Here is a 144,179-nt window from a genome sequence, read left to right as displayed (position 1 = left end):
TATATCATCTTAACCATTGTTGATTCAGTTTAGATGAATATTTCCCCTTATTATGGATAGCATTTTCCTATTTCTTTGCATGCTTGGTAATATTTGTTTGACTGAACAACATTGTGAATGTTAGATATGAGAACTTTTTGTATTATTAAAAATATTGTTAAAATGTTCTAGGAAAAAGTTAAGTTACTTGAAGTTTGTCCCTTTCAGATTTTGCCTATAAGTTTTGTTATGTAGAATCAAAGAAATATTTAGTCCTTCGTTGATATACTAGAGCTGGACTGTGAAGAAAGCTGAGCGCCGAAGAATTGATGCTTTTGAACTGTGGAGTTGGAGAAGACTCTTGAGAGTCCCTTGGACTGCAAGGAGATCCAACCAGTCCATTCTGAAGGAGATCAGCCCTGGGATTTCTTTGGAAGGAATGATGCTAAAGCTGAAACTCTAGTACTTTGGCCACCTCATGCAAAGAGTTGACTCATCGGAAAAGACTCTGATGCTGGGAGGGATTGGGGGCAGGAGGAGAAGGGGACAACAGAGGATGAGATGGCTGGATGGCATCATTGACTCGATGGACATGAGTCTGAGTGAACTTCGGGAGTTGGTGATGGACAGGGAGGCCTGGCGTGCTGCGATTCATGGGGTTGCAAAGAGTCGGACACAACTGAGTGACTGAATTGAATTGAACTGAACTGAACTGATATACTAAATGATGGTTCATAAATGATCAAACTTTCTACTCTGTTTGGAACAGGCAATATCTCCTGTACTTTTGATGTCCCATAGCAGTGGCTCCCACTCCAGTAATCTTGCCTGGAAAATCCCAGGGACAGAGGAGCCTAGTAGGCTGCAGTCCATGGGGTCGCTTAGAGTCGGACACGACTGAAATGACTTAGCAGCAGTACTTTTCATTTAATTCTTTCTTTCTTTTCCTGAGTATTTTCCTTATATGTATGAGTTGGTCTATACTCAACTGAATACCTCAGGTGGATCCTCTGAAGATCCCTGGGTTTCTCTTCCTCTATTACAGTCCTCTCTTTGTAGTTACTCTCTGCTGCAAATTCTATTCACTTTGATTTCCTCTGAATCTTAACTCAGAAAGACATTGTCCTTTGATTGGGTATTCCAAGGACCACAGCCTGGAAAATTCCTCCGGTATAAGACGTAGGTCTCACCCCATTTGTTTTTCATATTTTAAAGATTACTCTCCTTTGTTGTATGATGTAAATATCCTGAGAGCCTTTTATATATAGAGAGAGAGGAAGAGAGAATTGCCTTGTTTTTTAGTTTCTTCATGCAAAGAAGTAAATGAGCCTTATTACTCCATGTTGTGTAGAAGTTGAATTCTTTGAGAGGCCAACTTTAAGTCTTCATATTAGAATAAATTGAGCAATTTATTTGAGAAGATGTAGCATTGTTGTGGGGCTTCCCAGATGGCACCAGTGGTAAAGAATCCACCTGCAATGCAGGAGACCAGGGTTCCATTCCTGGGTCCGTAAGATCTCCTGGAGAAGGGAAAGGTTACCCAGTCTAGCATTCTTGCCTGGAGAATCCCATGAAGAGAGGAACCTGGTGGGCTACAGTCTATAGTGTCCCAAAGAGTCAGACAAATCTGAAGTTACTTAGCATGCACAGCATTGTTGTGTGAAACGGAAACAATTTAAGTTAAAGCATATACTTATTGTGGGCATATGTTTGTGTTTTAATTTTAGTAAAATATCTTGTACTTCATTTTTATATTTAAGAGAGTTTTCTGGACTCTAACTTGTCTTCCTCAACAAAGAATAAATCGAGATAAATCTTTTCCTACGTTGACCCTGTATTTTATATTTATAGTGACTCTGTGCCATGGCAAATTATGACTTCCTTTATAATTTTCCAAATCTTTATCAGTGCTATAATAGCACAAATAGCACCTTAGTGAAAGGAAAATGTGTTCACCATGCTTATGAAAATAGTTTAGAACATGTAGTTTTATATTATTTTTATATTAGCTATTATAATTTATGACACACTTTGAGTCTGAGACTTCAGTTTCAACAGTAAGCAGATATTTAATAAGTGATTAATTATACTAAACTCTCCCGTGTCTTTTAAAGGTGAGAGGAAAAATTGAAATAATCATTTGCATAATTCAAGTTAAAAACAAATAAGCAAAGACAATAAAACTATTATTCGAAATCCTTTCAAATACAACAAGGGTGCAAATTGTTAATGCAATTCCCCACACAAATCGATTCAGAAATAAACTGTGGTTTCAAATATCTTGGATATTGTCCACATCTACTTTACTTGCATCTCCACACATTCAAAGGATTTAAGGGAATTAAGACAAGTATCTGGATAATTCAGAAAAGAATTATAAACCATGTTAACAATTCTTCATCAAGAGTTACACATGGAACTTATCAAGTAAAAAGCCCACTGCAGACTAAAGTGGGATTACAGAGTAATTACTGTAGTTTTCATAATTAGGAAAGTGATTTTTTTTTAATTACTTAAGCTTCCCTTTATAGGGAAACTAATGTACTTAAAACTTAACAGAGGGCAATTTCTTTATTGAGCTTAACTATAGTATATAATCAAAATATTGTTTTAGGTTATTTTGATTATGATATTTTCATGTGCTTTTTTTTTCTGAATAGTTGTTTTAATTAGCAATACCATGATTGTGATGGACACAGAGATACGCTGCCTAGAGCAGACCTCTGGGTCTAGTGGACTCACCTGCAAAGTGCATTCAACAAAGAGTCTACAGCTACCAGTCCTTGCAAGGGTTGCCTCCTCTGTAGAAAACTTTCTGCCACAAGGTCAAGAAAATCTCCATCAATAACTGATCACTGCACAGGTATTCAGGGTCTGATATGGGACAATTCTTGTGGGTGATTTCAACCCAAGAGGTCTCTATGCAATTAGCTGAGGTTGACCTCTGGCCTGCATTCTGGATTTACACACTCCTTCCCACACTATAGCTATTAGCTGTGTCGCTTCAGTTGTGTCTGACTCTGTGCAACCCCATAGACAGCAGCCCACCAGGCTCCCCCTTCCCTGGGATTCTCCAGGCAAGAATACTGGAGTGGGTTGCCATTTCCTTCTCTAATGCATGAAAGTGAAAAGTGAAAGTGAAGTTGCTCAGTCGTGTCCAACTCTTAGCAACCCCATGGACTGCAGCCTACCAGGCTCCTCCATCCATGGTATTTTCCAGGAGTACTGGAGTGGGGTGCCATTGCCTTCTCCATTAGCCTCAAAAGTACTCCTTAATTAGCACTTCTCACTCACTTCTGAATTGATGCTTTTGAACTGTGGTGTTGGAGAAGACTCTTGAGAGTCCCTTGGACTGCAAGGAGATCCAACCAGTCCATTCTGAAGGAGATCAGCCCTGGGTGTTCTTTGGAAGGAATGATGCTAAAGCTGAAACTCCAGTACTTTGGCCACCTCATGCGAAGAGTTGACTCATCGGAAAAGACTCGGATGCTGGGAGGGATTGGGGGCAGGAGGAGAAGGGGATGACAGAGGATGAGATGGCTGGATGGCATCACTGACTCGATGGACGTGAGTTTGAGCGAACTCCAGGAGTTGGTGATGGACAGGGAGGCCTGGCGTGCTGCAATTCATGGGGTCGCAAAGCAACTGACACGACTGAGCAACTGAACTGAACTGAACTGAACTCACTTCTGTGTTGACATATAGTTGCTAATGAAAGTATGTTTGGTTTGCAGTCCAAATGTGCATGTGCTAAGTCACTTCAGTTGTGTCTGCCTCTTTGTAGTGCACCAGGCTCTGGTTGCTAGGCCCTCCTCTGGGGGCTCTTCCCAACCCAGGGATCAAACCCAAGTCTCTTATGTATTCTGCTTTGGGAAGCGAGTTCAGTTGGCAAGCATTGGATTGCTAGGTAATCCAAACAGTAGGCCATAAAGATGGAGCCTTAGAACTAACTGAAGCATGCCCTACCCAGTTCTCAGTGAAAAAACCATCACTGGTAATTGTGAAATAATTTGATGGTAATTGTGAGATAATTTTTAAAACTTTTACTGATGGTGAATTGGCATCAAATCCTGATGGTTAATTACACTGTGAGTGTGATATATCTATTTTGAAAAGTATGAAGGAAATAGTAATTATAAAAATAATGGAATTGTATGGCTGGAGCTAAACTCTTTACATTGATATATGCTGGCTTAAGAAAAGTAAAACAAAGATAACAAAAAGCTAAGTGTTTAGCAGGCAGTGGAAGCCAGGTATGAAATCTCTAGGACCTTCTTGGTAGCATAACCTCCAGGGGAGGAGCAGAGTAAGCTACTACCAATGCCAGTCTGGATGTCTCAAGAATATATTACAGCTCAGAATATACCGTGACAGAGTTGGGAGAGAAAATGTTTAATATTGTCTGTTCTTTGTAAGCACAAATTTTCATATGTGTGCCACATCAGCAAAAATTTTATTGGTTAAGGTCTTGCCAGAATCCCATTTGGAGCAACATACAGTCGATTGAATCTTGTACCTCACACCATGATGAAAGAAGCGTATGCATCTTTGGGTTCCAGAGTTGATATATGCCACACCTGGAAATACTGCACTCATCAGTAAGACTACCAGCTTTGAATAGGCCTTAGAGAAGACACTGGTTAGAGAATGTGTTCAGCTGTTGCTTAGCAACCTCTTCAGGAACTCCTGGGTAAAATCTGATCAACTGAGACCTGGGCTGGAGGACTCCCCTTACTCTGGTTTATTGAACCCCCTCCTTTCCCTGCTTCCAAGATCTATAAATAATACACCTTGTGACTCTGCTTCCTTTGTGTGGATGTATTGAAACTGCACTTTCATTCAAAACAACCCCATGGGTTTATTTTCCTAAAGTGGGAACTTAGATGCTGAGGGAGCTACCTGTGGACTCTAAGCGAGTGCCTTCTGCCCCCTCATTCATTCTGCAGGTCATTATCTAAATATTCTTAATTCAATATAACAGCTCCAGCTTCTCAGAACAATTAGCTTACTATGTGGATTCAAGCAAAAAAGTGGGCACTAGCTGCCCTATAACACATGGGTGGCCTTAAAATTAAGTTGTGAAGAAAAATCCTCTCCAACAGTAGTAACTGATATCCATTTTGTGTGGCAAGAGATAGGCAGTGAGGAATGCCTGATCAGAAGCTGGGTAGGAAACATTGGAAAAATAGAGGCAAGAAGGTCTCGGGTAGAGAAACACAGAAGGACATGTGGAAATGGGAGAAGAGTGTGGAGATCTGTGTACCAGCCCACCAGAAGTTAATGCCAGCCTACCAGAAGTAATTTTTCATGGAAGGGTCGCTAAAACAGGCGAACAATTCAATCATTTGAAGTCACTCAGCCTCTGTCATTGGTCACCCTATTGTTGTGTAAATGGACATATGAACAGAGGGATCACAGTGCCAGAGATGGAGATTTTGCATGGAGCTGTAGCCATGGAGTCTTACTTACCAAGGCTGATGTAGCTACCATGGACAGCAAAGGTCCACCAGCAAAGACCAGTGAAGGTCCCTGTAAAGAAATGGAGCTGGGTAGCACAAGTCATGAATTACAGTGGATGCAGAAATACTTCATCTGGTTTATCTTTCAAGAAAGGATTTGTCACCCTGAATGCATGGGATCCTATCAATAACTTCAGGAATTACTTCATTTACAGGAAACAACTTTCTTCATTACCCCACAACTACAGACACCAAATCCTCTATCTCTTCACACTCTGAGGGACCAGATCTGATAGATGTAGTTATAAAGACTCAGCTATTTCTACCTAATATGGGGCAATTCTAGTAGTCCATTTTAGCTCCAGAGTTCCCAAAGATCATGGCCAAAGTTATTGTTGGGTTTGCATTATAGGTTCTCCATGTAGTCCTGCTTTCTTCCCACTCTTTCCACAAATGTTGACCCCAAAGGCACTCCTTAATAAACCTTGAAAACTAAACTCCATCTAAGAATCTGCTTTCAGGATACCAATATACTACAATGATACAATGGAAAGATCAAATAATCTGAAGACCTATAGAACTGCATTTGCAATTCACCAGCTCCATATGGTGAACAAGTTATTTAACCCTTGTAGACCCTGGTTTCCACATATAACCCTCTCTACCATACAGTTTCTCTTGAAACAAAACAGTACCTTTATTCTCTGCACTGTGGTCTTCCCTGGTGGCTCAGGCCTCCTGCAATATGGGACACCCAGGTTTGATCCCTGGATTGGGAGGATCCCCTGGAGAAGGGAATGGCAACACACTCCAGTATTCTTGCCTGGGAAATCCCATGAACAGAGGAGTCTAGCAGGGTATTGTAGTATAGCGGGAATTATCTGGGTTATATCAAATTTTGGATTAAATCTCAAGTATTGCACTTATGTTCAAATATATGTATGTATCAGATCAGATCTCAGATCAGTCGCTCAGTCGTGTCCGATTCTTTGAGACCCCATGAATCACAGCACGCCAGGCCTCCTTGTCCATCACCAACTCCCGGAGTTCACTCAGACTCACGTCCATCGAGTCAGTGATGCCATCCAGCCATCTCATCCTCTGTCGTCCCCTTCTCCTCCTGCCCCCAATCCCTCCCAGCATCAGAGTCTTTTCCGATGAGTCAACTCTTCGCATGAGGTGGCCAAAGTACTGGAGTTTCAGCTTCAGCATCATTCCTTCCAAAGAAATCCCAGGGCTGATCTCCTTCAGAATGGACTGGTTGGATCTCCTTGCAGTCCAAGGGACTCTCAAGAGTCTTCTCCAACACCACAGTTCAAAAGCATCAATTCTTCAGTGCTCAGCCTTCTTCACAGTCCAACTCTCACATCCATACATGACCACAGGAAAAAACATAGCCTTGACTAGACGGACCTTTGTTGGCAAAGTAATGTCTCTGCTTTTCAATATGCTATCTAGGTTGGTCATAACTTTCCTTCCAAGGAGTAAGCGTCTTTTAATTTCATGGCTGCAGTCACCATCTGTAGTGATTTTGGAGCCCAGAAAAATAAAGTCTGACACTGTTTCCCCATCGATTTCCCATGAAGTGGTGGGAGTGGATGCCATGATCTTCGTTTTCTGAATGTTGAGCTTTAAGCCAACTTTTTCACTCTCCACTCTCACTTTCATCAAGAGGCTTTTGAGTTCCTCTTCACTTTCTGCCATAAGGGTGGTGTCATCTGCACATCTGAGGTTATTGATATTTCTCCCGGCAGTCTTGATTTCAGCTTGTGTTTCTTCCAGTCCATCCAGAGTCATGATGTATTCTGCATATAAGTTAAATAAGCAGGGTGACAATATACAGCCTTGACGTACTCCTTTTCCTATTTGGAACCAGTCTGTTGTTCCATGTCCAGTTCTAACTGTTGCTTCCTGACCTGCATATAGGTTTCTCAAGAGGCAGGTCAGGTGGTCTGGTATTCCCATCTCTTGAAGAATTTTCCACAGTTTATTGTGATCCACGCAGTAAGGCTTTGGCATAGTCAATAAAGCAGAAATAGATGTTTTTCTGGAACTCTCTTGCTTTTTCTATGATCCAGCAGATGTTGGCAATTTGATCTCTGGTTCCTCTGCCTTTTCTAAATCCAGCTTGAACATCAGGAAGTTCATGGTTCACCTATTGCTGAAGCCTGGCTTGGAGAATTTTGAGCATTACTTTACTAGCGTGTGAGATGAGTGCAGTTGTGCGGTAGTTTGAGCATTCTTTGGCATTGCCTTTCTCTGGGATTGGAATGAAAACTGTGGCCACTGCTGAGTTTTCCAAATTTGCTGGCATATTGAGTGCAGCACTTTCACAGCATCATCTGTCAGGATTTGAAATAGCTCAACTGGAATTCCATCACTTCCACTAGCTTTGTTTGTAGTGATGCTTCCTAAGGCCCACTTGACTTCACATTCCAGGAGGTCTGGCTCTAGGTCAGTGATCACACCATCGTGATTATCTGGGCTGTGAAGATCTTTTTTGTACAGTTCTTCTGTGTATTCTTGCCATCTCTGCTTAATATCTTCTGCTTCTGTTAGGTCCATACCATTTCTGTTCTTTATCGAGCCCATCTTTGCATGAAATGTTCCCTTGGTATCTCTAATTTTCTTGAAGAGATCTCTAGTCTTTCCCATTCTGTTTTTTTCCTCTATTTCTTTGCATTGATCGCTGAAGAAGGCTTTCTTATCTCTTCTTGCTATTCTTTGGAACTCTGCATTCACATGTTTATATCTTTCTTTTTCTCCTTTGCTTTTTGCTTCTCTTCTTTTCACAGCTATTTGTAAGGCCTCCCCAGACAGCCATTTTGCTTTTTTACATTTCTTTTCTATGGGAATGGTCTTGATCCCTGTCTCCTGTACAATGTCACAAACCTCATTCCATAGCTCATCAGGCACTCTATCTATCATATCTAGGCCCTTAAATCTATTTCTCACTTCCACTGTGTAATCATAAGGGATTTGATTTAGGTCATACCTGAATGTCTAGTGGTTTTCCCCACTGTCTTCAATTAAGTCTGAGTTTGGCAATAAGGAGTTCATGGTCTGAGCCACAGTCAGCTCCCGGCTTGTTTTTGCTGACTGTATAGAGCTTCTCCATCTTTGGCTGCAAAGAATATAATCAATCTGATTTCAGTGTTGACCATCTGGTGATGTCCATGTATAGAGTCTTCTCTTGTGTTGTTGGAAGAGGGTGTTTGTTATGACCAGTGCATTTTCTTGGCAAAACTCTATTAGTCTTTGCCCTGCTTCATTCCGTATTCCAAGGCCAAATTTACCTGTTACTCCAGGTGTTTCACGACTTCCTACTTTCGCATTCCAGTCCCCTATAATGAAAAGGACATCTTTTTTGGGTGTTAGTTCTAAAAGGTCTTGTAGGTCTTCATAGCACCGTTCAACTTCAGCTTCTTCAGCGTTACTGGTTGGGGCGTAGACTTGGATTACTGTGATACTGAATGGTTTGCCTTGGAAACGAACAGAGATCATTCTGTCGTTTTTGAGATTGCATCCAAGTACTGCATTTCAGACTCTTTTGTTGACCATGATGGCCACTCCACTTCTTCTGAGGGATTCCTGCCCGCAGTAGTAGATATAATAGTCATCTGAGTTAAATTCACCTATTCCAGTCCATTTCAGTTCGCTGATTCCTAGAATGTCGACATTCACTCTTGCCATCTCTTGTTTGACCACTTCCAATTTGCCTTGATTCATGGACCTGACATCCAGCTTCCTATGCAATATTGCTCTTTACAGCATCGGACCTTGCTTCTATTACCAGTCACATCCACAGCTGGGTATTCTTTTTGCTTTGGCTCCATCCCTTCATTCTTTCTGGAGTTATTTCTCCACTGATCTCCAGTAGCAGATTGGGCACCTACTGACCTGGGGAGTTTCTCTTTCAGTATCCTATCATTTTGCCTTTTCATACTGTTCATGTATGTGTGTGTGTGTGTGTGTGTGTGTATATATATATATATGGATATATATAATATGCAAACATATTTAAACAGGATTGTATATATACTTACAATCTTGTTTAAATACACTTTAAATACATTTGCACATACACAATATGTGAGCATTTAACTGTTTATACTTCTCAGGAGATACACTGTTGTAATATTTTTAAAGCTTTCATCTAAACTGGCTATGCCTTGAGCCTTCTTTCTTCATGACAGTGTGGTAAAAATCCAGTGCAGAGGAAATTTTTCTCTATCGTGTCAGTAAATTGATTTACACATAAGCTAAAATAGAAAAGAAAAAAAAAATGACTAGACATATTTACAATTCAAATACTGTCATCCAAATGCATATTAAAATAAATGACTTTGGGCAGTGTTAATGAACCAAAAGTAATTCAGTTACACAAGTTGAAATATTCATGTCAGTTATTGATGAGTTCTACATTTTGCTAAGTTGTTTCATTACCAGTAACCAGACAAAGGCTAATATCATCTTTTAGCTAGACTGAATTGGCTTTCATTATCCTCAAAGTACCTAGACATGAAGATAACTTTCAGTTTCGTTTCAGTTCAGTTCAGTTCAATCGCTCAGCCATGTCCGATTCTTTGCGACCTTGTGGACTGCATCATGCCAGGCCTCCCTGTCCATCATCAACTCCCAGAGCTTACTCAAACTCATGTCCATTGAGTCGGTGATGCCATCCAACCATCTCATCCTCTGTAGTCCCCTTCTCCTCCCAACTTCAATCTTTCCCAGCATCAGTGTCTTTTCCAATGAGTCAGTTCTTTTCATCAGGTGGCCAAAGTATTGGAGTTTCAGCTTCAGCATCAGTCCTTCCAATGAATATTCAGGACTGATTTTCTTTAGGATGGACTAGTTGTATCTCCTTGCAGTCAAAGGGCCTCTCAAGAGTCTTCTCCAACAACACAGTTCAAAAGCATCAATTCTTCAGTGCTTAGCTTTCTTTATAGTTCAGCTCTCACATCCACACATGACTACTGGAAAAACCATAGCTTTGACTAGATGGACCTTTGTTGGCAAAGTAATGTCTCTGCTTTTTAATATGCTGTCTAAGTTGGTCATAACTTTCCTTCCAAGAAGTAAGCGTCTTTTGATTTCATGGCTGCAGTCACCATCTTCAATGACTTTGAAGCCCCCCAAAATAGAATCTTTTACTGTTTCCATTGTTTCCCCATCTATTTGCCATGAAATGATGGGACCAGATGCCATGATCTTAGTTTTCTGAATGTTGAGTTTTAAGCCAACTTAAAGGAGAGGAGAGAAAAAGTGAACTCTCAATTTACTTTCCAAATATTTAATTTCTACTTCCAGACAATGTTGCAAACTCATTGATGACAAAGGCAGGATTTTATATTTTGTTGATTATAATGCTGTACACTATAAAATTATATTTTCCAAAAATCTTTACTTGGATTTTACTTATAACTGGTCACAATTAGTTGAGCTGTAAGTCTTCAACTTGTAAAACATGCCCCAATGTGGTTAATCAGATTTTAGTTTATAGAAGCAGTAAATAAATTAAGTAAAAAATTCCTGGGGGCTTCCCAGGTGGAGCAGTTTGTAAAGAATCTGCCTGCCAATGCCAGTGCAGGAGACTCAAGAGACACGGTTTCGATCCCTGGGTCAGGAAGATCTACTGGAGAAGGAAATGGCAACCTACTCCAGTATTCTTGCCTGGGAAATCCCACCGACAGAGGAGCATGGCTGGCTAGAGTCCATAGGATCGCAGAGTTGGACATGACTGAAGTGACTTAGCACACACCAAGTTAAAAAATTCCCAGTTGAGAATAGTAAAATCAATTGACCCTCTCCTGAGTAAACCTGTAATTCAAAAATTCGGCTGGTGAGATTATTCAATAATAAAATTGAAATCCCAAATACACACTTAGAAACGAGTATGAAAATTAGATTCTCAGGCAGTATAATGAACAGAATGCAATGTGTCAACACCCTTCTGCAACAATGGAAGAGACATAAAATCTCCCAAATATTGAAAAAAAAAGTGAGAAATTCTGATTTAAAAACACCAGGTAGAGAGGATGTTTGCAAAATTTCAGGTTTATAGACCACTGAGCAAAACTAAGTAATCCTCAAGAGCAAAAATAAATAGAATGTGTCCCAAAATAAATTATAGTAATACTTGAATGCATTTGTTTAAAAAAAAAAAGAATAAGTTAAGCCTTTGAGTTACATTTTAGTTAAAAAGTTCAATTCTGATTTTTCTTAGAAAATGTGTTCAAGTGAAAATAGTAACCGTTTATTGAATGAAACACAACAGTGCAAAAGAAAATTCATCCTTTTAAGATAAAAATGATTCTGAGTGCATTACTGACAAATATGATTATTTTAAAAGTTCTAGTTTCAAAACTGAGATTTTAACCATCGCATTATAACTGTTAGCATTGTGTATTTTTTCATTGATTGGAATCTATCTTCAGATATAGTCCATTCACATTTTGATTATTAAAGCACAAGTTTCTGCCTATAGGTTCTCATTTTCGTTTTGTCCCCTAAATGGCCCATATTGAATACATTTGGCTGTTAAAACACTGCTGTAGTCCCATCACTGTATGTATCATAATTCAGTATGTTACAAGGAATAAACAAATCAATGAAATGAAGGCAATATGGCCACTGCCTAGAAGGTAATGTTAGCATCTTGGCATAAAGAGTTTATTTCCACATTTAAAAAAAATACATTTTCACCTATTATAGACAGCAATGTCTGAAAGTGGAAAAATTTGAAAAGAACAATTTGAAAAGAATTTCTATTGCACTGGAAGTTATATATCATCTCAGTAACTATAAGAGGGCTGATAGAGGAGAAAAGGAAGGTACATTCTTTTGTAAAATGAAGGCACAAGTGCAATGATATAAGACACACATGTCAAAGTATTCAGCAGGTAAAGACACAGTGACTTCAAAGGCTGGCTAAAGAACAAAGAGCAGTTAAGTTATTAATATGAGATTTCATCTCCACATCTAACACAAGAGTGATCTTATGAAATATTCACTGAAGATAAATGGGAATGGTGTTGGATCATACAACCACTGTGAAAAGAAGAGAAGCAAAAAGCAAAGGAGAAAAGGAAAGATGGACCCATTTGAATGCAGAGTTCCAAAGAATATCAAGGAGAAATAAGAAATCTTTCCTCAGTGATCAGTGCAAAGAAATAGAGGAAAACAACAAATGGGAAACCCAAGATGTCTTCAAGAAAATTAGAGATACCAAAGGAACATTTCACGCCAAGATGGGCTCATTAAAGGACAGAAATGGTATGGACCTAACAGAAGCAGAAGATAGTAAGAAGAGGTGGCAAAAATACACAGAAGAACTGTACAAAAAAGATCTTCATGACCCAGATAACCATGATGGTGTGATCACTCACCTAGAGCCAGACATCCTGGAATGTGAAGTCAAGTGGGGCTTACGAAGCATCACTACAAACAAAGCTAGTGGAGGTGATGGAATTCCAGTTGAGCTATTTCAAATCCTAAAAGATGATGCTGCAAAAGTGCTGCACTCAAATTGTCATCAAATTTGGAAAATTCAGCCATGGCCACAGGACAGGAAAAAGCAGTTTTCATTCCAATCCCAAAGAAAGGCAATGCTGAAGAATGCTCAAACTACCTCACAACTGCACTCATCTCACACATTAGCAAAGTAACGCTCAAAATTCTCCAAGCCAGGCTTCACCAATATGTGAACCATGAATTTCCAGATGTTCAAGCTGAATTTAGAAAAGTCAGAGGAACCAGAGATCAAATTGCCAACATCCGCTGTTTCATGGAAAAAGCAAGAGAGTTCCAGAAAAACATCTATTTCTGCTTTCTGGACTATGCCAAAGCCTTCGACTGTGTGGATCACAATAAACTGTGGAAAATTCTGAAAGAGATGGGAATACTAGACCACCTGACCAGCCTCTTGAGAAACCTGGATGCAGGTCAGGAAGCAACAGTTAGAACTGGACATGGAACAACAGACTGGTTACAAATAGGAAAAGGAGTACTTCAGGCTGTATATTGTCACCCTGCTTATTTAACTTACATGCAGAGAACATTATGAGAAATGCTGGGCTGGATGATGCACAAGCTGGAACTAGGAGAAATATCAATAACCTCAGATATGCTGATGACACCACCCTTATGGCAGAAAGTGAAGAGGAACTAAAGAGTCTCTTGATGAAAGTAAAAGAGGAGAGTGAAAAAGTTTTAGCGTAAAGCTCAACATTCAGAAAACTAAGACCATGCATCCAGTCCCATCATTTCATGGCAAATAGATGGGGAAACAGTGGAAACAGTGGCTGACTTTTTATTTTGGGGGGCTCCAAAATCACTGAAGATGGTGACTTCAGCCATGTAATTAAAAGACGCTTACTCCTTGGAAGGAAAGTTATGAACAACCTAGATAGCATATTAAAAAGCAGAGACATTACTTTACCAACAAAGGTCCATCTAGTCAAGGCTATGGTTTTTCCAGTGGTCATGTATGGACGTGAGAGTTGGACTATAAAGAAAGGTAAGGGCCAAAGAATTGATGCTTTTGAACTGTGGTGTTGGAGAAGACTCTTGAGAGTCCCTTGGACTGCAAGGAGATCCAACCAGTCCTTCCTAAAAGAGATCAGTCTTGAGTGTTCATTGGAAGGACTGATGCTGAAGCTGAAACTCCAATACTTTGACCACCTAATGTGAAGAACTGACTCACTGGAAAAGACCCTGATGCTGGGAAAGATTGTAGGCAGGAGGAGAAGGGGATGACAGAGGATAAGATGGTCGGATGATATCACCGACTCAATGGACATGAATTCAAGCAAACTCTGGGAGTTGGTGATGGACAAGGAGGCCTGGCGTGCTGTGGTCCATGGGGTGGCAAAGAGTCGGACATGACTGAGTGACTGAACTGACTGATACAACCACTAAGAGGAGAGATCCTTCCAGCTGAAGGCACATACTTCTCTTTGGGAAATAGCTCCCTAAGTCAGCTTTTAAAATGAGATGGGATGCTCAAACTTAAGTGGTCTGTGGAAGGTATATATTTTGACTTTTTAAAAAATTTACACTTAAGAAAACAGATGCAGTATGTTCATGTATATGTATGGAATCTAGACAAATGATATTGATGAACTATTTGCAGGGAAAGAATGGAGATGCAGAGTTAAAGAATGGATTTGTGGACACAGTGAGGGAGAGAATGATTGGGATGAATAGAGAAAGTAGCATCAACATACATACACTATCGAGTAAGATTGACAGCTGGTGTAGCACAGGGAGCCCAGACTGGTGCTCTCTGATGACTTGGAGGGATGGGATGGGAGAAGGGGAGGAAAACTAGGGAGAGAGAAGATGTATAATTATAATGTGTGTATAATTTGGCTAATTTGTGTTGTTGTAGGGCAAAAATCAATACAACATTATAAAATTTTTTTGATTTTAAATACAAAAAAAATTTTTTAAGTGAATAAGCACTAAAAGATAGCTTCCAAACAATAAAGGAAAAACATTTGCTAGTTAAAAGGGCTAGGATGAAAGAAAGTTAAAGGAAGCAGAGAAAAAAAAAACAGAATAAATAAAAAATAGAATATAAGATAGGGAAAGAATTCAAATAAATGTATAAAGTCACCTAAGTTACCAATTAAAAGACAGATATTCTAATATTGACTCTTAAATGGTATAGCTTATAATTTTACAAAATTAAAAAATGTAAAACCATAAAAATGTTGAAAATAAATGTTACTAATAGAATAAATACATTAGGAGAGAAATGATCTAAAGTTCGCTGATGGTGACATCGTATAAAATATACATTAGGGGGAAATGGTAATGGCATAGGAAAAGAATCCTTAAATTCACCAGGATTATATAAAACTCTATAACCTGCTTGACGATAATAACCTACTCTCAAATATATATGGTAAATAACTGACAGTGTTATATCTACAGATGGACAAATCAAGCATTCCTCTAACATTCTTCTTCCACTAATTGACAGTAAAGTGAACAAATAAGGACACAATAATAATTTTGAAAGATCTGATAAACTCGATTGACAGATTGGTTTAAAAGACTTATTTCTATATAATAGCTAATTCTAGAAATTATAGAGTTAATATCTTTCTCAAGCATACAAGGAACATTTATGATAAAGTAGAACAATTTCTAGTTCTTAAAGTGAGTCTAAAAATCGTTCCAAAAATCAGTCATATAGGCCAGGAGTTTTATTCCACTCAAGGAGACAGTGGAGGACAGAGAAGCCTGGCGTGCTACAGTCCATGAGATCCCAAAGACTTGGACATGACTTAGCAACTGAGCAACAAGTATTTTTAAATGAAATAAAAAAGAGATAACTGAAATCGCAAATCTGTATAAAGATAGGGCTAACTTGTGGTTTCTCTGATATGGAACTGTGTTATTCCTAGGAACTCCAGAAGTCTGCTACCAACTGTTGTCCAAAGCAGGGATAAAATGTACTAGCTCATGATTTTAAATGTGTTGTATAAAGTCAAAAACTCCCTTAAAGGCACTCTGTGCTAATCTGTCTATGTTATTTACTGAAAATATATAAACTGATCACTTGAACCTGGTTTAAACAGTTTCCTAGTTTGGTTTTATGACCAGTGGGGCACAAAAGACCTTCTATAATTTGAACCTTGACTTCCTTGAGAAAAAGGTATGTTTTCACGTATCTTGTTGGTTAACGATTTTAAGATAAAGCATCCCAGGCAACTGAGAAAGGACCCTGGGAGTTGTGTCTGGAATTTGTTGCACCTCTGTGTTTACCTGCCATACTGTTACATTCATTAAAAGCCTATGTGACTGTGCTCAGTGAAGTCTCATGGGCTCGTCAATGATCCATTCACTATTATTACAGCAGTCTGTACTATGAGCACAATGATTTAAAGCAGGCTTTGGGGACTCTACCAGCTCAAGTCCCACAGATGAGATTAAATAAAGGGGAAAAGATCAGGATTATTCAGAGGGAAAAAAAAAAAAAAAGGAAACAAAAATAAAAGGGAGAAAGAAAACCTTCAGGCAATTAAACTAGGTGGAAATGTTCAGATGATTCATTAAAGCTTGCCAGAAAAAGAAGGTGATAGATGGAGTATCTGTTAACATATTGTGTGCTTAGTCACTCTGTCATGTCTGACTCTTTGCGACCCTATGGACTGCAGCCTGCAGGGTACTCTGTCCATGGGAATTCTCCAGGCAAGAACACTGGAGTGGGTTGCCTTGCCTTCATCCAGGGTTCTTCCCAAGTTCAGTTCAGTTCAGTTCAGTTCAGTCGCTCAGTCGTGTCTGACTCTTTGCAACCCCATGAATTGCAGCATGCCAGGCTTCCCTGTCCATCACCTACTCCCGGAGTTCACTCAAACTCATGTCCATCCAGTCGGTGATGTCATCCAGCCATCTCATCCTCTGTCGTCCCCTTCTCCTCCTGCCCCTAATTCCTCCCAGCATCAGGGTCTTTTCCAATGAGTTAACTCTTCCATGAGATGGCCAAGGTACTGGAGTTTCAGCTTTAGCATCATTCCTTCAAAAGAACACCCAGGACCAATCTCCTTTAGAATGGACTGGTTGGATCTCCTTGCAGTCCAAGGGACTCTCAAGAGTCTTCTCCAACACCACTGTTCAAAAGCATCAATTCTTCGGCACTCTGCTTGCTTCACAGTCCAACTCTCACATCCATACATGACTACTGGAAAAACCATAGCCTTGACTAGATGGACCTTTGTTGGCAAAGTAATGTCTCTGCTTTTGAATATGCTATCTAGGTTGGTCACAATTTTCCTTCCAAGGAGTAAGCATCTTTTAATTGCATGGCTGCAATCACCAACTGCAGTGATTTTTGGAGCCCCAAAAAATTAAGTCTGACACTGTTTCCACTGTTTCTCCATCTATTTGTCATGAAGTGATGGGACCAGATGCCATGATCTTCATTTTCTGAATGTTGAGCTTTAAGCCAACTTTTTCACTCTCCTCTTTCACTTTCATCAAGAGGCTCTTTAGTTCCTCTTCACTTTCTGCCATAAGGGTGGTGTCATCAGCATATCTGAGGTTATTGATATTTCTCCCAGCAATCTTGATTCCAGCTTGTGCTCCTTCCAGCCCAGCGTTTCTCATGATGTACTCTGCAAGTAAGTTAAATAAGCAAGGTGACAATATACAGCCTTGACGAACTCCTTTTCCTATTTGGAGCCAGTCTGTTGTTCCATGTCCAGTTCTAACTGTTGCTTCCTGACATGCATATAGGTTTCTCAAGAGGCAGGTCAGGTGGTCTGGTATTCCCATCTCTTTCAGAATTTTCCACAGTTTCTTGTGATCCACATAGTCAAAGGCTTTGGCATAGTCAATAAAGCAGAAATAGATGTTTTTCTGGAGCTCTCTTGCTTTTTCCATGATCCAGCGGATGTTGGCAATTTGATCTCTGCTTCCTCTGCCTTTTCTAAAACCAGCTTGACCATCTGGAGGTTCACAGTTCACGTATTGCTGAAGCCTGGCTTGGAGAATTTTGAGCATTACTAGCCCAAACCAGGGATCAAACCCAGGTCTCCTGCATTGTGGGCAGATTCTTTACCATCTGAGCCACCAGGGAAAGCCAAGAATACTGGAGTGGATAGCCTATCCTTTCTCCAGGGGATCTTCCCAACCCAGGAATTGAATTGAGGTCTCCTGCGTTGCAGGCAGATTCTTTACCAGCTGCCAGGATGCTCTGCCTTCCACTAATAAAAACCAGTTGTAGGGCACCACATCATCTTTCTTAAAGTTGACACCATGGTGATTAAGAGAAGAAACTGGCTGCTGTGTTGCTGCAGAAGTGGCAGCTCCAGAACTGGAGTCCCCACAGAAAGGATGGCAGCAGGTCCGTGCCAATTGTCTGTGCTACCCACAGGCAAACACTGGGCCAGCAGGACTTCCTGGTGATACAGTGGATAAAACTCTGAGCTTCTACTACAGAGGGCCCAGGGTTTGATCCCTGGTAGGAGAACTAAGATCCCACATGCCACAAAGAGTGCATGTGTGCTCAGTCATGTAGGATTCTCCGTGACCCTATGGACTGTAGCCCACCAGGCTCCTCTGTCCATGGGATTCTTCAGGCAGGAATACTGGAGTGGGTTGCCATTTCATTTTTAAAGGGTCACTATAAGTCAATAGGGCCTTCCCAAGTCACCCTATTGTGGTAGAGAATCCACCTGCCAGTGCAGGAGACATTAAAAAGCAAAGGTCAACTAAAAATGTAATATATTTAGAAAAACAAATCAATAAAGCAGTATTGAAAATAAAAAGAAACTTGCACATTAGAGCAATTAAATCATTAATAAAATAATGTTACTAAAATATAGCTAGGATGCACAATTTGCAGATTTATTAAATTTTAAAGAACAAAGACTGCTCATCTTGTAAAAATGTTTTTTTTTTAGGTGTAAAAACATGAGGTAGGCCATGCAAATTATTTTTTATGGCTTTAATGGACTGCACAAAAAGGAGGCAAGAAGAAAAGAGACAAAGAGCAATGTTACATTTGAATGTATAGACTGAGATACTAAATAAAATTTTAAAACTGATTCATCTTCATCAAGTTAATATATTACTAAGTTTACTGAAGGAGAACAACAATATTCTAGCATTAGAAAATACTATCAATATAAGTTCTCTTTTGTCAGATTGTTGATGAAAAATATTATCTTGAGAAGTACATGACTTTTGATAGAATTAATAGTTAATTCATCTTTTAAATTCTCATCAAACTACACTTGCAAAGAAATTCCTTTAACCTGATGAATTTTATATACTAAAACTTCACTTTAAACATCCCAGAGATGAGTCACACTTTTACAACATTTCAATAAAAGACTGAACAGAAACAAAGATGACCTCTATATTCCAATTATTTCACAGTGAACTGAAAATTCTTGTGGCTAGCCAATTAAATAAGACAGAAAAACAGAAATAGAGGCAAAAATATTTTAAAGGAAAACAAACTCATACTTATTTGCTGACTCTGGTTGTCTATAGGATAACCTAAGACAATCTGTAAATCATTAGAAGCAATAAGAATGTGCAGCAAATTGTATTCAGATCACAATCTGCAATAACTGAAAATATATATCAATATTTGAAAATACCCCATTTACAATATCAGCATAAACTAATATATTAAGGCAGGAAATTGCTGCTATATATATACATATGTGTGTGTGTGTGTATATATATATATATATATATGTAAGTTCTTTATGAAATAAAAGATTATGAATTATTGAAAAGCATAAAAGAAGCTCTGAATAAATAAAAGTGCATAATAAGTTCATGAGTGAAAAACTTTATATCTTAAGTTAATTCTGTCCCAAATATATCAATCAGTGCAATACAAATAAAATGAAAATCTCAAAAAATTTTTTTCTTCTAGATCTTAAACAAACTGATCCTAACTTTAATGAGGATACAACAAAAATATGTAAAATATTTCTAGGGCAAAATTAAAAATAATAGCAGAAGCCTTCTTACCAATGTCACAACTTATGATAACTGTGATTCATCTTTGTGTCATATCCTTTTGCCTTTTCATACTGTTCATCGGATTCTCAAAGCAAGAATGCTGAAGTGGTTTGCCAGTCTCTTCTCCAGAGTTTTGTCAGAACTCTCTCCATCATAACCCGTCCATCTTGGGTGATCCTACACGGCATGATTCATAGTGATTCAAGATCAGAAATGGACAATACATAGAATGGAGAACTTAGACCCAGAAAAACATGTTCTCTTGGTAGAGGGACATTACAAATCATCAGGCTAAAGTAGAACTGTAAGTAAGTGATGTTACAATAATAGTCTTTGCATAAAGGAAAAAAAAATTGGTTCTTATCTTACAACCAGTTAATCCTAAAGGAGATCAACCCTGAAATTCATTGGAAGGATTGACGCTGAAGCTGAAGCTCCAGTACTTCGGCCACCTGATGCAAAAAGCAGACTCATTAGAAAAGACTCTGGTTCTGGGACAGACTGAAGGCAGGAGGAGAAGGGGTGACAGAGAATGAGATGGCTGGATGGCATCACTGACTCAGTGGACATGATTTTGAGCAAACTCTGGGAGATGGTGAAGGACAGGGAGGCCAAGCATGCTGCAGTCCTTGGGGTCGCAGAGTCGGACACGGCTGAGTGAATGAACAACATATCTTACATTATATAAAGTTTTTCCAGATGGAATAAACAACTCAATAGGAACACTGAAATTTTAAAATATTACAAGAAAGTTGTAGGAGAACATGTCTGATATAGAATAGTGAATTAATTTTTAAATCGAATACATAAGCACATCTTAGAAAATAAAGGTTGATGAATGTGACTCAATCAAAACTGTGAACTGCTACATGTCTAACGTTGCCAGAAACCAAGTTAAAAGATAAGCTAGGATTGACTAGAAAACAATATATGCTACTTTGTAACAGATAAATAATTATTATCCAATAGCATTTCTTAATTCACTAATAAAGAACACATACATCCTAGTAGGAAAAATTATAAGATGCAATAATGAGCAATTCACTGAAGAGTAACCTGAGTCCAATATGACAGAATTATCCAAAATATTTTCAACAATAGGAGAAGTACAAGCTTAAAAAGAAAATAAAATTTCTTAGTCATATGGGCAAAAAAATTTTAAAGTTTGATAACATCATATACTAAAAAGGGTCTTGGGGAAACTGTCATAGGTTACCTAAGGGAGTATGCGTGTGAGTATTCAGATGCCTCGGTCTGTGTACAACTCTTTGTGACCTCATGGACTGTAGCCTGCCAGATTTCTCTGTCCATGGGATTTTCCTGGCAAGAATACTGGAGTGGTTTGCCATGTCCTCCTCCAGGAGATCTTCCTGACTCAGGGATCGAATCTGCCTCTCCTGCAATTGCTGGTGGATTTCTCACCACTGAACCACCAGGGAAGCCTATGTGGGAGTATAAAATGTTACAATAACTTAAGAGAAAAATTGGCAAAAATTGATTAAGATTAATTCCTTTTAAACCAATCATTCTAGTCTACCTATTTTAAAAAATTGGTGCACAGGTACACAAAAATATACATATGATAATTTGCATTTTAACTCCTTTTGTAGCAAGAAATAATTGCAGATAACTTTGTATGTCCATCAACAGACTAACAGATAAATGAAAAGTGTTATTAAAAGTACAATGAGATACCATATATAGAAGAAAAGGAATTAACTACATTAGCATATACTGATATGTTGTTGTTGTTCAGTTGCTGAGTCATGTCTGACTCTTTGTGACTCCCTGGACTGCAGCACGCTGCACGCTAGGTCCCCCTGTCCTGAACTGTCTCCCAGAGTTTGCTCAAGTTCATGTCCATTGAGTTGGTGATGCTATCTAACCATCTCATTTTCATATTGATATAATAGAGAGAGAAAACAACTATGAAAAAAAGAAATTGCAGTAGTATGATCAACAATTAAATAAAACTCATATAAAATACTATTACATGTTGCTCTCTCACATACAATCAAAAGACTGGAAATGTAAGCAATGTGTATTAATCATTGCTTTAGTACAGGGAAGGCACAAAGAGGTAGAATTTGGATAAGGGACAAAAGTGGCTTTAGCTTAAGCTTTATTTATGATTTTATTTCATTAAAATAGACCTAGAACAAATATGATAAAGTGTGGCAAATAGAAGCACAAAGAAGAAATATAAATCATTCTACCACCGAGAGAGCATTAACCACCAATAGACCTGAAATTTAGTGATTATTTCAGAGTTTTATTATTGCTGTTGTTTCTGCTTTTTTAATGAGGAAAAATGGTAAAATCATCTTAAAACTCCTGAGATTATAGTTTGGATGAGGTTATAAGTAAAGTAAGGGTTGACACTGAAAAATATTTAAAGTATACTTTATTATTGTGGTTCTCAATTTCTTTTTCTATCAAAACCACCAGATCACTTACCTTTTCATATGCAACTTATTTCCATGGGCCAACAAGGTTTTATAGACTAGAGCATAGTGATGAATGGTTATCACCGAGTGATATCATTTTATTTTTTCTCTACCACTGATCCAAAATACTGGTGTTTTCACAACATAGCTGACACGAGCCTTTCATATTTTTAGAATTTTTTTTTTAATAATTGTAAAGCAAAATTGATTTTTTTTAACTTCTTTAAGGGTATTTGTTTAATTCAGTTTAAAGTCTCAGTGTTTTAATGATGAATTGGTATCTTTCACCTTGGTTGAAAACTCTAACACACCTAAGTATTGACTACTTCAACCATGTGGTAGTGAATGAGACCTAATTGCAACCTGCTGGCAGCAAGTAAATTGAATGATTGATTTTTTGATAAAGGAATACACCATTTTAAACATCTGAATCTACAAATCCACAGTTATGAAATAACAGCAGGCATTATCTGGCACCAAGCAGAGATTATGAAAGACAAGTGAAGAAAGTTTGTTCTGTTTTCACACTCAGAAATGTGCTTAGCTATTACCACTTATAAAAAGAAAGGGGAATCATTTGGCTTTGGTGGAACATAAAATTTTTAACCTACAGCATTTAAAAAAAAAGTTTCAAGGCTGAGGTCATGTGAGTGTACTATACCCTTTCCTTTGACTATTTTCTAGGTATAAGTTATAAATAATGAACCTATTGGTGAAGCAAATACTTTTATATATGATCCTAATGTTTCTTTGAAATGAGAGAATCATCTGAAAATGAAGGCACTTCTGCTTCCTGAGATCATTTTGACATATATTTTATTGTCTTGATTTTGGGGTTTTCTGAAACACACACCCTATTCTTGCTTCTTGGAAGTCAACCAGAATGATTTTTGCCTCTGCCCAGGCATTTTGATTTTCAAGGAGCTTTCACTGAGTAGCCCTAATTTCACAACTGGTAAAAGTTACTTCTTCAGTCATTTAAGGTTAGATACCATTTTACTGGGCTTCCCTGGTAGCTCAGATGGTAAAGAATCCCCAGTAATGCAGGAGACACCAGTTCGATTCCTGGGTTAGGAAGATCCCCTGGAAAAGGGATAGGTTACTCACTCCAGTGTTCTTGGGCTTCCCTGGTGGCTCAGATGGTAAAGAATCTGCCTGTAATGTGGGAGACCTAGGTTCAATCCCTGCATTAGGAAGATTCCCTGGAGAAGGGCATGACAACCCACTCGTTTTCTTTTTTAAATTAATTTATTTTAATTGGAGGCTAATTACTTTACAGTATTGTAGTAGTTTTGCCATACATTGACATGAATCAGCCATGGGTGTACATGTGTTCCCCATACTGAACCACCTTCCTCCCCATCCCATCCCTCAGGGTCACCCCAGTGAACCAGCCCTGAGTGCCCTGTCTCATGCGTCGAACATGGACTGGCAATCTATTTCACATATGATAATATACATGTTTCAGTGCTATTCTCTCAAATCATCCCACCCTTGCCTTCTCCCTCAAAGCCCAAAAGTCTGTTCTTTACATCTGTGTCTCTTTTGCTGTCTCGCATATAGGGTCATCATTACCACCTTTCTAAATTCCATATATATACATTAATATACTGTATTGGTGTTTTTCTTTCTGGCTTACTTCACTTGTATAATAGGCTCCAGTTTCATCCACCTCATTAGAACTGATTCAAATGCACTCTTTTTAATAGCTAAGTAATATTCCATTGTGTATATGTACCACAGCTTTCTTATCCATTCATCTGCTGATGGACATCTAGGTTGCTTCCATGTCCTGGCTATTGTAAACAGTGCTGCGATGAATATTGGGGTATACATGTCTCTTTCAATTCTGGTTTCCTTGGTGTGTATGTCCAGCAGTGGGATTGCTGGGTCATATGGCAGTTCTATTTCTTGCCTGGAGAATCCACATGGACATGGGAGCCTGGAGGGCTACAGTCCATGGAGTTTCAAAGAGTCAGACAAGACTGAGTGACTCAGCACACAGTACAGTGCCGTTTTATTGGATATCCCCATGTCTATGCAGCTGCAAGTAAAAATGTGAAGCAAAATATAAGTATGAACATAAATAGGTGATAATCAAGCACTTAACCATTTTACATCGCTGTATCTAGGGTCTATATTATAGACTTAGGAAATACAATCTGTAGAAAGTAATTGACAAAAATTGTTGCATTAGCATTTATCCAGGGAACTTAGTAGAAGTATATTTATTTTTGAAAAATGAAAAGTAATTATATGTAGAAACTGCATTCATTCATCATTTAGCAAATATTTAAGAAGCTATGATATCATTACATTTGTTGTACTTTGCCAAATCAAAAAGTATAAAGGAAGGCTTCCTGGTGGCTCAGTGGCAGAGAATCTGCCTGCCAATGCAGGGGACACAGGTTCAATCCCTGGTCTGGGATAATCCCACATGCCTCAGGGCAGCTAAGCCCGTGCCCCACAACTCCTAAGCCTGCATTCTAGAGCCCATGAGCTGCAACTACTTTAAGGCCGGGTGCCTAAAGTCCGTGCCCCACAACAAGAGAAACCACTGTAATGAGAAGCCCGTGCACTGCAACTAGAGTAGGCCCCACTCTCTGCAGCGAGAAGAGAAAGGCTACCGGCAGCAACAAAGACCCTGTGCAGCCATAAATAAATACATCTTTTTAAAAGTATAAAAGATGTGTTTCTTGACCTTGAAGCCTAAGAAAGTGAAAATGAAGTGGCTCAGTCATGTCTGACTCTTTGTGACCCCATGGACCTCTGCTCATGTGATTTTCCAGGCAAGAATACTGGAGTGGGTTGCCATTTCCTTCTCCAGAGGACCTTCCAGACCCAGGGATTGAACCTGGGTCTCCCGCATTGTGGGCAGACTCTTGCCTGTCTGAGCCACCAGGGAAGCCCTTTGAAGTCTAAAGGTTTTTTGTTTGTTTGTTTGTTTTTAAATACTACCTGCTACAGAGACAATGAGAAGGAATAAAGTATAATGAAAAAAAAAAAGTAAATGGCATGGCACAAGTAAGTACAATATAATTTAGCTAGGGACAAAATTATTGGCGAAGAATCATGGAGAATTGCATCTTAAATTTGATTTTGTAGTAAAAGTAAGATTTGTAGTAGCCAAGAGAAGGTGCTCATAAAGACCAATATGTGGAAGTGTGTGTGCGCGTGTGTGTGTGTGCGCGCGTGAACACACATGCGTATGTGCTAGGGATGTTTATGAAGAATCCTGAATGTTTGCTTTTGTGGTTTAAGTTAGACTATGTGTAGAGATGGAGGGGTGATTGGGACACAGGAGGGGGAGAAATGGAGGCAGTAATATTTAAGTACATAAAAAAGTGTTATTGTAAAGCAATAATATTTAAGTACATAAAAAAGTGTTATTGTGAGGCAATAAAGAGAAAGTTTTTTTAGCAACTGGCAAACTAAAGACTTTCAATTAAAGAAAAAAATTAATACTGACCAAGCTAAAAAAAAAAAATAGGTATAGAATTAGGAAGTCATCTGGTTGCAACCTCTAATCTTGGTTCTTTAAGGAAAGTTGAACAAATTTATTTCCCATTAATGGGGATGTATTCCTTGGCCAATTAGTATGGCAAAGTCTCAAAAGGTGTTTTCTAGGAAAAATAAATGTCTTTTAAGGAAAATATTATGCCATAATACAGATACAAGGAAACTTTATATATAACAGGACAACAGCCAAGTTCAAATAAACTCAGACATTCTAATTTTTTGTTTCATTCAGTTGAGCAGCCCGACCTTCCTGAAAATATTGAAGAATAATCTTTGAAAATAATCTGTCAGTGCTATAAACTAGTAACAGTTAAGAACATTAAACTCAGTGTTTCCCTATTTTGCTTAATTTCTTTTACCTTCTTCTTTTATGTGATTATTCAAAGTTTGTGTTATTTTTGGGTCATTCAGCCCTGCAGGCAACAATTCAGCTCAATTATTTTGCTTTCTGCTGTTGAAATTACCTCTTTTCAGCAATGATGCTTTTTTGAGATGTGAAACTCCCAGATGCTGCAATGATGAACGTCATTTAAATACCTGAATAAACAAATTTATCCGAGGGCTATCAATTTTTCTTTTTGAAGCTCTCTGAAACATTTCTTAACGTATCAACCTTTGTTAACAACTTCATCATGTTTCTAATTAACTGCTGTGTCTCCTTCTAGGGTAAAAACTATGCTAACTAAATATTTCCATGGTTAGGAAGGAAGTAGAGGGAATTCTTTTTCAACTTTCTTTTCTAAAGATTAAGAGAAAAAGTCTGAAATAAGTACACATGCTCCATTCTTCTCATGTTTGGCAGCGTACTCTTCATCAATTTGCAGAAGTTACTCCTTGGTACCCAGCTCAATGCCTAGCATATAGCAGACCTTCAGCAACTTTGTTTCTTTGCCCTGTGAATCTTCTTATATAGTCCTCTCTAGAAACTAGCCCCCCTCTCCTTCACGCCTTGGATCCTCGTCTTAAGCATGTTTCTCTTTTCTGTTACATTTCATACTGTAACATCCCGGCTGTATTCAAGCTCCTTGTTCCAGACAACATGATAATGTGCCTGAATCACCTTGCTGTCACCTCTGCTTCCTTCATTACCCTCCCTCTTTTTGAGGTGTCCTCCAACTGGGAGCACACCTTTCATATACAAACCAAACAATCCAGAGGCCACACCACCATGAATTAACCCTATCAGATTCTCTTCCACTCTCGATTATCATCTACCTTCCTCAATCACTCAGGGCCAAATTTCAGACAAGAGACAGCCCCTATGCCCCAGAGCCCACTGAAATTATTCAAACGTAGCCAGTCCTAAGCCTTCTTACCTGCCCTTGTCTATTCCTTCTCACAAAACCACATCAAGGCTCTTGTTGATGTTTCTCCCTCTCTCTATATCTTGTGATGGGTCCATTTGATCCTTCATCAAAGGAGTGTTCCCTCTCCTTAGGAACCATGAATAACAAACTGTCTTTTCAGTGATAACCATCCCCTGATCTGTTGGCCTTTCTGTACCTCAAAATTTCCATTAACACACTCTAGTTTAAAACAGGCCCAGCATTTACTTTTTATTTATTTATTTATCTACTTTTTGCTCAGTATCTGCTCAGTTTCATTGAAACCTTCCCATAGTAGAGTATGTTTCTATCTGTGCCTTGGATCTTCACCAAATCTCCAAACTTACCCTGAGTTCAGGGATTAGACAAAAGGGTGAGTTGGCCCACCCTATCCTGATCTTTTCACCATTAAATCTGGTGAAATCCTAGTGCCTTCTGAATTTGGATGGTCTAGAGGCAACTCAAGCTCAATATATATTTCAGTTCAGTTCAGTTCAGTTGCTCAGTCATGTCCGACTCTTTGCGACCCCATGAATCGCAACACGCCAGGCCTCCCTGTCCGTCACCAACTCCCGGAGTTCACTCAAACTCACGTTCATCGAGTCAGTGATGCCAACCAGCCATCTCATCCTCTGTCGTCCCCTTCTCCTCCTGTCCCCAATCCCTCAATATATACTTAGGGTTATTCAAAATCTCACTTGAACCTCTCCTCTATCAGTAATTTATATCTCAGCTCTTAGACTAGGGTAGCAAGAACTATCTGAATATGTTCATTCTGCCAATCTGCCATTATCCTAGTTCTAGTCCTATCATATTTTGTTTGGACTATGGCAATGAACCTCTCATTTGTTGTTTTGCCCTTATCATCACATTATTTTTCACATTGACTCCTATGTTTCTGATATATGAATGCAAACGCGACCTTCAAGATAAAGCCCACAGTCTGTCACTTGACCTTTAATGTCCTTGATGGTCTGATTATTGCCTAACTCTCAGCTTCACCTGCTGTATTTCCCTGTCTTCATTTTCTTCCACTAATAATGCTGAATTGCTTATAATTTCCTACCAAGGTGATGGAGTTTTATGCTTCATGCCTCTGTGATTGTCTTCCATCTGCCAACCACCTTCTCCAAAGTGTGGCCTTAGCTGAATCCAGCTCATTCTTTAAGACTTAATTCAAATATCATCTCTTCTAGAAAGACCTCCTCTGAACCTCCCTCACCTGGTGCCGTGCTTTTATAGTAACTACTGCCTTGAAATGCTGTGTGCAGTTTATACACACTCTTGAATATGTTTCTTAAAGATTCTCAGCTGTATTGTATGTTTCAAGTTAATAATAATCATCTAGCTGAATATGCCTGGTGGAGTACCAGTAGACTCTGTACCTCAATTCCCTGGTCTCTTGGTACAAAAATTAATCAACATGGAGAGATTTAGTAAAAATATCTCCAATAAAAGACTCATCCTGAATGGCCTATCAGATTCATATTAATAAAAGCAGAAGCTAGTTAAATGCACAATGAGAATTAGGGTTCAAACAATTGGGAAGGTAATATTGATAAAAAATACTTGCAATATAAAATAGTTTCCAGGTTCCCTTTTACATTTATGTTCATCATATAAGTTTTACTTACTTCTATGCCATTCTAAAAATAAGTCTTTGTTCTTGGATTCACCTTTTGCCTTTAGGGTAGCATTTGTTTGTCTTAATGACTGGCTTGTGGACCAATGAATGGTATCTGGCAGTTACTACATTTAGAATGAAACTTTAATCTCACATTTCTCTCTTCCAAGCTGGCTCTTGCTCACTGTTGAACCCTCATATTTTACTCTGTTCCTCCAGATTCACAGACATCAATATCAAAAAATTGTAGTTTATTTGTAAACTATCTTTTATCTATAAATTATCATTGATTATTTTAGTATATTAGATTAGATATAGTTGATGTTACTTTTATAAACTTATGTATAAATTTACATATATTTTTTATTATAACATTATATATACTCATAAATATTTAATGAGAAAATATATAAATTCTTTTTTCACTGCTTTTCTTTGTTCCATAAAATAAGAAGGAATTACATCAACTGAGATTAGGCAGAGTAAGAGGTTATGAAGATTTAGAAAGTGCACTAATAAGGAAAATATACAGAGTTGCCAAGCATAGCTGAGTATATATTTTTATATATATATATATATATGTATGTGTGTGTTGAGAGAAAGAAATGCATACACACACATGCACACGTACATATATTTAGTATTCTAAATCAATTTAAAAGCAAAGATAAATTTTATATAACAATATAAAATTCATGGAGAGCAATTTTAAAGATGAGTCACTTTTGGAACCTCTTATTTAAATAAAAAGAATAGACATTTTGAAAGTAGGTAATGACTGTTCTTTTTTAGATGCACTATTTTATCTCTTACTAAAATAAATTCACAGACTATAGTTCCTGAAACACCCTCTAAAAAAGTTAAATTTACAAATAGTTTTCTGGCACAGTGTTTCTTAGTAATGATTGGTTGCACATGGCCAATTGTTTCTCCATTGCATCCTAGAGTTCCTTAAAACCCTCAAGTGGATACCATCTGGTCCTGGTGATTAATTTACATTTGCTTTATGAACTTTGTGAAAGCACCCCGACTGTGGACCACTATTTGATCTTGTATATCCAATGTGCTCATTTCCTAGAACAAAGCCGATTTGGGAATCTCCCTAATAGTAATATCTTCCTAACTAAAGTATATGGCAAAGATTTACTTCTGTCTATCATGAAAGTGTTAGCTGCTCAGTCGTGTCCAATTTTATGCGACCCCATGGACTGTAGCCTGCCAAGCTCCTCTGTCCACGGGATTCTCCAGGCAAGAATCCTGGAGTGGGTAGCCATTCCCTTCACTAGGAGATCTTCCCTACAGGGATCGAACCTGGGTCTCCTGCATTGCAGGCAGATTCTTTACCATCTGAGCCACCAGGGAAGTCCTCTGTCTCTCATACCTCACATTTTTATCCTGTAGTATATTATTTGTCACAGAGTTGCCCAAAGATCCCAGTGATGATACACCAGCTGGATTTCTTCACTAGATAACAAAGAAATACTTTTTATTGGCTTGGAGTCTTTCATGAAATATCCTTTGTCAAGCCTTCTTATTTATAGTTTATATCAATGAACTTCTCTTTTTTTTCTCATTCTATCTGTGCACTCCTAGCACATATTTGCCAAGCAGTCTATTTTTTGCAAGTACTTGGTATTTTTAATAAATACCCACATTTTTGATGTTCATAAAAATTTGTATATCACTATTAACTAGACACTTTGTACATATTGATTCTGAAAAAGACCTCATACTTTCTTTTCTTGACATGTGAACATCTATTTTTTCCTCTTTAATCAGGTGTTGAACTGAGTTTTTGTAAAAACTATTGCTTAAAAAATTAAAGGCTATTATTATTAATAAGAAATCTTATTCTTTTCTGTAAGTACATGAAATTCCTGATCTTATCAATTGTTTGCTTAGCTGCACATGCTGTTGAAACAATGAGACAGAAATGGTTTGGGCTTCCTTGTATAAGGAAGTATCCTGCTAAGTCACTTCAGTTGTGTCCACCTCTTTGTGACCCTATGGACTATAGCCTGCCAGGCTCTTCTGTCCATAGGATTCTCCAGGCATGAATACTGGACTAGGTTGCTATGCCCTCCACCAGGGGATCTTTTTAACCCAGGGATCAAACCCATGTCTCTGAAGTCTCCTGCATTGGCAGGAGGGTTCTTTACTAGTGCCGCCTAGGAAGCCCATAAGTGAAAGTTACTCAGTCCTGTCTCATTCTGCTACCCCACGGACTATACAGTCCATGGAACTCTCCAGGCCAGAATACTGGAGTCGACAGGTGTTCCCTTCTCCAGGGGATCTTCCCAACTCAGGGATAGAATTCAGGTCTCCCAATTTGCAGGCAGATTCTTTACCAGCTGAGCTATAAGGGAAGCCCATAGGACTAACTAAAAAGAAGCTTCTATACAGAGTCTCATATCATTTTTGAAATTCCACTGATTAATGAAAGTGAAGAGGAACTAAAAGGCCTCTTGATGAAAGTGAAAGAGGAGAGTGAAAAAGTTGGCTTAAAGCTCAATATTCAGAAAACGAAGATCATGGCATCTGGTCCCATCACTTCATGGGAAATCGATGGGGAAACAGTGGAAACAGTGTCAGACTTTATTTTTCTGGGCTCCAAAATCACTGCAGATGGTGACTGTAGCCATGAAATTAAAAGATGCTTACTCCCTGGAAGGAAAGTTATGTCCAACCTAGATAGCATATTCAAAAGCAGAGACATTACTTTGCCAACAAAGGTCCGTCTAGTCAAGGCTATGGTTTTTCCTGTGGTCATGTATGGATGTGAGAGTTGGACTGTGAAGAAGGCTGAGCGCCAAAGAATTAATGCTTTTGAACTGTGGTGTTAGAGAAGACACTTGAGAGTCCCTTGGACTGCAAGGAGATCCAACCAGTCCATTCTGAAGGAGATCAGCCTGGGATTTCTTTGGAAGGAATGATGCTAAAGCTGAAACTCCAGTACTTTGGCCACCTCACTCGAAGAGTTGACTCATTGGAAAAGACTCTGATGCTGGGAGGGATTGTGGGCAGGAGGAGAAGGGGACGACAGAGGATGAGATGGCTGGATGGCATCACTGACTCGATGGACGTGAGTCTGGGTGAGCTCTGGGAGTTGGTGATGGACAGGGAGGCCTGGCAGGCTGTGATTCATGGGGTCGCAAAGAGTCGGACACGACTGAGTGACTGAACTGAACTGAACTGAGAAAGACTAAATTCAGATTAAATATTTCTATTAATTTGCAGCATATAGGACTAATTCAATAAATTATCTTTCTCTGAAGATCTCAAAACATTTAACAGCTTTATCACTAGAAATCTCATAGTCTGAGCTGTGAGCTGGGAAAAGAAAAGGAGTGAGAGAGGTGGGACTGATCAGTATCACTTACCCCATGATTGCTAATTTCTGCTGCTGTCCTTATTCTGCTTGCAGATAGACATTTCAATATTTTCCACATGACACCACAAAGTATTTCCATACAGCAATATCCCACTAAAGCTCTTCACCTGTGCAAAATCCAAAAGTCATTTTACTTACAGCCATAGCTAGTCAGACATTTACAAATATCACAAAAAATAAAACTTTGATAATTGAGCAATTTTAATTCAGTATTCATCAGTGTAGGAATTATTGCTTTCTGTGCATCAACAACCAAATCTAATAAGTAAATGAAATTGGGAGCCATTAATGAACACAAAGGAAGTGTTAGCTGTGGAGGGAATAGTGAAAACTACGATTTGCCATAGTACTCATGTCAGCCAGGTAAATAACTGCTTATCATATTCTCCCTAAGGGATCAATTAAAACTGAATCTCAAATGATGAAATGTATTTTCAGCAATGGAAACAGACTCCTTTTGCCATTGCTCCTATTTTGTTTACTTATCAGTTCAGTTCAGTTCAGTTGCTCAGTTGCGTCTGACTTTTTGTGACCCCATGGACAGGAGAATGCCATGCTTCCCTGTCCATCACCAACTCCCGGAGCTTACTCAAACTCATGTCCCATTGAGTCGGTGATGCCATCCAACCATCTCATCCTCTGTCATCCCCTTCTCCTCCCACCTTCAATCTTTCCTAGCATCAGGGTCTTTTCCAATGAGTCAGTTCTTTTCATCAGGTGGCCAAAGTATTGGAGTTTCAGCTTCAGTATCAATCCTTCCAGTGAATATTCAGGACTGATTTCCTTTAGGATGGACTGGTTGGATCACATTGCAGTCCAAGGGACTCTCAAGAGTCTTCTTGAACATCACAATTCAAAAGTATCAATTCTTCAGTGCTCAACTTTTTTTATAGTCTAACTCTTACATCCATACATGATCTCTGGAAAAACCATAGCTTTGACTAGACGGAACTTTGTTGACAAAATAATGTCTCTGTTTTTATATGCTGTCTAGGTTGACTGTAGCTTTTCTTCCAAGGAGCAAGTGCCTTTTAATTTCATGGCTACAGTCACCATCTGCAGTGATTTTGGAGCCCCCCAAAATAAAGTCTCTCACTGTTTCCATTGTTTCCCCATCTATTTGCCATGAAGTGATGAGAGTGGATGCCATGATCTTAGTTTTCTGAGCATTGAGTTTTAAGCCAACTTTTTCACTCTCCTCTTCCACTTTCATCAAGAGGCTCTTTAGTTCTTCTTCACTTTCTGCCATAAGGGTGGTGTCATCTGCATATCCAAGGTTATTGATATTTCTCCCGGCAATCTTGATTCCAGATTGTGCTTCATCCAGCCCAGCATTTTGTATGATGTACTCTTCATATAAGTTAAATAAGCAAGGTGACAATATACAGCCTGTTTGCCTATATTCATCAATATGTTTGCATATATTCATCATTAATTAGCATAATCATATTTTTCAATGTATTGTAATTAAGTAAAACATATTATTCCAAATTAAGAAAAAAATACCAATTACATGCATATGCACACATGCATATTCACAACACACATGTATATTTCACATGACTTTAATAGAACTACAGGTGAATTTTAACCTTGGATTTGTTGCTCACATGATGTGCAGCTTTAGGTAAATTATTTAAATGCTTGAATTTTAGAACTTGGAAAGTAGTTACGATAATTTACCTGAGATTGACGCTACTAACTGATGTTACTAAATTGCATTTACATGTTGGGGATTATGCTTGAAAGAGATAAAGATTGATTTGGTGTAATGACACTTGGCCATCTAGGAAAACAGTCATGGACCTCATTTCTTTCTGCAGACTTGATAACCAACTCTGCACCAATTCTTTTCCTCCTTGTCTTCTGCTTTTATGTTTTGAAGTTACACTCTTGTTTCTGTTCAATCACTATTTACTGTGGCCTACTGCAACCCCAAATTCACCTCTTCTTCCTGATTAAAATTTTACTCTCACCTTCCTCCTCTCATCTTTCTCATCTATGGAGAAGTTCTCATCTACACCTGTTTGGTGATTGTGGCTTCTTTGATCTGTTCCCAATATTAACACCTCTTTTTGAAAACATAAATTCTTTCTTAGTGACTTCTGCATTCACATAGAAAATCTGTTATAACCCACATAATAGTTATACATATTGGATTTTGTTGCCAGAAAGCACCATTTTTCTGCCTAATTCTTAGCAGTTATTGACTTTGTTACCTACCTTATTTTACACTATATATTTTACACAATATATTTTACACTTATTTTACACAATATATTTTAGAATATATTTTCTCAGATTGAGACTTTTGACCACTTATTTTACACAATATATTTTACACAATACTTATTTTACACAATATATTTTAGAATATATTTTCTCAGATTGAGACTTTTGACCACTTGAGATTTTCCTCTCTACCTTTAGTGTTCTATAAATAGTTGCTTTAATAGTGCCACAAATAGTACATGAGACATTTCTTCCTGAACACTTCTTTAGACTCAGCTTCTGTCAGAGGATGTATCAGTCATCTGCATGTGCCTTAACAACCAGCGCTGTGCTTTGATCTTGATGCACACTCAGTAAACTTTAAAAATTCAACTGAATAAGGAACTATTGAGAATTATAGAAGGAATTTCTATTTCCAATGATAACTGCATATGTCTTTCACCCATCCATCCCCATGGCCATTGAAGTGATAGGAATAATGTTTTGAACAATTAATGTATGACAGCCCTGGAAAATAGGAGAATTCCTTTAGCTGATTAGAAATGTGGGGGAATTTCTATTTTCAAAGAGTGATTTCAAAACAATACTGGGAACAGATCAAAGAAGCCACAGTCCCAAAACGGGCTGTAGGTGAGAACTTCTCCATAGATGAATGTCCTTCCTCCTTAGTTAACCTGAAGAAACTCTAGTCTCAGAGTCATCTGGTAGGAAGAGTAATAGTGGCTTATGGGACAATCAACAAGTGAAGAGCAAGTATAGAGCAAGCATATATATATTATTGCTCTTTACTTTTTAAATTTTTTGATTGATATATGATTGCAGTTGTAATACATATATGTGTTTAGTGTACCAGAAGAAAATTAAAAAAAAAAAAAACACACATTTTAAATATCAAAGAAATAATAATTAATTTATATTAAATTTTAAAAAAAGAAAACAATAATTTTCCTTCTGGATTTGAATTGAAAAAAGAGAACAAGAACGTCCCATCTTCAGTAGGGGCTTCCCTAGTAGTTCAGTTGGTAAAGAATCTTCCTGAAATGCAGGGGATCAGGGTTTGATCCTTGGGTCAGGAAGATCCCCTGGTGGAGGAAATGGCCACCCACTCCAGTACTCTTGCCTGGAGAATCCCACAGATAGAGGAGCCCATAGGCTACAGTCCCTGGGATCACAAAGAGTTGGATACAACTGTGCAACTAACTTTCAATCTTTAATGTGTAGATTTTATTTTCATTGCTATTTTTTTTCATAGTGAATATATATTTGACAGACACAGTTTCCTTTTCTGACTTCCCTGCTAATTAAGTAATATGATCCAATGATCAACTGTGTTGGTCTCAATCAATAGAATCTCTATGAGTCCCTAATTTTCAAACCTCTGTGAAGCTAGCAGTCATGGTTTAGACCTGGCTAGCAGAGTACATTGGGAAGCTTGCTGGTAAATTCTGACAAATGGGACAGATGTTCCAGCACAGCCCTGTTTGCCCTTCATCCTGCCCTGAAAATAGATATGATGGCTGGAGCTACAGCAGCAATTTACATACAAGAGGAAATAAACATGAGTGTAAAAGAGTACAACTGTCTGTGACATTATTGTGCAGCTGAATGGCTGGATGGAGCTTCTCTGATGGCTCAGACAGTAAAGAATCTGCCTGCGATGCAGGAGACCTGGGTTCAATCTCTGGGTTGGGAAGATCCCTTGGAGGAGGGCATGGCAACCCAGTCCCAGTATTCTTGCCTGGAGAATACCCATAGACAGAGGAGCCTGGTGGGCTACAGTCCATGGGGTCACAAAGAGTCGGACACAACTGAGCAATTAAGCATACTTGGTTTGTTGTGCAAACCTTACCTCAAGAATATTGGTTAGGTGACAAAATGCAATCCCTACTTGTTTAAATGAATGTTTTCTAGTTATCTGCTTGTTGTATTTTAAATTAATAACAAGGAAAAAGTTAACATTTCTAATTCCTCAGTTTTAAAAGTTTAATTGAATATAAATTATAAAAGTGCCTACAGAGATAAACATTTTGATATGAATATGAAAACTAAACTTACAAACCAAGAGGGTTGATAATTTTCATGTTAAATTCCTATGAGCTTTTTATTGTTAAAAAATCTCAAAATTAACATTAATGACAAGATTGTGTCAGATTCCTATCAAGCCCATTCAAATGAAATCATTTCATAGCCCTCCACTGAGTCACTAAAATACTCTCAAATTTAAAAGAATGTCAGCTTTTTATCCAGTCAGCCCTAGAAGGAGAGTCTGTGATATGGGTATCCTGGACTTTTGAAACTGACAGAAATGCCTAACTAACTTGGCACTGTTATAATGCAAAACACTCCCTGTTTTGGTGACTTGGGGTCTGTCTATTCCTGTTTCTGACAAATGCTGGCACTATCAAGAAATAAAGGCTGTCAGTCCTCTTTGATGGGTAATTTTATAAGGGGCTAATTTTTCCACATTGCCTAATGAAATTTTGCTAGCAAATAAGTGCCTGAAACATATGGAGATAATGATCATTAGATTGAAAGAACTGTTATCTTTAGAAATGTCAGAGTTGAAATTTTAAAGGGATAAAATTTAATATTTATATGTATATATATTTAAATAAATTGCTTTTGTCTAGTCAAACACATGTGTTAAGGCTAAGGAGAGAATCTGTGATAGTATCTACAACTGTTTGATAATTCATTAGCCAGCATCATGTTTGCATGTTTTGCTTGCTTTTTTGGTTTACATCTTTCTTGCTCCATCCTGGTCACCTGAGTTTATTATTGGTATCATTTAATAGTAGTACGATATTATACAGACCTAGATGAAGCTCTTTCTTTGTGTCTATAAAATAATTCAGCCTCACGATTATTATCTTTAGAGTATAATTATTTTATGCACACACTCTATCTCTCCAAATTGATTGTAGGCACTCAAAAGAGAGACTGCATGTTAACTTTATTTTAAAGTAAGAACATGGAATTGTTCTGCCAGAAATAACTCAATATATTTATTATTAATGCTGATAATTATGGCATTTAATGATAGAGTAAAAATAGTATGCCTGCATTTTAAAGGCACTTATGAATTGCATACATGATTCACTTTTTGGTTGAGGGTTTGCTTCAATCAATATATTCTGTGTTATCACAAAATGGGAAATATCAGGTAGAAACTGGCTCATGCCAGAGTGTCTAAGTAAGTAAATTAACACTTATATACTCTCACCAAAGCAAGCCTAAGTAAAAAATAGCCTAAGTAGGGAGAGTATTGGTGGTGTTGTTTTTAACAATGACCACAAGAGAGTCTCTGATTGGTCGAAAGAATGTTGCTGTGTATCCCTAAGTTGTGTCTAACTCTTTTGAGACCCCACATCCTCAGTCCATAGGATTTTCCAGGCAAAAATGCTGGAGTGGTTACCATTTCTTTCTCCAGGGGATCTTCCCAACCCAGGGATCGAAGCCAAGTCTCCTGCATTGGCAGGCACATTCTTTACTGACGAAAGACTGTAAGGCTAAATAAATAGACAAATACATAGATAAATAGATAGATAAACTTGCCTTGAAGTCTACAATTTTTTTTTCCAAAGACCAGGATATATACAACATACAAACAGTTGCATGTTGTATACACTCTTATCGATTAGACAAGACTTTCCAATCACACCTGAGTTTAATGTGAGAAAAATCCCAAGTGTCCATAGGTATAGACTTCAGCCCAGCCTTTCACACTTAGACTAGCACTTGCATCTCCTGGTTCCTTTCTTTATTTACCATTTTGTCTCAGACAGCTGATTTTATCCTTCTTGTTTATAAAGGAGGGCTATAAAAACAATGTAAGTAAACTAGACCGTGTACACAGGAAACAGCACAGTGCTTTACGATTTGTCTCTCAAGAGACGCAGGAAGAGAGACTTATTATTTTCCCACATTTATTTAATGAAATGTTAGATGACATTTTCTGTTAGATTTGTAGATCAGATTTGGTCTTGGAATCAACATGATATCAAGAGTTAATGTCAGAGTGGGGAACAGTATTTATATGAATTAAAATTCAATGAAATTTCAGCAAAGGCTCAACAATATAACCGTAGTTCTTTTCTTCTCTATCACACAGATCATAAGGCTACCCCTTGGTTAATGTTTTACCTTACCTATAATCTCTAGACTCAAGAATGCAAAGGCATTTTGGTGACAAACCATTTATTTACAAGCAAATGACTATTTCCTTCTATTCATAGTGAACTCATCCTACTTTTGCTTACTCAGAGTAAGCAAAATCAAATTTTATACCATGTGAGCTTTCTTAAAATTTTAAAAATAAGATCTTTTGAGACTTGAATTCTTCCAGTAGGACTATTCTGATTTAATCATAAATGTAGTGGTAAAAGGAAAAAAATATATAGTCAAGGTTTTAGAATTACCTATTATGTTCTAGTCCAAATATGGAAATTTGATTTTTCTTTTTTGAGACTAGGCAAGTACATTTAATTATGTGATTGTGCCTTGCCCCTGTAAATAATGAGTAGGAAAATTCACTTAACCTGGTAAAATGTGAAAACATTGATTGTTTTCTAACAAACCCAGTCCCCAGTAATTATACTCAGTATGAACTAAGCTACAGTTTATATTTTTTCTTTAATGGGAGGTGAGAAATTCATTCTTAGTTCAAATTTTTGTAGCAGACAAACATGGATTTCATTTATAGCTTCAAATGGTATCTCTTCTTCAAAACCACCCAAATAAATTTGCAGGGAAATAAAGCCAACATCGATAGCATATTTGGCCAAAGTGATGTCAAGAAAATCTGACAAAAATATTAGAAAAATAAAAGTCATAATAAAAACAATGAATTTAAAAATATTTCCTTAAAACATTATGTAGTAAAAGAAGGAGCATAGTAGCCAGAAGCAAGAGCCCACGGGAGAAAATATCACTGTAATCCCTTGCTAATTCTCACAGATCTGAACTCTCTGTGGAAACTGAGATATGAAGCTCACTGGCCCTAGGCATATTTATAAAACATCAAAAGTGAAAAAGGTTACACTAAGTTTCAAGAAAGCTTGATCTTTATGTTAAAAAAAAAAATGAGAAAGCCTAATCTTTTGCTAGCTCAGTGTAAGATGAGAGTTTTCCAGTCAAATCATGAATGTTAAGAAAATACTTTTCAAAACTGATATAGCATTTTTGAAAGTTTCAATCAGTTCATTCGCTCAGTCGTGTCCGACTCTTTGTGACCCCATGGATTGCAGCAAAACAGGCCTCCCTGTCCATCACCAACTCCCAGAGTTTACTCAAACTCATGTCCATTGAGTCGGTGATGCCATCCAACCATCTCATCCTCTGTCATCCCTTTCTCCTCCCACCTTCAATCTTTCTCAGCATCAGGGTCTTTTCCATTGAGTCTGTTCGTCTCATCAGGTGGCCAACGTATTGGAATTTCAGCTTCAGCATCAGTCCTTCCAATGAACATTCAGGACTGATTTCCCTTAAGGTTGACTGGCTGGATCTCCTTGCAGTCCAAGGGACTCCCAAGAGTCTTCTCCAGCACCACATTTCAAAAGCAACAATTCTTTGGCCCTCAGCTTTCTTTATACTCCAACTCTCACATCCATACATGACAACTGGAAAAACCATAGCCTTGACTAGATTGACCTTTGTTGGAAAAGTATATATAGCAAAACAATATTATTTAGAATATCAAAGAACACATAAAGCTACACTACTAAAATGGCATAGTTTTAACGATAACATATAACAGCTTTTTTATACAATAACATATCAGTTCAGTTCAGTTGCTCAGTCGTGTCCGACTCTGCGACCCCATGAATCATAGCACGCCAGGCCTCCTTGTCCATCATCAACTCCCAGAGTTCACTCAGACTTACGTCCATCGAGTCAGTGATGCCATCCAGCCATCTCATCCTCTGTCGTCCCCTTCTCCTCCTGCCCACAATCCCTCCCAGCATCAGAGTCTTTTCCAGTGAGTCAACTCTTCTCATGAGGTGGCCAAAGTACTGGAGTTTCAGCTTCAGCATCATTCCTTCCAAAGAAATCCCAGGGCTGATCTCCTTCAGAATGGACTGGTTGGATCTCCTTGCAGTCCAAGGGACTCTCAAGAGTCTTCTCCAACACCACAGTGCAAAAGCATCAATTCTTCGGTGCTCAGCCTTCTTCACAGTCCAACTCTCACATCCATACATGACCACAGGAAAAAACATAGCCTTGACTAGATGAACCTTTGTTGGCAAAGTAATGTCTCTGCTTTTGAATATGCTATCTCGGTTGGTCATAACTTGCCTTCCAAGGAGTAAGCGTCTTTTAATTTCATGGCTGCACTGACCATCTGCAATAATTTTGGAGCCCCCAAAAATAAAGTCTGACACTGTTTCCCCATCGATTTCCCATGAAGTGATGGGACCGGATGCCATGATCTTCATTTTCTGAATGTTGAGCTTTAAGCCAACTTTTTCACTCTCCACTTTCACTTTCATCAAGAGGTTTTTTAGTCCCTCTTCACTTTCTGCCGTAAGGGTGGTGTCATCTGCATATCTGAGGTTATTGATATTTCTCCCAACAATCTTGATTCCAGCTTGTGCTTCTTCCAGTCCAGCGTTTCTCATGATGTACTCTGCATGTTAAATAAGCAGGGTGACAATATACAGCATTGATTTACTCCTTTTCCTTTTTGGAACCAGACTGTTGTTCCATGTCCAGTTCTAACTGTTGTTTCCTGACCTGCATGCAAATTTCTCAAGAGGCCGATCATGTGGTTGGGTATTCCCATCTCCTTCAGAATTTTCCAGTTTATTGTGATCCACACAGTCAAAGGCTTTGGCATAGTCAATAAAGCAGAAATAGATGTTTTTCTGGAACTCTCTTGCTTTTTCTATGATCCAGCGGATGTTGGCAATTTGATCTCTGGTTCCTCTGCCTTTTCTAAAACCAGCTTGAACATCAGGAAGTTCACGATTCACATATTGCTAAAGCCTGGCTTGGAGAATTTTGAGCATTACTTTACTAGCATGTGAGATGAGTGCAATTGCGTGGTAGTTTGAGCATTCTTTGGCATTGCCTTTGTTTGGGATTGGAATGAAAACTAACTTTTTCCAGTCCTGTGGCCACTGCTGAGTTTTCCAAATTTGCTGGCATATTGAGTGCAGCACTTTCACAGCATCATCTTTCAGGATTTGAAATAGCTCAATTGGAATGCCATCATCTCCACTAGCTTTGTTCGTAGTGATGCTTCCTAAGGCCCACTTGACTTCACATTCCAGGAGGTCTGGCTCTAGGTCAGTGATCACACCATCGTGATTATCTAGGCCATGAAGATGTTTTTTGTACAGTTCTTCTGTGTATTCTTGCCACCTCTTCTTAATATCTTCTGCTTCTGTTAGGTCCTTACCATTTCTGTCCTTTATCGAGCCCATCATTACATGAAATGTTCCCTTGGTATCTCTAATTTTCTTGAAGAGATCTCTAGTCTTTCCCATTCTGTTTTTTTCCTCTATTTCTTTGCATTGATCGCTGAAGAAGGCTTTCTTATCTCTTCTTGCTATTCTTTGGAACTCTGCATTCAGATGCTTATATCTTTCCTTTTCTCCTTTGCTTTTCACTTCTCTTCTTTTCACAGCTATTTGTAAGGTCTCCCCAGACAGCCATTTTGTTTTTTTGCATTTTTTTTTCATGGGGATGGTCTTGATCCCTGTCTCCTGTACAATGTCATGAACCTCATTCCATAGTTCATCAGGCACTCTATCTATCAGATCTAGGCCCTTAAATCCATTTCTCACTTCCACTGTATAATCATAAGGGATTTGATTTAGGTCATACCTGAATGGTCTAGTGGTTTTCCCTACTTTCTTCAATTTAAGTCTGAACATATAATAGCAACCAAAAAAAATTTTAAGACTATATTTGATGATTTAGGTTATAAAACAATATCCTAGTGAACAAAATAAGTTAAGTAAAAGATTTAACCATTTAGAGTTTTAAAGGATATTTTCCCTATAAGGTTGAATTGTAAAATAAGATATTTAGGATAGATTGAAAACAAAGTCATATAATAAATTTTGATCATTGAAGAAAATATATGACTATTAAAATCCTAATAATAACCATCTCCCATAGATCTTAATGATAATTTTATACACAATATTATACTTCTGGATTTGGATGGTCATTGGTAAGATATTAAATGATGAAATTTCTACTGAAATTAATTCATCATTGTCTTTCAAATGAACAAAAGCAAAGTCATTTAGAAGATAAAAAGATGCATCATAGAGAGAGAATCATCATGAGTATTTGTTTTTGGTTTGAATTTTTACTTCTATCATGTTAAAGAACAAATAGCAGTTTTTGTTGTTGTTGTTCCATTATTGTGTCTGATTCTTTGCAACCCCATGGACTGCGGCACGCCAGGCCTCCCTGTCCTTCACCATCTCCCAGAGCTTGCTCAAAGTCATGTCCATTGAGTCAGTGATGCCATCCAACCATCTCATCCTCTGTTGTCCCCTTCTCATCCTGCCTTCAATCCTTTCCGGCATCAAGGTCTTTTGAAGGACTGAAATTTAGTCACCTACCACTTTAAATGAAGTATCCCCTTAGATTTTATGGCAATACTTCTCAAATTGAATGCATGTAAGGATCACCTGACTTACTAGATGAAAGTTAAATTTTTAGGTAATACCCCTGAGATATTGATCATTACAGGTCATCTAGAGACCTAGAATCTACAACTTTAACAAGTTCTCCAGGAGTTTGGGTTACAGTTGCATATTGGCTATATGTTTAAGAAACAGTATCCTAGAGACTCAAGTAAAAGCCCACTTCCCATATTTTTCCTCCCTGGTAGTAGAGAGAAGTCTTATACCCTTTTGAAATACAGAGAAAAGACTACTTCATTGTTGACTTAAAGAAAGTCATGGGGAACAGTCCAGCCACTAAAATCTATTCTCTTCTTGGCCCATAGTAATGACAGCTGTGACATGATTGCCCAGTGGGCCACATTTGCAGATAGGTGAGCATGTGATCAAGCTCTCACCAGTAGAAAATGATTAAAAGTTGTATGTCACATTTCTACTCTGTGCATTTAAGAATGGTGTCATGCTGAGACTTCCCTGTGTGGCCCAGTGTTTAAGAATCTGCCTTGCAAAGGAGAACATGGGTTTGACCCCTGGTGAGGGAACTAAGATCCCACATGCCATGGGGCAACTAGCCTTCATGCAGCAACAGCTGAGCCCATATGCCACAATTAGAGATGCCTGTGCATTGCAACAGGAGAAGGAAATGGCAACCCACTCCAGTATTCTTGCCTAGAGAATCCTGTGGACAGAGGAGCCTGGTGGACTGCTGTCCATAGGGTCACACAGAGTCGGACACGACTGAAGCGACTTAGCATGCATGCATGCATTGGAGAAGGAAATGGCAACCCACTCCATCATTCTTGCCTGGAGAATCCCAGGGACAGAGGAGCCTGGTGGGCTGCCACCTAAATGGGGTTGCACAAAGTCAGACAGACTGAAGCAGCTTAGCAGCAGCAGTGGCAGTACATTGCAACAAAATATCCCACATGCCACAACAAAGACCTCATGTGAAGCAACTAAGACCTGACACAACCAGGTAAATAATAAATATGTAAGTAAACATTTCTCCCCTCCTTCATGGGACTTGCAGGGTGATGATTAGAGAATTTAAAAGCCATGTTGCAAAGTAGGAAGAGCTGCCTATCCCCAAATGACTGTCACTTGTTGATGTAGATCTCCATTCCTGAACTAAGTGGGAGGGAAATCAACTCTATGTTTTAAAACCTCTGAAATAACGTTGACTCACTAATTAGTGATACTAGCTACTCTACAAAGTATAAAGAAAAATCTTATCTTTATAATACTTTTATTATTATTAATGTTGTTGCTGCTGTTGTTCACTCACTCATGTGCGATTCTTTGCAGCCCCATGAACTGCAGCAAGCCAGGCTTCCCTATCCTTAAACTATTTCCCAGAGTTTGCTCAGACTCATGTCCATTGAGTTCGTTATGCCATCCAACCATCTCATCCTGTCACCCTCTTCTCTTCCTGCTGTCTTTCTTTCCAGCATCAGGGTCTTTTCCAGTGAGTCAGTTTTTTGCATCAAGTGGCCAAAGTATAGGAGCTTCAGCTTCAGCATCAGTCCTTCCAATGAATATTCAGGACTAATTTCCTTTAGGATTGACTGGTTTGATCTCCTTGTAGTCCAAGGGACTCTCAAGAGTCTTCTCCAACATGACAATTCAGAAGCATCAATTCTTCAGTGCTCAGCTTTGTTTATTGTCCAACTCTCCAATCCATTACATGACTACTGGAAAAATCATAGCTTTGACTAGATGGACCTTTGTCGGTGAAGTGATGTCTACTTTTTAAATAGGTTTATCATAGCTTTCCCTCAAATGGCCAAGCATCTTTTAATTTCCTGGCTGCAGTTACTGTCCTCAGTGATTCTGAAGCCCAACAAAATAAAATCTGTCTAGATGCCAGTCCAGGTTCAATGCACGATACTGGATTCTTGGGGCTAGTGCACTGGGACGACTCAGAGGGATGGTATGGGGAGGGAGGAGGGAGGAGGGTTCAGGATGGGGAGCACATGTATACCTGTGATGGATTCATTTTGATATTTGGCAAAACTAATACAATTATGTAAAGTTTAAAAATAAAATAAAATTTAAAAAAAAATAAATAAATAAAATCTGTCACTGTTTCCACTTTTTCCCCATCTACTTGAATTTTAACTCTAGACCAAGCACTAAGCTATTGCTGTAAACATCACCTCATTTCATCATTCAAACCACCTCATAATATGACGCATTTTACCAGTAAGGCAGCTGAAGGCATAAAAAGGTCACAGAACTGATTTCAGGCTATTCATCCAGCAAATGTTAAGTTGGAATCTGCTAGAGTCAGGGTTCCAACCCAAATGTATGTACAGAGATTTTTGCTCTAAACTCTATAAATTCAGGGAAAAAAATATTTGCATTAATTTCCACAGAAAACTTAGGAATTTATTGTATCCATAGACCTAATGATGACATTTGCCAGCATCATATTTAAACTGATAATCTTATAATCCCTAAAAAATGTCTCTTTCAGTAACAAGGAGATTAATATTTCAGGGGCTGAAAAGGAACTTTAACAACAAAACAATGTGAAATAAAGATCCGAGATAAGATATCCCCAAGAGGACTGGTCAACCATAGAATTAAATTAGAGATGGCATGGGGATCAGGCTTCTTAGACTCTGACAAAACAGACTATCAAGACCCCACAACAAGATCAAGCCACAGTAGGAAAATTAGTTTCTTCTGCTTAGGGCAAGGAAATAAACCAGGATCTGGTCTCAGTAAAACAGCAAACAGTTTTTTTTTAATTCCCTCTTGTTTCTTAATTATATCCTTTTTATGATTCCATTTGTACCTGGCTATAATTTGTTCTTAGGAATGAATGTTGAAAATTATGACAAGAAAATAATTATCCACTCCTTATTAGGCAAGGCTGATAAAACATAAGAAATCCAGTGCCCAGTCCTGTTATTCACAGTAGAGTCCTACAGGGGAGAACTGACAAGCCTGTTGTAGCTTGAAGACATTATGCTGCAGACTACAAGAATTCAGGGCAGCAAAAAATTGCTAATTTTTCCTTGTAAGATCAACTTTTTAAACACTTGCCTGAACTTGAAATTCTGGCGTCCTGGGTATATACTGAGCAATTTCCTTCACCTCTTTTTTCAAGCGATAGAACAAATTGGAGTAAAAGAAAAAAAGCTTCAGTAGTCTTATAGGTCGATGAATTGATGGCCCTTCAAACAAATACATTGAAAATACCTATTAATTATTACTTTAGAAGAGCAGTTGAGTAGTCTAGGGAGGACTTCAGGAAGAAATACTTTTAGCTCACATACTGTTTAACACAGAAGAAGTTCTATACGTCACAGGACTCTTACCTCAGAAGGCATTTCATGGCTCATTCTGTACAAAAATAAGGGTACTTTTGACTATCATGACTGAAGGGCATTGCTGGAATCGGTTGAAGGAGCCATGAATGAGAGACATTTTGCAATGTAAAGGGTAGTTTCTCTACACAGTAAGGAGCTACCTCTGTCCCACAGATTTAATGCGTTACTGGATCTTTATGGGTCAAGTACATGCTTATGACTTTCTGAATTTATTTTTGCTGATTTTAGAAGGCGTTAAAGTCTATAGTCATATAGCTGGCAATTTAGGGAAATTTTCAGCACTGTTCTCTTTTGAACATTACTAAGAATTGTTATCATTTAGAAAAATTAAATTACCAGTGGTGGTGCTTGATGCAACATTTAAGGATATCTATCAATGTAAATGTGTGGATTTGAATTCATAATAATATATAAATTTATAAGGATAATTATATACACACATATGTATATATGTGTGTGTTTAATTAGTTCTCATTTCAAAATGTCAAATAAAGGGAAAATGTTAGCAATATTTAGTTGAAATTTGAAGTTGAGTTTTATAGCTTTGCCCACTAATCTACTGTCATGAAGTACTCTGCCAATTTTTCTTTTTTTAATTAAACAATGGAATGATCAAAATTAAGTGTACACTTTCCAAAAAAAAAATGCCATTGTATTTGACAAAATTATACTTTCAAGATTTAAAGTAGTGTCTGAGAGCTATAATCCTGTCCCTGTAATGCTTATAAATATTCCAATCAGAATAATAAAGCACTCACTTCTTAAAAAATAGGAAATTGATGACAAAAATATCAAAAGCTAACAAATATTGGAGAAATACATTTATCCACTTCAGAAGGTCATTAGTTCAAGAAAAGAGAAAAATCCAAATCAAATTATTTTCTTCTATTGAATTAAGCAGTGAAGATGATTGAAGAAGAATTTATAAGTTAGTGAAAATTAAAAAAAAAAAATCCATCTCTGTAATGAACAACAGATAAGCATCGTTTCTTTAGAGGTGAATGGAAGTACCCTGCTTAAAAATAAAGTTCTGTTGCTTGGAGATGCATGGTTTATCACTAATTAAAAAGCCATAGAGGAAATGTGAGTTTCAGAATTGCTAACTTGGCAGCTATGCTCTCAGGTCTGCTGCAGGGGGTGACATTTGCTGGCCCCTCTACCGTCTGGACCCGTCATTGTATTCATAGTGAGGCCGTGCTTTCTGAAGGCTGTTCCAGTGAGTGCAGCGGTGATACCAGCACAAGTCTGTTCTAATAGGGCACTGCTGCTGCTGCTGCTGCTAAGTCGCTTCAGTCGAGTCTGACTCTGTGGGACCCCATAGACGGCAGCCCACTAGGCTCTCCTATCCCTGGGATTCTCCAGGCAAGAACACTGGAGTGGGTTGCCATTTCCTTCTCCAATGCATGAAAGTGAAAAGTCAAAGTGAAGTCGCTAGGTTCCTCTAAAAGGTGACTTTAACTTGAGGATCTCCCATTTGCCTCTTCCAGTTTCTTCTTAAAACTGCTCTGTAGTCCAAGGTTCTTTATTTCCAATCCTCCTTTTCCTCTCTCCTTTCACAGGTGTCAGACCTGTGTTGCAATCTGAAGACACTCTTTATCTTCTGTTTCCTTCCCTTTGTTCTTCACAGGTATTTCCTCAAATAAATTTGTAAATGTCTAATCCTGCCTTAGTTTTCTGAATGTTGAGCTTTAAGCCAACTTTATCACTCTCCACTTTCACTTTCATCAAGAGGCTTTTACTTCCTCTTCACTTTCTGCCATAACGGTGGTGTCATCTGCATATCTGAGGTTATTGATATTTCTCCCGGCAATCTTGATTCCAGCTTGTGCTTCTTCCAGCCCAGCGTTTCTCATGATGTACTCTGCATATAAGTTAAATAAACAGGGTGACAATATACAGCCTTGACGTACTCCTTTTCCTATTTGGAACCAGTCTGTTGTTCCATGTCCAGTTCTAACTGTTGCTTCCTGATCTGCATATAGGTTTCTCAAGAGGCAGGTCAGGTGGTCGGGTATTCCCATCTCTTTCAGAATTTTCCACAGTTTATTGTGATCCACACAGTCAAAGGCTTTGGCATAGTCAATAAAGCAGAAATAGATGTTTTTCTGGAACTCTCTTGCTTTTTCCATGATCTAGCAGATGTTGGCAATTTGATCTCTGGTTCCTCTGCCTTTTCTAAAACCAGGTTGAACATCTGGAGGTTCACGGTTCACGTATTGCTGAAGCCTGGCTTGGAGAATTTTGAACATTACTTTACTAGCATGTGAGATGAGTGCAATTGTGCGGTAGTTTGAGCATTCTTTGGCATTGCCTTTCTTTGGGATTGGAATGAAAACTGACCTTTCCAGTCCTGTTCCCACTTCTGAGTTTTCCAAATTTGCTGGCATATCGAGTGCAGCACTTTCACAGCATCATCTTTCAGGATGGGAAATAGATGGAGAGACAGTGGAAACAGTGGCAGACTTTATTTTGGGGGGCTCCAAAATCACTGCAGTTGGTGATTGCAGCCATGAAATTAAAAGACGTTTACTCCTTGGAAGGAAAGTTATGACCAACCTAGATAGCATATTGAAAAGCAGAAATATTACTTTGCCAACAAAGGTCTTTCTAGTCAAGTTTATGGTTTTTCCAGTGGTCATGTATGGATGTGAGGGTTGGACTGTGAAGAAAGCTGAGCACTGAAGAATTGATGCTTTTTTTTTTTGTATGTTTTTAGTTTGTTTGTTTGTTTTTGAATCAGATGTTAGCTTTATTTTTAATTTTTTGAGGTAATTCCATAATATCTTCCTTAGGGGTTGCACCAACATATATTTCTACAATACCCCAGAGCTCCCTTTTCTACAGTCTCAATCACATTTATTTTCTTTTTTTAACAGCCATATTAATAAGGAATCTTATTAGCCTTCAATTTTCCTCCTTCAGTGGTTTGTGGTGATGTTGTCATATACTTTAACCTTACTTTTATTAAAACACACACCATAAATATTATTACTTTTATTTTTTAAATATTTAAGAGTTTTCAAACATAGATAATTGAGGCATTTCCTATTCATTCCCATATTTACCATTTTCAATGTTCTTCTATGAAGGAGCTAAAGATTCCCATGTGTTATTACTTTACTTCTGCCTGAATGACTTTCATTAAATGTTACTTCTAAGGCTAGCATACTGACCACAAATTTGCTCAGGTTTGTGATCTAAAAAAGTTTTTTTTGGTCTCCATTTTATTTAATTTTTTTATTATTTTTTTTACTTTACAATATTGTATTGGTTTTGCCATACATCAACATGCATCCACCATGGGTGTACACGTGTTCCCTATCCTGAACCCCTCTCCCACCTCCCTCCCCATGCTTTTGAACTGTGATGTTGGAGAAGACTCTTAAGAGTCCCTTGGACTGCAAGGAGATCCAACCAGTCCATCCTAAAGGAGATCAGTCCTGGGTGTTCATTGGAAGGATTGATGCTGAAGCTGAAACTCCAATACTTTGGCCACCTTATGTGAAGAGTTGACTCACTGGAAAAGACTCTGATGCTGGGAGGGATTGTGGGCAGGAGGAGAAGGGGACAACAGAGGATGAGATGGCTGGATGGCATCACCGACTCAACGGATGTGAGTTTGAGTGAACTCTGGGAATTGGTGAGGGACAGGGAAACCTGGTGTGCTGCGATTCATGGGGTCACAAAGAGTCGGACATGACTGAGCGACTGAACTGAACTGAACTGAATCCTGCCTTGGTGTCTGCCTCTTGAGGAACCTGAGATGACACCCTAACAATGAGTACTTTATACTTGTGACAATTTTTATAACCTTTATATGTCAGTTTACATAAAAATTTTCCTCTCTCCGACATCATTGCTTATGAAAAAGATGGAGTCCTGGGTATAGTAAGTCAGTAACATGGATTTAAAGTCTCATTTTAAAAGTTGAATCAAGTATTTTAGCATGTATTTCAGTATTCATCAGTTATACTTAACCACCGAGAATTTAAGTTAAAGATTTCATAAACCAAAGAATGTTGCTGTTAGTGACACTCATATAATTAATGTGACCCACTGAATGATTAATTTCACAAACTTATTGAAAAGACAATAAGGAAGAAATGAACAACTGATCTTAAACTTATTCTAAAAGGATTTTGTTCACTAATTGATTCTGTTGTAGAATGCTTTTAATCAAGTAAAAATTGAATAGCAAAGTTAAAATATTATGAAATGATGTGACATATATTTAATATGCATTTTAAAAGATAAATGAGGTCCTTCTTATGCAATAAAGTAAAAGAATATTAGTAAATTAATTATCAATCATAAACAATTTAAAAAATTCTTACTTGCCAAGAACTTTCAGTTTCTATCTTTGTAGCAGTTAAATATGGATAAGCTCAAGCACACAGAAATGAAACTACACTGCTCTCATTTGTGTTCTATTTAAAAAGATATAATGCTTAAATTTAAAAATCTGTATGAACATGCAATCCTAGATCGGATGATTAATCCATTTGAAATGGATATGAAACATGCTAGCCAGTAATTCAGGAAGAATTAATTAAAAGATGATTTTGAAGCCAACACATGATTTAATACATCTAATTATGATAAGTTTTGGACCCAATTAAAACTTACATAACTTACTTCTGGAAAGAAACTAAATTTATTATTAGAGCATTTCCAGCTACGTATTTCAATTAAAACAGGTGTTTGAATAGAGTAATACAGTTACTAGAAGGCAACAAAGCTAATTAAAAATAAATAACAGAAATTTCAGTATTAAACAGTGAAAGAACAAAATTCTTTTGTGTAGCAGAGACACATGAAATGCAGAGATCTCATTGAACTTTTTTAGTAAAGGTGATCTAACATATATTTCATATTTGCTTACTAACTTGAAAATTATACATTCACATGTTTGTTAGAAGCATCTTTGTCTTTCAGTCTGCAAGGACATAGTCTCAAAACATCTACTGTCTATATCTATAGCATTTCATAGTATTGTCTTTTTCTTTCAAATATCCAATTTTCTTCTATATGATTGCTAAGGTCTTTTTTATAGAAACTAATATTTGTCTCTACAAGAAATTTTTACATTAAAAATTGCTTTTCCTTCCTTTGAGTAATAGATCTACCCGCATTTTAGGTGGTCACATGGTCACATTCCCTCTCTCCTCTGTAGCTAGGTTTGTCCTTATGACTAAGTTTGGTCAATAGCCTAAGAAAGAGTTAATGTCTATAGTTTTGAATCTTTCCTTAGCAATGGAGCCCCATATTCTAGGTGTCTTTTCCCCACTTGCTGGTGGTTAAGAAGTGGGTGGCACTGCTTGCTACAACCTCAAAAGGACATGTTGGCATTGGCCAAACCATCTGATCTTCCCTGGACTGCTCACCTCTAGACTGCATCACAGGTTAAATCTATTGTACATAAAGCTTCACATTTGAATCCCTTTGTGAGTCTATTTCTTAACAGTACAAACTTTATTTGTTGGGTTTGTTTTCTGTGATACTTGTGACTGCTCTGGTCTGTGTCATAAAATAGAGAAGTGTTTTGCCATAACTTACATCTAAGGACCAGTTTATTTGTGAGAATATTTTCTTCTTCATTGCCTCCAACATCCACAGTCTGTAATTTGTCTTGGCGTATTATTCCAATGCCCATTAATGTCATTTCCTTGTTTCTTTCATCAAATGCAAAACAAAAAAAAGCCATAACCTGGTCTATTTTTACTTTTAGCAACACCAATATTTTTCTGTATTTTTCCATCCTTCTTATATAGATGGTCTCTGAGGTTCTTTTTTTAACTTTTCTTAAAGCAACACTTAAAAATTATAACTAAATAATTATAATTAATATTCAATAATTATAACTGAATATGAATTATAATTCATATGAATATGTATGTATATATTTCATATATATCTATATATTATAGCTATTTCATTATATCTTTATATTTCATCATGTCTGAGTAATTTGCATTATCAGTTATTTCTTTATTTGCCTTTATATTTTAGATAAGAAACATACATAAATTTTTCAAAATTCAGTGTTTATTTATGTTATCCATGGACTTTATTCCAGGATAGTAAATGGAGCATGTCTTACAACTAGAATTTTATAATAGTATGTGTATTATTATAAAACATGAGAATAGAGTCCGAAAGTCTTAAAATCATTGCTCTGGCATGAAATCTCCCACTGCTAGCCCAAGTGGCTTATCCAAGACTCTCTTGCAAGTATGCATATCACATTTCTCAGGAAAAACTATGGTAAATACAGTCCATCTGGGCCAGTAGATTGGTGTCTGATGGATTGGAATTCATGACTGGGGTTCACCTAGGCCTTCAATCATTCAGTTCTTAAGTAGCCACATCAGTAAGAAATGTTTCAAGAAAGACTACCTTGGGAGAAACTAGATTTCACTTAAGGCAAAGTAGTAGAAGCAGTATCATGACATGGATGACGTGAAGGAATGTTTTCTAGAGAAAAAGACATACCATGGGGCATAGCAGTGTTAGGGGAAGCACACTGACTGAAACCGCCCACCCTGGCCAGGCACCCTAGTAACCATTTGCATGAGTTGTTTTAGGACAGGCGGTCCTGGTAAGGAACACAGAACTAATAAGCCATCACCAACCGGAAGAGTTCGGGAAAGGTCAAAAGGAGACACCATGTGTCCAACCACCTCCCAGAATCCTTCTCACGGGCATCCATCTTGGCTGAGTGATGCACGCACCCCCAGGAAGGACTCTGAGTCAGAAGTATTAGCTAAAGACAACCCAGAAACGAATCCCATCAACATAAAACCCGAGACTGCGAGCTACACAGCAGAGCAGTCCTCCTGGGTTCCCTTACCCTGCTGCTCTCTGCCCAGGCACCTGTTCCCAATAAAATCTCTTGCTTTGTCAACACATGTATCTCCTCTGACAGTTCATTTCTGAGTGTTAGACAAAAGCCCACTTTCAGGCCCTAGAAGGGGTCACCCTTCCTGCAATAGCAGAACAGAAAGATACAGCATGGAATCCGGAGTCTCATAAATAGTTACAAAGATTAAAAGCTGGAAAAACAAAGGAAGAGGGGAAATTTTTCAGCTGGAGAATAAAAACATAGGAGAGATTTTCATTTAGTTATCTATTAACATGGCTTTCCCTGATGGTTCAGCAGTAAAGAATCTGCCTAAAATACAGGAGACATAAGAAATGTGGGTTCCATCCCTGGGTCAGGAAGATCCCCTGGAGGAGGACATGGCAACCCACTCCAGTATTCTTACCTGGAGAATTCCATAGACAGATGACCGTGGCGGGCTACAGTCCATGGGGTCACAAAAAGCTGGACATGATTGAGTGGCTAAGCATGCATGCATCCATTAATACATTTGACTTCCATCTCTTCCACAGTTTGAAGTAAGCATTAGAGGGAGATTATGAAGCAAAAATACATCATGATCTTAATGCATATTGTAGAATAGTGGTTAGAAATAGGAGCTGAGTTGACTTTGAGGTGATGAGTAGCTATGACTTACTAAGAGACTGTTATGTGATACACGATATCTTAGGGGCTTTCTATATATTTTCTCATTTACTGTCAACATTCATGGAATCATAAACTTTAAATTGTAAATTTTATTTTATGTAAATTATACCTCAATACACGTGATCATCAAGCAAAACAAAACAAAAGAAAAACAAAAACAAAACCCTCCATGTATACTGGCTTAGATAGAATTCTATTATTTGAATCAACTAGAGTTACTCATTTTTCAGTGTGGTTAATTCTTCTGTTGAGAAAAACACATGCGTTTATTTATTTGGGGAAGGAATGACAGCAGGATGAACCATAATCTAGTTGCAAAGTACAGTGAAAACAAGAAATTATTTTGAACATTTGGGAAGAAGGACAGGTACTAAAAAGGGTATGATATAGGTTAATTCTCTACACTTTTTAGTTTACCTAAACCTGTCTCTGAATGGGCCATTCTGAATCAGGAACACTAATTTTGATTCTATTCCCTCTAGGCTTTATTTGCATATGTTTTTTATCTTATACCACATTTAAGTAAATCAGACTAATTACTATACACAAACACATATGAGAAGCAATATTTGGACAGTGATGATCATCTTAAAATGTGACTGTATGAGGTGATTGGAATTTCATTAAAATTAAAAATAGAAGTCCCTGAGGAAGAAAACTTACATGTATATATGAATAAAGTTAATTCTTTAATATTATATTAACTGGGCATGTCTTTATTGTAGCAGGGAAGTGATACAATACAATTTTTGGACCTTTGAATAGTCTTTCAGTGGAATAAAGAGATAGTATTTGGTGCACAGATGGTTTAAAAAGTGTTTGTACATTGTGTAGGCATTAAAGAACTATCATTAAAATATTATTATCATTACCTGAAAGATATTACTACAAACATAATTTCTCTCAATATACAAGATTAAAAGGTCTTATTTTAAGCAAAGTGATATTTAGCAAATATCAGGAATGTACATTTAAATGGAGTGATGGAGGATTAAATAAACATTTACTGGATTCATTTTATGTTTCAAGTACTTACATTATTGGATATTTTACTTCTGCTTTTCAGGGGGAAAAAGGGTAATCAGAAGTTCCTAATGTACTTCAGATAAATTATTTTGATCATTATATAATAATAATAAGCATTCATTTTAGAGCCTCCAAAGTTTGAGTGAAAAGAAAAGTGTCCTTTAAGGAAAACAGTGCTTTGAGGATTTGTGCTCTAAAGGATGGAGAAGGGGAGAAGATTTTGCTACCCCCAAATATGCCTCTTCAGCACAAGGATTATTTTGAGCTGGTTATTTTTAAAGAATTGCAAATGCAGGAGAAAATGTGAAAACCAGTATCCTTTTTTAAGAGAAATTTATATTTATGAGGGAAATCTCCATTGTAAGTGTCTCCCTCTCTGTACCAGAAAGAGGATGACTAATGCTCTAGAAATGTATCAATGGAGAATGCAGGAGTTTAAATCTGCACAACAGCCATACCCTTGTTTAGTATGCTTTGTCTGGTAACCTCCCATCACTGGCTTCTCCCATCCACAACATCTTTGTTTTTTTAGTTTGGAGATGATATTTAATGTGATGGTTTGGGTCATTTCCAGGAGTTATTCAGTTCTCTTGGATATCTCCTATGCATAAGGCAGGTATACATGTTATTAAACTTCTGTTTGTTTTTCTCCTATTAATCTGCTTTTTATTACAGTGCTGTCTCAACCAAGAACTTAGAAACATAGAGGGAAAATTATTTTTCCTCTTCTACAACTACAGCTGTCTGTTGCTTTATACAGAATTGGTGTAATAGTGTTAAAGTCCACTTCTAATTTAGTTTATTCTATTCACATCATCCTTGCCTTGTTCAGAATTTTAAATTATATTCACAAGTTGATTACAGTCATTATATAATTTTCATACTATTTAACTTAAATTAATTAGATAAAATTAATCAAATGCTTACTAGGTACCAAAAGCTCTTATAAGTAAATACACTCATGACTAAGACAGAAACTTAAGCTGTCCTCATAAACTACATTTACATATTTTTATTTGGTTTCATTTTTCCTGTTTATTACTTTAATACCTTATCTATATTCTCTTCTGTATTGTAAATACCTGAAAACATGGCTCAATCCACTTTATTGACTACTTATATTTAGCACAAAGCACAGGCTTCCCAGGTGATGCTGGCGGTAAAGAACCCACCCACCAATGCAAGACGCAGGAGACATGGGTTTGATCCCTGGGTTGGAAAGATCCCCTGGAGGAGGAAATGGCAGCCCACTCCAGTATTCTTGCCAGGGAAATCCCAAGGACAGAGGAGCCTGGCAGGCTACAGTGTTCAGTAGTGACTGAACACTCACAGTGCTTGTCACATAATAATTGTTCATCAAACACTTTTAAATAAATGAATGCACAAATAAATTTTTCAAAAAATTAACAATATTGTTAAAAATTAATAAATAACTTAAAAATTCAAAAGGAAACCAACCCAATTTTTTTAATTTGTTTTTTTCCTTCAGCAATAAAGCAAAAACATAATACATGCTGCCTAAACTCTATGATCATAGAGGTTAGATAGACTTAGACCTGATATAGACAGATATAAAAGGGAATAATTGTTCCAAAACATCATAAGTCTCTGAAGAAGAGGATTTAAGGTGATGGCTACCTGATCCCTAATAAAAGAATGCCAGACATACAAGGGAGGAAAAACCATTTCCTCTCTTCCTTCCTTTCTTCCTTCTTCCTTCCTTTCCTTCATTTTCAGAGGTTCAAGAATGATGTCCAAGCAGTCACTAACTTAACTTCCTTTTCCCTGTATTATAATTTAGGATGATGCAGGGTTTATTCCCCCACTCTGACTGGTATATGGTACTGACTTTTCAATAAGTTGGTGAATTTTGAATGGATATCAGTATGAGAAATGCTCCAGATTATGAACGGTATAACAAGTTGTTCAACAGAGCAATTAGTTCTCATCTTAGTCATATGCTCTTTAATTAAGCAAGGACCAAATACTTGTAGGTGTCTGCAGTGATATATTTAGCTACTGTTTATTGGATGTGTGGGATGGCATTGAGCACCATAAATATTCAAAATCACCTATTACAAAACCCCAAATACTCTTCCTGCCTTAGTGATAGGAGAAGAATGTTGGGAAAAATAGGAGGGAGGAAATAATATTAAAAAGTGTGGCAGTCTCAAAATACTGATATTATTTGGTCAAATAGGCTATAGTACATATAGGTGACAGCTATTTTTAACACACAAAAGAGAAATTGTAATAATATACCATAAAATCAAGGATCAGACACATTATTATTTTTTGTCTTCCCAATGATAACTGTTCTACAGATAGAAATAATAAGATACATAATCACAGGGAACATGATTTCATCTAGTATTTATGTGTTCTGTGGCCTTAGAGGACTTATATAATCCCCTTGAGCCTCAATTTCTGCCTACTCTCCATCTTTCATAGTGTTCTTTAGGTTATACAAATTGTTAGCCATAAGCAAAGTTGTTTCTGGCACATGGAAGTATTCTAAAAATATAAAAAGTCATAAAACTCAAAGAAGTTTAAAATTTTGCATGTTCCATGCCCAATATATATATATATATATTTTAAAAAATTTATACCAGCTAAGAAAACAACAAAATAAAATACCTGACATGTCCCAATATTAGAGTATCTTATCAGAAACATTTTAAAGAAAAGCTAAAATATTAAAATATTGAACTTCATCTGATCCCAGAAAGACAGGGGTGGTTAAGAAATACCTCACTCTTTTGTGTTTCAGAAAATGCTTCCCACAGAGAAACTCCCTATGCCATCAGATCAGATCAGATCAGTCGCTCAGTCATGTCTGACTGTTTGCAACCCCATGAATTGCAGCACGCCAGGCCTCCCTGTCCATCACCAACTCCCTGGAGTTCACTCAGACTCACGTCCATCGAGTCAGTGATGCCATCCAGCTATCTCATCCTCTGTCGTCCCCTTCTCCTCCTGCCCCCAATCCCTCCCAGCATCAGAGTCTTTTCCATAAGACTTCTTAATAAGACTCACTGTCCACCCTTTCTCTTGACTCCCATCAAACCTGCAGTTGACTCCCTTATTTACCTGTGAAGAGGCAAATACAAACCTTTCCCATTTTGCCTGAATCTGAAAAGCCAGATGTAGAACTTCCAAATCCTAGATTCTGTCTCGTGAGTGATTAGCTGACATTACAACTGTTTATCCTTCTGAAACTAGCCAGACACAGGGATAAACATTTTCTGTTCAGCTAACTGACTGAGACATCTTCTGATTGCAAAACAACCCCACCAGTAAATCACCCCACCCATCGTGTCTAGTCCTCCCTATAGAAGTCTAAGGCAAAACCACATAGCTGGGACACTGACTTTCTGGCCTCCCTAATGCAATAGCCTGAATGAAGTCAATTCCTTTACATGCTTGTTTTTTTTTTTCCCCCAAAAGAGATTCATCTATATACTAATCAAATATTTATCCAGTACCTAGTCTATGCTATGCAGAGGTTGAAGTTCTGAGATTTTAGTAGTAAAACTGAATTTTGTCCTGGTCTCAAGAAGCTTATATTCTGGTGTGAGGTGAATGAAAATAAGAAGAAAATTAGTAAACACATATTTATAGTTCAGAGAATGATAAGTATTGTGAGAGAACCATACAGCATGGTAAGGAACAGTGCAGAACAAGAATGCTACACAAGGGTATTAATACAGAGAGGAGTCAGAGATGAGATGGCCTGAATGCCTGAAGAGGCTGACATCCTGTGGATATCTGGGGAAAGTGCATTCCAGGCCAAAGGAAAGGTAAATGACAAAGGAGGCCAGTGTGATTGGCACTGCAGACTTTAGAAAGAAAAGTGGGAAATAAGATAAAAGAATTGGGGGCCTAGATCTACTAGGGGAAGTAAAGGGGAAGACACCGGTGGGTTTGAACAGAGAAATAAAAAATTTCACTTAAATGTAAAGATTTGTTCCTACTTTCTAGACTATTATGAACAAGAGGAGGAGCTCGGATTCCTTTGTGATGATCAACATGGGGAGAAATGGGGAAGGGAAGCAAATGATTGTGACTTCCTTTGATTTTTGAGGTGAAGTTGATGAGTCCTGGTCAGATTCCAGATTTATTTCCAAGGTAGAGCCCAGAGATTTCACAAAAAGAGAAAAAGAGGTGGGTCTGTGATAACTTGGGGGAGAAAGGGATGGCAACCCACTTCAGTATTCTTGCCTTGAGAATTCCATGGACAGAGGAGGTTGGCGGGCTACAGTCCATGGGGTCGCAAAGAGTTGGACACAACTGAACATCTAACAGACACACACACACACATGATAACTTGGTGGCTCAGACAGTAAAGAGTCTGCTTGCAACGTGGGAGACCCGGGTTCAGTCCCTGGGTTGGGAAGATCCCCTGGAGAAGGAAATGGCAAGCATTCCAGTATTCTTGCCTGGAAAATCCCATGGACAGAGGAGCCTGGCAGGCTACAGTCCATGGGGTTGCAAAAAGTCAGACACAACTAAGCAACTTCACCTCACTTCACTTCATGATAACTTCAAGTCACACTTTTCTCCCGTTTTCTATTTTTAGCATTTATAGAAGTGGAAGTAACACAGAAGACAATCTTAGGTGTGCAGGGGGCAAAAATCAAGATTTCTTTGGGGGATATATTCAGTTTTGAGATATATATTTGACACTGTAGGGGTTCAAAATAGGCGTCCCCAATTTGTGCCACATTTGCAAGAGAATTATTTTAAGCTAAAGGCACTTTGGGGCCCCACAGGTGGTTCAATCCATATACATACATACACAAACATATAGTCTTTGGAATTTTCCAATAGATACAGAAAAAAAATGATAATGATGGAGAGAAGGAACTATTTAAGGAGAAAATTCTTTAAATTAATGCAATGTTGATATCTGATACATAAATGGAGGTGCTATCATGAGATTGTGGCAGTCCGCCCATCTATTGTAACACGAGGAAAGACAAAATATATATGTACAGATAAGTTGGTAGACATGTAAATAGAAATATCTGGAGATTTTCCAACTTCTCTATTTAAAAAAAAAAAAAAAAAAGCCTGGTTAGTAACTGAGAGTGAGGAAGGACGAAACGTTGTAGAGGCTAGAGGAAAGAGGAGCGGATGAGAAAAGTTGAGTGACAGAGTGAACCTACCCAGGAAACAGAGAGGATTGCCTGGCAGGACCGAAGTCCCTTTGAGGTTTGTAATCATGAATATAAAGTAAGTCCAGTCAGCACTTTTATGGCTTTTCTCAATCCACTTTTAGTTTTTAGGTGCAGGCAAGGAATATGTGCAGAGTTGCATTTAACCATGTTAAAATTTTGCTAGAAGGAAGATTGTTAATGCCATGATTTAAATGTATTTTTAGAATTTTAGAATTGGAAGAAACTCTAAGAGGTTTTTTTTATTACCTTTGGGAGAAAATACATTTCCGAACACAGTTTCTGAAGCTGGGTGAACTTGTTTCCAAATGCCAGATACATCTATTATTGGACTTAGCAAATTACTTTTTTAAAAAACACTGTAAATTGGAAACAATAACATACTTCTTTCAGAGTAGTTTACAGATTAAAATAGGACAAAGAAGAAAAATATAAAGAAAGTACTTATTACAGGATCAGGCACATAACTGGTGTTCAAGACACGCTAGTTTTCTTCTACCTTTATCGACACTGAAAAATCATAAACTGGGGATGTTTAGAAACATTTTTAGAGTATCAAAAATGTTTACAGCATTTTTCTCTGCTTCTGCTGACTGTTTTAAAATTTTTAATGGCCTAGGCAAAGGAGAAACTTGAGTAGAAAAACTGCAGTTAGCTGCCTCTTCTTAATCACACAAAATTTGCCTTTCCTTAAGGGCAAACAGTGAGATTAATGTCTCTATAGTGATTTGTCCCTTTGCATTTCACTCACTGCATTCTTCTTGACCAATATTTGATAGAAAGCAAAAAGCTTTCTCTGTACGCAGTTTACCATCAACAGAAAAAATGTCAACTATGAAGTTTTTTTTTCAGGAAAAGGGTAAAACTCTTCAGCACCTGAGTTAACTTTAGAATAAATGTTTTAACATAGGATTTTGGCATATTTAACCAACTCCCCCCCCCCAACCCCCCGCCACTCCAGTATTCTTGCCTGGAGAATTCCATGGACAGAGGAAACTGGAGGTCTACAGTCCACGGGGTCACAAAGAGTCAGACACGACTGTGCGACTAACACTATTGGTGATGATCATTTTCCATAGAAAAGACCAGCGCATGCTCAGATCTGCTGATACTTCCATGGGTCTGATATTCAAACCTCAGCTTGAGGACTTAAAATTGCTCTACTTCAATATTCCGGATGTATAAATATGACAATCACCCACTTTGTTTGTTCTTTTCTAATGCTCTACTTCAATTCTACACACAGACCGCTAACTTGTGTTAAAAGTAAGCCCACCTCAGGTCTGGCAAGGCAGCCTTTTCTTCTGAGACCACCTCTTCTTAAGGCATCACTGTCAGTAAAAAAACTAGGCACTATTGTCTCGGTCCTAGGGTTCCTTCTCTCTCTCTCATCTCTGGCACACGACATAATAGTTATGCTAATGTTGTTTTAGTGAGAACACACTGTGTGCAAGTCACCCTTACCCGCTGCTTTTCCTGTGTCATCTACTTATTCCCTCAGTAGAGGCTACTGTTACACCATTTTACAAGCACAGATACCAAAGGAAAGTTAACTTGTCCCTGTCCTCTTGAAGCTAAATTCTAGCAGCAGAGATCATGATGAAATAACTAATTACAAAATTAATCATTAAACAATCATAGCGGTAAGTGCTATGACAAGGTCAGAAATGCTGGGAATATATCACTGTAGGCCTGACTAATCTGGCAAGTCTGGAAAATCAGGGAGAGCTTTCTTAAGGAAATGTTATTTAAACTAAATTCCAGTGAGCTGACATTAACTATGATGATGGGGAAGGAGAAGGAAGGTCATTTCAGGAAAAAAAAAAATTTCTTTTGACAACATTGCAGAAAGGACTGAGATAAACACAGAGGGACTGGAGTGCCAAGAAGGAAACATGGCGTGAGATGAGGCAGGAAGGCAGGCCATCACGCAGCACGTTCAGGCTGCCCTGGAACTTTGTCATGCATCCCGAGAGCAAGGGAAATCGTCCCTGAGAGACCTGGGGAGAGCGAAAGGACGTGTCTGGAGTGAAAGCCTGGAGACCTGCTAGGAGAGATTGTATTCGAAGGCCATGACAGATGATGGCTGCATGGACGAGCATGGTGGCAGATGGGAAGGAAAAAGTAATGGGTGTAAGAGAAATCTGGTAGGAGAAATCAGCTGGATATCATGGCTGAATTAACTATAGGAGTGAGAGTAATGAATGAATGCCAGTCAACTGGATGGAGCACTCCAGTGGCACAGCTTTAGTGCCCTAGAAAAGCTGTGTTTGTTTACCCCACGGGGATATAATGGGTACATTTTAAATGATTATCTTTTATAGAGTTTAAAAATATTGTTCTTTCAGAATGTATTTCAGGGATTTGAAGTATTTCCTTCCATAGTGCAGCTCTGCCACCTAGGATTGGGAGACTGAGGGCAGGTCTGGATTGACAGTGTGAGGATGTTATTGGGAGGACCAAGCTGTTAAGTGGCAAAAGGGTCAGAGATCAAAACCAGGGGTCTGACTGTTTGACAATGTGGCTTCAGGTATGGAACAATTGATTTAAAACTCTGTGTTATTGATACTTTGGATAATGGATATCAACGCTATAATAACATGATAAGTGCTATATTGAGTGTCCACTTTCTACAGAGAATACATATAACCTGATTTTGTCAATCCGTATGCTAGACCTCTGGGTTAATACTCTGTGTGATCAAGTGGCCCTTCCAAAGTTAGAAGGGTGGTAAGTGGTGAAGGTAAGGTATGACCGAAGTATGTGTCACTCCTCAGCCTGGTTCTAAGTCACTCTGCAGCGTATCCAGGCACGAAGGGAAAGTTCCTAAGAGAGGCGCCTCCATTCCCTCCACTGCTGTCCTTTGTGACTTAGAACCGGAGTCTCAATCATGACCCAAGTCTAGCTAAACACCAGAGTGATGTTTTCAAAAATCCTCTTCCTTCCCTTTTGATTAGAGTTTCACATTCTGATGTGTCTCAGAGAAAATGAGTTGAGTCCATTTTCATCTAGTATCAACAGCTCTATGTGGTGAGGAATGGATGGTGATGGAAGAAGGATTTGAGATAATTATGGCTGAAAAAGCTGGGTGCATTTTGAGTAGGAAGATAGGACTTGTAGAAAGTATCAGGTGTCATATACAAAAGTACCTGACACTAGTTTAACACTTTCAAAAGTACTAAATGAAAGTGCAAGTTATAGTTTGTTTCACAGTTTCTCTCTAAAAATAAATCTTTTGTGCACTGTCAAAGAAAAATCTTTAGCTTCTTTTCAGATATGGGACACTGAGATTCTTTCTCTATACTGTATTAGTGTTCAGATATCCATATCTTCCCAACTCCTTTTTATTATTTTTTGATGTAATAACTACAGTCCAATCCTTCCTTTGGGTTCAAGTCTGTTGAACCCACTTTTGCACACAAAACCACCCGTAGCTGTCTGGGTACAAGGTGATTGGTGCAAAAAGACAACTACTTTTCCTGCCCTTCACTGAACTCTCTTGAGTTGTGCATGGCACTGCAGGTAATGAGTTCCATCTGCGTGTCACCATCTTCACCTACAGAGAAATAGCATTCAAATGTTCTAAGTCAAGAACCACCTTTAGAGAAGCTGTAAAAATGTGTAGCTAAAAAAATAATTAAGATGTTTATTTTTGGAGCCCAGCAGCACTGTACATAAACTATCACCTTACCTCATTCTCCACTAAATGAAGCTCTTCAGAGGAGCTAATAGAGAAACCCATCCAACTAAATAGCTCGTCATCAAAATCCAAAATAAAGGTTCTTAATATAATTTTCTCCAACCTACCTTATTTAGTGTGTGATTGGTCCAGAGATCTTTATAATGTGGAAGCTAAATCCACTTAGAATTTTCATATACCCCACTAGAATCACAGAATTTCAGAGTTGGAAGTGCAAAAGATGATAAAACGGTTAAAATTAAGTCACTCTTTCAACCTGGATAAATCAACAGTAGGAGGCTCTGTTTACTCCTGGGGAATAAAGACCTGTAAACATCTTTATAGAGTCATCTTGAGGGACTCATAACTTGACTTAACATGCAGAAAAAAAAATTTCTATGTATATACATTTTAAATGTATAATATTATATATACAATATACATACAAATAGTATATATATATGGGCTTCAGGGGCTTCCCTGATAGCTCAGTTGGTAAAGAATCTGCCTGCAATGCAGGAGACTCTGGTTTGATTCCTAGGTTGGGAAGATCCGCTGGAGAAGGGATAGGCTACCCACTCCAGTATTCTTGGGCTTCCCTTGTGGCTCAGCTGGTAAAGAATCTGCCCACAATGCAGGAGACCTGGGTTTGATCCCTGGGTTGGGAAGATCCCCTGGAGAAGGGAAAGGCTACCCACTCCAATATTCTGGCCTGGAGAATTCCATGGGCTGTATAGTCCATGGGGTTGCAAAGAGTTGGACATGACTGAGCAATTTTCAGTAATATATACACATATATATGTATATATATTTATGTGTGTAATATTATATATACTATATATAATATACATATAACATTATATAAATATACATCATTTATATATTTTTATATATATATTATTTATATATATATATATATATGACTACACAAAGATGATTGGCATTAAGTTGAAAAACATTAGGCCAAAGCATTGGGAAAGACCTCTTTGCAAATAAGCCATTGTAAGCTAACTGTCTCCAAATGGCGCTAGTGGTAAAGAGTCCTCCTGGCAATGCAGTTTAGACCTAAGAGACGTGGGTTCAATCCCTGAGTTAGGAATATCCCCTGGAGGAGGACCTAGGGAACCCACTCCAGTATTCTTGGGTGGAAAATCCCATGGACAGAGGAGCCTGGCAGGCTGCAGTTCATAGTTTCGCACAGATTTGGACACCTCTGAAGCAGTTTAGCAAGCGTGCATAAACTAGGTTTCTAATTTTCCTAAACACTGTGCAGGAGGCAATTTATTTAGATGACAAAAGATATTTGAATCAGATAGAAGAGCGAGAACAATTTAGTACTTGGTACAGTGTAGGTGACTTTTTCACTATAGCATCTGAAGTGTTTTCATACAGATTTCTTCATGCATCTGTTCAGCATTCTAATGAAGAAGATGAATTGTCCTTGTTTTACAGATGCGGAAACCAAAGCACACAGAAATGTTATGACTTCCCTCACATCAAAAATTCTTTTACAGAGTCTCAGAGCTAAAATCCAGGTATCTTAAGTTTCTAGTTTAATACTTTTAGTTGTTAGATTTCACTGTTTCCTGACCTTGGGCCTCACTCAATACCTGAATGTATTATTAGTGTTCTGTGAAGTCTTCCCTAAAGATCTCTGAGAACAGCCCACACTGTTATTTTGCTTTGGGTACAATCTTACTTAGAAGGTGAAGGAATAGTATTTTTCTGCTTTTTAAGAGCTGACTCTTTCTATCTCAAAGTAGGTCAACAAAGAATGTGTAATTTGCCAATATGGGGAAGCAGTTCAAATCACCCACAGTGGACTTGCACTTTGAATTCTGGAATAACTGTTTCACATTGGCCTAGTTCAATTTTATTTTCTCAAATGGCCACAAGCCCCATTGTATAAAATTGGGTTTATATGGTACCAGGATAAAAGGTCTATAGCAAACATAAAGCAAACTCTCTTTAACCTGACTGCTCAAGCACCAAATAACTTTTAAAGCTGCAGCTATTTTGCATGTATTACATTGTACAGGGAATGAAACACCAACTGATCCAGACAATCACATTATTGAAAATAATAGATTTGCAGCATCTCAGGACCAAAGGATCTTAGAAGTCATCTATACCAATGCTACTGCCATTACTGGCCGTGTAATACAATCATCTGGGAGATGTAAAAATAAATATTTCCACAGCCTCACTCCACTCAAACTGAATTTAGTCTAGAGTAGAGAGATCATATTAATACTTTTGGTTAAAGCTCTCAGGTGATTTAATATGTAGGCATTTTGAAAGACACATATTTATAGGAACTCTGCCAAATTGAGAGGGAAAAAATAAACAATCATTTTCTAGGGGAAAATTCAGTATTCTTTGGGCTGGAAAAGTATAAATTAGTTCTCTAACAACCGTCATTCCTGAAAGAAGAGACCTCAGAAATCTCAGACCATCAGAGTTTGGAGATTATATCCTCAACCCCAGAATTCTAGCAAATAAAAACTGAAAATTTAACTTAAAATAAGTGTGGTTACAGTTCAATGAGAAGACAGTTTTATTTTTAACAAAATTACAGACCAATGCAAGATTATGTAAAACAAATTTATTAAAGCATCAAAAAAGATGTGCAGTTTTTAAACATCATCATACAATCCTGGATGCTAAACAAAAAAAGTCCTATTTCAATAGGAATTGGTATTTAACTTAAAATAGATACATATGGTTACATAAAGAAATATTTGTAGGTAAGTGAATATACATATACATGGTATATATTTCCCTCTGTCATCTGCGAGATCATGGACACAGTGATATCCCAGTTTCAAAGAGCTCAACTAACATCAAAATTTTGTAGTGCCAGAAAGTCAGTACTAAAAGCAAACAAACAAATTCAAAATAAAACAAAGGTGGAAATACGTCAAAGGAGTATGAAAGCCATCTGAAACAGCTCTGTATGGCCAAAGCTGGAATGATTTCAGCAACAAAATAAGTAAAATCATGTTGAATTATAACCCAAATACAGCATAGATATTCATGAATCCATTAGTTATAAATAAATGATGGATCAAGTAAATTAAAAGGAGAAAAAGAGATAAATCTCCAATGCAAAGAAATTCCAAATAATTGATGTAAGTGCTCTGCTTGTAAGGAAATAGGGCATAACCTCATTCCTTAAATGTAAGCTATTAACAATGATTTTCTTCAGAGAATACAATACAAATTTGTTGTTGTTGTTTAGTCACTAAGTCATGTCCTACTCTGTGACTCCATGGACTATAGCCCACCAGCCTCCTCTGTTCATGGGATTCCCAGGCAAGAATACTGGCTGCTGCTGCTGCTGCTAAGTCGCTTCAGTCATGTCCAACTCTGTGCGACCCCAGTGACAGCAGCCCACCAGGCTCCCATGTCCCTGGGATTCTCCAGGCAAGAACAGTGGAGTGGGTTGCCATTTCCTTCTCCAATGCATGAAAGTGAAAAGTGAAAAGTGAAAGTGAAGTCGCTCAGTTGTGTCCGACTCTTAGCGAGCCCATGGACTGCAACCTACCAGGCTCCTTTGTCCATGGGATTTCCAGGCAAGAGTACTGGAGTGGGTTGCAATTTCCGTCTCCAGGGGATCTTCCCAACCCAGGGGTCAAACCCACATCAGATAGGGAGAAAAAAGATAAGTTTATAGTGGGTAAAACTGGCAGCGCTACCTAAAGTTGAGTGATGTTTAAGATCAGCAATAAATCATATCAATAGTATGTACCCTTGATATGATGTAAGGAAGATGGCACTTTGCCTCTATGGTTTTCCTCCTTAAAATATATCACACCAGTATAACCATGAGAAAATACCAGACAAATCTCAGTTGAAGGATATTTTATAAAATATCTGACCAGCACTCTGCAAAATTCTCAAGGTCACCAAAAACAAGAAAAGTCTGAGAAACTGTTACAATCAAGAGGGACATGACAAATTGATATAATTAGGTATCTTGACTAGGATCCTAGAAGCAGAAAAGGTCTTTAGGTAATAACTAAAGAAATCTGAATAAAGTACAAATGTTAACTAATAATAATGAAATAATTCATTGTTCATTAATGGTGACAAATGTATCACAAATGTAGTATGTTCATAATAAGAGAAACTAAGAGTGTGGGTCAAGTGGGAACTCTTTCACAGTTTTCACAATAATTCTGCAAATTTAATACTGTTCTAAGATTAAATGCATATTAAAAAAAATTTCCTCTTCCCTTAGGAAAAGATGGATTACCAACCTGTTCTTTGTTCTTGCACACAACTATACATGATTCCTGTTTATCAAAAAAAGTAAAGTTGCCCTAGATATTATCAATAATTCCAAAAACAATCTTCAAGAAGTTTTCCTATGTTAAATCTAAGGCCAGTTATTACAAATATTATCTATGCTATAATGGTTTCACATTACTGGGGAGTAGTTTCGTATTCTATGAAGAATAGTTCAAGTTTCCAAGATAGAAAATCTCCACACATTGTTCTCCCCCTAGTAATAAAGCCTATATTTTTTCATGGTCACTAGCTTTGCCAAGCTATTTTTCTCTTGGATATTCTCCTGGATTTTTTTTTCCAACAGTGGCTGCTGTTCAAACTTACATAATAGAATTGTCACACTTTATAAACTGTGTTGAATATTCTGATCCCTTTCATTTAAAGAGGTCCTCTATTTCATGCCCAACTAGCTTTGAGGTCCTTCCGAGATAATCAAGTAGTCATTGGCACCTTGCATGTAATAGCCACTGCTGCGTGAAGAGTCCATAAATTCAATTCTCTGCGCAAAAGCCCATGGAAAACAGAGCCTTCTTGCTTAAATCACTGGCAAGCTACTCTATTAGATTTCTGAGGCTGACCCTGATAAACAAAATTTGGGAGGAAATCTTCTATTATTGATTGTACAGTATCAGATGGCTTTGATGTAAATTTTAACAACTGTTTTCTCCATAGAGTAATGTTATACACTGTTTTTTCGGGCTACTTCTTTATTATATTGATGCTATTTTCATGATTTGGCTTCTTCAGTGATTTGTGATCACAGCTCCTCCAGCTCTAAAAACACCATTGTCCTGAGTCGGTGGGATAATATGATCTACTCCGAGAATTCAGTCTGCACCATTATTCCTGCTACACATCAGATAGCGAGTTGCTGCTGCACATCCTAAACTAGTTACAAGTAAGAATTCCATCTAACTAGTATTGATTGCCGTGTATTTATAGCTGACCTGAGGCAGCTTCCAACACCGGTGACGCTCTGTATCTTGCTCTAGTTGAAGTCTTCCTATATCCTCCTGAAAATAACTACTACAGACTCAACTTTGCCATTTTCTATAAATCTCACCCTAAAGTCTGTGTGGGGTGTTCATCCAAAATGCTTCAGTTGGAAATATCTTTTAAAATATATATTTCTACTTTATCAGAGCTATACATCCTCCCCATATCATCTTTTCCCATAATGAAACTGCAGGAGAAAAAAAATTTTTATTTTTCTTTTTTTCTGTTTTATAACAGAGAAAGATGAGACGGCATCATTAAGTTAGACTAGGCAAACAAGAAACCAACAAAACCCCTTCAAATTGAGGAGTAAATGAAAATAATCATAGCTAATACATATAAATGTGTATTATATCTAATACAAACATATGTAGTATGTAAATTCCTGAGCCACAGAGAAATCACATTATTTTTTACTTTTTATTTTTAACAAACCTCTTACAGTTAGTGATGAGGATGCATTTTAAATTAAAAGATAGATAGAAGAAATGACAAAAAACAGTACTTACATATTGATTCATTCCTTCTCATTAAACACTGATGATTTTACTTATAGAAGTAGAATTTCTATTCAACATTATACATATTTTACATTCCTTTATCAGCCACAAATTTAATCCTCTTCCTTATCAGTAGCAAAAATAGGGTAAATAAAAAGCAACTCACATTTGCACTTCCTGGAGAATCTATTTTTATATATTATTGATTTCTGTTCTATTAAATAATTAACAGTATATCTAAACTACACAAAGCACAGAAGTACTCTCAAATCACTCTAAATTTTCAAGAAATTCTACTGATTATGTGTTAATTATGGTAGTTTTGCTAACACTAATCAGCTAAAATGTTTAGATTTTTCAGTGATTTAAACAGTGACCAGTTCATAGTTCCTCTGAATATAGAACAATTCTTTTGTGTCTTTCAACATCTGTTTAGCATTTGTGCAAAACATGCAATTTTCAATATAAGATATTCCTCAAGTTTGCCTTTTATCTGTAAGGTAGGTATATCTTATTATAAAATAAAAATAACACAGATTTTGATATTAAACATCAGACCTAGCCCATATTTGCTGTGAATCCCAGTACAAGTTGTGGATCTTGCCAAATTCAATTTTCTATTTGTGATGTAAAGGCAAAAAGAAATATCCTTTAAATAAAGCCCTTGTTTAAAGTATAAAATAGGAAAATAAATGTTTGGCCTCTCGGAAAAATAATATATTCAGTTCAGTTCAGTCACTCAGTCGTGCCTGACTCTTTGCAACCCCAATGGACAGCAGCACGCCAGGCCTTCTTGTCCATCACCAACTCTCAGAGTTTACTAAAACTCATGTCCATTGAGTCGGTGATGCCATCCAACCATTTCATCCTCTGTCATCCCCTTCTCCCACCTTCAATCTTCCCAGCATAGGGGTCTTTCCCAATGAGTCGGTTCTTCACATCAGGTGGCCAAAGTATTGGAGTTTCAGCTTCAGCATCAGTCCTTCCAATGAACACCAAGGACTGATCTCCTTTAGGATGGACTGGTTGGATCTTCTTGCAGTGCAAGGGACTCTCTCAAGAGTCTTCTCAAACACCACGGTTCAAAAGCATCAATTCTTTGGCGCTCAGCTTTCTTTATGGTCCAATTCTCACATCCATACTTGACTACAGGAAAAACCATAGCCTTGACTAGATGGACCTTTGTTGGCAAAGTAATGTCTCTGCTTTTTAATATGCTGTCTAGGCTGGTCATAACCTTTCTCCCAAGGAGTAAGCATCTTTTAATTTCATGGCTGCAATCACCATCTGTAGTGATTTTGGAGCCCCCCAAAAATAAAGTCTGTTACTGTTTCCACTGTTCCCCCATCTATTTGCCATTAAGTGATGGAACCAGATGCCATGATCTTAGTTTTCTGAATGTTGAGTTTTAAGCCAATTTTTTCACTCTTCTCTTTCACTTTCATCAAGAGGCTCTAGTTCTTCTTCACTTTCTGCCATAAGGGTGGTGTCATCTGCATATCTGAGGTTACTGATATTTCACCCAACAATCTTGATTCTAGCTTGTGCTTCATCGAGCCCATCATTTCTCATGATGTACTCTGCATATAAGTTAAATAAGTAGGTTGACAATACACAGTCCCCATGGACCTCATGGACTGTAGACTACCAGGCTCCTCCATCCATGGAATTTTCCAGAGTACTGGAGTGGGTTGCCATTTCCTTCTCCAGGGAATCTTTCTGACCCAGGGATCAAACCCAGGTCTCCCGCATTGCAGACAGACACTTTACCATCCGAGCCACCTGGGAAGCAGCAATAATATATTAGATACTAAATATTTCACTTCATTACCTTGTACTGGAAAGGGCCTTGATTAGACTTTCATTCCTTCCTTCATTCAAGAAATACATATAGATCACCTTAGCACTCTCAAAACAAGATATTTAAGTATAATTCTAAAAAATTATGTATAGGATCCATATGAAGAAAACTAAAATTCTGATGAAAGATATCAAGTAAGAACAAGATAAATGGAGAGATATTCCATGTTCATGGATAGAAGCTTCAATAGGGTCATGATGTCAGTTCTTCCTAAATTGAGTAATAGATTCAGTGCAATCACAATAAAAATCCAAGCACATTATTTTGTGGATATTGGCAAGTTAATTCTCTTACATGGGGAAACAAAAGACCTAGGATAGGCAACTCATACTGAAGAAGAGAAACAAAGTCATTGTACTGGAATTACCCAATTCAAGCCATATCATAAACCAACAGTAATCAAAACACTGATACTGGTGAAAGAATAAATAACAGACAACTGGAATCAAATAGGGAACCTCAAAATATAGTCAATTGAATGTTGACAAAGGAGCAGAGACAATATAATTAAGGTATATATGTATATAATAAGCATATAAATAGTATTAATATAGAAATTATTTGTTAATAATATAGTTCATTAGTTGAAGTGATGACTACAAATGTAAATAAATCAAACACAATGAAAAAAGGGACACATAAACTAGGTATGAAAGAAGATTTAGCAATATGTAACCCCCAGAGAACTATTTAAAAGAAAAGATAGAAAACTATTTGAAAAGAAAAGCTGAAAAAAATATAAATTCTAATCAAATAAAATCACTAAAGTAGCAACTTCATTATTAAGGAAAATAGAATAAAAGGTGAAGGAACCATAAGTTATTAGAGAAATAATATACACTGGGAAAAAAATATCAAGAGGATATGTCACACTGCAAATATATACATTTACAGTATAGCTTAAATATTAAAGCAATAATTTACAGGATTATCTGGGAGAAGGAGACAAATCAACTACTATAATTAGACATTTCAATGTACTATTTAAGAAATGAACACATTAAAAATTAAAACTAAGCAAATTATTGGAAAGGTGAAAAAATAACAGCTCATAAGTTTAAATTTATATATGTATATGTATCTATGAATATATGTATATGTACATACACACACGTATACAACTTCTCCTTACACACAAAAAAATCATAGCATGCATAAACATTTTGAGCATTATGGAACATGCACATAAATAAGTTATGTATAAAAATTAATTTTAAAAGGCCAGAAATGAGTAAAAAGACCAATAAAAACAGTTTATCAATAACACCGATCTTTGGAAAGATGCAAAATCTAGGCAAGAGAATGAAAAAAAAAAAAAACTGATCACCAAAAAGCAGTAAATAAATAAAAATCATAGGGAGGAGGGACAGAAATTATAGGTGAAACAGAGACAAGAGTTACAAAATACTATTACAAACATCTCTATGTCAAGAAATTTTTGAACTATAGGATAAGAATACATTTTGGAGAAAATAGACTTGCCTTGTACCAATAGAAGAAATACATCACATTTTCCATAATAATGAAAAATTTAAGCTCTGACACAACAATATTCTTTAAAGTAACATCAATTTTAAAATGAGACTTCTGAATTTGTTCATGTGTCCTTGTTAAATTAGGAATATATTTGGATTATTATAAGACAACTAATGAAAATTTGAATGTCCTTATTAACAAAAATAAGACTTGATCCACTTAACTCATTTTATCATGTGTTTCCTGAAGCCAAGAACTATGATCTGTGCATCTCTATGTCCCTAAGGTCGAGATTAGCATACCTGACTATAGAGTAGGTGATCAGTAAATGCTTACTGAGTGGGTGGACATGATCAAGTCCACAGATGGGTAGATACCATTTATAAACAACACAGTATGATTAGGAAAAATGTCTATCATTGCTCAAAGATACTGATTAAAATGAGATAAAATGAAGGCTTCTTACGTTTGAATGAACAAATAGGTTCTTTTCTGTTTACAGGAAACTTCTAAGTTTGTCTTGTCATTTTAGGATGTCTATATTCAGCCAAGACGTACTATTCAGGCATATACTCAACCCTCCTCTGGCTTCTTTTCTAATAAAGGTACTGACAGGTTATTAGATATTCTGGGTATTATAATTGTTATATAAAGTTAATATTGGATTGGAAAAAAGTTTGAGTTTTTGAATGAACTTTTTTTGGTCAACTCATAAATATCACTCTTATTCTCTTTCCAGGTTCATAATTGAGAAAGAAGAAAAGAGAGAGACAGGGAAGGAGAGAGGCAGGGGCAGAAATAAAAAGGCTGAGAGAAAGAAGAGGGTGATGGGAGTCAGGTGAAGAGGGAGAGAAAGAGAGACAGGAAAAGAAAGAATGTGGAGGAAGAGCAGAGAGAGAGAAACAGGGAAAGATAAGGCATATCTCCTCAAAAGTTGAAGTTCATGGTACCATTTTTATTACTGTTAGATCTGATTGGAGACAAAGCTCTGAACCTTTGGTCAAATAGCTTACCACTTGAATTATACAGATTTACCCACCAGGGTATGGCATGTGAACATAACCTGTCCTTCTGACTTCCACATCATGGTAGCAGGCCAGGACACCCCATCTCTGCAATTATTTTCAAAAGGAATGAGGAAGGAGCTAAACTAAACATATATAGACATTTTTTTCCAAAGAAACTACAGAAAGATATGAGAAGTAAGGAAAGAAGGCAGAGATGGTACCCAAGGCCAATGGAAATCATTCCAGAAAGCAATGAAGTGAAAGAGAAAGGAGGTTCACCCCATACCTACAAGTGAACATAGAATTTAGGGCACTTGAGTGTCTTATGGGCTTCCCAGGTGGCTCGAGTGGTAAAGAACTTGCTTGCCAATGCAGGAAACTTAAAAGATGTAGGTTCAATCCCTGGGACATAAAGATCCCCTGGAGGAGGGCCTGATAAATACTAATTTAGGATTCTTATCATTTCTGTATATACAATGAGGCATTACTCTACATTTCTAGATCAAAACCATTCAACAAACAAGAATAAACCTCAGAAGAAAAGATATTCTTACCTATCCAGATCCATTAAGTTCCAAAAGCCAATCCTCTGAAACAGAAAAGAAACTAATCAGAGGAGTTGTGGACGGCTAGAGAGCAAAAGTATACTGTATGAATCCTGCAGTTAAATTATGTATGTCAGATTGTTCGCACTGCCAAAAGCGTGTTTCTGGTTAATTAGGAACACAGATCAGGTGGCTGGGTGAGCAGAGTTAGTAATTTCATGCAAAATAACTGAAGTTTAGCAGGGCTGGCTCAGGTTCAGATAGAGACCCCACCTTTACCCCTGCAGCCATCTATAGTTCAGCCTCTTCTCTTAAAAGAGAATAAATAATAAAATCTCACAGGGATATTTTCCCTATTTCAAAAATCTGATCACACAGCTTATCCTCAAATACTTACGTAACATAAATAGGGTGGTTGTTATTTATAGCATCTTACACAAAATTTTTGAAATATGAAAAACTAGATGGTATGCCCAGCTCAGCTGTTGCTCTTCTGTGAAACTCACTCAGCTTCAGCCTCCTGAACTCTTAAATTGAATTAAATATATTCAGGATTCAAAGGAATCTAAAAATATTGAAACTATTGATATTACTAAAATTACTCAGGAATAGAGCAATATACCATGGTATTTTTTTTTTAAGTCTGGGCTAGGAGCCAGTCTTAAGTTCATATCCTAATACCCTAATTCTCTCCCTTCCTAATACTGAATACATCACTTTAGGAAATTCACTTAATTTCCTTGTACATCATGTATAAAATGCCTTTAGCTATATTATACAATTATAGGCTAAAATCATATTCACTGAAATCTAAGACATCAGTTCTTTGGAATTTCCTTAAAATCATCATTATTTGTTGGTCTCAACTCATTTCTGTTGTTTACTACAATTGTTTATATTATTTCTATAACTTTATAACCTCCAAAGAGTGCAAATTATAATGGGGACTCTTACTTTAAAAAGAGCAAAGGCAAGAATTAGATAAGGCTGGCTTTTCTTGGATGTTCACACCAGGATGTTTTTGAATAAACATTTATTTATTTTAAAGGCCTAGAGTAGATTCTGACTATAAAACCTTTCAGCCACAAAAATTGAGGAAAGCATGGAGATCTTGGAAACTGGCTAAGGAGCTTCTTTACTAATATTATGTTTCAGATTTTGGATCTAGAGACACTGGGGTTCACATATCTAGTAAAACTTGATAAGATTAAAGCAGGGTTTCTTACTGCAACTGTGGATAAGCAGAGTTGTATCTTAGGGGTCATCAGAGTGCATCCATGCATGACTATCGCATTTCAATGGTCATGTAAGCAGTAGCAAATGAAACCCAGATCCCAGAAGTAAGCCATCAAATTCTCTGATAACACAAACATCTATGAACCAAAATGTATTGATCACTAACTTTTACTTTCTGGAAAGCATTTTTTAGAAAATTTTTACTTAAGGCCTATGTCTCTTTATTTTAAACCAAAATCAACTAGGTAGCTGACTCATTGGAAAAGACCTTGATGCTGGGAAAGAGGGCAAGAGAAGAAGGGGGCAACACAGGGTGAGATGGTTGGATGGCATCATCGACTCAATGGACATGACTTTGAGCAAACTCTGGGAGATAGTGGAGGACAGAGAAGCATGGCGTGCTGCAGTCCATGTGGTTGCAAAGAGTCTGACATGACTGAGTGACTGAACAACAGCAAATGATTATCTTGAATCCAAGGATAGAAATAAGTTCACTAAAGTATAGCAACAAAGGAACTGCAAAAATCAGGCATACTGATTAGGTGCCATAAAATAACCAAAAAGAAGGGGGGAAAAAGATTTTTGATAAATATACAGTAAAAAAGTCTTAACAGTTGGAGGCCATTTTTGTAAAGCTAATCAGGCAAGTATAGCTAAATAGCTTCCAAGTTCATTTTGTAATGAAAGTAGACTGGAATAATCACCAAATGTTAAAATTATGCTTTGAATACTGTTCTCCAAAGTCCACAAAAATTGGTGTCAATTTAAAAACTTTAACTCAAAAAAATTTAAATGTAGAACATACAAATAATGGCTTTTACAGGAAGAAGTTTCATTTATGTGAAATGCTTTATTTCCATATAATGCCAGAGAGGTAAGCCATTGTTTCACTCCAGAGCTAACTGAATATCACCTCTTTGATACTGTAACATTAACCATTAGGATTTTAAATGCATTCAAGTCCATATTGCCTTAAGACAAGTAAACATTTGCCTTATGTTCCTTATTTTCTGTCTTCCCCACTAGAGGGATGGAAATTTTTGTCTCTGTTTATTGGTAAATCCATAGCGCATGCCACCACATACTACTTGTGTAGTAATTTTTATATTTGATTTATACTTCATAAGGATGCTGGGAGGGATTGGGGGCAGGAGGAGAAGGGGACGACAGAGGATGAGATGGCTGGATGGCATCACTGACTCAATGGACATGAGTCTGAGTGAACTCCAGGAGTTGGTGATGGACAGGGAGGCCTGGCGTGCTGAGATTCATGGGGTTGCAAAGAGTCGGACACGACTGAGCGACTGAACTGAACTGAACTGAACTGAAAAGCAGATTTTGTCATACCAGTCTGCAAAACTGATATTAACCCACAGTACTTTTGTTATTTAAGCCTCCATTTTTAACTCATGGGGGTAAGCTCCTTCAATTAAAAATCCACTTCTAACAAAGTTAATAAAATGTAAGTAAATAAAATGACAACTAATGTTAATAGAACTAGTCTTAGTGTGATCTCTAGCATGTTAAATACAAACTGTTCTTCCTCTGCACATCCCTATCCCTGGTAGAACTTCTTTACTTTATTTTGTGTCTGTCTTTGTATTGTTTTGCCTTTCTTCCCTTTAATATTTAAAAGACAACTACATTTTCCTAATGTACAGTTAAATAAAACAAAAAAGATATCTGCTTTCAAACCTATGAACTATATATATGTCTCTTTATGCCAAACACTTGTGCGTTTCTGGACTGCTTTCTAAGACACGTGAAATAGGTGCAGGATAATTCCCAAAATGCAAAACATAGCAGTACAGGTGTGCTCAGTTGCTTCAGTCATGTCTGACTCTTTGCAACCCCATGAACCATAGCCCACCAAGATCCTCTGTCCATGGGGATTCTCCAGTGAAAAACACTGGAGTGGGTTCTCATGCCCTCCTTCAGAGGATCTTCATGACCCAAAGATAGAAACCACATCTCTTACGTCTCCTGCAGTGGCAAGAGAGTTCTTTACCACTAGTGCCATCTGGGAAGCCTTAGTAGCCAAAGAATATAAAGTATTTAAAATATTAACTATCACTTACGGAATTCTTATTAAATGCCTAGCTGTGCACATATATACCTATCTTGTCTAACTCATCTCAGTTATTATGCACACACTCCTGTATTTGTTTTCTACTTTTGCTGCGACAGTTCAGTTCAGTTGCTCAGTCATATCCAACTCTTTGTGACCCCATGGACTGCAGCACACCAGGCTTCCCTGTCCATCACCAACTCGCATTTGCTCAAATTCATGTCCATCGAGTCGGTGATGCCATCCAACCAACCATCTCATCCTCTGTCATCTCCTTCTCTTCCTGCCTTTAATCATTCCCAGCATCAGGGACTTTTCCAGTGAGTCAGTTCTTCACATCAGGTGGCCAAAGTATTGGAGCTTCAGCTTCAGCATCAGTCCTACCAATGAATATTCAGGACTGATTTCCTTTAGGATGGACTGGTTGGATCTCCTTGCAGTCCAAGGGATTTTGAAGAGTCTTCTCCAACACCACAGTTCAAAAGCATCAATTCTTCAGCGCTCAGCTTTCTTTACAGTCCAACTCTCACAACCATACATGACCACTGGAAAAATAATAGCTTTGACCAGACAGACGTTTGTCAGCAATGTAATGTCTCTGCTTTTTAATATGCTGTCTAGGTTGGTCATAGCTTTTCTTCCAAGGAGCAAGTGTCTGTTAATTTCATGGCTGCAGTCACCATCTGTAGAGATTTTGGAGCCAAAGAAAAAAAAAGTCTGCTACTGTTTCCATTGTTTCCCCATCTATTTGCCATGAAGTGATGGGACCAGATGCCATGATCTTCGTTTTATGAATGTTGAGTTATAAGCTAGCTTTTTCACTGTAACAAATGACCATAAAAAATTAGTGGCTTAAACAACAGAGTTTATTATCTACAGTTCTATAGCAGTCTGACTCAGGCCTCACTGGGTTTAAATCATGATATTGTCAGAGTTTTGGTCCTGTGGGAAGCTCTAGGGGTGAACAAAAGTTGGAGTTAACTAAATGCAGGCTCAGAGCATGTTTACTCATTCCAAGAAGGGCAGCTTTGGGCCAGTTATGCACAGTGATTTCATACATGAAATGGAGATAATTCCTTCTTTACAGCAATTTTCTGACAAAGAAGCCATCATAAATATAAAGCATCTGTCACAATGATTGACACATAATGACGAGCTACTCACCTTTTGAACTTCACTTATTATGAGCATCTTGACCAGTAAACTAAATTGCAGATTTGCTGTTTGTAAGGCATGCATCATGGAATAAACCATGCCTCTTTGATCCACAGTTGATTTATCTATGAAGGAGGACTTTAAAAACAATCAATTTGCCCTGAGAATTAAATGAGATACAGAGGATGAAAGCACTTGTAAACTGTTAAGATAATTCATTATGTTATTCTGGGGCCACTAGCTTAAAGATCAGGAATTATTAAATCTGAATTATCAGTTATCTGATAATCTGGTGACCAGTGTTCCACATCTCAGAACACCAAGGGCCAATGATGTGTCTCATTTTCAATTCCAACATTGCAAAACTATTAAAGCTAAACCCAAGAAACATTTCTGAGCCAAAATTCAGAAGTTTTTCCCTAGGCTTCTAACACCAATTGTCCTCCTATGTAATACATTCTAACAACAACAAAAAAAATTCTAGGAACTGTTCTCCAAGTGCATGTCTGCAATTTCAAACAGACTCATGCTGCCATCTGCTCCTTCTGATAAGAGACTCATCTGTCTGCTGAGGAGGTAGGGAAAAGGCTCACTAAGAAAGAATAATGCTACTCTTCAGCCCCTACAGCATTGCTAGGTGGCTCATGGACATGCACCAACTAATTAGGGGTCAAACCAACATTTTTAGGATGTATTTGGATGGAATTTGAATTCATTGTGACTGTGCTCTAAACAGCACTACATAACAGCTACTGGTGTAATTTGGACAATGAGCCCAGCATCTGCTACCTTTCAGCAACAAAGCATAACAAGAGAGAAGAGTGATTAAGGGAATTCACCTACCTCGGTGGTTTTCATGATTTTAAAAAGCTGAACTGAGAGATGCTTCTACATAGGAAAAGGAATATGTACGTGTGCTTTTGTATATATGATCTAATAACCATAATAATACAGCTTTCTGAGGGTAATGAAAATTATAAAATTAAACTTGTTTTTATATTTAAGTGAAAATTAAACTTAAATAATCCAAATAAACTCTCCAATTCAAAATAGCAGGACTTTAGTCAATAACATGGCACATTAAATTGTACAACTGATATAATTCCTATTACGTCTACACTGGCTTTATGGTTAGAAAACCAATTAAGATATTTAACCACATACATATGCCTGTATATGTACAGGAAATTCCTGGAGGTACATGCAAAAAAAAAAAAAAGTGTTAGTAACACATACCACATAACACAATTTTGGTTGGGTGGGAAGTTTGGAGAGGAACATCTTTAACTTTCCATCAATTATCTTCTGATTGTTTTGAAATCCTGAACCTATATTACTTTATAAACACTCATCTAATTAAAAAAGGGAACTGGAAATTAAATCTAATTTGATCTAATCAGTCTAATTTTAAAGAGTAATTTTGCCCTTAGAATCAGGAAATCAAGTTAGTTTTCCTCTTCTACTAACAGTACTGCAATTAATATTGAGGGACTTCATCTAAATGATCTTTGTTTCTCATCAGTGAAATTGGAACAGTGTAATTAGATCTAATCCACCTTTCAGAGCTGTATTATATCTAAAATCAGATTTACTGTAATATATGCTATTATTAGTATTATTATGGTAATAAATTGTGGTCCAGTGTCTAACTACCAAGAGATGGAGGTAATTTTATATATACTCAGAAATTTTCCATTTTCTTGAATAATGCAAATAATGCTACTAAGAAAACCAGCTCTTTATTCAAAATATAAAAATTATATTTTAAATGAATGCTATATGCTGACAACATTGAAGAATATTTATACCTTAAAATAGTTATTTCATAAGTTTTCAAAACAGAAAATACTAGATGATTAATATTATTATTCAAAATCCCGTATTTGACATTTCTTTCACTTAGCATTCCTTTTAACTCATTAGAAAAGACTAACCAAGACTGATGATAAAAATATACTTTAGGTCTTTGACTTTCAACTGTTTTACTTTTTCTGCTTCCATAGGGTACATTAATTACAATTCTTGATTTATATTTTTGAAAGTGCTACAAAATACCTTCCAAACTGAAAAGGAAAAATAATCTGTAAACTGGAGAGATAAGTGAAGGTTGCAGTATCCCAATTTTTCTTTTTCTTCCTCCTTAAATTTTTGTTCCAGCTAATTCTGAGCCTTCCTGGGAGTTTGGGGATGATGGGGAGGAGTGAAAATCCGTATGCATGAATGAATAGATAATGCAAAGAATCAGCCAGTTCTGATGTTGGCTTCATGTCTTCAGTTAGAGAAAAGATGAAAGGGAATATTTATTTGTTTCAAGGTAGAAAAAGACAAAGAATAAATGTAACTATCGGGAAATCTTCACAAAATTTGCAGGATCTATAGTCTTCTGGGGTTCTGTGAATGCTTATATCCTATTGCTCACATAACACCTGTGCTTCCACAGCAAGTAACAAGACTGTGTGTGTGTGTGTGTGTTTGTGTGTGTGTGTGTGTGTTTCAATCCCTAAATACTCTGCTATTAGTAGGTGTGTTATGATGCTAAATGAATCAATGCATTTCTGTGATTATTAGGATGGTTATATGCATGCTACGGTTGGATTATTGTATGCCTCAGTAGAAAATGTCAAAATAGAATAATGGAAACAATAATGGCAAAAATAATCCATGTGGGGAAAAGGGCTCCTCTTCTTTGCACAGGTTTTCAGCAACTTAGAGGAACATGCAACATTCTTCCCCAATAGAACATTTTTTTTCTTCCAGCCAATGACAAGCTAATAACAATACAACACCTCGTATATTTCTAATACCTCTTCCCCAAGGAGGCCACAGCATTTTGCAGATATTATCTCATAAATCTCCGGATTTCTGTGCACATTGGAGGAACTATGTATTATTAAAGTCACTTTACTTAGCTGAATCAAGGCACAGAGAGGGAATATGTATTCCAGGGAAAATAACTAGATGGCTATAGGGCGTAAACTTCATCCCATCAAGTCCATGTTTTTGTTGTTACTTAGAGATTTGTTTTCATGTAATGATGATTGTTTTGTTCCTGAGATCCATGGATGAGAAGTGTCAGCATCCTCTGGGAACCTATTAGAAATTAGACTCTCAGGCCACATTTCAGACCCACTGAACCATAACTTGCATTTACTAAGGTACCTAAATGACTTGTCTGTTCACTGAAGTGTGAGAAGTAAGAGACTTGAGAGATTGTGGCATTAAAAAGACCTAACAACTTTCATGCTTTTTAAAGTTCTTCCTGCACATATGTGGATGGCTGATGCTGGGTAGCTACTCACCAGCTTCATTTCTGTTTCCTTCTGAGAAAACACCCTCGGATTGCATTTCCCACTTTCTCTTGCAGTTAGGAGTGATCACACAGCTGAGCTTTGACCAGTTCCATATGGGTGGACATGATAAGCCCTCTTTTTAGTCTTAGCCCACATGACCCAATGCTCTTTCTCTCTCTTGTTCTTATCTCATTTTAGAGAGTGATCAGGAATGTAGTGAATGCACTGAAGTTAACAGAGGTTTTATTTGTTTGTTTTTAATTTTTATCAGAGTATAGCTGATTTACAATGGTGTGCTAGTTTCAAGTGTACAGCAAAATGAGCAAGTTATATATATATTAAATATATGTATACACATATAGCTCCACTTTTTTTTTTAGATTCTTCTCCCATATACATCATTACAGAGTAGTGAGTATAGAGTTCCCTGTAGTATACGTTAGAATTCTTATTAGTTATCTGTTTTAGATATGGGTCTTCCCAAGTGGCACTAGTGGTAATTCCATATATAATAGTGTGTCTATGTCAATCCCAAGCTCCCAATTTATCCCTCACCACCTTATCCACTGGTAACCATGTTTGTTTTCTACATGTGACTCTACTTCTGTTTTGTAAATAAGTTCATCTTTACTCTTTCTTAATATTCCACATACAAGCAATATCATGATATCTGAATTTCTGTGTCTGACTTAAATTCATTCAGTATGACAATCTCTAGATCCATCCATGTTGCTGCAAATGGCATTAATCTTGTTCTTTTTATGGCTGAGTAATATTACATTGTATATATGAACCACATCAGTATCCATTTTTCTGTGGATGAGCATTTAAGTTGCTTTCCTATCCTGGCTATTGTAAATAGTGCTACAATGAACATTGAGGTGCATATCCTTTTCAAATTATGGGTTTCTCCAAGTGTATGCCTACGAGTGAGATTGCTGGGTCATATGCTAGTTCTTCCAAGGAGTAAGCGTCTTTTAATTTCATGGCTGCAGTCACCATCTGCAGTGATTTTGGAGCCCAAAAAAATAAAGTCTGACACTGTTTCCACTGTTTCCCAATCTATTTCCCATGAAGTGATGGGACCAGATTCCATGATCTTCATTTTCTGAGTTTTAAGCCAACTTTTTCACTCTCCTCTTGAATACCAGACGACCTGATCTGCCTCTTGAGAAATTTGTATGCAGGTCAGGAAGCAACAGTTAGAACTGGACATGGAACAACAGACTGGTTCCAAAAAGGAAAAGGAGTTCATCAAGGCTGTATATTGTCATCCTGTTTATTTAACTTACATGCAGAATACATCATGAGAAACGCTGGACTGGAAGAAACACAAGCTGGAATCAAAATTGCTGGGAGAAATATCAATAACCTCAGATATGCAGATGACACCACCCTTATGGCAGAAAGTGAAGAGGAACTCAAAAGCCTCTTGATGAAAGTGAAAGTGGAGAGTGAAAAAGTTGGCTTAAAGCTCAATATTCAGAAAACGAAGATCATGGCATCCGGTCCCACCACTTCATGGGAAATAGATGGGGAAACAGTGGAAACAGTGTCAGACTTTATTTTTCTGGGCTCCAAAATCACTACAGATGGTGACTGCAGCCATGAAATTAAAAGACGCTTACTCCTTGGAAGGCAAGTTATGACCAATCTAGATAGCATATTCAAAAGCAGAGACATTACTTTGCCAACAAAGGTTCGTCTAGTCAAGGCTATGTTTTTTCCTGTGGTCATGTATGGATGTGAGAGTTGGACTGTGAAGAAGGCTGAGCACTGAAGAACTGATGCTCTTGAACTGTGGTGTTGGAGAAGACTCTTGAGAGTCCCTTGGACTGCAACGAGATCCAACCAGTCCATTCTGAAGGAGATCAGCCCTGGGATTTCTTTGGAAGAAATGATGCTAAAGCTGAAACTCCAATACTTTGGCCACCTCATGCGAAGAGTTGACTCATTGGATAAGACTTTGATGCTGGGAGGGATTGGGGGCAGGAGGAGAAGGGGACGACAGAGGATGAGATGGCTGGATGGCATCACTGACTCGATGGACGTGAGTCTGAGTGAGCTCCAGGAGTTGGTGATGGACAGGGAGGCCTGGCGTGCTGCGATTCATGGGGTTGCAAAGAGTCTGACATGACTGAGGGACTGAACTGAACTGAACTGACTGATGCTAGTTCTATTGGCACCCCACTCCAGTACTGTTGCCTGGAAAATCCCATGGATGGAGGAGCCTGGTAGGCTGCAATCCATGGGGTCACTAAGAGTCAGACAGGACTGAGCGACTTCACTTTCACTTTTCATTTTCATGCATTGGAGAAGGAAATGGCAGCCCACTCCAGTGTTCTTGCCTGGAGAATCCCAGGGACGGGGGAGCCTGGTGGGCTGCCGTCTATGGGGTCGCACAGAGTCGGACACGACTGAAGTGACATAGCATAGCATAAGGATCCTCCACAGTAGTAGCTGTGCCAATTTGCATTCCCACCAATAGGCTAGGGAGGTTCCCTTTTCTCCATACCCTCTCCAGCATTTATTGTTTGAAATTTTTGATGATGGCCATTTTAACCAGTGTGAGATGATACCTCATTAGACTTTTGTTTGCATTTCCCTAATAATTAGTGATGTTGAGCATCTTTTCATGGGCTTTTTGGTCATCTCTATATCTTCTTCAGAGAAATGTCTGTTTAGCTCTTCCACAGTATTCTTGCCTGGAAGACTCTATGGACAGAGGAGCCTGGGAGGCTACAGTCCATGGGGTCCCAAAGAGTTCGACATTTTTTTGACATGAGTTGTTTGTTTTGATATTAAGCTGCACAAGCTGTTTGTGTATTTTGGAGATTTATCCTTTGACAGTTGCTTGGTTTTCAAATATTTTCTCCCATTCTGAGGGTTCTCTTTTTGTTTTGTTTTTGGTTTCCTTTGCTGTGCAAAAGCTCACAGAGTTTTAAACCACTTGGATCCCTCAGTCCCCTGAATTGCATGAGGGAGTACTAATGCTCTTGTGTTTAGCCATTGAGTTTCAAGGTTTACCTATCTGAGGTAACACTTTAAATATTTTTCAGAGGTAATTATTAAGCTTTAAAAATAGTGTCTTGAATTACGGTATAGTTAAAAGAATCTTAGGTTGAATAATGTTGGGCTAGTTTTATCCCTTTAGCTGCATGAGTGCAGCCTCAACTCCCTTGGATTCATTTTATGTCGTTTCCCTTTCCTCATAACTTCTTTATTCATCTCTCCTTAAAATCTATTATTCATGGCTTCTTAGCTTCTAGAATTCTCTACATTGCTTAATTATTCTCATTTTCAAAGTCAGGGAAAATTTAGAGAGAAATTGCTAGCTATGATCCCAATTTGATAGATTCTAAGTGCCCCCGATCTACATTATTACTTATGCATGGCACCAGGGGAACTATGGCGATTTATAAGCATATTAGTTTCCCTTATTCATTTTTCTTTTTCAGAATATGCTTAATAATTTATGTATCTATTCAGAACATTTGTTTATTTAGTCTTTATTAAGTGGGCCATTTGTGGAAAAATTAGACAGCCCCACTGGCAGAAAAATTACCTCTTCTGACTCACGGAGTTTTAATAAATGATTTATAATTGGCTCTCTGATTTCTTGTTATGACTGGTCTCTGCAAACACACCACACTTTCAGATATAGATACAAACACAGTTTCTATTTTGAATATATCTCTGCACTTATGTGAATAAAATGATCTAAAATGGAGAATCATTACATATATTTTAAAAAACATTTCTCTGTATAATAAAACCATGAAATGGGCAGTATCTGATTATGTACTATGCAGCTCAAGTCATTTGTCAGCCATTCAAAAGTACTGACTTCATTTTTACAGATTTTAAGACTTATTGAGAAGAAGGGAAATGAGACTCTACAAGGAAAAAAAAAAGATTTTCAAAGAAAGAGTTTTGAAGAGTAAAATCAATGCTAGTTTATCTTGTTTTACTTACAAAATATTCATAAACTGAAACATAAAAATTAGTATTGATTAGTAGCCATAGTTAGTGTAAATGATTTGTGCATGCTATTTAAACTAACTTAATTTAGGACTAATAAAAATAGGAAAATATTGAGGGAAAATATTTTTAATACTACAGAGGTTTCTCAGTTCTTTTCTTTGAATTTTTAATAACATTTTAATCCTTGTGCTGAGATTTTAATTCTGTGATGCCTTGATTTTCTTCATTACAAAATCACTAATAATGATAATAATTGCAAATGGGGTATTTGTATCATTTCACCTGGAGATTACAGGAAATATTCTTATTCAGTTGAAGTGAACTGAATGAAAGTGTTAGTCACTCAGTCCTGTCCGACTCTCTGCAACGCTATGGACTGTAGCCCACCAGGCTCCTCTGTACATGGGATTAAATTCTCCAGGCAACAATACTAGAGTAGGTAGCCAGTTCTTTCTCCAGGGGATCTTCCCGACCCAGGGATCAAACCCATGTCTCCCACATCGCAGGCAGATTCTTTATCTTTTGAGCCATAGTCCGTTGTTATGGGGCAATTCTTAGCAAGCTTTGTTCCAGATCAGTATATTGGTTGCTGAAGGAGTAGATCTGTCTTGTAAAACATGATAAAATTTTAATTGTGATCACCCATTTTAGACAATTATAAAAATATACTTATTGACTATATTCTGCTCTGGGTTCCAGCATCTGAGTTATTTGGGGTTAAGTTTGAGGCTTTTTGTATTTTTCTATTATTTAGAAGTTTAACTCCATCTGAAGACAGAGCAGAAATGTATCTGGCTTTGTTTTAAAAAGTCATTCTCAAAGAATAATAAGACCTATTACTTTGTAAAATGTACCAGTTGTTCATCAGCATCTTTTTCTTAATGTATCCTGCATCCACTTATACCATGGACTCTGTAAACACATTGTACCATGGAGCTTCTTTCTCTTTTTCCTTTGTGCACACCTTTCCAAGTTTTGAAAAACCTCAGACAAGTCAAGCCATCCTCTTCAAAGATCCAGAAACTACTTCTTCAGAACCATTACTAGTTCTCCCTGGTTATCCACTGTTACTTGTTCAGCTCTCTGTGATTTCAGGAGCTATGAGTTCCTGAAATCAGGGTCATGGTCACAGGTTATTTGGCACACACAAGGATTTTTCTCTACCATCCCCTATGCCCTGCTCTTCCCTCGACCTTCCTTCACTCATCATTCATTCTGAAAATTTTAACCTGTGGAAATTTTATGACTCTTCCACTAGAAAACCGAATATTTGTACAAGCGGTAAATTCCAATTCCAATTTTAGTAGGTCCACAGACTACTTAAAGTATTTTCATTGGCTTCTGGTTAAAATCCTCTGTTTTAAATGGCTGCTGCTGCTGCTGCTGCTAAGTCGCTTCAGTCGTGTCCGACTCTGTGTGACCCCATAGACAGCAGCCCAATAGGCTCCCCTGTCCCTGGGATTCTCCAGGCAAGAACACTGGAGTGGGTTGCCATTTCCTTCTCCAATGCATGAAAGTGAAAAGTGAAAGTGACGTCGCTCAGTTGCGCCCGACTCTTAGCAACCGCATGGACTACAGCCCACCAGGCTCCTCCGTCCATGGGATATGCCAGGCAGGAGTACTGGAGTGGGGTGCCATTGCCTTCTCCGTTAAATGGCTAGGCATGGTTATTTAATCAAGTCTTGATTTTTAGTTTCCTTTCAAATTAGAATCAGCACTCGCAGTCTTCCCTTCTTCAAAATATACACAAATTCAGTGAATGGGTAGAACTTGGAACATTCTACTCCAAGATAGAACAGGTTTGGGAATCATTTCCATTTCCAGGCTCCGTGAAGTAGCTTCATTGTCTACTCAAAGCCTGTGTGGACCTGCATACTCAGTCATGTCTGACTCTGCATCCCTTTGGACTGTAGCCCGCCAGGCTCCTCTGTCCATCAGATTTTTCAGGCAAGAGAACAGGAGTGGGTTGCTATTTCCTTCTCCAGGGGATCTTCCCAACCCAGCAAATGAATCCATGTCTCCTGTGGCTGCAGCATTGCAGGTGGGCTCTTTAACAACTGAGCCACTGAGGAAGCCCTCCATTGCACAAAGCTGATTGGATTTACCCTCTCTTCTGTTGGAATGGTTTTCTCTTCCTAGTATTAAGTTAACCAAAGTTATGGGACGTGTTCTAAGATAGCTACCCTCTTCCTGTATTTTTTCAATTCTCTGGTAAATTATAAGGGAGATGGAAACAGAAAATAAAGAAAACGAACACTCAAAGAGCAATACATTCTTGCCTATCTGTATTTGTCATTCAGCAATCTTGGAACAAAATTTTCTACTTGAGAGGAAACAAGAAATTTTAATTAGGATTTTGCAACTTAAATCCGAGACCACCACGGTTAACGATGGTATTGCACTGAAGACTTGACTTTGTCATTGTTGTCTCCCTTCAGTAAGATATTACAAGTAAATAACTCCTTTCATTCATTCTTAAAATGTGGAGACACATCAGGGAAAAAATGAAAGTAGAAAATATTATCCCTCTCTCCTCAGAGAAGTTGAGCAGGCATCTTTGATTTTAATGTCTGGGATTTGACAGAGCTATATTCAAGGAAGGAAAATAAGTGTCTGTGAGTTTCTAAGGGAGAACCCTTTGTAGTGGGCAGTCGCCTGTGAATAAATCATTAAGGATGAAACAGATCTCTTTTGGAATTGAAAGTCAAAAAGAGAAAGACTAGGCTCCTGGAAGGAGACTTTTGCAGGAGGCAGGTCACGTGGTCTGGTATTCCCATCTCTTGAAGACTTTTCCACAGTTTGTTGTGATCCACACAGTCAAAGGCTTTGGTGTAGTCAATAAAGAAAAAGTAGATGTTTTTTCTGGAACTCTCTTGCTGTTTCTATTCCTCTGCCTTTTCTAAATCCAGCTTGAACATCTGGAAGATCACGGTTCACATACTGTTGAAACCTAGCTTGGAGAATTTTGAGCATTACTTTGCTAGCATGTGAGATGAATGCAATTGTGCAGTAGTTTTGAACAGTCTTCGGCATTCGCTTTCTTTGGAATAGAATGAAAACTGACCTTCTCCTGTCAGCTGCGCTAATGTCCTATGGCTACAGCTGAATTTGCCAAATTTGCTGGTGTATCATATCCTGCTCTTTGTGACCAATTTTCCAGGCCAGAATACTGGAGCGGGTAAAGTGACTTTTTCCTTCTCCAGAGGATCTTCCCAACCAAGGGATTGAACCCAAGTCTCCTGCATTGCAGGCAGATTCTTTACCAGCTGAGCCACAAGGGAAGCCCTTGGACATTTTAGCAATATGAATTCTTCCAATCCATGAACACATATCTTTCCATTTTGTATGTCTTCTTCAGTTTCTTCCATCAGTGTCTTAAACAGTTCTCAGTGTAGCGGTCTTTCTTCCTCAGTTAAGTTTATTCCTAGGTGTTTTGTTCTTTTTGATACAGTTGTAAATGAAATTGTTTTCTTAATTTCTCTTTCTGATAGTTTGCTATTAATGTATAGAAATATCACAGGTTTCTGCATGTTTATTTTGAACAATACTTTGCATTCTCTTAAAACTTAATTATTTACTTTTATGTTATTTATTTATTTATTTTCACACCCAGGCAGCAACACTTCATTTTTTGGTCCTCTGAATCAACAAATACAATCCCTTTTTTTTCACTACCTATTGCCAAGTTATTGAATGCTAGTGCAGAGATTAGAACTAAACTGATATATATATATATATATATATATATATATATATATATATATATATATATATATATATATAAAATTGCAATGTGTTTAAATTATAATTTTAGTGGATCTATTCAATCATTTTACATATTCTTATTATTATTGCTTTTTCATTTCTTCCAGGTATTTCAGAAATTCACTCTCTTCTAAAGTCATTTCAATCTCTACAAACTTTGCTTTTAGCAAACAACTTAAATTATAATCTCTCTAATACACTTTCCTTTATAATTAACAAAATGTATTGTCACCATCCTTATTCCTGCTCCTACTTGAAAATGTAAGAGAATAATGCAACCTGCTTAATAATCACATGATTCATTCACAAATGCCTTTGACATCAAGACCTCCCATCTTTCCTCCTTTCCAGTGCTTTGTTCCGTCAGTTCTATACCTCTCTAGCTATTCCTTTTGCAACCTGTAAACATATTCAAATCTCTATTTTATTTTCAAAAAACATCTCTCTTAACTATTTGCCCTCTTTATACTCCTGAAAAATCTTTTTGCCTCCTCATACAAATGTCTAAAAGAAGTAAGGACCTTTCCCATTTTCACCCTTTCATCTTACTTTTCCTCAACTCAATCCAGTAATTCACCTTTTATCAACTACCATACTCCCAAAGCAGCACTTCTGAGATTACCAGAGATGTTCTGATTCCCTCTCCCTATGAATATATAACATATTTATCACTTCATGGGAAATAGATGGGGAAACAGTGGAAACAGTGGCTGACTTTATTTTGGGGGGATCCAAAATCACTGCAGATGGTGACTGCAGCCATGAAATTAAAAGACGCTTACTCCTTGGAAGGAAAGTTATGACCAACCGAGATAGCATATTCAAAAGCAGAGACATTACTTTGCCAACAAATGTCTGTCTAGTCAAAGCTATAGTTTTTCCTGTGGTCATGTATGGATGTGAGAGTTGGACTGTGAAGAAGGCTGAGCACCAAAGAATTGATGCTTTTGAACTGTGGTGTTGGAGAAGACTCTTGAGAGTCCCTTGGGCTGCAAGGAGATCCAACCAGTCCATTCTAAAGGAGATCAGCCGTGGGATTTCTTTGGAAGGAATGATGCTAAAGCTGAAACTCCAGTACTTTGGCCACCTCATGCGAAGAGTTGACTCATTGGAAAAGACCCTGATGCTGGGAGGAATTGGAGGCAGGAGGAGAAGGGGACGACAGAGGATGAGATGGCTGGATGGCATCACTGACTCGATGGACATGAGTCCGGGAGCTGGTGATGGACAGGGAGGCCTGGCGTGCTGCAATTCATAGGGTCACAAAGAGTCTGACACGGCTGAGTGACTGAACTGAACTGAACTGAACTTATCCTAACTCTACCAGACATTGCTAATTGCATTTGCTATTTTGTCAACACATTCTAAATACTCTTTATATCTTTGGCTTCTGTGATTCTCTAGTCTTCTGGTTTTCCTTGTACTCCTCCAGTAATTCCTATTCTATGTCTTTAAAAACTTGCCATCTTTATAAATTATTTTTTCTTCCAAGGTTCTTTTTATCACCTACTATCTTTTATTCTATTCATGCTTCCTCCTCTCCTCTTACAGTTTTAATGCCAACCTGTACTGGCTACTGCTAAATCTATATATCCAGGTGGTATTTCAACTCTGTCTTTTGATTTATATAATAAAATCAATTAACATAATTATTAAGGGAGAATGTACTTCAGCCAGATTTTCTAAGTTTAAATACTGGTTCCACTACTTAGTAGTTGTGTGACTCCAAACAGATTATTGAGCATCTCTGAGCCTCTGTTTCCTCATATACAAAATGGAGGAAGGCAATAGTATAGTACCTGTTTTGGTATTTAAATGCATTAGTATAAATAAAATGTTTTGACTAACACCTAGCACATTTGAAAATGTTATGTTTGTAAAAGCTAATCTGAGTAATAGCATTTTTATATATGTGTACTAAAATGACTCCTTCAAATTTCAAATGTTTAAACCTCACCTCCATCCTCTTTCCAGCTCAGTCAGCATCCATATACTCACACCAACTAGAAAGTGAGACTCATTCTTCTTTTCTCTCTTGAGTTCACTCCCAGCTCTAATCAATTTCCAGATTTACTGTCTTTATCACATAAATGTTTCTTGGATTTGTGTTCCCTCCCCACTCTTTTTCTATCTGCTTCTTTTTTATTTATTTTGTAAACTTATCTTCATCTAGCCTCAAGCATTTCTCAAGAATTTCCCTACCCCTTCTTCATTTCTAATTCTATCCTGTCCTTAGTCAATTCTAGTCCAAAACACAGCTTTAATCATTTTCTTATGCAGATAGATTCCCAATTTCTCTTTCTAACCAATGATATTCTTCTGAGGACCAGATTTATAGGTTCACCAGCCCAGTTGACATAGTGATTTAGATGTTCAAAAGGTATCTCAAAATTCTATATTAAATCTGGTCCTTCCTATAGTCTCTTTGTCAATGCCTGGCACCAACATTCATCAATTTCCACATGATGGATGTTTGTTTACCTTTTTTGACACCTCCTTTGCTACAACTTCCTAAAAATCTAATCTATTATCAAGTACTATAATTTTTCCTACTAAATACCTTCTGAATATGTCTGTTTCTCTCCATCTCCATCCCTGCCACGGTATACCAAGCTAACATCACTTTGACGACTTCCTAAAGCATCTCCTTTTGTTCACTCTTTCACTTTTCCGATCCATTCCCCATAGCAGGCTGCCTACAGCCAGGGTTACCAAGCGCCAGTGGTCTTAAAATCTAGTAACGACTCTCCAAAATCCAACTCTGGTCAGATTCCTTACTCTTTCAAATGGCTTGGTATTGAACTTAGAAAAAGAACAAAGCTACTGATATGATGAACAAAACCCATATTCTCTAGGACTTACCTAGCTCTTCAGCCTCATTTTGCCTCTGGTCACATTAGACACTTCTCTCCACCTTACTGTCTATACTACAGCCTTGTTGTTGTAGTTCAGTTACTAAGTTGTGTTCAACCCTTTGTGACCCTATGGACTGCAGCACACCAGGCTTCCCTGTTCTTTACTATCTCCTGAGTTTTCTCAAATCCATATCCATGAATGATGCTATCTAACCATCTCATCCTCTGCCACATCCTTCTCCTCCTGCCCTCAATCTTTCCCAGCATCAGGGTCTTTTCCAATGAGTTGGTTCTTCCCATCAGGTGGCCAAAGTATTGGTGCTTCAGTTTCAGCATCAGTCCTTCCAATGAATAATCAGGGTTGATTTCCTTTAGGATTGACTGGTTTGATCTTGAAGTCCAAAGGGCTTTCAAGAGTCTTCTCCAGCACCACAATTTGAAAGCATCAATTCTTCAGCACTCAGCCTTCTTTATGGTACAACTCTCACATCCGTACATGTCTACTGGAAAAACTATGGCTTTTTCTGGTGGGTGTTAGATAGCATCACCGACTCAATGAACATGAATTTGAGCATATTCAGACTCTGGGGGATAGTGGGGCTTCTCCAGTGGCTCAGATGGTAAAGAATCTACCTGCAATGCAGGAGACCCAGGTTCAATCCCTAGGTCAGGAGGATCCCTGGAGAAGGGAATGGATGCCCACTCCAGTATTCTTGCCTGGAGAATTCCATGGACAGAGAAGCCTGGCAGGCTACAATCCATGGGGTCGCAAAGAGTCAGGTATGACTGAGCAACAAACATGTTCACTTAACATTCCAGGAGATAGTAGAGGACAGAGGAGCCTGGCGTGCTGCAGTCCCTGAGGTCACAAAGAGTCAAATGTGATTTAGTGACTGAACAACAACCTTACCAACCCTCTTCACCATACCTTAGTTGTACCACATCCCCTCCAACTGTAGATCTGTAGATACTTTGCTTTGGACACATCATGGCTGTTAGCACCTCTCTGCCACTTACTCCTCTTACCTTCCACTGCAGTGACTAGTCAGCATATGCCTTGGTCAGCTTCCTACTGGTGTGTCTCACAAACCTAGCACTGGCCCTGTCCTCAGCCAGGTATCTCTCACTTCTTGTCCAGGGCCTTCTCTGATGTCAGTATTTAGATACCCACAGAGAATATTCTGAGATGCATTTCATAAGGTCTCATAGAAGTTGTCCCCAGGAGAATCAATACCCTCCTCCAGGGGATCTTCCCAACCCAGGGATTGAACCCATGTCTCCTGCATTGACAGGCAGGTTCTTTACCACTATCACCATGAGAAGCCCTCCTATGCATATATACCTATGATAATAAAGTCTAATTTATAAATCAGCATAGTAAGAAGTTAGCAACAATAACTAATCATAAAATAGCACAATTCTAAAAATACACTGTGATAAAAGTTATGTGACTATCATCTCTATCCTTAATCAACTTCAACAGTAGGAGAAATGAGGCAATTTCTTCATCTGTGACAACTTCTCCAGTAATTATTATATTTTTCAATCCAAATCTATTCCTATTCCTGAATCTGTATAACTATCCCTTACTTGCAGGCTCTTCTCTGGTGGCTCAGATGGTAAAGAATCTGCCTGTAATACAGGAGACCTGGTTTCGATCACTGGGTCAGGAAGGTCCCTGGAGAAGGGAATGGCTACCCAGTCCTGTGTTCTTACCTGGAGAATTTGGCCTCCCCTGCATCAGGTGGAACACATTTTCTGTTCCAGTCTTCCACCCACAAATGCAATGCTCTTTCTATTTTCCCTGAGCACTTATCATGTGCCATGGCCTTAAATTTTGCATTTTGAGAATATGGCAACAAAACTAGCACAAATTTCTTTTTCCTTCTTCCCAAATTCACAGATAGCAGATTTATTATTTCTTCAATTTTAGCAACCTCAACATAAGAGGTTTTTTCTTATTAAGTGAAGAACTCTCACTCTTTCACTTAAAGGAAGCACTTTTTGGCTTCTCTTCAGCCCATCACTGCTCTTTGCCAGCATCACCACTCCTGAGCTTTGGGTTCAATATTAAGTAAGAGGAGAGTGACGAACAAAAGCGCTACAATGCCACAAGAGTCAATCTGATAACCAGAGCAGCTGCTAAGGGACTAACAGACAGGACACATCAGACAAAGGGAGGATTCCTATCTGAGTGGACAGAGCAGGACTGGACACGATTTCATCAGACCACTCAGAACAGTGCACACTTTAAAACTTACAAATTGTTTTAATTCTGGAGTTTTTCATATAATTTTTTTGGGCCATGGTTGAGTGTAGGTACCTGAAACCATGGAAGGCAGAAGGGGAGACCAATGCACCTCATTCTCCCTTCCCTCTTTGCACGTTTTTATAGGCACATTTCTCACCCTAGTGCTTCAGTTGATAGTTAACATTCATTTGGGCCAGCATCAGCAAACATTTTCTGTAAAAGGTCATTTCGTGAATATTTTAAGTTTTCTCACCCATGTATCACTGGCACAAGTACTTAACGCTGCTGTTGCTTAAGTTTTTTCAAAAAGAAATGTGGGAAGATTTGGGAGAATGGCATTGAAACATGTAAAATATCATGTATGAAATGAGATGCCAGTCCAGGTTCGATGCACGATACTGGACGCTTGGGGCTAGTGCACTGGGACGACCCAGAGGGATGGTATGGGGAGGGAGGAGGGAGGAGGGTTCAGGATGGGGAACACATGTATACCTGTGGTGGATTCATTTTGATATTTGGCAAAACTAATACAATTATATAAAGTTTAAAAATTAAACAAAATTTTAAAAAAATTTAAAAAAAAGAGAGATGTGGCTGTTTTCTAGTAAGACTAAATTTACAAAAACAGATGTGTAGCAAGTTCCTAGGGCTGCCCTAACAAAGTGCCAAAAATTGAATGTCTTCAAAGCTATAGAAATTTGTTGTCTCCTGTTTCCAGAGACCGGAAGTTTGAAATCAAGGCCATGCTCACTCTGGCACCTCCAGGAAAAATAACTCTTGCTTCTTCTAGTTCCTCCATTTCCCAGAAATCCTCAACATTCTTTGGCTTGTGAGTGCATCACTCTGGATATATAGCCTTTCTTACCTGTGCGTTTTCACTTCACCTTCCACTTTGCAAGTTTCTCTGTGTCCAAATTTCTATTTTTTTAATAAGGACACCAGTCATATTGAATTAGAGTGAACTGTAATTACTGAATTTTAACATGATTACTCCTATAAAGATCTTACTTTCAAATAAAGTCACATACTGGTGTATTGGGGATTAAGACAATATATCTTTTAAGCATGACATCAGTTCAGTTCAGCTCAGTTCAGTTGCTCAGTTGTGTCCGACTCTTTGCGACCCCATGAATCGCAGCACGCCAGGCCTCCCTGTCCATCACCAACTCCCAGAGTTCACTGAGACTCACGTCCATTGAGTCAGTGATGCCATCCAGCCATCTCGAGGGATTTTTATTTCTATGGATACATTCTGAAGTTCTCTATTTCATGACTATTGGCTACCTGTCAGTCCCATGATCCATTGTTCTCTGGCTGACATTTGATGATGTTATAGCATTATAAGACATGGTTTCTGAAATATACTGAAACTCCATGGACTGTAGCCCACCAGGCTCCTCCATCCATGGGATTTTCCAGGCAAGAGTACTGGAAAATCCCATGGATGGAGGAGCCCAGTGGGCTAGAGTCCATGGGGTCGCTGAGAGTCGGACACGACTGAGCGACTTCACTTTCACTTTTCACTCTTATGCATTGGAGAAGGAAATGGCAACCCACTCCAGTGTTCTTGCCTTGAGAATCCCAGGGACAGGGGAGCCTGGTGGGCTGCTGTCTATGGGGTCGCACAGAGTCGGACACGACTGAAGCAACTTAGCAGCAGCAGCAGCTTTATTTTTCGGGCCCTTGGTATATATTGCTTTCCAGGCTTGATATGTCTGGCCTGTTTTCTTTGTCTATCAGTTAACACAAAACAGTCAACTCAGGCATTATCAATCCCCAGAAATTATCCCTAGTTCTCCAATGGTAGATAAAGTACTTGTCTGTATTGTGTCTGAAAGTGCATTTTACATACCTTTCATTGCACTTACCACAATAATTTTTAATTATTTGTTTCTAGAGGATAATTACCAATGTAGGAAGGAAATCACATCACCATTTCAGAAAGAATAAAAATATGGATCTGAAAAACAAGACATATAATTGTTCTCAGCCATTTAAAAGATTTTTATAAGGCATAAGTATGACCAACCTAGATAGTATATTGAAAAGCAGAGGTATTACTTTGCCAACAAAGGTCCGTCTAGTCAAGGCTATGGTTTTTCCAGTGGTCATGTATGGATGTGAAAGTTGGACTGTGAAGAAGGCTGAGTGCCAAAGAATTGATGCTTTTGAACTGTGGTATTGGAGAAGACTCTTGAGAGTCCCTTGGACTGCAAGGAGATCCAACCAGTCCATCCTAAAGGAGATCAGTCCTGGGTGTTCATTGGAAGGACTGATGCTGAAGCTGAAACTCCAATACTTTGGCCACCTCATGCGAAGAGTTGACTCATTGGAAAAGACTCTGATGCTAGGAGGTACTGGGGACAGGAGGAGAAGGGGACAACAGAGGATGAGATGGCTGTATGGCATTACCAACTCGATGGACATGAGTCTGAGTGAACTCCGGGAGTTGGTGATGGACAGGGCAGCCTGGCATGCTGTGATTCATGGGGTTGCAAAGAGTTGGACACGACTGAGAGACTGAACTGAACTGAAGGGTTAGATTTACCCTTTATAGTTCAATAAGCTGGAAACATAACTGTTGTACAGTATTAGATTATTCTTAAGCAGAACTTTATTGTTGGAAAGGTTAGATGAAATTATACAGGTAAAGTAGTTAACACATGGTAATGACTCAAGTATTTTCGAGTGTTTACCATTGGTAGTAGTAGTAGCACAGCAGCAGTAAAAGTAAATTATCTTTAACTTAGAAATTTCATGATTTAAACAATGATAAAATGGAGTGAATTTATTTTAACATTCTAACACCATCTGAATGTTAGAAATAGACACTTTTTTTTTTAAAGCATATCAGGTTTTAAAGAATTTTTTTTTTCCTTCCCTGGTACATATGCTTAGAATTTGCAGTTTCTATGACACCCAGATACACCAATGAGTACCTGAATACTTAGACTAGGAAGCTACATACTGTCATAAATCATGAAATTAGTGGAAAGAACTTTGTCATTTATCCAAACATAATTGAAAGCAAGTATGATTCTATGGAAATTCACATTCCTGATGTGATTTCATCAAGTCTTTATAAGAATTGGATTTCTTAGGCCTGAAAGAGTAAATTTTTGGCAGGAGAAGTTGATATATCAGAGTCTCTGGCACTAAGAATCTAGTGTAGAGAATAAAGGTTGAAAGCATTACCAGCAGATTTTGACACATACGCATTCCCTTTACTAACTGATGAGAACAATTATTCAGATACATAATAAAAATTAAGGGGGAAAAAACTCATTCCTTGGTAGGAAAACAGAATCAAGAACTGAATTTATTACACACTGAATGATGTTAATTTATGATTCAGTTCCGTTAAATCTTTTGTTTTTAAAGTTCTGTTTGGACTTTTGAATATTTTTTATATATTTTTTTGACTGTGGAAAGAAAACCAACATGAATTGATTACCAACAGCACACCTGGCTCTAGACACTGTGCTTCACATACACAGCTTAACCAGAATTAAGAGGTAGGTGACGGAGCATGCATTTTTAATACATGGGTGGAATTCATAACAGATGGCACTGCAGGACAAAATTCATTGGTGCCAATTTTCTGGGCCTGAATTCTTTCAAAAGAATTGTTTCTTAAGATAATCCTTCATAGTAAATTTTTACTGAGAAGGTTACTCCCTTTATCTTTAAATTATAATGGAAGGTCTTCAGAGCTTTGGAAAACACAGTCCATGTCACATTACCCCCCAAATTCCAAAAAGACAAATAATCATATGCAAAAGTCCAATATTGTTCCAGGTTTTTCACAGAAAGCGGAAGCAGCCTAATCCAGGGAAAAGTAGTAATTAACAGACAAGCGGTTCATTAAATGAATATGCAGTGTCATGATGTTAGAACTGGGCATTGATCACTGTTAGATACAGGTTTTCCCCTTGCCAGCAATTCTGACACCACATTTATCACTTGATCTATTTTTAGAACTTTAATGAGTAGATCACTAAGACTTACCTCATTAACTGAGGTTCTGAGAAAACATTATTTACAGAGATAATAGTAGGTTAGAATAGTTACTATTCTCAAATTTGTGAAGAAAAAAAAATACATGAAGAGAAAAATTACATTTATTTCATAGCAGGAAAATCTGATCTTGTTTAACAGGTAAGCTTTTAAAATATTTGTGTTCCTAAAATTAATCATCTTAATTTGATATATATATATATATATATATGCATATGTGTGTGTATATACATATATTTTTTCTTTTTTTAAGCACATGAGAAATTTTTATTTAATTTTTACAGTTCCTGTGACTCACAACAGCACATCATTTAAAGTAATATTCAATACTTAGTATCTTTCTGCACTTTCAGTTAATAATTATTATATATTAGTAATCAGTACTATTTTCAAGAAGTATTTAAAAGCATTTTTTGTCTGACTTTGTTTACCTACAGTAATAGAGGTTACACTATAATTACATGCATTTTGTGTGTATTTTGAAGTTTAAAGTCATAAATTCAGTGTTTTAATAAATTAAATATAGCATAGAGAATGTGTGTGGCCCTTCCACCAATTCTATAAAAATGGTAGTGAAAATTAAAAAGAATGGCATAAACCCAGAAGGACAAAGGGGAAAAGGTATTGGGAGATGTAATATGTCTTCAATAGTTTGGACAATGAAAAGCAGATGGACAGAAAAGGCAACTGACTAGTAGGTCAGAGGAGCCTGGAAGAGGAAGACCAGTCTTAAGCAGGTTGATTCTCTGCACAGAACCAGATGAAGTCTGGGTAATGGAGGCAGGAGGGAATCTTTAGAGAGTAGGACAAAAGGAAACAAGATAATTGATTGCACATCATTGTAAGGAGCAATTGTACCCTTCTTGAGTTCCTTCCATCACAAAATTACTCCTTTCCCATCTGTGAAAAAGTCAGATATTTCTGTGAGAATGTCAGAGCTGGCAGTGGTAATAAGGGAGGCTGGAGAGAGGGTGGGGTTCTATGAGACACAAAGGGATCAGGTGAAAGTATGGGTATTAAATCCTGAGACCCCAACCCCACTATCTTGCTCAGCACCAAAGCAGATTTTTAATGTCTGGTCACAAATGGGATGGGGGGTGGGATGGAAGGAAGGTTCAAGATGGAGGGGATACATGTATACTTACGGCTAATTCATGTTGTTGTACAGCAGAAACTAACATAACATTGTAAAGCAATTATACTCCAGTATAAACTAAACTAAAAAGAAAAAGTCTAGTCACAAAAGTTAAGAGTTTTCTTTGAGGAAAATAACCAACCCAGGAGAGGAAGCATACAGATACTAACAGCTATGGGCCTGATACTGTCCCCGTGACCTTTAGGGAATCTCTAATCAGCAAGACCTACTCAAATATTCACTTTCCTATGTGCTTTCAGTATGTTGCTATAAATATATAAATTAGACTCAAAGATCATCAAACAGTTGAGGAATGCCTCCAACATAAAACATAGAAACCTAAGAAAATAAACCAAATTGAAAGGATTCAGGAGAAGAAAAAGACAATGGAAGGTAAGGATTAAAAAAAAATTTTTGATTTTAATATCTACAGGGAAATAAAAAAAAATACATCCTTTAAGAGCAGAGTACTTTTTAAAAGAAATACTCAGAGAACAAGGAAGAGCTCTTAGAAATTAAATACTATATGGCAAACATATTTTCAAATCCATTAAAGAGGCTAAAACATAATGTTGTAAATTTTCCCAGAAAATAGATTCAAAAATGGAAAACTGGTGAAAAATACAGGATTGATTCACAGGTCTAATATTTGAACAAGGGGTTCTAGAGGGAGAATGTAGATGATGGAAAATAATAAAGAAACAAATATTTTTATAATATACTGTATCTGAAAATCATCATTTTTTAGATAGTAGCAACCAAGATAATCACGATGGTGTGATCACTCATCTAGAGCCAGACATCCTGGAATGTGAAGTCTAGTGGGCCTTAGGAAGCATCACTACAAACAAAGCTAGTGGAGGTGATGGAATTCCAGTTCAGCTGTTTCAAATCCTGAAAGATGATGCTGTGAAAGTGCTGCACTCAATATGCCAACAAATTTGGAAAACTCAGCAGTGGCCACAGGACTAGAAAAGGTCAGTTTTAATTCCAACTCCAAAGAAAGCCAATGCCAAAGAATCCTCAAACTACTGCACAATTGCACTCATCTCACATGCTAGTAAAGTAATGCTCAAAATTCTCCAAACCAGGCTTTAGCAATACGTGAACCGTGAACTTTCAGATGTTCAAGCTGGTTTTAGAAAAGTCAGAGGAACCAGAGATCAAATTGCCATCATCCACTGGATCATCAAAAAAGCAAGAGAGTTCCAGAAAAACATCTATTTCTGCTTTCTGGACTATGCCAAAGCCTTTGACTGTGTGGATCTCAATAAACTGTGGAAAATTCTTCAAGAGATGGGAATACCAGACCACCTGTTCTGCCTCTTGAGAAACCTATATGTAGGTCAGGAAGCAACAGTTAGAACTGGACATGGAAAAACAGACTGGTTCCAAATAGGAAAAGGAGTACGTCAAGACTGTATATTGTCACCCTACTTATTTAACTTCTGTGCAGAGTACATCATGAGAAATGCTGGGCTGGAAGAAGCACAAGCTGGAATCAAGATTGCCGGGAGAAATATTAATCACCTCAGATATGCAGATGACACCACCCTTATGGCAGAAAGTGAAGAGGAACTAAAAAGCCTCTTGATGAAACTGAAAGAGGAGAGTGAAAAAGTTGGTTTAAAGCTCAACATTCAGAAAACTAAGATCATGACATCTGGTCCCATCACTTCATGGGAAATAGATGGGGAAACAGTGTCAGACTTTATTTTTCTGGGCTCCAAAATCACTGCAGATGGTGACTGCAGCCATGAAATTAAAGGACGCTTACTCCTTGGAAGGAAAGTTATGACCAACCTAGACAGCGTATTTAAAAAGCAGAGACATTACTTTGTCAACAAAAGTCCGTCTAGTCAAGGCTATGATTTTTCCAGTGGTCATGTATGGATTTGAGAGTTGGTCTGTGAAGAAAGCTGAGCACCGAAGAATTGGTGCTTTTGAACTGTGGTGTTGGAGAAGACTCTTGAGAGTCCCTTGGACTGCAAGGAGATCCAACCAGTCCATTCTGAAGGAGATCAGCCCTGCGATTTCTTTGGAAGGAATGATGCTAAAGCTGAAACTCTAGTACTTTGGCCACCTCACGTGAAGAGTTGACTCATCGGAAAAGACTCTGATGCTGGGAGGGATTGGGGGCAGGAGGAGAAGGGGACGACAGAGGATGAGATGGCTGGATGGCATCACCAACTCGATGGACGTGAGTTTGAGTGAACTCCGGGAGTTGGTGATGGACAGGGAGGCCTGGCGTGCTGCAATTCATGGGGTTGCAAATAGTCAGACATGACTGAGTGACTGAACTGAACTGAACTGAACCCACTTAGTATTTTTCACAATAAAATGAAACTCTTAACAAAACATTATTAAATTTCTGAATTTTGTCATAAAATATGAGATGAAAAGCGTACAAAAATGTAAAACCATTCCTTAAAAATAACATTAGAAATTAACAGGATAAAGCTATCATCAAAATTCTGAGAAATAATTTTTAACCTACTTTTTTCTTTGACCAAAGTATGAATTGATTCTAAGGACAAAAACAATATTTTCAGGTTTGATAATTCTTTAAAAATTTATATCCATCTCTTATGCTTTCTTGGGCTTCCCTGGTGGCTCAGACAGTGGTAAAGAATCTGTCTGCAATGCAGGAGACCCAGGATCAGTCCCTGGGTTGGCAAGATCCCCTGGGGAAAGACAAGGCTACCCACTCCAGTATTCTTGTCTGGAGAATCCCATGGACAGAGAAGCCTGGTGGGCTGTAGTCCATGGGGTGACATAGTTTCGGACATGACTGAGCAACTAACACTCTCATCCTTTCTTAAAATGCTACGGTGGGGAAGAGGAGGAGGTGGTGATCTACTGAAATAAGGGAGAAAATAAAAGACAAAATGTACTGGGAATCCGGAGAAAAAGTCTCCATAGTAGAAGACAGGCAAAGGGAATTACCAGGATGGTAAGGAGACATCGATGGAGAAGGCAATGGCAAGCCACTCCAGTACTCTTGCCTGGAAAATCCCATGGACGGAGGAGCCTGGTAAGCTGCAGTCCACAGGGTCTCGAAGAGTCAGACACGACTGAGTGACTTCAATTTCACTTTCACTTTCATACATTGGAGAAGGAAATGGCAACCCACTCTAGTGTTCTTGCCTGGAGAATCCCAGGAACAGGGAAGCCTGGTGGGCTGCTGTCTGTGGGGTCGTACAGAGTCGGACACGACTGAAGAGACCTAGCAGCAGCAGCAGCAGCAGCAAGGAGACATCCCAGGCTTCTCTTATAGCTCAGTTGGTAAAGAATCCACCTGCAATGAAGGAGACCCCTCTTCGATTCCTGGGTAGGCAAGGTCTGCTAGAAAAGGGATAGGCTACCCACTCCAGTATTCTGGCCTGGAGAATTCCATGGACTGCATAGACCATGGGATTGCAAAGAGTCAGACACAACTGAGTGACTTTCACTTTAAGGAGACATCCCAGGATAATAAATGTGCAGCAGGCTTAAAAATTTCTGATCAAGACTGAGGCATAGCTAAAAGCTCTAATGAGAATATCTCTGTATATGAATTGAATGTTGTTGAGCAAAGGCCACTTCCAAACTTAATTATTTAATTTTTATTATTATTACTAATATATTTATAGACCAACTGAGCAGTGTCTGCATATCTGCGCTGGGCCATACTGATATTGGCTAAACTTGTTCACGATGTGAGCAGCTAGTGTTGATAGATTATCTGAGGGCAGACTGCACTAGATTGGTCTTGTGGGACAACTCAGGTCTCCTTTATATTTATTTCATATCTTAATAGCAAACTAGCAAGCAATATGGAGAAGGACATGGCGACCCACTCCAGTACTCTTGCCTGGAAAATCCCGTGGACCGAGGGGCCTGGTAGGCTATAGTCCATGGGGTTGCGAAGAGCTGGACATGACTGAGCAACTTCACTTACACTTTTAACTTTCATGCATTGGAGAAGGAAATGGCAACCCACTCCAGTGTTCTTGCCTGGAGAATCCCGGGGACTGGGGAGCCTGGTGGGCTGCCGTCTGTGGGGTCACACAGAGTCTGACATGACTGAAGCAACTTAGCAGCAGCAGCAGCAGCAAGCAATAATCTCTTGAAAGGAAGCACATTTCAAGCTGTTCCTAGTACTAAGTTTGCTACTGTCCTAGAAGACATGGCTCTAAGCAACCAATTCATATGGCTAAGTCCAGAGTCACTAGAAGAGAGATATCAAAGAGCATGGAGGCAGGGAGATGTGAAAAACTGAGGTGATTAACATAATCTCTCTTCCCTAATCTCTAAGAAAAATGTAGAATGATACCCTTTTGTATTTCCCAATATTTTGAGAGGAGTTTTAGTATTTCTGGGTGAAAGTTTAGGGATAAGTTAGTAATAGACACACTGGAAAACCACATACACAAACACATTAGACAATTATTAATTTTAGGAAAAACAGAACTACAATCATGTCAAGACTTGAAAACAATTGATAACTATTACAAGAATGTTTTTAAATCACAAGGAATGCATGGTAGATGGGCAGATACGAAAAGCAGATTTCTGAGTTCGTTACAAGTCTTACAAAAACAGTTGAGTTTTTGAACTCTGTGCATGCTGCTGCTGAAGTCTGTGCATATATTTATTTTAATCTGACAGGTAAAACAAAAAGAAGCCAAAAGAGCAATGATACATCTTCATAAAGGACACTTTACAAAGATATCAAGAGCTGAATGACCTTAAACTTCCTTATCCTTATTTCCCTTAAAAACAAACAAAAAAATTCAAATGAGCTAATCAATCTCTATCATTCCTTTTTATTTAAATATTCAAGATCCACAGTTCCAATAAAACTTGCTAAAGATGTATTCTTTAAAATCACATCCTTAAATTATTTTTAAATAATAATTTAATGTCTTAGTTTAATGTCTTTATTCTTTTATTCATCTGTTCTATATATGTTTTGTCTATATGTTTAACCACAAATTCTGCTGTCTTGAGATCATTATTACTTGTTTAATAGCAGGGCTACTGTCCTTATTCCTCAACTGCCCGAACCAAAATTACTGTGCTTATTTCCAAGACTAAAAAAAGATTTTCCAAAAGGGCTAGAGAGTGATATAAGTACCTCAGGCAGAGAAGTAATTTAGAGCTCCTTCAGACTGCTGTCTTTTAAGTATTGGCTCAAAAACTACATAGTAAAATATAGCCAGTCAGAAATATTTTTGTTTGTCTATTTTTTAATGTTATTCTTAAGGCCATTACCTACTGCAGGAAAAAAGTGAATGCATTTCAATAGTAAGGTGTTACACATCGATGTAAACTTTGGTGTCATTTCTGATTTATTCGGTGGCATCATGTGCTTCTTATGAATTGGTGCTCTAATCAGCTTCCTAGCTGGCACTCCTTGTTATTGAGTTTTGGTCTTAAGCGCTCTAGCATATCTACAGTGCTCAACAAATGTCAATGTGGTTTTTTCTTGCCTTTTTTTTTTTTTTTTTCATGTTCACAGTATACAAAGCTGCTTGGAGAGTCCATCATTATCCTTGCTTTTCCTAGGGTGATGTTATACAACATGCTAAACATAATATCAGGCTATTTCCTCTCCTAAGTAGCCAAAGTGAAACCTTTCCAGCTTAATCACCTACCCCTTCCTACTCATTACATTCTCTTAGGAGAGACATTTAGTGTGCGACTAAATGTTAGAATATTTTTCAGGCAGAAATAGGGAGCAGACAGAAAGGACTGTAACAGGGATTTGAAGAAGGAGAAAGGTTCGATCATGGTGGTTTAATTTAATCTACATCCCCTGTTGAAGATCGTTTGACTGTTTATGGGTGAGTTTATTTCTAGATGTTTATTCTGTTCTATTGGTCTTTATATCAGCACCACACTGCTTTAATTACTGCAGCTTTGTAATATATCTTGAAACCAGGAAGTTTGATGTCTCCAGCATTATTCTTTTTTCTCACAATCACTTTGGATATTCTGGATAATTTGTTGTCCTGCATGGATTTTAGGAGTGTTTCTTCTACTACTATAAAAGAATGCCATTTGGGATTTTGGCCTCATGCATTGGAGAAGGAAATGGCAACCCACTCCAGCGTTCTTGCCTGGAGAATCCCAGGGACGGCGGAGCCTGGTGGGCTGCCGTTTATTTGGTCGCACAGAGTCGGACATGACTGACGCGACTTAGCAGCAGCACCAGCAGCAACAGCATTGAAACCATAGAATGCTTTGGATTGTCTGAACATTGTAACAATACTAGGTCTTCTAATCCACAAATACAGGCTGTCCTCCATTTATTTGTGTCTTCTTTAATTTCTTCCATCAGTGTATCATAGTTTTCAGTGTACCAGTATTTCATCTCCTTGGTTAAGTTTATTCTTAAGTGATTTATTTTAGTTTAAATGGCATTGTTTTATTCATTTCCTTTTTGGATCATTTATTTTTAGTATCAAGAAACACAACTGACATTTGTATGTTGAGTCTTTATCCTTCACCTTTATTGAATCTGTTGATTAGTTCTACCATTTTTTTGGTGTTAACTTTAGGTTTTTCTAATATAAGATCTTATTATTTGCAAACAGAGATAATTTTAATTCTTTCTTTCCTTTTGGAAGTCTTTCATTTCTTTATCTGGCCTAACTGCACTGGCTAGAACTTCTAGTATTATGCTGAACAAAGGCAATTCTCACATGTTAGAATGGCTGTTGTTGTTTTCTTTTTTTAATATAACATGTGTTAGTGAGAGGAATTAGAACCCTTGCACATTGTTGGTGGGATGTAAAATGGTAGATCTGCTATGGAAAACATAATGGACATTCTTCAAAAAATTAAAATTAGAACTACCATATGATCCAGCAACCTCACTTCTTGGCATATATCTAAAAAATCTGAAATTAAAATCTCAAAGAGATATTCTGTACTCCCATGTTCATTGCATTATTACTTACAACCAAGTTATCCCAAGAATAAAAAATAAAATGTCAACAAAAATTATATACGGTAGGTATGAGAGCTGCCTCTCCTAGTGCAGTTGGAACAATGACCTCTTTTATGTTAATAATATCTATATTATATACCCTGAGGGTTTCTCTGGTCGTTCAGAGGGTTAAGCATCTACCTGAAATGTGGGAAATCTGGGTTCAATCCCTGGATCAGGAAGATCCCCTGGAGAAGGAAATGGCAAGCCACTCCAGTACTCTTGGTTGGAAAATTCCATGGATGGAGGAGCCTGGTAAGCTACAATCCTTGGGATTGCAAAGAATCAGACACTACTGAGAAACTTCACTTTATATACCTTGGAGGCACATGATTAAACTAGGTTGGGATAGCCAAGTGGCCAATGGGATAGTACATTTGTTATTCAACAGATGTCAGGAGCTAAGATTAAATGTCAAAGACAGGAGGATGTCCAAATAATGATTTTAAATGACTACAGACTTGGGGGGCAAATATGAATTTGAATCCTTGTGTGATCACTTACTAGCTGCTTTATCTTAAGCACAATGGTTCTGCATCTCAGTTTCTCCATGTGTAAGAGAAAAAGTTGCGTATGGAAATTTGTGTACATTGCCAAGAGATAAAGCATTTGACAAAAAGAAAAGCAAGTGCACAGCTTTTCATGTACTTAACAAAAGATTTACATATTGGATGTCATGTGCAAAATTACTGAGATTGAAAAGATAAATTAAATATACATTGATCCTGAAGAAGCCAAAACACTAGGAGATAAGATTTGTGTGTGTGAATGTGTGTATGTGTGTGTGTGTGTAAATATACAGAGAAATGTCACTAGTGTTATCATGGAAAACACATGGAGAAACTCAGGGAGAGAGAACTGCTAGCGTATAGGAAAAAATGGTTTCATTTCTGACAAATAAAACAGCTAAGAAACAGGATTTAAAGTTTCTCATAGATATTAACTCTGGGAGAGAGAAACAGCTCTTCTTCTTAGACCAGTAAGATTACAGAAAATTAGGGTGAAGGGTGAAGTCACTCAGCTGTGTCCGACTCTTTTTGATCCCATGGACTGTAGTCTACCAGGCTTCTCTGTCCATGGGATTTTCCAGGCAAGAGTACTGGAGTGGGTTGCCATTTCCTTCTCCAGACAGAAAGATTAAGTAAATTTAAAAATATATATATTTATGGAAAGAAAATATTTATTTATTGATAGAAATAATTCAGACTGTTTTTAATAAATTCAGAGGCAACTCATCATTAAAGTAAGGGGAAGAAAAGATAAATAGAGAAATGAGAGTACTAGAAAAGAACCAATAGACTGGTGAAAAAATGAATGTTTTTGCCTGCCTAGATTGCTGTCTGCTTGCCCCCTTTCTAACCAATTAAAGTGCTACAGAGACTTCAGCAATATATTGGTCATGTCTCCTTAAAGAAATCTCTGTTCCTGGTTTTTTTTTTTTTCTTTTTTCTGCGATTTCTCTTCTTAAATGTTCTTATATTGTACAGTTTATCCTGATAATATAACCTTATGCCATACAAGCATGACAATTTTTTGCAAATATTTCATGGATATATCTTGTCTGTAAGCTCCTCAAGGCTAGAGATGCCATCTGTGCTTATCTTTCACCATTTCTTATTCAGGAAACATTCAAAATTAACGAGTTGTACAACTTGTACAAAGACTTAGGGAAGGAGGCTGGTGAAAAAGTAAGATTATATTCCCTTTACTATTCCATAAACTATTTTCTTTTTATTAAACTGGAATGAATGAAAACTATTAAATCAGTCATGTTTATATTTGTATAAAATATAAAGATTGCAACTGTATCAATCATGGTGTCTTTGAATTTATATATAATCCTTACCAAATAGTCAAAAGACTTTTTTAAATATTTTCAATAAGTTAGAAATGAGCCAAATTTCATTAGTTTAATGTCAAAAGAGGCTGAGTGGTATATTACCTTATGTTGCCAAATTCCATATCCATTCTAAAAGGAGCATCATCAAAAAGACTATAGAAAAAACAAATGTAAAGTTAAATAAAACAATGAATCTAATATCCATTCAGCATAGAGATTAAGTTGATTCATCCTTTTGTAAAACAATTAGAATAGTTATGATCATTTATTTATTTTAAAATTAACATAAAATATTTTTATAACTTCAAAAATGATGTGTAATAATTTGAGGAAACATAGAAAAGTATAAAGCAGTTGAAGCTATCCATGAACAGTCCAACCAGAAATAGCCAGTGGTGACAGTTTAGTATATAATATTCCAGTGTTGCAGTACCCATAAATAAGAGTACTTGTCTTGCAGGGAAATTAAAGAAGCTGAAGAGAAAGATGAAACCAGGACTAGAGTCTTAAATGCACCCGGGGAAATATAAGATTTTCTGCCACATTGTGATTCAATCTAATAGCATGGAAGCAATAAACACTGTATAAGAGACTCATTGCTAAATGTTTATTGAATTCATACCCAATTCCAGGGAATTGGACCAAGCAGAATGGGGATGCAAAAAAAGAAATAAAAAGAAATAGGGTTCTGTCCCTGTTCTTTTAAAAATCAAAATCTGGTAAGAAAGATAAGATAGAGAAACAGGTGAAAAAATAAACAGCACTAAAATATTTAGGTAAAAATTCAAGACACAACAAAACAGGTATCAGAAGATTATATATGATTAATTAGCAAAGGAAGTCCACAGACAATAACTACTATCCGAGTTCACAAGCACTTGAGTGTGACTTATGGCAAGGCGCATTAGGTAGGAACTCTAGCATAACCCCTAAGCTTCCTAGGAGAACTCCATGTATAAAGGACCAGTGCAGGCATACTTTCAAGTTCAACAAAAAATTGAAGCTATTCTGTTTTGATTAGTTTGTCCTACTTTCCCCACTTTTCTGCATTGCAAAAAGCATCTGGACTAAGAAAGCCTGTATATAAACCTTGTTAATAACAATAAATATTACTCTTTGGTCAAAGGAGCAGAATCCTGACCACCAAGAGGCTAACCATTGTCCAACCACCTACAGTGGTTTTAATCATCTCTTACAAGAAAAATCTCTGCAGGAGACCAATCCTGACAGTAGCAATCTTTATTGTTGTGGGGTTTTCCTTACACATGCACTGGAGGCCACGTGGATAGCTCTGTTTCCCTAAGCTAACAGGAAGTTTTAGTAATCTCCCTTTTGTTGAAAGACTTCTGTCTCTTTATAATATTAAGGGGGAATTGAGTGCTGGGACAACCTCCAGAAGATCAGAAATTTGGAAAGGAAGCAGTGTTTCTTTCTTTTAAAAAAATGTGTCTATTTATGTATTTGGCTGTGTCAGGTCTTACTTAGCTGCAGCATCCAGAATCTTCGTTGCATCATGAAGGATCTTTCATTGAGGTCCACGGGCTTAGTTACTCTGCAGCATGTAGGATCTTAGTTCCCCGACCAGGGATCAAACATGTACCCCCTACACTGCAATGGGGATTCTTAACCACTGGACTCTCAGAGAAGTCCCAAGTGTTTCTGGCTAAGTGTTACTACCATCCTGACCTACTCCCACTATCCAAGTCTAAGGAGCCAGGAACCCACTCATGACCTTGGCAGCCCTGTGCCATTTATCCACGGGATTTGAGAGAGGAATGAATGACTCTCCTAAGTGACTGTATCCCAAAAGATGACTTCTCTCTGAACTTCCCAGAAGGGATGAAATCTCTCTCTTGAGCATGGGAAGGAGCTGAGAGTGAATCACGCTTATTTAGCAAGAATTCCTAAAGCTTTGGAGCCCCATTTGGGGTGCAGTTTTGTTCCTGTACTCCACCTGTCTACCTCAACCTTTCCTAATTCTTTGGATGGAATAATAATAAATAAGGGATGGGAAAGTGGGTACAGATGCAGTTTTTAGGTGTTCTTGGAAGCCAACAATATAGGCGGGCACAAAACTTTGTAAAGGCATTACACTAAAATTTTCAGAATTGTTATTTCTAGCACCCAAGATTCCAGAGAAAACCAGTGTAAGCTGTTGATAGATTAATTTCTGTTAGGCTATAAAAAGTTAATTTTTTTATTTATACACTTGAGTGGGTGGCGGGTGTTGTAAGGTAACTCATACAATACTCTCCATCTTCTAACTTGACTTCATGTAATGAAAAGGCTGACAAGATAAAATGGCCTTTTTCAGACTGAAATTATCCATGTTCCTTTGTGTTCCACCAATCATGGAACTGTGAGCAGTGTGCGATGAGGAGATCAAATCTTTGGGGAACCTCAGTGACAGAGGCACCTGGCTTTTCAACAGTGGATTTCAGGCCTTGGGGCAGCAAGAACACTGGTACTTCAGCAAAAGCAGCCGTATGTCTGTGTCTATGACTTTTTCCTGCCCAAGGTATCTCTGACATCATCATTCTTAAATAAATAGCAGCCAGAATGGACATTCCTAACTACAATTAAAATTGATAAAAATTTGGGAAAAGTTTATGATTAATTAAGAGCAGTTTACCCGGTCATTCTGGAAAAAAATGGATTTGAACCAGAAGGTGTAGATCAAAAAATTATTCTACAACTTAAATGTATTCAACCATCCTTGAGCATTTAATGAGCACCAGGTATGAGTTAGGTGCCATGCTAAGTACTAGGACTACAAAGATGAAAATATCTAATCCTCATTAAAAAAAAGCTAGTGAATTTTGATATCCTGTAATAGGGCCAATGATAGAGGAAAACAGACGCATTATAACACAGGAAAAGTAAGCAGGTCAGTTCAGTTGTCTCAAGAAGAACACCTGGAAGGGGGGAGGGGGTTAATACCTAAAATTTGAAATAGGAATGTGGGGCATTTCCAGCAGATTGGAGAATGTGGAGGAAGAATGAAATTAAACTAGAGGTTGGTGTTTCTTCAGATACTAAGTGAAGTGCTTGGTAGGGAGAACTATAGGGTGAAGGCAGAAGGTACCTGTGAGTCAGAGGATAAAGGTTGCTGTAAGCCATGTTGGAGAGCCTGGATGATACCTATAGACATTATGGGAATTAGCTATGGAGTTTCAAAATGGTGATATTGTAAAGTAATTAGCCCCTAATTAAAATAAATAAATTTAATTTTTTTTAATGGTGCTAAAATGCAGATAATAAATTTAAATAGGTCACAATAGCAGCGGAGAAGGCACTGGCGACCTATTCCAGTACTCTTGCCTGGAAAATCCCATGGACAGAGGAGCATGGTAGGCTACAGTCCACGGGGTCACGAAGAGTCGGATACGACTGAGCAACTTCACTTTCACTTTTCACTTTCATGCATTGGAGAAGGAAATGGCAACCCACTCCGGTGTTCTTGCCTGGAGAATCCCAGGGACAGGGGAGCTTGGTGGGCTGCCATCTCTGGGGTCACACAGAGTCGGACACGACTGACGCGACTTAGCAGCAGCAGCACAATAGCAGTATGAAGAAGCTAGGAAGGCTGGTGGCATAGTCTCTACATGACATAACCTGCCTTGGAACAAAATAGAATAAAGCAAGGGATGTTTAAAAAATATTTGAGAAGTAAATGATGTAGGGCTTATATCAGAAGCACAGACTTTCCTCTGACTGCAAGTTTCTCTTTTGAACGTGTAGGTAGAATGTAAACAACAGAGCACAACACACTTGGAGGTTAGTCAATGGAAGAATATTGTCCAGTTGTCCTTTCTGCTGCTGCTGCTGCTAAGTCGCTTCAGTCGTGTCTGACTCTGTGCGACCCCATAGATGGCAGCCCACCAGGCTCCCCCATCCTTGGGATTCTCCAGGCAAGAACCCTGGAGTGGGCTGCCATTCCCTGTGAAAGGGAAGTCGCTCAGTCGTGTCTGACTCTTCTCGACCCCATGGACTGCAGGGGTAGGACAGGACCCCTCTGTCTATGGACTAGCAGGCTCCTCCATCCTTAGGTAGAGTTAAAGAGTATGGCAGGGGCCGGCCAGTGCAGGAGACGCAAGAGTCAGTGGTTGATTCCTGGCTCAGGAAGATTCCCTGGAGTAAGAAACCTGCTCCAGTATTCTTGCCTGGAGAATGCCATAGACAGAGGAGCCTGGCAGGCTACAGTCCATGGGGTTGCACAGAGTCAGATGCAACTGAGCACAGCACAGCACACACAATATTATGGCAGCCCGACTGGGAAAAGATTCAGACAGCTTACAGTTCCAGAAGCAGTGCCTAACTGAGTGAGGAGATGAGTGTACAAGTTATAAAGGCTTTTTCCTTCATTATTGTTTTTTCTTTACATTCTGCTATTAATGTAACAATTGGGCATGCACAAAAGAAGTAAATATACCAATACCTCTTCTCATGGGAGACAAGAAAACATAGCAGAAAATGATTAATAAACATTCCATGACAACTTCTGAGTAAATATTTGCTTCAAAGCAAATTACCCACATTACTGATATGAGTGTGAGGTAAGTGTCACACCTCACTGGTAAATGGAAGTAGACGCTATATTGTATTGTTAAAGAATTGTGCAATTATCCTAATACATCAGTTTCATGCTTTCTACATACTACTCAAATTTTAAAAGATTGCCTCTCACAGAATTCATTCTTAAACAGCTTTAATGTAATTTAGTGATTCTGTCAAGTGAATTCAACAAAGAAAATATTAGGACAATCCCAATTAATATGACAGAATGGCAAGAGAAGCAGCTGGCTGAACAATATTTTCACCTCTGGATGTTGTCTTCAATTAAATTTCCTATCAGATGAAAGAATTGATTAGTTTTTTCAAACAAGAAATCTTGCTTCCTGCAAGTAAACAGAACTGTTTCCATTAAAGCTTTCAGTCCCTTTAAGAGGTTGTCATCTCTGTGGTGAAGCAGTTTATGGCATCTCAGCACCTGCTTTCAATACATGCAATGATTTGGCCGTCAATGGTATGCTGCAAGTTCAGGAACATCCCCTACAAAGGCCATAGTTGGACCCTTAAAAAGAGACAAAAGGGTCAGCCAGTTACCTTTGAGTTTTATGATGTGTATTTCTATGCTTTGATATGCAGTTGTATATACACAATCTAATTAGTGCCAACACTAGCTTTATAATGAAAACAATCCATTTTCTTACTCGATATCTAATTTTCTCATTTGTGACATCTTTGATTAAAAAGAGCACACCACACCGTCTTGTTGATTGCAGCAAGGATGGAGCCCATTATTACATTATTAAGGCAATACACTGAGTAATAAAATGAATTTGGCCAGGAAAAAAATCACATTTAAAATAATTATGTTGAGTGGTTTTAATGGAGATAATCACACGTTTATTTAAAAACACACATGAGCTTCTAAAGCATAGGGTAAATTTTTGAGTGGATATCTTGAATATTCAAGATACTTGTAAAAGGTATAAAAACTAGTAAAGATGAATTAGGTAGTTCTCATTCAACATAAGTCTAAATATGATTCAATTCATGCCTTGGCTAGTCATCAATTTATTTTAGCAATTTAAAAACATCATGTTCATTGATGACTTATGTTAACTTTCTGATATTCATGGTACAGTACTTCAGGAATACATTCTTATATTTACATAAACCACATGATTTTATACAGTTTGTGATGAGCATCTATCTACCTTATAATGGACCTCCATGGTAAAGAATATTATGCTTCCAAGATTTCTTTTCCCATACTGTTTATTTATCATTTTTAAGAAATAACTTATAAATAGGTTACTATCAAGGATAGTGTGGAAATCAAAACTATAAATATATTAGCTATGATTACTGAGTGTCATTTACAATTTCCATGCACATATATGCAGTTGCATGGCAGTGGAAATAAGAAATATGAACATGTATTTTAAAATAAACTGTATTTTGTACTTATAGTTGTATATAATGTTACCATATACAGAAAGATCATGTTTTTGCTTCAGAAACTCTTAATCTCTGTCATTTAATATAGTACACAGGGTGAGTTCAGACACTTTCCATACAGGTATAATTCATGTTATAAAGAAGACTCTCAAATAGAAATTTTATGTAAGTCTGAAACTATCACAAAAACTAAAAATTATGCTATGAGGTAGCTATTAAATATAGGCATTAGCTGGGACTATAACTGTGCTTTGATTTTAGTTTGGCTTTGATTTTTATTTTGATGACTTTCCCAGTGTTGTATGTTCCTTTAAATACTTTTTTATCAAAGGAGCAGTACCAAGTATCTCCTCTGTACATCCTTACATCTAGAAAAAAAGTGCACCTCTTAGTTCTTTGATCCATGAAACATCTTCCTGCTTCTCCATCCTTATTATAAAATCAATACATGTCATTAGAGAAAATTGGCAAACTGATAAATATAAGGGAAATCACCATGGTCATATTTCCTAAACACAGGTATTAGAGAATTTTTGTTGTTTTCTTTTCTCATATATGTTTTTTTTTTCTCAGATATTTTTCCATTTTCCGACTTTTAGCTTACTGGACATGTAATTGCATGCCCTGCTTTTTATCCTATTTATACCACAGATGCTTTCATGGATCAGCTTTTTAATAATTGAAGCATGATTGATTTATTATATTAGTTTTAGGTATACAGTGCAATGATTTGAAATTTTTATACATTATGCACCATGCAAAGTTATTATAGCTGAATATATTCCCTGCACTGTACATTACATCCTTGTGACTTACTTATTTTATAACTAGTAGTTTGTTTCTCTTAATCTCCTTCACCTCTTCACCTTCTCCTACTCCCCTTCCATCTGGCAACCACTTGTTTGTTCCTTGCAACTTAAAAAAGTACACTTTATGTTTTAGCATAGTTTTAGGTATTTATAAAAGTTATAAAAATAGTACAGAAATTTCCCATATACCCAAACCAACTTCGCTGATGCTGAAATAAGGTTGATGTATCATGATCAAAGCCAACACTATATTCAGATTTCCATAGTTTTCCCTAATGTCCTTTTCCTGTTATAGGATCCTACCAAAGACACCACATTACATTTGGTGGTTATGTCTCCATAAGCTTCTCTTAGAAGTAAGTTTCTCAGACTTCCCTTGTTTTTGATGACTTTGACAGTTTTGAAGACCACAATCACGTATTTTGTAGGATGCTCCTCCGTTTAAATTGGTCCAATGTTTTTCTTATTAGACTGGTTATGTGAGGAAGATCTCAGAGATAAAGTGCCATTGTTATTACGCCATATCAAGGATACATACTATCAACATGGCTTATCGCTGTTGACTTTGACCTTGGTCACCTGCGTAAGATAGTGTATGTCAGGATTTCCAGTGTAAAGTTAGTCCTTTACCCTGCTTTTGATTCTGTTCTCTTTGAAAGGAAGCCACTCTGTACAACCTAGACTTAAGGAATGGAAAAGACTGCTCCACTTCTGAGAACAGAGAATTTACATAAATTATTTGAAATATATCTCATGGGAGGATTGTCCATTCTTCCACATTTATTTGTATAGTCAATATCATTTATATCAGTGTGGATTCAATGATATTTATTTTATACTTTGAGTTATGGTTCAATACTACTTTATTTTTATTGCTCAAATAGTTGTAGGTTTGACTCTTGGGATCTCTTCCAGTAGGTTCTTTAACCCTTTGATATCCTCCTATTAGTCTGCAGTTGTTTTTTAACACTTTCTGATTTTCTGGCTCTTTTCTGGATCATCAATCGCCTAATGTGATACTCCTCAGACTATAGCAGCTGGGGTTCAATAGAGTCATAATAACTGTTAATGATAACATCTACTTCCAATTTATTGATTACGCCAAAGCTTTTGGCTGTGTACATCACAACAAACTGTGGAAAATTCATCAAGAGATGGGAATACTAGACCACCTGACTTGACTCCAGAGATATTTGTGCTAGTCAAGAAGCAACAGTTAGAACCAGACATGAAACAACAGACTGGTTCCAAATTGGGAAAGGAGTACATCAAGGCTGTATATTGTCAACCTGCATATTTAACTTATATGCAGAGTACATCATGCGAAATGCCAGACTGGATAAAGTACATGCCGAAATCAAGATTGCTGGGAGAAATATCAATAACTTCAGGTATGCAGATGACACCACCCTTATGGCAGAAAGTGAAGAAGAACTAAAGAGCTTCTTGATTAAAATGAAAGAGGAGAATGAAAAAGCTGGCTTAAAACTCAACATTCAGAAAACTAAGATCATGGCATCTGGTCCCATCACTTCATGGAAAGTAGATGGGGAAACAATGGAAACAGTGACAGACTTTATTTTCTTCAGCTCCAAAATCACTACAGATGGTGACAGCAGTCATGAAAGTAAAAGACGCTTGCTCCTTGGAAGAAAAGCTGTGATCAACCTAGACAGCATATTAAAAAGCAAAGACGTTACTTTGCTGACAAAGGTCCATATAGTCAAAGCTATGGTTTTTCCAGTGGTCATGTGTGGATGTGAGAGTTGGACTGTGAAGAAAGCTGAGCACTGAATAATTGATGCTTTTGAACTGTGGTGTTGGAGAAAACTCTTGGGAGTCACTTGGACTGCAAGGAGATCAAACCAGTCTATCCTAAAGGAAATCAGTATTGAGTATTCATTGGAAGGATTAATGCTGAAGCTGAAACTCCAATACTTTGGCCACCTGATGTGAAGAACTGACTCATTTGAAAAGACCCTGATGCTGGGAAAGATTGAAGATGGGAGGAGAAGGGAACGACAGAGGATGAGATGGTTGGATGGCAACACCGACTCAATGGACATGAGTTTCAGCAAACTCTGGGAGTTAGTGATGGACAGAGAAGCCTGGCATGCTACAGTCCATGGGGTCACAAGGAGATGGACATGATTGACTGACTGAACTGAACTGTTTATAAAATATTAGTCTTCAGACACACCATCATCCCACAGCAGAATCTCTGGTTGTTGTTATTGTTCAATCACTCGGTCATGTCCAACTCTTTACAACTGCATGGACTGCAGCAGGCCAGGCCTTCCTGTCCCTCTCTGTCTCCCAGAGTTTGCCCAAGTTCATGTTCATTGCATCAGTGATGCCATCCAGCCATCTCATCCTCTGATGCCTTCTTCTCCTTCTGCCCTCCATCTTTCCCAGCATCAGGACTTTTCCAATGAGTTGTCTGTTCGCATCTGGTGACCAAAATACTAGAGCTTCAGCTTCAGCATCAGTCCTTCCAGTGAATATTCAGGATTGATCTCCCTTAAGATTGACTAGTTTGATCTCCTTGCTGTCCAAGGGGCTTTCAGAAGTCTTCCTCAGGACCACAGTTAGAAGGCATCAATTCTTTGGTGTTCTACCTTCTTTATGGTCCAGCTCACACAACCATATGTGACCACCGGGAAGACCATAGCCTTTAGTATACGGACTTCGGAAGCAGAGTAATTTCTCTGCTTTTCAACACACTGTCTAGGTTTATCATTGCTTTCCTGCCAAGAAGCAATCATCTTCTGATTTCATGGCTGCAGTCACCATCCGCAATCTCTGGTATGCTCTGTCAAATTCCTCCCTTATAGCTCTAGCGAAAGGCAGAGACTCCCTTTGAGCAACTGTGAAGAGCCATGACTGACCACACATTTCCCCTCAGAGTTTCAGTCCTGTATTTATCCCTGAGAATTAGCTCTTTATTCACTCCTAATGACCAGTGCAGTTCGTGTCATAATTCTTATCATGATGCCTGGTGATAAACCTTGAACAAGTGAATTCTCTGATTGTTTCCTTAACTGCCTACTAAGAAAAATATCTTTGTCTAGCACAGCTATAAGAAAAGTAAATATTTTATGTGTAATATAGATGTATTATATTGCATAATATACATTTGTATAATATACAGAAATCAAAATATAAAATATATCCTATACACTCCCCTTATACAAACACACACACACATACAATAGATATTTAACACATGGAAGTTCCTTTTGCTCCCAGATTTAGTGCATTTCTGTGATTCAGAAGCTTCCTTGGATGGTTTCTTTACTTAGCTCTTCTCATTCATCCTGCTAACCCATGTTCCTGAGGTCTGGTACAGAAAAAAAATTAACTATCACATAGTGATAACCTTTATCTGAGGCCAGTCATTGTCTGGAGAAGGCAATGGCACCCCACTCCAGTACTCTTGCCTGGAAAATCCCATGGATGGAGGAGCCTGGTAGGCTGTGGTCCATGGGATCGCTAAGAGTCGGACACGACTGAGCGAGTTAACTTTCACTTTTCACTTTCATGCATTGGAGAAGGAAATGGCAACCCACTCCAGTGTTCTTGCCTGGAGAATCCCAGGGGCGGGGGAGCCTGGTGGGCTACAGTCTGTGGGGTCGCACAGAGTCAGACACGACTGAAGCGACTTAGCAGCAGCAGCAGCAGTGCCCTCTCTTTCCCCTTCTCCTTTAATTGAGTTCCCGATTAAGGAGACTTGTGTGATGAATGCTTATGGGAGATGGCCCTGGATAGGCAGATACTCAGTGTTTCCTGTGACTGTACCTCCCAAGGGCATCTTAGGCTTTCTCATGAATATTCTGCCTGACTCACATATGATCTCAGTACAACCAGCCAGGTTGGAGCCACAGTGGCACACAGGTCTCTAGCCCTGATCATTTTCCTTCTCCATATCTGTAATGGAACCACTTGCATTCTCTTCTGGAAATATTATTTAACCCTTTGTTTCTCTATGAACACTTCCCTAAGTGGAGCAAATTGAGAAAGCATCTATGATTTCTAGCTGCCAGTTCCAGCTGAAGCTGTATGAGCTAGAAGACCTGGAATGAAGAGAGAAATAAGTGAGAAATGTAGAAAAAGGGGAAGGAACACTTTTGAATTTATTTCCTTCTTCCTTTGCTCTCATACACTATTTTATTTTATTTAAAGTAAAACTTTATTTTGATTTTAAGTATATGCTAAATCAGACTTTCTAAGGTTTACTACTACTGAATGATGAAAAATAATATTTAGACTCTACATGTGGAAATTTCTAGATGTACACAAAAATAGGGAAAATTGAATTCCCCTGATCCCACTGTTCTCTTCTACTACATTTTAAGGTTCCCTCATGTTATGTAGCAAATATGGTAACTGCCTAACCTAGACTCACTCCTTCCCACCCTACCCACTTCCTTGTTAAAGGAATCCTGATGTGTGTCAAAATGGCAACATCCTACTGTGTCAAGCTTAAAGCAGTCTTCCCTTCTGAAAGACAGTTTCCAGCCAGCCCTCCAGGAAGGCATGAACATATCATCCAGTTCTGGCCAATAACATGTAAGAAGAATCTTCTTTCTCTTTGGCAAAAGCAAGCTTCATTTAGCCCATGTTTTTCCTCGTTATTTTATATCATAATATGTGGATGCAATACCTGGAACTCTAGCAGCTATTTTGTGGTCAGGAGGTAAAGAAGATCACGTGAATGACTAAGATGCCAATCCAGGGCACTGATATTATTCATTCATTTTACAAACCCTGGAACTGCTTACCTTCTCCAGATTTTACCTGTGTGAGATGATAAGAAGGATGAATTGCTGCATCACTGTTGCAGGCAGCCAAAATCTTTTGGTCCATTTTCATAATAAATTACTATATTTGGTTTCATATCATAGGAAGCTATATAGAATCTTCAGATTTGTCATGTCCTGGGCTCAGACAGTAAAGAATCTTCCTGGAATGAGGGAGACCGGGGTCAAGAAGATCCCCTGGAGAAGGGAAGGGCTATCCAATCCAATATTCTTGACTGGAGAATTCCACAGACAGAGGCTATTGTCCATGGGGTCACAAAAAGTCAGACATGACTGAGCTACTGACACTTTCTCTTCACTTTCAAATTTGAAGTTGAGATACACCTCACAATGTGACTGGTAAATCAGTGAAAGTACTTGATCAAAATTCCCCTCTGGGAGCTGGAAGGAAGACATGCGATAGTGAGCTCCAAAAAGAATGGTCAGAGCAAGGCATCTGGGTTTTTATGCTGGGCTTTAAACTTGTGCCAACAGCTCACCCAACATGAGAGATTTGCCTTTTTTGATCAGTCCTGGTGATATAATGATGGTCACTGCTACTCATCTTGGAAATAATATTGATCAGCTAATGTGGAATGACTGAGCACCAAAGAATAGATGCCTTCAAACTCTGGTGCTGGAGAAGACTCTTGAGAGTCCTTTGGAAAGCAGGGAGATCAAACCAGTCAATCCTAAAGGAATTCGAAGAGCTGACTTATTGGAAAAGACCCTGATGCTGGGAAGGATTGAAGGCAGGAGGAGAAAGGGACAACAAAGGATGAGATGGTTGGATGGCATCACCGACTTAAAGGACATGCGTTTGAGCAAGCTCCAGGAGATGGTGAAGGATAGGGAAGCCTGGCGTGCTTCAGTCCACAGGGTCACAAAGAGTCGGACACGACTGAGTGACTGAATAACAACAAAAATGAGGAATGTTCTCTGTGGCACCACATATTTCTGCCAGCTGCTCTCTATGTGTATACAGGGGATATTTTGACCTGACTATCAGATCAGACCAGATCAGTTGCTCAGTTGTGTCTGACTCTGCGACCCCATGAATCGCAGCACGCCAGGCATCCCTGTCCCTTACCAACTCCCAGAGTTCACTCAGACTCACGTCCATGGAGTCAGTGATGCCATCCAGCCATCTCATCCTCTGTTGTCCCCTTCTCCTCCTGCCCCAATCCCTCCCAGCATCAGAGTCTTTTCCAATGAGTCAACTCTTCGCGTGAGGTGGCCAAAGTACTGGAGTTTCAGCTTTAGCATCATTTCTTCCAAAGAAATCCCAGGGCTGATCTCCTTCAGAATGGACTGGTTGAATCTCCTTGCAGTCCAAAAGACTCTCAAGAGTCTTCTCCAACACCACAGTTCAAAAGCATCAATTCTTCGGCGCTCAGCCTTCTTCACAGTCCAACTCTCACATCCATACATGACCACAGGAAAAACTATAGCCTTGACTAGACAGACATTTGTTGGCAAAGTAATGTCTCTGCTTTTGAATATGCTATCTAGGTTGGTCATAACTTGCCTTCCAAGGAGTAAGCATCTTTTAATTTCATGGCTGCAGTCACCATCTGCAGTGATTTTGGAGCCCAGACAAATAAAGTCTGACACTGTTTCCACTGTTTCCCCATCTATTTCCCATGAAGTGGTAGGACCGGATGCCATGATCTTCGTTTTCTGTATGTTGAGCTTTAAGCCAACTTTTTCACTCTCCTCTTTCACTTTCATTCAAGAGGCTTTTGAGTTCCTCTTCACTTTCTGGCATAAGGGTGGTGTCATCTGCATATCTGAGGTTATTGATATTTCTCACAGCAATCTTGATTCCAGCTTGTGTTTCTTCCAGCCCAGCGTTTCTCATGATGTACTCTGCATAGAAGTTAAATAAACAGGGTGACAATATACAGCCCTGACGAACTCCTTTTCCTATTTGGAACCAGTCTGTTGTTCCATGTCCAGTTCTAACTGTTGCTTCCTGACCTGCATACAAATTTCTCAAGAGGCAGATCAGGTGGTCTGGTATTCCCATCTCTTGAAGAATTTTCCACAGTTTATTGTGATCCACACAGTCAAAGGCTTTGGCATAGTCAATAAAGCAGAAATAGATGTTTTTCTGGAACTCTCTTGCTTTTTCTATGATCCAGCGGATGTTGGCAATTTGATCTCTGGTTCCTCTGCCTTTTCTAAAACCAGCTTGAATATCAGGAAGTTCACAGTTCATACACAGCAGTTAAAGCATTTTAAAAGGTTAAATTCAATTTAATTTATTTTTAAAACTAATTCCTTGACTTATTAACTGGTTACTATGAAGTTTTGATTGTATTTTCCCCTATGAATTTTTTTGGGGGATGAAGTTATAAACCTTGGTTTGAGTCTAGGGTCTTCACCCTCTGGCCCCTCTGGCTGGAAAGCCCAGTCCAGCAGTCTTGTCCTTACTTGTCCACATTCTCACACCTGGCACCAGGCACTATGTGTGTGTGTGTGTGTGTGTGTGTGCATGTGCACTCAGTGTTGTCTGATACTTTGTGACCCCATGAGCTGTAGAGTGCCAGACTCCTCTATCCATGGAATTTTCCAGGCAAGAATACTGGAATGGGTGGCCATTTCCTTCTCCTGGGGATCTTCCCAACCCAGGGATCAAACCTGTGTCTCTGTATCTCCTGCTTTGGCAGGCAAGTTCTTTACCAGCTGAGCCACAGGGAAGCCCCGGGACCAGGCACTGGTCACACTTAAATATGTGAGCACAATCTGATCTAACTGCTTCCAGATCTTCCTATGGTGCTGAGACATCTCTGATATGTATCAGAACTGTTCTTTACAAAATTCCAAGGAAGAAGTTTTTTTCCTTATAGCTGTACCTCATTTTTTTGAGGTGTCCATGTCATTTCTGGTCCCTGAACAGCTCCCACAAATTTGGACTATTCTACTTATTCCCATCATGTCTGAGTCACTTAGGGCTTTGGTATTCAAGGTTTAAGCAAAAAACTCACTTTCATGGTCAAAATTTAAGCAAAGCATAGTTCCAAGATATGCCTTAACCCAAAGTAATAGGTGGGGGTGGCAAGTGGGGCAAGTGGACACTTTCATTGACTGAGTGCTTATTATGTGGCAGGATCAGGGCTAGGTTCTGCTCCTAGGATGTTCCAGCAGACTGAGAGCATAGAAGCAGGAACCAAGTGATGTGATCTGATGGATAGTGTAGCACTCAGATGCCACCCCAACCAAATTAAAAGAAAACACTCATTCCCTTCCAAAGATTGCTTTTGACTGAAGAGAGGTGCATCTTCTAATATCATGTCCTTCGTGCCCCATTCATAAAGGCGGCCTGTATCCTGTGACTGGTGAATACAGCTGTGCACAGGTCCCCTTGCCCAACTCTGCAAGACCATCCCAGACCCAGAACCCTGGAGCTGTGACCTTCGTTGTGAGTTTATTCCGGTTCAGCTTCCCTCTCTGCCTGTTCTGTCACTCTTCCAGTATGTTGATTTGAAGAGCACTTCCCCCAATACATGTCCTGCAGGTTAATTGCTAATTTCCGCTTCCCAGAGTAACTCACCAGCAACCCCTCTGCTCACCGCCTTGGGTCTCATGTTCCTACCTGGAAAACTATGGAAGGTGGTTTTGTTCTATAAAGCCTATTTCTGACTCCATGATACTAAGGAAAGAAGGATACAGGGTTGGGAGAGTTTTTGTATACTTGTTGTTTAGTCACCAACTCTTTGAAACTCTATGGACTGTAGCCTGGCAGGCTCGTCTGTCCATGGGATTTTCTAGGCAAAAATGCTGGAGTGGGTTGCCATTTCCTGCTCCAGGGGATCTTCCTGACCTAGGGATGGAACCAGAGTCTCCTGCATTGGCAGGCAGATTATTTACTGCTGAGCCATCTGGGAAGCCCTTTGGCATACTAAGTAACAACAAAGTAGCCACCTCTTCCTGGATCAAAGCCTTGACACTGGAGCTCTGTGAGGACCTGAGTGGGTCAGAAATCCCTACAGTCATTCTTCACTGTCACTGATCACTGTGACCTATTATATATTTTATTCTTTTCTAGACTTTTCTTGTTTCTCAACATGTAGTTACGTATGCCATATGTGAGATCATTTTTTCCCTTTCAAATAAATCATGTAACTTTTGTGTTTGTCAAGAAACCCAAAGTAGAGAAACGTGAGATGTGAATTGAGAAAAGTTCAGGTGACTGAGCTCCATTAATTCTCAGGAATGACGAGTCAAGGTCAGTCCAAGGGAGAATGAAAAATATCAAAAAATGATTTTCTTTTAAATAGGAAAAAATAAGCCCGAGGAGGGTGTTCACCTTAGTTCTTTTGAAAATATTTTATAGCCTATAAATAAGATATAAGAGTTTATAAAACAAAGACCATAAATTCTATAGTTTAGAAAAGTAAAAACTTGATTTGATATATTTTGACTATATTTAATATTATTTAAAATAAAATCATTCTATTCTCTTAATGATCCTGAAGCTTCCTTTAAAAAAATTTAAAAGACATTGAATGAGCAGTCTATTTACTTCATACTAAACTCTCAGATTTCATTAAATGAATATCACTATATATTTAATGGAAATATCTTGTATTTCTGTTTGCATATTTACTTTACTATTTAGTGGTAGATGCTTGGCATCATTTAAGAAAACATTTAGTTGATAATATAATTTTTAATCCATATATTTTAGCATCACATAAATAAATAAGTGCTGGGAGCAAGGCCAGAGATAATGAAAGCATAAACTTCCCCCAGATAAATTTTATAAGGTATTTTCTCTGGATGTTTTAATATTTCTTTCTTCTTTTTTCAGGTCCCCAATCATTTCAATAAATAAAGCTATATATATATATATATATATATATATATATATATATATATATATATAATTATTGGCCCCATACCAATAACAGTTCTTTAGAAAACGACATTTCTGACAGACTTTAATACACTGATCCAGTGTTGAAACCAACCTGTGAGCCTAAGTTTTGCCCTGAGCTTAATGAAAAGGCCACAGTGTCATTTTTCCTAGATGACTGTCTTATTCTCCACACTGATTGCTCAGCTTCTTCTCTTGTCTTTCTGTTGTTCAGTTGCATCCAGTGATGTCTTATAACTTAACTATGATTTCACCACTCCTCTACTTAAAGTCCTCTATAGGAGCTTCATATACATATATATATATATATAAATATATATAAAACATAGATATATATATGATATCACATCTCTCCTCTCCACTCATGATGACAGCTCCTGTCAGGTCCCCTTTGCCCTTGGCTCTTAGTAGCCATTCCCTTCTCCAGGGATCTTTCTGACCCAGGGATTGAACCTGGATCTCCTGCATTACAGGCAGATTCTTTACCATCTGATCCCCCAAAGAAACCCAGTTCTAACTTGTACCTTGCCTTAAAATTGTTCCTGGCACGTGGTGTTAATTCTATGGCTTGTCGTGAATTGCTGTCCTAAACACTGAACCTGAGTTCTTTTTTTTTTTGTTCCATATTATGAATGGATTATTGTCACAGTGTGCAATAAAAATGACTCTCAGGTACATACAAACTCTGAATAGTAAATTGCCCCCCAAACAGGCTTATCTTCGATTTATGCTTTGCAGGTTTCACCTCTCATAGTGATTAATATCATATCACTATGTAAGGCTCAGATCATTCAACAATGTAGCCACCATACTTTAGAAGTCAGACAGTGGAAAAACACTTACTTTGCTAGTAAAATAGCATCCTTTGACATCCTGATTAATGAATATTTGTGTTACATAGAATAAAGATACAGACAGTATCAGGAGTTAATCTTGCAAACACACACACACACACAAACCCTTTCTCCTGAGAGAAAAGGCAATCGTAAAAGATATTTGGCAATAAAAAAGCACTAGCTCACAAAGAGGACCCATTTAAATTTATGAAAATGCTAGGGGATTAAAGAGAAACTTTAAAATATGAGCTTAGGGTCTTGGGTCCAGAACCATTTGGATGAAAATCCTGCTAGCGTTGGATGGATTGAAACTTGGATTCAATAAAAGAATGCGTTCCAGGCAAAGACCTTTAAAAAAAAATCTAGTAAAAAATACAAAATTGAGCTTTAAAATAAGCTCCAGGAAGGCAATACTTCATCTAGGAACATGAACAAGAAAACTTTGCCAAAAGTAGCTTTGTGTAGTTGTTTTTCATTTGTTTATATTTTTAATTTTTGCTTTCACTTAAAGACAGTTTCTTTTTTCCACACATTCTAATAAATATTGTCACGACAACTTAATAGGTTACCAAAAAAGGACATTCTTAAACTTAAGCTGGGTGCCCCCTCTTTCTTTGTCAAGCCCCCTTTTGAGCCAATATTATACCTTGTAACTAGAATTTGATATTTTAATGTAATTGCATTTAATGCACTGTAAACGGTGGGCTAAACTTTGCCTAGTGCTAAGGATACAAAAACAATAAAGACCTTGTCCCTGTCCTCAAGAAAGTTACATTCTAGGAAAAGAGAAACAACATTTAAACAAATAAGTCTGCTAAAGTGTTATACAGTACACAGGAAAAGAAGGAAATGGAGGAAGAGGTGACACCCCACAGAGGAAGCAGGTATACTTCTGAGAGGCAATTACCTTTGAACTGCATCTTGAAATATCGGAAATTCTGTTTTCAACACATATTGGGTCCAATATATTTCAGACCATGGAATCACTATGAATACAGGCATAGAGATCGTGATGTAGATTTGACACTGGGGTTCTAGAATGAGGAGTTATTTCATTTAAATTCAGATATTCTTTCATTTTGTTAGAGAAAGTGTTGATGCAGGGAGCTTAGGGACAAGGGTGGCAGAAATAAGGCCAGGAACGTCTGCAGGAACTTGACTGTGTACCACTTTATGGCCTTAATAATGATTTTGAACTTTATTTATTAATCATTTGAGAACATTTCAACAGTTTAGAGCTATTTGAGTATCTACTTCCTCCCTCCTTTGAAAAATGGGAATAATAAAAAATGTCTACCTCATAAAAAGGATTAAGTGAGAAAAATTATATGAATCTATTAGTTCATTGTGACTCTCAGTTGTTATTATTACATATTTGGCATAGAGGATTTATAGTGGTCATGAAAATCACCTTTTAAAAAAGTAAAAAATATTTTTGTGGAGAGACATAAGCAATTCTCTAATATTAACATATATAATTATCTTTCCTTTGAATATCAAATTTTAAACTTTAGCATTTCTTAAATGTTCAAATGTTCTGGAACTAATTCTTGTACAAGTGAGTGTGATGATTATTTTGTGTTGATATGGACATGGAAGTGTTCAGTAAATATGCAGTTAACTAATATTTTTTACTATACTTGTAGAGTGGTATGAACATGTATTTCCTTATGCAGGCTAGAGTTCTGACTCTTTTAACACTGAAAAGATTATTTTTCATCAAGTTGACAGCTGATGAAACTGCAGGATTATTGTGAATCCACAGCTACCTGTCAATATAATGTGAAGTAAATGATTTTGAGGGAGATCCACAAAATAAGGATATCAGCACGAACTAGAATGGTTGCCTTCTTGTCCAATTTATTCAATGTGCTTGGTCTTGACAGTATGAGACACTAAAGCTGACAGCTGGCATCATTTTGAGCACGTTCCAGGTTCACGGGCCAATCAAGGACTATTTAGAATCCTGTTGTCCTGGATCTATGTGAGTGGGATAAGGGTGATGTAGCCTTCAATGTTTGTGTAAAAAAGGGCATGAGAAATTGACTTCTTGTAAAACTCATTTTATGACTTTACCAAGAAAAGCTTTTGACAGTTCATTGGTCTTCTGTCACTCATTAGCAAAAAACTGCTTCCCAAGGTCAGTGTGACATGGCTCAGTATTAGAGTGCATTGTTCTTACAGTAGATGTCTGATCACACATGGGATGGTAAACAGTGAAAAATTAGCTCCTATTCAAGGATGTATGCTTAATGCTCTTTGCCAAGAGTTCAGATTAAATAGGTACAGTAGCTTTTGTCCAAATGGATTAAAGAAAGCTCCATTTGTGATTTACAAGAGAAGAAAAAATGAGATGGTTATGGGGTTTTATTTGCACGTTTTGTTCTAAGAAATTTATGGACCAAATTTTGTCCTCAGATTTACATAAAAGGTTTATGGACTGTGTGCACATTAGAGCAGAAATTGCTTTTATTTAGTGATGCTGTTTTCCCAAAATGATATTTCCATGCAAAATTCATTCATCATAATTTTTGAAATTCATAGAGGCCTTAGTTACTCCAAAATTAACCCATAATGCATTTTTAATTGAATCATAAATGTGGTATTGCTCAACGTAAGTGCACTGGCTCTTCCTGCAAATCTTATCACAATGTAGATGAGAAAAAAACAACATTTTCTGGATATCCAAGTTATAAAACCTGGTGGGGTGGGGAGGTTTCAACTATGAATACTGTTTCTGTCTTTAATGAGAAACAGTAGCCCCAGATCTCAACTTTTCACATTTGAAAAATAAGGATAAGAAAGGGTCCTACCTCATAGGGCCAGCACAATACCCAACACAACGAAAGTAAGCACTAGCTAAATATTTATGAGTATTATTATCACGAAGAATTGAGTGGTCTCTTTTTGTAATTTCATTTGCCTTTCATGTTCATGTTTTGCCTCATTTAGATTCTTTAGCCAATAAAAATATGCAATAGTTGCATATGCTACTTAGGGAAATGAAAATGTTTCTGCTATTTTCTGCCTACTGTATTGAAATATTTGATGGTGATAATGAGTTTTATTAAGTGAAGTGAAGCAAATAATCAAATGGAAAACATGAAGAAAGGTTGAAATTTAACCAGGGTTGTGCCCTAGTCCAATAGCACAGTAACAGCTTGAATTTTAAAGATATATTTGTTACACTTACTTACAGTACATCTTAAATTTGTCCATCTCATTTCAATTTCCACAACGTGTCTCGTCTAAGCCACCCCACCATTATCTCCCACCTGAGTGGTTGCAATGGTTTCCACACTATCTCTCTAGATGAGTTATTATGAGGTCCCTCCAGTTCATTGTCCACACAAAAGTCAGAGAAATGCTTTCAAAACATGAAATGTTTGTGCCATTCATTTGCATAAGTCAGAATGACAGCGATAAAGACTGTATGCTGTCACTTTCACGTGGAATCTAAAAAAGAAAACAAAGCAAGGAATATAACAAAACAGAAATAGACTCACTTATCTAGAAAACAACTTTTGGTTACCAATGGGGAGAGGGGTGAGGGACTAAGAGGCACGAACTACTAAGTATAAAATTAATAAGCTTCAAGGCTATATTGTACAACCCAGGGAACATAGCCAATACTTTATAATAATTTTAAATTGGATTATAATCTATAAAAATATCCTATTGCTAAAAAAAGATCTTCTAATCTTGCCAAGTGATATGAACAGTATCTATCCAAAAGTTACTTCAGATTTTAGAAATCCATTGCATTCACCAAAGCATTTAGGATCCTGCCCTTTCCAAAAGCTTCCTGAGTTGTCTTTGGTAGATTCCACTGAAACTTGGTCTTTCTGATTTTAGTTAACTTGATAGTGAACTAACTCAAAACTAGTACAGAAAACTAAACCAGAATAAATTACAACATGCACCCACACACATACACATAAAGATACACAAAACCAACAAAATTCCCATACCAATGTTTCTGATATGGAGATTTAACCATATGGGTCTTGTTTGGCTTCGTTTTGTTTTTTAGGTGAATATACTGGTGAAAGCTTTGTCTTTGAGCAAATTCAAATTCCATCAAAGTCTCCTATCAATGAGATTTTATAGCCTCTAGCAGTATACAGAGTTATTTAACAACACTTTCTGAGTAACTATCAGATGGGATCATGTTCTGGGATGATTTAAACATCAAAGTAAACTCATGTACAGAAAATCTGAATGATAACAGTTATTCCTCAAGAGGTCATTTGAATGGTCTTCAGAGACCATTTGAATTAAAAAAGAAAACAAAACAAAACTGTGAGATCTGAGCGGTGAACACATTATAACATTAATCTGAAGTTTCTGCAAAGAGGAACTTCACTTAAGTGATGATCAGAGTTGGCTATTTTTATCCTATCATTGTTATCATTGCTTATCTTTTTAAAGGTTTTCCTAAAAGTAAACTATAAAGTTGCATAAAAATTTCAAAGTTCCTTTGACTTATAAACTAATTTTTTATATCAATCATCTCCAATCTGACTTAATGCAATGTAAAAGGTCAGATAAAGAAAATAAAGTTAATACAAAAGTTTTTAAAAACTTAAAAATATATTTTAAAATGTTTGCTGCATAAGAACCGAAAACATGTTATTTATGCTGTTTTCAACATTATATATACATTTTGACCATACTGTGGTTGGATCAATCAAGTCAATTACTTATTACCTTTGAAAAGAGAAAATCAGAAAATTTATGAGTTGATTGAAAACCTCTGGAAAAACTACTTATATGATGCTATGATGAAATGCACTTTGAATTCACTAAAAAATTGCACATCCATTCATATTCATATGAAGCTTTAAGATCTACACTAAGCTTACAACTTTTCATGAGTAGCTGTCTTGGTAAAGATGTATCACCCTCAATTTATGATCCAAAGGGATAACTGACATTGTGTATTTGTTATAATAGAGAGAGAATTCATTGTCCAAATTGGACATACCAAGAATCCCACCATAAATTTGTCTCAGGTGGTGAGGAGTTGTCACTCTAGAACAAGAAATAGCAAATTTATTTAACCTTTGATATTAAAAGTATACATATAAATAAGCCATATATATACATATGTTTTAGATATGTAATATAAATGTAGGTATAGAAATAGATATGGTCTTCCCTATTGGCTCAGATGGCAACAAATCTGCCTGCAGTGCAAAAGACCCAGTTCCAATACCTGGGTCAAGAAGAGCCCCTGGAGAAATGAAAAGGCTACCCACTACAGTATTTTTGCCTGGAGAATCCCATGGACAGAGAATCCTGGCAGGCTATAAACCATGGGGTCACAAAGACTGGGAACAACTGAGCAGCTAACACTTTCACTTATATATAAATATATATATATTTATTTATAAATTTATAAATAAAAATATATTTTGTACATATATAAATATGAATATATATATATAATAATGTGTGTGTTTTACAGAAAAGCAAATGTAAGGGACTTAAAATGCATATAGCAAAAAAATTTTTGTACTTCTTTTTTCCATTACCTAAATTATATTCCAGGCTTCCCAGGTGGGTCAGTGGTAAAGAATCCCTTGGAGTAAAAGCTATGACAAATCTAGACAGCATACTGAAAAGCAGAGACATCATTTTAATGACAAAGATCCTTATAGTCAAAGCTATGGTTTTTACAGTAGTCATGTACGGATATAAGAGTTGGACCATAGAGAAGACTGAGTGTCAAAAAATTGATGCTTTGGAATTGTGGTGCTGGAGAAGACTCTTGAGAGTTCCTTGGACTGCAGGGGGATCAAACCAGTCAATCCTAAAGGAAATCGATGGTGAATATTCATTGGAAAGACTGCTGCTGAAGCTGAAGCTCCTGTAGTTTGTCTACCTGATGTGAAGAGCCAACTCACTGGAAAAGATCCTGATGCTGGGAAAGATTGAAGACCAGAGGAGATGGGGGTGGCGGAGGATGAGCTGGTTGGATGGAATCACTGACTCAGTGTACATCAGTTTGAACAAACTCCAGGAGACAGTGAAGGACAGGGAAGCCTGGCGTGCTGCAGTCCATGGGGTCACAGACACAACTTAATGATTGAACAACAACAACAACAGAATAAAGTTACTCTCTAAAGTTGAGAGCAGTAGCTAGAGAGGCCAAGATCCACAACCTCTTTAGATCACTGGATTGCCACTTAGAATATATGGTTCCAGGGAGTTAGCTTGAATTTAATTATACCCTATCTGACTGATATTAATCAGTTCTCTCTCTTGAATTGGCACTTCAACAGCCTAGGTCTTCACAACATCATTAAAAAAAAAAAGATAATTTAGCCTAATCTATTAATCAGTCCCTTAATTTTTAATGATGTTTATTTTTATTTGAAATTTTACATCATACAATGAGTTGACTGATATAGTGAATAGACTGATATAATGAATACATCAGTAATTTTAGGATACCATTTAAACACAGAAAAAATAGTTTATTAGAGAATACATTGCGTATATTGCTTGGTTTTTGACATTTTATCATCCTTATATGTTAATTGATGCAGAATATCCCAATAATATGTTGGGAACTTTGGATATTAACTCTTTCCTTTTACTTACTTAACTGAGACCATTCTTGTAATGGCCTAAAAGACATAACGGCTCAGACAGTAAAGAATCCGCCCACAATGCAGGAGACCTGGGTTCGATCCCTGGGTTGGGAAAATCTCCAGGAGAAGGGAAAGGCTACCCATTCCAGTATTCTGGCTTGGAGAACTCCATGGACAGAGAAGCTTGGAGTCGCAAAGAGTTGGACATGACTGAGCAACTTTCACTTCACTTCACTTCCATGACGTGAAGATCCTTCCTAAAACATGAAAAGAATAAGAATTGTCTCACAAATCAGGTAACATTTGCAAAGTGTTTGGTATGGGGTATCTGTTCAAATAACATTAGTTTGGGCTTCCCTCATAGCTCAGTCTGTAAAGAATCTTCCTGCAATTCAGGAGACCCAAGTTCGATCCCTGGGTCAGGAAGATTCCCTGGAGAAGGAAATGGCAACCCACTCCTGTATTCTTACCTAGAGAATCCCATGGACAGAGGCGCCTGGCAGGCTTTAGCTCGTGGTGTTGCAAGAGTCAGATACGACTTAATGACTCAGTCAGTTCAGTCTCTCAGTCATGTCCGACTCTTTGCAACCCCATGGACTGCAGCATGCCAGGCTTCCCTGTCCATCACCAACTCCCGAAGCTTGTTCAAACTCATATCCATCCAGTCGGTGATGCCATCCAACTATCTCATCCTCTGTCGTCCCCTTCTCCTCCTGCCTTCAATCTTTCCCAGCATCAGGGTCTTTTCCAATGAGTTAGTTCACCAATCAGGTGGCCAGAGTATTGGAGCTTCAGCCTCAGCATCAACATCAGACTTAGTAACTAGACCACCACAAAAGACATAATATACTTCTCAAATGTTCTAATTAATTGGGTACCCAAATCATAAATTATATTAAATTGTAGAGTCATAGAATCCTAGGTCCTGTGAGAACACTTTAAGTCATCTATTCAAACCTCCCACCAGATGAAGCAAATGGAAGCAATGGTTTGTTCTCAGAATGATTAACTAGCTCATTAGTTCTATAATTACCCCACATACCTCAGCTCATTTCTATGCTGTATTAATCTATCCTCTTTAACAATGTCCTTGTCACTTCCTTTAGAAATATATATAGTTTAAACATCTAATTTATAGATCTATTCATCTATAAATATTTGCAGATAATAAGAACAAATCAAAAATACTAAGATTGGTATTCATATTATTATTTCAAGGTCCAAAAGCTGCTTAGTAGTTGATATCTTTTTTAGCAGTAGGAGCTGCTTAGCAGATTTCCGAGCCTACTACTGTAAAATGATAGGAACACAGAAATACAGATACCTTGCAATTCTGACACACACAGATGATTCATTCCACTCTCAGAAAAAATGCACAATTGGCACTTCCCACCATTATGGGAGTGTTTTTGCTCCCTGCTGCAGTATTGATTTACCCTAAAGTCTGGATTACTGTAGATTGAATCACATTGAACTAAAGGTAATTTTTGTCCAGGAATTTCATACCAAGTTTTATATCAAGGAATGAAATATTATCTACAATGAGATTGTGAATCCATAACATAGATATAATTACTGTTTTATTAATTATCTTAAATCAAGTACAATATTCACAATAATGTATATAATAAATACATCTTTTATTTGAAAAACTATATGTAATAACATAAAAAACAGTTCATTGTTTTATTTGACCACATTAGTACAATTTTTCAACATGGAAAGGGAATTGCAATTTATAATCATGAAATATTTTACTGCCATAACTTGTATGAAAAATTATATTTACCAAACAATCCAATTCAATGATGTAATTTTTCTCTGTTAATTTTCTTGCCTAATCACTTAAGCCCCCTGGAAATTTGACAAGTCTCTCTTAGAAAACTGATCTGGAACTGGGTTACAGAAAACAAGGACATTGATGAGAACTGCCCTTGAACTTATCTGTAAGGTTTAGTTTGATTTGATTACTATCAAGATAATGATCAGTAGCATGTGATGCAAAATTAATAAGAAAATTAGCTGAAAAAAGTGATTAGAATTTGGATAATAGATGAACTTTGTAAAATAAAATGGTACAAATTGAAAACACTATTCAGTAGGTGGTTGGTGGCTCAGATGGTAAAGACTCTGAGTCCCTGATGGCTCAGGTGGTAAAGAATCTGCCTGCAATACAGGAGACCTAGGTTCAATCCTTGGGTTGGGATGATCCCCTGGAGAAGGGAATGGAATGGCTATCCACTCCAGTATTCTTGCCTGGAGAATTCCAAGGACAAAGGAGCCTTGCAGGCTACAGCCCATGGGGCTGCAGAGTCAGACATGATTGAGTGAATAACGTGTTTCATATAGTAAGTCTGTGGTTAGCCCCAACCACGTTAATAAAATTCTTTTAACATCCTGTCAACTATAGCCATAAAAAGAAGCAGGTCACAGACTGAGTCAAAGCACTAAATGTTTTCTTCCTCTCCCCTTTGAATAACATCTTTCTAGTGCCATAGGTGAAACTTTCCATTATTTCATCATTTTATGCCTGATGTGTGAGAAAGCCAAGAGACAGGGGAGAGTATCAAGGGGGAAGAAGACCAAGAGACATGAAGAAAAAACATAATGTCTAAATATTGCCCTCCTTTCTTATCTTTTCTCTTGTCTCATTTTCTCTTCCTTCTTCCAGATGCCATGTTTGCTGATGAATGCTAATTCCTTAGTATAAAAACCAAACCCAAAAGTTCTGGGGTTTTTATCAGAAATATGAGAGAGAAAAAGAAAAGGAGAATGAGAGAGAGACAGAGGAAGAGACAGACACAAAGATAGAGAAAGACAGAGAGACAGAGAAAGAGAAAGGTTGATGAAAATTAAAGAAGGAGATCAGGAACAAGAAAGGAATGCTCCCTCTCATCACTTTTATTCAAACTATTACTTCAAATCCTAGGCAAAGAAATTTGGCAAGAAAAAGAAAGAAAAGGAATCCATATCTGAAAGGAAGGAGTAAAATTTTCTGTAGTGGCAGATAACATGACTTTATATATAGAAAACCCTGAAGATGCTACCAAAATGCTGTTAGAACTAATACATAATTTCAGTAAAGTTGCAGAATACATAAATCAATATACAAAAATAAGTCCATTTCTACATATGAACAACAAACTATCAAGAGAGAAATTAAGAAAAAACTGTGTACTATAGCCTTGAAAACATCATAATTCTTAGGAATAAATTTAACCAACAAGATAAAAGACCTATACACAGAAAATTACGACTTTGATTAAATAAATTGAAGATGACATAAATAAGTGTAAAGATATCCTGTGTTTATGTATTGTAAGAATTAATATTGTTGAAATATCCATACTAGTCAAATTAAACTATAAATTCAATATAATCCCTCTCAAAATGTCAATGGCATTTTTCACAGAAATAGAATAAACCTAAAATCTGCATGGGACCCACAAAAGACTCTGAATAGCCCAAATAATCATGAAAAAAATAAAAGAACAAAGCTAAAGGTATCATACCTCCTGATTTAAACTGTATTACAAAGCTACAGTAATCAAAACAGCATGACAGTGACATAAATGTCATATACACCATGTAGACACAGAGACTGAGGAAACAGAAAGCTCACAAATAAACCTCTGCATATGGTCAATTATTTTTTTTTTTACAAAGGTGCCAAAAGTATAATGGAGAAAATATCATCTCTTCAATAAATAGTGTTGGATAAACTAGGTAATCACAAGCCAAAAAAAAAAAAAAAAAAATGAAATTGGACTGCAATCCTATACTGCACAAAAAAATCAGCCAAAAATGGATTCAACTTGAACACAAGACCTGAAACTATAAAAATTCTAAAAGAAAACATAGGAAAACGCTCCTTGACATTGGTCTTGGCAAGAACATTCTGGACAGCAAAGGCTTAGGAAAACAAGCAAGTAAGACTACATCAAACTAAACAACTTCTGCATGACAGAAGCAAAAAAATCATAATAAAATGAAAAAGCAATGTATGGAATGAGAGAAAATATTTGCAAACAACATATCCACTAAGGGATAAATATTCAAAATATACAAGGGACTCATACAACTTTATAGAAAAAAAAACCCTCAATTTTTGAAAAAATGGGCAAAGGATCAATATAGGACTTTTCCAAAAAAGACATACAAATGGGCAGCAGGTATATAAAAAGGTGCTCAACAATACTAAACACCAGGGAAAGGCAAATTAAAACCACAATGAGATATCACTTCATACTTGTTAGGATGACTATTATCAAAATGACCAACAAATAACAAGTGTGGCAAAGATGTGGAGAAAAGGGAACCCTTAAAATCCTCTTGATGAAAGTGAAATAGGAGAGTGAAAAAGTTGGCTTAAAGCTCAACATTCAGAAAACTAAGATCACGGCATCTGGTCCCATCACTTTATGGGAAATAGATGGGGAAACAGTGGAAACAGTGTCAGACTTTATTTTGGGGGGCTCCAAAATCACTGCAGATGGTGATTGCAGCCATGAAATTAAAAGACGCTTACTCCTTGGAAGGAAAGTTATGACCAACCTAGATAGCATATTCAAAAGCAGAAACATTACTTTGCCAACAAACATCTATCTAGTCAAGGCTATGGTTTTTCCAGTAGTCAGGTATGGATGTGAGAGTTGGACTGTGAAGAAAGCTGAGCACCGAAGAATTGATGCTTTTGCACTGTGGTGTTGGAGAAGACTCTTGAGAGTCCCTCGGACTGCAAGGAGATTCAACCAGTTCATTCTAAAGGAGATCGGTCCTGGGTGTTCCTTGGAAGGAATGATGCTAAAGATGAAACTCCAGTACTTTGGCCACCTCATGCAAAGAGTTGACTCACTGGAAAAGACTCTGATGCTGGGAGGGATTGGGGGCAGGAGGAGAAGGGGACGACAGAGAATGAGATGACTGGATGGCATCATGGACGTGAGTTTGAGTGAACTCCGGGAGTTGATGATGGACAGGGAGGCCTACGTGCTGTAATTCATGGGGTCACAAAGAGTCAGACACGACTGAATGACTGAACTGAACTGATAGTAGGAATGTAAACTGTTACAGCCACTATTACATACAGTATGGAATTTACCCAAGAAATTAAAAATAGAACTTCCACATGATTTGGCAATCCCACTTCTAAATGTATATCCAAAGGAAACAAAATCATTATTTTAAGGAGATTTCTTTACTCTCATGTTCATACTGCTGCTGCTACTGTTAAGTCACTTCAGTCGTGTCCGACTCTGTGTGATCCCATAGATGACAGCCCAGCAGGCTCTCCCGTCCCTGGGATTCTCCAGGCAAGAACACTGGAGTGGGTTGCCATTTCCTTCTCCAATGCATGAAAGTGAAAAGTGAAAGTGAAGTTACTCAGTTATGTCCAACCCTCAGCAACCACATGGACTGCAGCCTATCAGGCTCCTCCATCCATGGGATTTTCCAGGCAAGAGTACTGGAGTGGGGTGCCATTGCCTTCTCCACCCATGTTCATAATAGCAACATTATTCACAAGACAAGATATGGAAAAACTTAAGTGTCCATCTGTAGATAAATGGTTAAAGAAGTTGTGGTATATATATGGAGGCTTCTTTGGTGGTTCTGAAGGTAAAGAATATGCCTGCTATGTAGGAGATCCAAGTTCAATCCCTGGGTTGGGATTATCCACTGGAGGAGGACATGGTAACTCACTCTAGTATTCTTACCTGGAAAATTCCATGGACAGAGGAGCCTGGTGGGCCATAGTCCATGGGGTCACAAAGAGTCAGACATGACTGAGCAACTAACACACTAACACTAACTGTGTGTGTGTGTGTTTAATAGAATATTATCCAGCCTTAAAAAATAAAACTTGTCATTTGCAAAACATGGATGAAAGTGGAGGGCATTCTGCCAAGTAAATTAACAGAACAGAGAAAGACAAATACTACCTGGTGCATGGTATATCTTATGTGGAATCGCAAAAAAAAAAAAAAAAAGTCAAAATCAGAATTAGAGTAAAACAAGTGGTTTCAGGGAACTAGAGAGTGGGAGAAATAGGTAAAGGTTATTGGAAGGACAGAGGTTAATGACAGGGAAGCCTGGTGTGCTGCAGTCCATGGGGTCACAATGAGTGGGACATGAATGAGCAACTGAACAACAACGATGAAAAGGTGTAAACTTCTAGTTACAAGGTGAAGAGTTTTGAGGATCTGTAAGTGTAACATGATGACTATAGTTGGTAACACTGTACTGTATAGCTGAAATTTGCAAAGAGAGTAGAAAAATGTTCTCAGCCACAAAAAGGTAAATAAGTGAAGTGATGGATGTGTTAATTCAAGGGAGTGAATCCTTTCACAGTATACAGGCACATCAAATCATTCCACTGTACACTTTAACAGTTTTACATTTTTTGTCAGTTATACTTAAATGAAGCTGGAAAAAAGTCAAAGAAGAAACTTCTAGTTTTTAGCTCTGTGGATCATCTTACAATTACCACCATTCAATTAACCTTTCATGTCATTTCTAAGGTTAAAAAAAGACTCTAAATGTGGTGAATTCTTAGAGCTATTTGCAAGGTGTTTAACTCTGCTCCTAATAGAATATTATTATAGGTTAAGGGTTGGGAGTTGGTGATGGACAGGGAAGCCTGACATGCTGCAGTCCATGGGGTCACAAAGTCTGACACGACTGAATGACTAAACTGAACTGAACCGAAGGGCTAATCATTTACCATACACTTCGTAAAACTAAAACATGGACTTGTCACATACTTCCTATTTAATCTTTTAACATCCATTTTTCATCTGTAAAATGAGTTTTAATATCTCTTCAGGTTATTTTCAAGTATAAAAGGAGATAGCAGAATATATGTGACAAGATTTGTTTTCTTTTTTGTTTGTTAAAATGCCCAAATGCCAGATTAACTATTTGTATACTGGACTGGTTCAAAATTGGGAAAGGAGTATGTCAAGGTTGTATACTGTCACCTGCTTATTTAACTTATATGCAGAGTACATCATGAGAAATGCCAGATTGGATGAAGCACAAGCTGAAATCAAGGTTGCTGGAGAAATGTCAATAACCTCAGATATGCAAATGACACCACCCTTATGGCAGAATATGAAGAGGAACTAAAGAGCCTCTTGATGAAAGTGAAAGTGGAGAGTGAAAAAGCTGACTTAAAACTCAACATTCAAAAAACAAAGATCATGGCATCCAGTCTCATCACTTCATGGGAAATAGATTGGGAAACAATGGCAACAGTGACAGGCTTTATCTCCTTGGGCTCCAAAATCACTACAGATGGTGACTGCAGCCATGAAATTAAAAGATGCTTACTCCTTGGAAGGAAAGTTATGACCAACCTAGATAGCATATTGAAAAGCAGAAACATTACTTTGCCAACAAAGGTCTGTCTAGTCAAGGCTATGGTTTTTCCAGTGGTCATGTATGGATGTGAGAGTTGGACTGTGAAGAAAGCTGAGCGCAGATGAACTGATGCTTTTGAACTGTCATGTTGGAGAAGACTCTTAAGAGTCCCTTGGACTGCAAGGACATCCAACCAGTCCATTCTAAAGGAGATCGGTCCTGGGTGTTCTTTGGAAGGACTGATGCTAAAGCTGAAACTCCAGTACTTTGGCCACATCATGCGAAGAGTTGACTCACTGGGAAAGAATCTGATGCTGGGAGGGATTGGGGGCAGGAGGAGAAGGGGACGACAGAGGATGAGATGGCTGGATGGCATCACCGACTCAATGGACGTGAGTCTGAGTGAACTCCAGGAGTTGGTGATGGACAGGGAGGCCTGGCGTGCTGCGATTCATGGGGTCTCAAAGAGTCAGACACGACTGAGTGACTGAACTGAACTGAACACAAGGCATTTCTAGAAATTCTAACTTGAAAGACTCCTACATATGTATCTTAACATCACAACAAAATTTGGAAGAATATTTTAAAGCTTTTTGTTGTTCAGTCCCCCAGTTGTATCTGACTCTTTGCAACCACACAGACTGCAGCACACCAGGCTTCCCTGTCCCTCACCAACTCCTGATGTTTGCCCAAGTTCATGTCCATTGCATCAGTGATAGAGACGTGAGTTCTATCCCTGGGTTGGGAAGATCCCCTGGAGAAGAGCATGACAACCCACTTCAGTATTCTTGCCAGAAGAATCCCATGGACAGAGGAGCCTGGTGGGCTACAGTTCACAGGGTCGCAAAGAGTCGGACACGACTGAAGTGACTTAGCACACACCCATGCATACGCCAATGAAACAAAATATTAAAAAAAGACTACTATGCTTAAAAACTGATTGTTCCCATAATAAAAGACAAAACCCAACAGTCTCTTTAAAATATAAAATGTACAAGATTCACATATAGAAGTGTAGTAACTCAAAATTTAAAATATTCAGTCGATAGAAACTATTCATATAAACATATTCATAAATAACTTCCACTAAGCCATTTTAAGGCAGGAATCTAATTCTTCAGCTTTGTAGAAAGAAGGTGCACTTACTCTATGCACAGATTCAAGAGAGACTGTCCTAAAGAAGGAATATCTGCCTTCAGACAAACACTGATCCCAAGCCCTCCTTGGACACAAGTGAAGAGCACAGAAAATTGTCATGCAAACTAATGTGTCTGTTGCTCATCAGATCAGATCAGATAAGATCAGTCACTCAGTCGTGTCTGACTCTTTGCGACCCCATGAATCACAGCAGGCCAGGCCTCCCTGTCCATCACCAACTCCCAGAGTTCACTGAGACTCACGTCCATCTTGTCGGTGATGCCATCCAGCCATCTCATCCTCTGTCGTCCCCTTCTCCTCCTGCCCCCAATCCCTCCCAGCATCAGAGACTTTTCCAATGAGTCAACTCTTCGCATGAGGTGGCCAAAGTACTGGAGTTTCAGCTTTAGCATCATTCCTTCCAAAGAAATCCCAGGGCTGATCTCCTTCAGAATGGACTGGTTGGATCTCCTTGCAGTCCAAGGGACTCTCAAGAGTCTTCTCCAACAACACAGTTCAAAAGTATCAATTCTTCGGTGCTCAGCCTTCTTCACAGTCCAACTCTCACATCCATACATGACCCCAGGAAAAACCATAGCCTTGACTAGACGGACCTTTGTTACCAAAGTAATGTCTCTGCTTTTCAATATGTTATCTAGGTTGGTCATAACTTTCCTTCCAAGGAGTAAGCATCTTTTAATTTCATGGCTGCAGTCACCATCTGCAGTGATTTTGGAGCCCAGACAAATAAAGTCAGCCACTGTTTCCACTGTTTCCCCATCTATTTCCCATGAAGTGATGGGATCGGATACCATGATCTTTGTTTTCTGAATGTTGAGCTTTAAGTCAACTTTTTCACTCTCCACTTTCACTTTCATCAAGAGGCTTTTGAGTTCCTCTTCACTTTCTGCCATAAGGGTGGTGTCATCTGCATATCTGAGATTATTGATATTTCTCCCAGCAATCTTGATTCCAGCTTGTGTTTCTTCCAGTCCAGCGTTTCTCATGATGTACTCTGCATATAACTTCAATAAGCAGGGTGACAATATACAGCCTTGACGAACTCCTTTTCCTATTTGGAACCAGTCTGTTGTTCCAGGTCCAGTTCTAACTGTTGCTTCCTGACCTGCATGCAAATTTCTCAAGAGGCAGATCAGGTGGTCTGGTATTCCCATCTCTTGAAGAATTTTCCACAGTTTATTGTGATCCACAAAGTCAAAGGCTTTGGTATAGTCCATAAAGCAGAAATAGATGCTTTTCTGGAACTCTCTTGCCTTTTCCATGATCCAGCAGATGTTGGCAATTTGATCTCTGGTTCCTCTGCCTTTTCTAAAACCAGCTTGAACGTCAGGAAGTTCACAGTTCACATATTGCTGAAGTCTGGCTTGGAGAATTTTGAGCATTACTTTACTAGGGTGTGAGTTGAGTGCGATTGTGTGGTAGTTTGAGCATTCTTTGGCATTGCCTTTCTTTGGGATTGGAATGAAAACTGACCTTTTCCAGTCCTGTGGCCACTGCTGAGTTTTCCAAATTTGCTGGCATGTTGAGTGCAGCACTTTCACAGCATCATCTGTCAGGATTTGGAATAGCTCAACTGGAATTCTATCACCTCCACTAGCTTTGTTTGTAGTGATGCTTTCTAAGGCCCACTTGACTTCACATTTCAGGATGTCTGGCTCTAGGTCAGTGATCACACCATCGTGATTATCTGGGTCATGCAGATCTTTTTTGTACAGTTCTTCTGTGTATTCTTGCCACCTCTTCTTAATATATCTTCTGCTTCTGTTAGGTCCATACCATTTCTGTCCTTTATCAAGCCCATCTTTGCATGAAATGTTCCTTTGGTATCTCTGATTTTCTTGAAGAGATCTCTAGTCTTTCCATTCTGTTGTTTTCCTCTATTTCTTTGCATTGATCGCCAAAGAAGGCTTTCTTATCTCTTCTTGCTATTCTTTGGAACTCTGCATTCAGATGTTTGTATCTTTCCTTTTCTCCTTTGCTTTTCACTTCTCTTCTTTTCACAGCTATTTGTAAGGCCCCCCCAAGACAGCCATTTTGCTTTTTTGCATTTCTTTTCCATGGGGATGGTCTTGATCCCTGTCTCCTGTACAATGTCACGAACCTCTTTCCATAGTTCATCAGGCACTCTGTCTATGAGATCTAGGCCCTTAAATCTATTTCTCACTTCCACTGTATAATCATAAGGGATTTGATTTAGGTCATACCTGAATGGTAGTGGCCATCAATGTTCTCTCTAGTGGGAACTCATAATTATTTTGCTTTTCATAAAAAGGACAGAAAAGGGTTCAAAAAATTAGAAATGATGACATGATTAGTACTGAAGAAAATATATTTAGTATAAAATATCTAGTTGTGTTAAACTGCATTCAACACTTAAGTGCATAGACAGCAATGTCATGCCAAGATCATGGTATCTGATTCCATCACTTCATGGGGAATAGAAGGGGAAAAATTCAAAAGAGTGATGAATTTTATTTTCTTGGGCTCCTAAATCGCTGCAGACTGTGACTGCAGCCATGAAATTAAAAGACACTTTCTCCTTAGAAGACAAGCTACAACAAACCTAGATGGTATATTGAAAAGCAAAGGTAACTTTTGCCAGCAAAAATGCATATATTCAAAGCTATGATTTTTCCAGTAGTTATATACAGATGTGGG

The sequence above is a fragment of the Bos grunniens genome, chromosome 24, assembly GCF_055505025.1.
Source record: "Bos grunniens cultivar Pamir isolate PY7600 chromosome 24, Bosgru_T2T1.0, whole genome shotgun sequence".
In the NCBI taxonomy this organism is placed as follows: Eukaryota; Metazoa; Chordata; class Mammalia; order Artiodactyla; family Bovidae; genus Bos; species Bos grunniens.
Note: the sequence above shows the minus strand (reverse complement) of the source record.